At 41.8% G+C, this 137,398-nt stretch overlaps 20 protein-coding genes and 1 pseudogene across 37 annotated transcripts in view; 10 read left to right on the top strand and 11 right to left on the bottom strand.

Moving 5' to 3' along the window:
- The first annotated feature begins 11,602 nt into the window (after window positions 1-11,602).
- LOC127777546 (uncharacterized) lies at window positions 11,603-12,490 on the top strand. The gene has a single exon (XM_052304152.1). It carries the CDS (start codon window positions 11,707-11,709, stop codon window positions 12,286-12,288), a length of 582 nt encoding a protein of 193 aa, XP_052160112.1. The 5' UTR covers window positions 11,603-11,706; the 3' UTR covers window positions 12,289-12,490.
- Window positions 12,491-15,867: 3,377 nt separating this feature from the next.
- LOC127776246 (pentatricopeptide repeat-containing protein At4g14820-like) lies at window positions 15,868-17,534 on the bottom strand. Its single transcript, XM_052302614.1, has one exon. The coding sequence runs from the start codon at window positions 17,473-17,475 to the stop codon at window positions 16,045-16,047; it is 1,431 nt and encodes a 476-aa protein (XP_052158574.1). The 5' UTR covers window positions 17,476-17,534; the 3' UTR covers window positions 15,868-16,044.
- A 582-nt stretch (window positions 17,535-18,116) lies between these two features.
- Window positions 18,117-24,795, bottom strand: LOC127776244 (subtilisin-like protease SBT2.6). Of its 3 annotated transcripts, none has more exons than XM_052302609.1 (11): window positions 24,501-24,795; window positions 23,492-23,717; window positions 22,889-23,033; window positions 22,410-22,804; window positions 22,144-22,239; window positions 21,861-21,933; window positions 21,328-21,613; window positions 20,261-20,586; window positions 19,311-19,578; window positions 18,853-19,134; window positions 18,117-18,742 (listed from the first exon to the last, which is right to left on the bottom strand). In XM_052302609.1, the coding sequence occupies exons 2-11, from the start codon at window positions 23,665-23,667 to the stop codon at window positions 18,327-18,329; spliced, it is 2,463 nt and encodes an 820-aa protein (XP_052158569.1). In that variant the 5' UTR covers window positions 23,668-23,717; window positions 24,501-24,795; the 3' UTR covers window positions 18,117-18,326. The 3 variants fall into 3 exon arrangements, with proteins under 3 accessions (XP_052158569.1, XP_052158570.1, XP_052158571.1); XM_052302610.1 differs by having other exon boundaries at window positions 23,492-23,701; XM_052302611.1 differs by having other exon boundaries at window positions 24,515-24,795.
- A 2,819-nt stretch (window positions 24,796-27,614) lies between these two features.
- On the top strand, window positions 27,615-35,910 carry LOC127776241 (26S proteasome non-ATPase regulatory subunit 2 homolog A-like). Its single transcript, XM_052302604.1, has 25 exons — window positions 27,615-27,918; window positions 28,005-28,105; window positions 28,743-28,863; window positions 28,949-29,008; window positions 29,236-29,303; window positions 29,629-29,671; window positions 30,145-30,210; window positions 30,602-30,640; window positions 30,756-30,838; window positions 30,941-31,052; window positions 31,131-31,211; window positions 31,360-31,518; window positions 31,626-31,733; window positions 31,799-31,903; window positions 31,995-32,135; window positions 32,221-32,325; window positions 32,418-32,639; window positions 33,757-33,870; window positions 33,970-34,185; window positions 34,483-34,542; window positions 34,623-34,736; window positions 34,843-34,928; window positions 35,019-35,127; window positions 35,211-35,389; window positions 35,475-35,910. Exons 1-25 carry the CDS (start codon window positions 27,778-27,780, stop codon window positions 35,545-35,547), a joined length of 2,706 nt encoding a protein of 901 aa, XP_052158564.1. The 5' UTR covers window positions 27,615-27,777; the 3' UTR covers window positions 35,548-35,910.
- Window positions 35,911-36,069: 159 nt separating this feature from the next.
- On the bottom strand, window positions 36,070-39,425 carry LOC127776245 (putative clathrin assembly protein At5g57200). The gene is made up of 13 exons (XM_052302612.1): window positions 39,149-39,425; window positions 38,950-39,047; window positions 38,722-38,866; window positions 38,458-38,582; window positions 38,223-38,315; window positions 38,080-38,130; window positions 37,910-37,975; window positions 37,748-37,813; window positions 37,402-37,647; window positions 37,149-37,325; window positions 36,985-37,060; window positions 36,751-36,878; window positions 36,070-36,633 (listed from the first exon to the last, which is right to left on the bottom strand). The coding sequence occupies exons 1-13, from the start codon at window positions 39,423-39,425 to the stop codon at window positions 36,322-36,324; spliced, it is 1,860 nt and encodes a 619-aa protein (XP_052158572.1). The 3' UTR covers window positions 36,070-36,321.
- A 771-nt stretch (window positions 39,426-40,196) lies between these two features.
- On the bottom strand, window positions 40,197-45,879 carry LOC127776242 (probable aminodeoxychorismate synthase, chloroplastic). Of its 4 annotated transcripts, none has more exons than XM_052302605.1 (13): window positions 45,573-45,879; window positions 45,345-45,476; window positions 45,184-45,251; window positions 45,000-45,064; window positions 44,747-44,813; window positions 44,364-44,651; window positions 44,146-44,286; window positions 43,794-44,045; window positions 43,284-43,363; window positions 43,096-43,189; window positions 42,470-42,552; window positions 41,292-41,960; window positions 40,197-41,194 (listed from the first exon to the last, which is right to left on the bottom strand). In XM_052302605.1, exons 1-13 carry the CDS (start codon window positions 45,793-45,795, stop codon window positions 40,663-40,665), a joined length of 2,694 nt encoding a protein of 897 aa, XP_052158565.1. In that variant the 5' UTR covers window positions 45,796-45,879; the 3' UTR covers window positions 40,197-40,662. The 4 variants fall into 4 exon arrangements, with proteins under 4 accessions (XP_052158565.1, XP_052158567.1, XP_052158566.1 ...); XM_052302607.1 differs by having other exon boundaries at window positions 43,794-44,048; window positions 44,191-44,286; XM_052302606.1 differs by having other exon boundaries at window positions 44,179-44,286; window positions 45,573-45,878.
- Window positions 45,880-47,774: 1,895 nt separating this feature from the next.
- Window positions 47,775-51,523, bottom strand: LOC127776247 (protein CHLOROPLAST IMPORT APPARATUS 2-like). Its single transcript, XM_052302615.1, has 3 exons — window positions 49,392-51,523; window positions 48,222-48,392; window positions 47,775-48,079 (listed from the first exon to the last, which is right to left on the bottom strand). Exons 1-3 carry the CDS (start codon window positions 50,562-50,564, stop codon window positions 48,023-48,025), a joined length of 1,401 nt encoding a protein of 466 aa, XP_052158575.1. The 5' UTR covers window positions 50,565-51,523; the 3' UTR covers window positions 47,775-48,022.
- Window positions 51,524-55,461: 3,938 nt separating this feature from the next.
- On the top strand, window positions 55,462-56,457 carry LOC127776537 (uncharacterized). The gene is made up of 3 exons (XM_052302948.1): window positions 55,462-55,703; window positions 55,820-56,020; window positions 56,233-56,457. Exons 1-3 carry the CDS (start codon window positions 55,593-55,595, stop codon window positions 56,266-56,268), a joined length of 348 nt encoding a protein of 115 aa, XP_052158908.1. The 5' UTR covers window positions 55,462-55,592; the 3' UTR covers window positions 56,269-56,457.
- A 295-nt stretch (window positions 56,458-56,752) lies between these two features.
- Window positions 56,753-60,749, bottom strand: LOC127776536 (mitogen-activated protein kinase 4). Of its 3 annotated transcripts, none has more exons than XM_052302945.1 (3): window positions 60,386-60,749; window positions 58,976-59,404; window positions 56,753-57,746 (listed from the first exon to the last, which is right to left on the bottom strand). In XM_052302945.1, the coding sequence occupies exons 2-3, from the start codon at window positions 59,396-59,398 to the stop codon at window positions 57,060-57,062; spliced, it is 1,110 nt and encodes a 369-aa protein (XP_052158905.1). In that variant the 5' UTR covers window positions 59,399-59,404; window positions 60,386-60,749; the 3' UTR covers window positions 56,753-57,059. The 3 variants fall into 3 exon arrangements, with proteins under 3 accessions (XP_052158905.1, XP_052158906.1, XP_052158907.1); XM_052302946.1 differs by lacking the exon at window positions 60,386-60,749 and adding an exon at window positions 59,978-60,120; XM_052302947.1 differs by lacking the exon at window positions 60,386-60,749 and adding an exon at window positions 60,071-60,088.
- Window positions 60,750-63,924: 3,175 nt separating this feature from the next.
- Window positions 63,925-66,439, top strand: LOC127775506 (probable inactive purple acid phosphatase 28). The gene is made up of 4 exons (XM_052301754.1): window positions 63,925-64,205; window positions 64,326-64,476; window positions 65,124-65,506; window positions 65,809-66,439. The coding sequence occupies exons 1-4, from the start codon at window positions 64,026-64,028 to the stop codon at window positions 66,235-66,237; spliced, it is 1,143 nt and encodes a 380-aa protein (XP_052157714.1). The 5' UTR covers window positions 63,925-64,025; the 3' UTR covers window positions 66,238-66,439.
- Window positions 66,440-66,904: 465 nt separating this feature from the next.
- LOC127777617 (acyl transferase 15-like) lies at window positions 66,905-68,717 on the bottom strand (annotated as a pseudogene).
- Window positions 68,718-75,427: 6,710 nt separating this feature from the next.
- Window positions 75,428-80,000, top strand: LOC127778057 (GATA transcription factor 20). The gene is made up of 7 exons (XM_052304700.1): window positions 75,428-75,974; window positions 76,088-76,174; window positions 76,284-76,396; window positions 77,084-77,212; window positions 77,595-77,700; window positions 78,559-78,627; window positions 79,605-80,000. The coding sequence occupies exons 1-7, from the start codon at window positions 75,540-75,542 to the stop codon at window positions 79,683-79,685; spliced, it is 1,020 nt and encodes a 339-aa protein (XP_052160660.1). The 5' UTR covers window positions 75,428-75,539; the 3' UTR covers window positions 79,686-80,000.
- Window positions 80,001-81,123: 1,123 nt separating this feature from the next.
- Window positions 81,124-98,236, bottom strand: LOC127775396 (choline monooxygenase, chloroplastic). Of its 8 annotated transcripts, none has more exons than XM_052301624.1 (11): window positions 97,874-98,236; window positions 97,147-97,192; window positions 96,797-96,935; window positions 96,261-96,335; window positions 95,969-96,175; window positions 95,764-95,859; window positions 95,366-95,484; window positions 95,175-95,268; window positions 94,664-94,714; window positions 94,075-94,214; window positions 81,124-81,217 (listed from the first exon to the last, which is right to left on the bottom strand). In XM_052301624.1, exons 1-11 carry the CDS (start codon window positions 98,136-98,138, stop codon window positions 81,139-81,141), a joined length of 1,311 nt encoding a protein of 436 aa, XP_052157584.1. In that variant the 5' UTR covers window positions 98,139-98,236; the 3' UTR covers window positions 81,124-81,138. The 8 variants fall into 8 exon arrangements, with proteins under 8 accessions (XP_052157584.1, XP_052157585.1, XP_052157588.1 ...); XM_052301625.1 differs by having other exon boundaries at window positions 96,797-96,932; window positions 97,874-98,235; XM_052301628.1 differs by lacking the exon at window positions 81,124-81,217 and adding an exon at window positions 88,270-88,575 and having other exon boundaries at window positions 97,874-98,235.
- Window positions 81,304-88,400, top strand: LOC127775395 (serrate RNA effector molecule-like). The gene is given in 13 exon segments (XM_052301623.1): window positions 81,304-81,442; window positions 81,445-82,024; window positions 82,133-82,218; window positions 83,015-83,069; window positions 84,931-85,005; window positions 85,085-85,159; window positions 85,247-85,294; window positions 85,631-85,699; window positions 85,777-86,568; window positions 86,647-86,695; window positions 87,334-87,569; window positions 87,655-87,849; window positions 88,135-88,400. Coding segments are annotated over 13 exon segments (2,445 nt in total). The 5' UTR covers window positions 81,304-81,318; the 3' UTR covers window positions 88,196-88,400.
- On the top strand, window positions 89,105-93,605 carry LOC127775393 (disease resistance protein RPM1-like). Of its 3 annotated transcripts, XM_052301621.1 has the most exons (4): window positions 89,105-89,242; window positions 89,438-89,689; window positions 89,828-92,660; window positions 92,921-93,605. In XM_052301621.1, exons 3-4 carry the CDS (start codon window positions 89,906-89,908, stop codon window positions 92,989-92,991), a joined length of 2,826 nt encoding a protein of 941 aa, XP_052157581.1. In that variant the 5' UTR covers window positions 89,105-89,242; window positions 89,438-89,689; window positions 89,828-89,905; the 3' UTR covers window positions 92,992-93,605. The 3 variants fall into 3 exon arrangements, with proteins under 3 accessions (XP_052157581.1, XP_052157580.1, XP_052157582.1); XM_052301620.1 differs by having other exon boundaries at window positions 89,438-92,660; XM_052301622.1 differs by lacking the exons at window positions 89,105-89,242; window positions 89,438-89,689 and having other exon boundaries at window positions 90,261-92,660; window positions 93,069-93,605.
- A 4,120-nt stretch (window positions 98,237-102,356) lies between the features above and the next one.
- Window positions 102,357-103,833, bottom strand: LOC127777759 (protein OXIDATIVE STRESS 3 LIKE 6-like). Its single transcript, XM_052304379.1, has 2 exons — window positions 102,941-103,833; window positions 102,357-102,866 (listed from the first exon to the last, which is right to left on the bottom strand). The coding sequence occupies exons 1-2, from the start codon at window positions 103,381-103,383 to the stop codon at window positions 102,611-102,613; spliced, it is 699 nt and encodes a 232-aa protein (XP_052160339.1). The 5' UTR covers window positions 103,384-103,833; the 3' UTR covers window positions 102,357-102,610.
- A 5,425-nt stretch (window positions 103,834-109,258) lies between these two features.
- Window positions 109,259-112,892, top strand: LOC127776761 (eukaryotic translation initiation factor 5-like). The gene is made up of 2 exons (XM_052303296.1): window positions 109,259-109,401; window positions 110,963-112,892. The coding sequence occupies exon 2, from the start codon at window positions 111,278-111,280 to the stop codon at window positions 112,628-112,630; it is 1,353 nt and encodes a 450-aa protein (XP_052159256.1). The 5' UTR covers window positions 109,259-109,401; window positions 110,963-111,277; the 3' UTR covers window positions 112,631-112,892.
- A 1,079-nt stretch (window positions 112,893-113,971) lies between these two features.
- LOC127777472 (exocyst complex component EXO70A1-like) lies at window positions 113,972-116,745 on the bottom strand. The gene has a single exon (XM_052304071.1). The coding sequence runs from the start codon at window positions 116,410-116,412 to the stop codon at window positions 114,391-114,393; it is 2,022 nt and encodes a 673-aa protein (XP_052160031.1). The 5' UTR covers window positions 116,413-116,745; the 3' UTR covers window positions 113,972-114,390.
- An 11,700-nt stretch (window positions 116,746-128,445) lies between these two features.
- Window positions 128,446-132,817, top strand: LOC127776502 (protein ENHANCED DISEASE RESISTANCE 2-like). Its single transcript, XM_052302897.1, has 3 exons — window positions 128,446-129,133; window positions 129,224-129,815; window positions 132,600-132,817. The coding sequence occupies exons 1-3, from the start codon at window positions 128,744-128,746 to the stop codon at window positions 132,605-132,607; spliced, it is 990 nt and encodes a 329-aa protein (XP_052158857.1). The 5' UTR covers window positions 128,446-128,743; the 3' UTR covers window positions 132,608-132,817.
- A 2,310-nt stretch (window positions 132,818-135,127) lies between these two features.
- Window positions 135,128-136,465, bottom strand: LOC127776505 (cleavage stimulating factor 64-like). Its single transcript, XM_052302900.1, has one exon. The coding sequence runs from the start codon at window positions 136,399-136,401 to the stop codon at window positions 135,736-135,738; it is 666 nt and encodes a 221-aa protein (XP_052158860.1). The 5' UTR covers window positions 136,402-136,465; the 3' UTR covers window positions 135,128-135,735.
- A 560-nt stretch (window positions 136,466-137,025) lies between these two features.
- Window positions 137,026-137,398, top strand: part of LOC127776504 (probable protein phosphatase 2C 59) — a 3,085-nt gene continuing 2,712 nt past the window's right edge. Inside the window, exons 1-2 of one of the 2 annotated variants that reach the window (XM_052302899.1) lie at window positions 137,030-137,219; window positions 137,292-137,383. In XM_052302899.1, coding sequence (XP_052158859.1) covers window positions 137,211-137,219; window positions 137,292-137,383 — 101 coding nt within the window. In that variant the 5' untranslated portion in view covers window positions 137,030-137,210. Of the gene's footprint in view, window positions 137,384-137,398 lie in introns of both variants that reach the window. The other variant, XM_052302898.1, reaches the window with a different exon arrangement.

Raw genomic sequence — 137,398 nt, 5'->3', positions numbered from 1 at the left:
CTACGTTTAATACTTCAAATGTGTGTCCATATACTTAAAAAAATTGATATGGAACTAAACACGGCCTTAATTTGAGAGTCCGGCGACCTCGCCCACAAGCTCGATATGCTCCCTCCTGCTCATCGCCATGTGGCATGTTTAGTTCGCGAAAAGAAAATTTTTGGGTGTCACATCTAGGCTCCTTCTTGCTGGATCTGGATCTAGTAGTTCCCCAACTGTCGGACTGTCGGAGAATGATCCCCTCTAGCGGGAGGCTGTGAGCCCCCCCCCCCCCCCCCTTGTGAGTTCGGCCGGGGGCTGCGTGTGAATTCTTGAGGAGCTTAGGTGTGGATTTGGTGGATTAGAGGGGGTTAATCCCTCGATGAAAACGAGACAAAAAGGGTTTATACAGGTTCAAGCCGCTGAGAAGCGTAATGCCCTACTCCTGTGTTTATGATGATTCTTATGCTTACAAAGTCTCTTAATCTCTAATGTACAAGCTAAGGTTAGATAAGCTTTGGTTCAGGGATCCAGAGTTTGATCCTCCTTCCCACTAGGCATGGTCCTCTTTATATACTCTAAGGGGATACCACATGTGCTGCGAGTGCTACCTAGGGAGAAGGGAAAATATTCTCTATATTAATTACATGTCTTGTGCCTTAGCCCATAAGCTATCTGCACGTCGGCTGCTGCGTGGGGCCCATCAAATCATGCGGGCGCTCATGCCATTCGCCATTTAATGGATGAGGACTTCTGGGTTCCTGTTCGCACCAGGAAACGGGAACCCGAGTCAGTTCAGAGTGGTTGGACCAGCTCTGATTGGGATAAAAGGTTGTGAAGCCCCTCGTCATTATGATGGGACGGGACGGAGCACGCCGCACGCCGCCTGACACACTGACAGGGTGAGGGTACGCAGCCGCCGTCCCATCGGTCATTTGATCGGTCACGGACCGGTCACAGATTGGTCACAGACTTGTCAGATACGTAGCACGCCGCATTAAACGCGGCATGGTGCGGCTGCAAGGACCGCTTTAAATGTGGTTAGGTGGGCGTTAGGCGTGCCCACCTAACCCTGTACACGCGGGCTGATACATGGAGGGGGTTGGGGCAGCCCGACCCCAAGCTGGGAGGGGGCAGCCGCCACTGTGCCCCGGGCTCGACCCCCCTCAGGGGAGCCACGTGGAGTTGGGGCGGCCCAACCCCAAGCTATGAGAGGGCAGCCGCCGCTGCACCCCGGGCTCGACCCCCCTCGGGGGGGGAGCCATGTGGGGTTGGGGGTGGCCTGACCCCAAGCTATAAGGGGGCAGCCGCCGCTGCACCTCGGACTCGACCCCCCTCGGGGGGGAGCCACGTGGGTTTGAGGGCGGCTTCCTCCCTCTAAACGTGATACCCCTAGGCCCATATCACCGACACGGAGGGAAAAAGAAAACGGAGAGAGAGAGTTAGTGTGTGGTTACTGAGTCACTAGACTTGGAGATGGATGAAATAGGGTGGTCCAAATTGAAATGTAAAGTTAGTTGTTCTATAAATGAAAAGAATGGTTAAAGGATGACATAATATGAAAACTTTTAAGAATACATAGTACGAACTGTAATTTACTTTTTTTCTTTAGCACAATTAAAGATGAGTTGTCTATTACCCGATACTCATGTGATATACTAAGTCTTTAGCACAATTGAAGATAAGTTGTCCATTACCCGATAGTTTTGTGATATATTAAGTATTGTGTGGTCAGTGTACTTGGCTTTTACTAATAGTCCCATGATATGTTGATCATGAAGGTGCATACTTCTACTAACACGGACTGATTAATTATGGTTAGATAGATTCAGCTAAAAAAAGATAAAATTAATGCCATAATTTTGCTCAACAACAAAGCATTCGATTGTGGTCTCCTTTTCTCACTGCATGATATACGATTGTAGGTATTTCCGTAATTCTTTCATATTATTTTTTTCTACATATACGTTAATTTGGACTAATATTTTTTTCTCATAATTAAATAGATAATAAATCATTTTTCATATTTCTCCTATAAAATGTGAAGAGGGCCATTGTATAATTTGAAAATTATATTATAAGTGTATGTAATTTAATGTGTAAGATATGAGCTTGTAGTATAAGATTTAAATTTTTATAAAAATGTCGCACGATAGTAGATAGGTAATGAACTAAACAACCATAAAATATATAGAGAATCCATCGTGTGTTATTGATTTTGTCCTTATTCTATAATATGTCAGTAGGTTTGTCAAGTTCTAATATGCCATCGCACTTTGCTTAACTTCTATAATATACCATTGTCATCTAGTTAGCTTCCGTTAATATTGTATATTTTTTTCATAATGACCGAAATAGCCATAGGACGAAAAATTCCAAATATCAGATTGTAAAACTTCCAAAGTTTGAGATGGATATCTTCTCTGCTTTGTTTATAATATGATATTTCGGAATATTCGGCTAAATTTTAGAATTTCTGTCCCAGGGATATTTCGGTCATTAGAACAAAATTATACAGTACTAACGAAGTCTAAATGGACAGCGACGGTATATTATAGAGGTTAAGCAAAATACAAACAGGGACAAAGTCAGTGCCATATTATAGAACAGGGACAAAGTCAGCGGCACACAGTGAATTCTCTTAAAAAAATAATCTAGTCAAAAAAGTTTATTTATTTTATTCAAAACAAAACATTTTTTTACCAAATACGTTAGGAGAAATTCGAAAGAAGGTAAGAAAAAAAAGGAGGTTTAGTCATTAGCTCAAACACACGTGGGGAAAAGTTATTCACATCCATGGTATGGTATATACTCACATTAATCGATAATATACTAATATTATTAAAATTGTTCTTCGTCTTAATACGAAAACTAAAACTTTAACCTTATATTCTTCTGTTGTTCCATCTTCTTCTCGCTTTCTCATTCTTATTTATTTTTAATAATAATATTGCTACAATCAGCACTAGTACTTGCACATGAATACTACTCCAGCAGCTAACTCATATGTGTGTGCTCCATAATATGTAGTATCTATGTTTTTACATGAGTAAACAATAATTATTATATTTGTTAATGATATTGTAATTATATAAGATACCTAACTAGTTTTCTAAGAAGTGGAAAGATATTTTTGTTAAACATAATCTAGAATGCTATAAAAATTAATAATATTGAACGATATATAACCATATATTTTTTTATAGATGAATTAGATATCAACACTTGTTAAGTATCCAATGATCTTAATGCTCTATATATAATGTTCAAGTGAGTTATGATATTCTATTTAGAATGTGTTTGGCAGATGGATTATCAGATATGGGATTGGGAAAGGGAAATGGATGAATGGCTAGGATCAACAATAAAGCATTGCTGCTTGAAATATATCATCTTATGTATCACTATTTCCACCGCTTGAATGGATATCAATTTGGGGTGGTGACTAGGCATCTAGCTACTCCCTTCGTCCAAGAATATGAGAACATTTAAATATGGTTATGATTGGTTGAGATGGGAAAGAGGATGATTATGATTATGATTGTTTGAGACGAGAAAATAGGTAGATACTTTATATTCTTGGACAAATTTCGATATCCTAATGATCTATGGGTAGGGGAGTAAAGCGTAACTGTTATTAAACGTTACAATATTGAACTGTTGACACAAGATAGAATGGTTAAAAGGCATCAGAAGCCACATAAGAGGTCACTATTTCGTGGTTAAAAGACATTGGAAGCCACATGAGAGATCATTATATCAGCTATTTCTTTTAGGAAGGAGAGTAGGGCTTGAGAGGGTGCATGTGTGTGTTAGAGTTAGACCTAAAAAAGTAAGTTGTACTGGTGTTTTTTACAAGCTCCAAAGTTGTATTTGTTATAATTTTCTCTACAAACTTTTGACCAGCAAAGTATTTTATTTTATGTAGGATATTTACGGAGATGCTATGCGTCAAAAGCATGAGAATTGTCGAAACTGCTGCGTGTTGATTCAGATTGGAGATTTATCTGGTGTTTTTTACAAGATCCAAAGTTGTATTTGTTATCATTTTCTCTACAAATTTTTTACCAGCAAAGGTATTTTCTTTTATGTAGGATGTTTACGGAGATGCTATGCGTCAAAAACATGAGAATTGTCGAAACTGTTGTGTGTTGATTCAGATTGGAGATTTATCTCAGTGTGGAATCGTTCTTGCATGTGGTGACAAGTTTTGTTATATTTTAACAATTGTAAATAGTAAGCTATATAATGCTTCAATGAATGTTATTATCACTTTTGGAGATGAGAGAGAACTGAGCTATAGCACTAATAGTGTTGTTGTTCAGAGCGGCAACAAATTATCAATATTTCTCCTTCGTCATGAAAATATAACAATTCAGGGCAAACAATTAGTAAACTTTAGTATTCAAGATAAGATAGAAGATGTAGTGATTTACACGCTCAGGTACATTCTAAAGACAACCTACAAACTCAAGTATGAAGGAATCTACAAATAGTGCGTGCAACCTTCAAATTCTTACTTTAGAGGAGGCAACCCAGGGTATAAATTATTAAACTTACTTGTAGATTTATTACTATTTTGAATTGTTAGAAATTTTTATTTGTCTAATAGAAATATATTCTGCAGCGTTGTTGGTCTTCAGCATAATGGTGTAGATATATTTTATCATAATTATTGTGCTGAAAATGATATCACAAAAGGTTCTGTCATTTTAAATGGGCATTGTGAAGTTATTGGCATGAATTTGGCTTATTCAGCTGGTTGGACTATGGCTTTATGCCTCAGCGTCATAAAAGATGAAATTGCACTGATATTTCCGGATGCAGCCGACAAGGTATATATTCTCAATATTTAAAATGAATGTGTACTGTAAAGATGTTTAAGTGTAATTTTCATTTTTAAGTTAAACTACTAAAATATTCATGCTTTGCAAGGAAAAGAAAATACATAATAATATGTCAGCCAAAATATTTTTTATCAAATATACTAGTATTACTTTTTTTTGCTTATTACTTTGAAATCAGATTGCGTTTTTTTAGCAGACCAAAGGGGTTAATTCACTTTTTGTCATGCTACCTTCGTTTGCTCTTCTTTTTTGACACATTTGGCATGGGGCTAGAACCTTGTTCCAACAAACATTAGACTATTGCATAATATCAACAAATATCAGGACTAATGTGTAAAAGTGCAAAAGTAGCCACCACTAATGCTTTTTATAGTAGTATCGATATATGGTACCTACTTGATTCAAACAAATATTAGACTATTGCATAATACCAGAAAATATCGTGTGCTAAAAAATACAAAAAGTAGTGGTGCAAAGTAGCCACTACCACCACTAGTGCCTTTATACTCCAGTATACCAGTATATGGATATAGATAGATAGGAAGTACTAAATTTGCATAGCAGACCTTTGCAGGCATCCAAGAGTATTTGAAGGCTAAAGGTGAAGTTGATGCTAATAAAACAATTATTTAAAAGGTATTCTCGTGATGTCTGCTATCTCGAGTACTTGTTCTTGATGGCATTGCACTCCGTACTGCAATAACATGCATGCAATCATAGCCAATTATATAAATGCTCTGATCTTGGAATGTCTCTCTTTATCATTCATCTGTTGCTTCTTTCTAACTTTATCTAGGCATTATCAATAGTTTATCTTTCATTTTCCCTATGGTTGATTTTGATATTCTTTTCTGTAGTGCTGGTTAAATTACTTTCCTTACTTTTTCTGATATGACCTCATGTTCGCTTGTTTTTCTCTTGTATACGTACATACATAATCTCAGCAAATAGTTTGATATGCAGCTAGATGTTGCCACCGAGGTTTATCCTGTGCATGTTAGCAGCAAATTTAATGGTTTTAACACCTACTCTCAGTTTGGATGGCACACAGTTGATTGATCTTGCCATTCTGTGAAATTTGCATCATACAAGGTTGGCTTTTAAATGTAGCGTTGATACAATGAAGCATGCAGTTAAGACTGTTTTCGGTTTATATGATAATAACTTCAATGTACCTTACTACGGAATTGTATCTGTCCTAATGACCATGTATATAGAACTCTATGATAATTAACATAAACTGTCTACTTTTCAGGCTGGCGGAAAATCTTGCTAACAAATCACCATGGGAATCTTTTCAAAATATCAGAAGACCCTCCATCCAAAATTTTATTGCATGATTTTTCGCTTTTTCTTGAACCGAAAGCTTATCTTGTGCATGTTAGCAACAAATTTAATGCTTTACGCCGTGTTTAGTTCCAAAATAATCCTTCAAACTTTAAACTTTTCCATCACATCAAAACTTTCCTACACACACAAACTTTCAACTTTTCGATCACATCGTTCCAATTTCAACCAAACTTTCAATTTTGGTGTGAACTAAACGCAGCCTTAACACCTATTGGCAGTTTGGATGGCACCCCAGAAGTTCGGATGCTGGCTAATAGACACAGTTGATTAACTTGCCATTCTATGAAATTTGCATCATAGAAGTTGGCTTTTAAATGTACTGTTGATACAATGATTGAAGCGTTGATACTGTTTTCGGTTTATATAACTTCAATGTTTCTTACTACGGAGTTGCATCTGTCCTGGTGACCAAGCATATATAGAACTCCAGGATAATTGGCATAAACTCTAATTTTCAGGCTGGCAAAAAATCTGGTTGACAAATTAGCATGGGAACAGGGACAAATTAGCATGGGAACAGGGACAGATCCAACATGTGTGTAGGGGGGACTTACTTGAGTCCTCTCTACACCCACAAGACCCATGGATACCCCCTGGAGCACCCCCTCGAATTTTTCACCATGAATAATAAACTAAAGGTTCCTACGTAACTGAAGGTGGAAGAAACTACGTAATTGAGTCCCCCTCCCCCTCACCTAAATTTTTTTTGTCCCTGGATCCGCCCCTGCATGGGAAGCTTAGCGAAATCTCAGAAGACACCTCTACCCACAAAATGCTAGTGCATGGTTTTTCGCTTTTTCCTGAACCGAAAGTTGGTGAATAGCTAGCTATTTGCACCTTCTATGAGCGTGCGTGTATTCCCTTCACTGTAGCCATATATCCTGATGCTTGTGAGAAGAATGAAAAAAGCTTCAACGCGCGATTTAAATACATTTATTTCTGAGTGTCACGATTATTTCTGTCGTGTTTTAGAGAGAGTACCCTAAGGTTAATCTGGAAAAAAAAAAAAGAAGAGAGACTCAACTTTACGGAAACACCTTTTCAACGATCAAAAATTTCAACTTATGCAATCGACTTACTGGGTCAAAATTACACCCTCTGAGACCCAAAAATAGCCTAATGTTTGTCATCATTACACCCTTGACCTTGAGACAAAGACATGTATGTATATATATATATTCAGAAAAGCATGATGATGATGTATGTATATAGTACACGGTTGCTGTTTGTGTAGCATTTTCTGAGTTACATGTTAGTAGCATTTCTGCAATCTCCCTGTATGATGTCTTTGCCATTTCCTTTCCCGGCCAGCCTAATTTAATCAACAAATTCCCCAACATCATGCACATATGTATGTGCGTGGTCGGTACGAGTGGAACTGGCAATAATAGATACTCCCTCCATTCCAAAATATTTGACGTTGTTGACTTTTTAAAAAATGTTTGACCGTTCGTCTTATTTAAAAAAATTAAGTAATTATTAATTCTTTTCCTATCATTTGATTTATTGTTAAATATACTTTTATGTATACATATAGTTTTACACATTTTATAAAAAATTTTGAATAAAACGAACGGTTAAACATGTTTAAAAAAGTCAACGGCGTCAAACATTTAGAGAAGGAAGGAGTACTAGCTAGTATCCTAATATCTGATATCAACAAGTTTGAAGTCGATTAGAGAAATAATTATATCTCTTTGCATATTAAAGATTTAAAGTCAGCGAATGCTGCTACCTTGTTTCAGGCTTTCAGCTAGCCCAAGTGGCTCTCCGTGAACATATCAACAAGGAACTGACAGAAATGATAGATTCAAAGGTACATACACATAGTGGACTTGCAAGGACTATATATGAACAACACATTGTATATATACATTTGATTAATCTGTTCGTCGGCATCGTGAGTTTTCAGCTGAGGAGAGATATCTAGCCTACTAAACCCAACCTGATCCAAGCCCATTGTAAAGAAAGAAAACAAAATCAACTTTACACCTTTTCACACAAGAGTTCAACTTATGCAACTGAATTCTCTTAGAGTCAAATTAATTACACATATGATACAAAGCCTCATGTTTGTCAAAATTACACCCCTAGGACAAAGACATGTATGTGTGTATATTATATATAGTAAGCCCGAATTCATCTGCGCCGTCCGTGTGTGTCAAGATGTGTGCTGCTGAATCTTACCTTCCACCCACAAAATGAAAGACTACTATATGGGGAAGATTTGGAAAGGTACACAAGGCCAGTTAATTTTTTTCTCCCTTCCAACATTGCCCCCCATCCTCCCACACATTAGAGACGAGGAGTCACTGAGTCATGCTTGCCGGCAGGGGTGGTGCCGAGGGAATTAAATTTGAAAATATACCACTCATTCAATTTTATTTCAGGAATATTCAGGATATCGATCTCGCATAACCATTGAGCGAAAATAGCGTAGACGTGACGTCGAGGGCGGTATCGCGCGGCGAAAGCGCCATAGCGCGCGGTCTCGCGCAGCAACGGCGCGAGACCGCGTGCTCTCGCGGAAAGAACGAGCGAGACCGAACGGTATCGCTGAAACAGAGAGCGACACCGATTCCTATATTTTTCATGCGATATAATCAAAAGATCGTTCATGTGTTTTTATAATCATCCGTTTTATACTTGCATTCATGTTAGAATTTACCGTCATTACAGCGTAGGCACCGTAGTAACAGTGAAAATCACAGTAAAATACTGTTTATAGGTGCTGTGCTGGAACGATCTTGTCCATTCATTGTGAAATCAGATGCCTAAAATTTTCCCCATTGCTCTAAAATACTGTTTAGAGCAATTTTACTTGTGTGGATCATTTTGACATGTAATTTACTCTAACATAAATTACACTCACGGTACATGAACTTGTGTAGTGGGTGCAAATAGATATAACAACTTTCATATTACATCAATTTTACTTGTGTGGATTGGTTTGGCCCATCTTTGCATGAACTAGCCAAGTTATTGTACCGGAATAAGCAATTTACAAGTTATTGTACCTATTTGCACCCACCATAAGTTTATCTATCGTGAACGCAATTTACTCTTTTCCTTTGTATACTTGGACAGGCAACAGTAGTATACTAATTTCTGATATCAACAAGTCGCAAGTCAGAAAGATCGTTGTATTATATTTCTCTGAATATTAAAATTAAAGTCAATGAATACTACTACTCCTACTTTATTTCAGACTTTCAGCTAGCCCGAGTGGGTCACCACGAACATATGGATGCATACATAGTCAAGAAGGAACGAACTGCAATGACAGATTGAAAGGCACATATGATCTGCAAAAGGACTATGTACTGTACGATATGAAAAAAAAAAAAACAGCCGTATGTTTCAGAGAAAAACTCTGAAACTGGCCGCCGTTTTGCTTTGCCGCCGGTGGTTTCCATTGATAGAAGGTCATTATTGTTTCATCAGAGATGAGAATCAAATCAGTAGCGGTAAATAGGAGTACATATGTATGATTAAACAAAGACTGAGTTGCCATTGCTTAATCTGACTAACAGTATACACATGCATACCATGATGTTTTAAAGGATACAAAGAAACCATTTCTGTCTGAATCAATTAACCGGGTTCTCTGAAATCATCGACCAATGATGTCTTAAGCGAATACAAAGAATCATATCAATTTCTCCATGAGAAGTTAAGGACTCACATCACACCCATAACAAAAACATGTCGTTTTGGTGAAGAGGTGAAGAGATTCAGACAAACACCGTCCGTGAAAACTCTGACTGAATTATCGATCTTTGTCGAGCTACACTCAAAACTGAATTTCTTGTTTTTGGTCAGAGAAGGAAAAAAAAACTGAACGAATGAATGAGAATTAGGTCGGCAGGTGCCGACAACGTGAGTGCCATGCCGCCATGGTCGTCTCTGTGAAGTGAAGCTGACGAGCTCATGAGCTCGCATGTATTTCTAAGTCAAAATTAATGGAGCATTTTGGTCCAAGAAAAATTAATGGAGCAGGTATGTATATAATAATATCAGTAATGTTGTGCTGTATATATCTTGATCTGATCAGTGTGCAGTGGCTGGCTGGTTAAACAGAGAGAAGTTGTCAGCTAATTTTAGACTTAATTACCACTTTGTTGTATGAATATGTGATCAGCGAAGTGTAGAAACGCGTGTAATTTGAGTTAGTCACATTTGATTTGAGCGTTTCAACCAACAAGAGTCCAAGCCGAAGCTTGGCCATGTCGTTGGTCAACACGTCAAGACGTCAAGTAAGCCAATGGAGTAATTTCCATCGGCACAAACAAAGTATCTCTCTGTTGCAAACCGGATCCGGCTACATTGGGGACATCGACAATCTTGTTCCAGAAAATGATAAAAAATAACATGTCATCTTGAACAAGTTTAAAGTTAAATTATAAGAAAAACTTATGGCATTAGAATCATAACTTCATGAGATTTTTAAATTTCTTATAATAAAATTTAGTGACTAAATATACATTTTGAAAACTGTCACAACATATGTAAAGTCCATAATTAGGTAACACCAGGGTCTTTGGTGAGGGATTACCCTTTTCCCATGGTAAGCCCAATGATTACTAAGGAAAACAAACAAATTTTACTTTTAAATATATTTTTTTCACTTTGTTGACATACATATTTTCATAAAAATATCTTTTTCTCACTTGGTTGATACACCGGATAGTTCCCATTACCGCACCCATCAGTAAGCCTAATTATTGTCAAATTTTATTGTGCTAACTATGTACTCTCTTCATCCTAAAATATAAGAGATTTTAGACGGATGAGACATTTCCTAGTACAATGAATCTGGATATAGAGTATATCCAAATTCATAGGATTAGAAAATATCACATCCGTCCAAAATGAATACTCGGATAAACAGCCTACACATTGACAAAAAGCTCACGAGTACTACACCCTATCCTACAGTACAATGCCACTTACAGCAGGAACCACAGATAACTGACGTGCTTACGGCACATAATTTCCGCTGTAGTTTTGGATACTAGCTACCTCCGTTGTAAAATAATTACAATTCTAGATTATTTAGCATATATTAAGGTTTGAGATAAAAACTATAATACCCATTATTAAATAACGTATAAGTAAGAGTGGAAGGGTAGTTAAGAATAAAATAAAAATAAATTTAAATGAGAAGTGATTATGAGACAATTAATATTTTATTTAACAATTATTTTAAGATAGATTTGAATCCTAAAAGTAAAATTATTATGGAACGAAGGTAAATATACCAGTCGATGTCCATTTGACCATATTTACCTACAAATAAATGGCAAATAAATACCAACATCATAGATACATATACACTTTTATTCTTCACTTGTTTTAAATACTAAAATTTGTAGCTTATCCCAACGCTATCTATCTACTCCATATAAATATCTCCCCCCTCCTCCTACAGTTTCCACTCCTCGCGCCTTCAATTAATTCGCTCTCCTCCTCGTCGTCGTCGTCGTCGTCGCCGCCATCGTCGTCGCGATCTCCATAGCTAGCTCTAGCGATGGGTTGCGCGTTCTCGTCGGCGGGGGCGCTGAGGCCGTTTGAGGGGGTGAGGGTGATCCACATCAACGGCTACGTGGAGGACTTCGACGCGCCGGTGACGGTGGGGCAGGTCACCGGCAAGCCGGCGGCGGGGGAGGGGCAGGGGCAGGGGAGGTACGTGCTGTGCTCGTCGGCGCACCTGCTGCAGCCGGGGCGGGGGCCGTTCAGGGCGGACGACCCGCTGGAGGCCGGCACGGTGTACTTCCTCCTCCCGCAGTCCATCTTCCAGTCCGAGTCCTCCGCCGTCGACCTCGCCTGCCTCATGAACCGCCTCACCTCCCTCGCCCGCAAGGGCGCCGCCGCCGCCTCCAGCCCCGTCGAGGCCCTCTTCACCGCCGGAATTCACCACCCGCCGCAGCCCTCCTCCTCCTGCAGCAGCTCCAAGCCGGCGGCGGCGGCGGCGAGCTCGGGGTCGCCGGAACGGTGCTACCTCGCGGCGGCGGCGCGGCCGGCGGCGTGGAAGCCGCGGCTGGATCGCATCGACGAGTCCTTCGGCCGCGCATCCATGCGGAGCTCCTCCGCTCGCAGCACCGAGGCCTGAACATTTTTTTTCTTCCTCTTTTTTAATCTTTTTTCTCTTTATTATTTTATTTTCTTGTTACTTTTCTTAGTAGTAGTAGTAGTAGAAGATGATAATTTCTGGATTTTTTTTTCTTTACAAAGTTAGTTTTCTGTTGTTTGTATATCCAAAAGGTGTAAATATAATCTAATTTGTAATGTTGGTTTGGATTGGATTCGGATCATCTGGTCTATCTTATCTAGCAACTTATCCATACTGTTAAATTGGAGGAGTTTCTTGATAAAATAAAAAGGAGAGGAGTTTTTTTTTTTTTTGGGTAGAAACTTTCTACAAAGAACACATAAACCCATAGATATGAAATGTTCAACAATAGCCGGTAGGTTAGGTGACGTTCCAACAGCTTGCCGTCTTTAGTCTGAATCTTTTTTGACTTTGACGTGCAAGTGGGACACCCCAACTTGCTTGACCTGAGTGGCCAGATAATTTCTTTTAATTAATTATTATTCAAGATGATAACTCTTTGAATTAATTTATCAAGATGATTGTGGTCACCCATTAGTGTTAACTAATATTAAATAAAGGTCACTCTGCTTGAATTTATTATTGTTAATGTTAACATCCTAATTGAGTTGGAGTATTGGACTTTCTCAAACAAAATTCCTCCTTTCAAGCAAGCATGCGTGAGATTAAAATAGTTACCTGAACCTGACTACACAAGCTACACAAAATATGCAGCCATTATTATTGTTCAAGTACAACATCAACGCCACTGTATTCTTTCAATTGGGACAAAATTACAGACACCGTTTTTCTTCACGTCTTCGTCAAAATGGATAGAATACAGCGTTCTACGACGATAACCCGGCGACAATTTCAAAGAGGAAAACGTACATGTGCCAATCTTCAGGCAATTCTTCCAGCCCTTACCAAGATTAGTATCAAGTACTTACATCAAGTTGGATGAGTAGTCTCTTTCAGAGTTTCCGTATCCTTGCTGTTCAGATTTCAGATTCAGACAGCAATCTAAATCTCTCTTTCATTAGGGAAAAAACACCTGTTAATCTGTCATGTATCCAGTACTAAGTTCGTGCAGTTATCTAAAAAAAGTACTGAGTTCGTGCAAATTACCCAACCAATCTTGATCAGCTTCAAGGCAATCTGGAGAAATCTTGGAGGCTCGTTTTCTTGCATTGTCATCGATGTTAGTTGACTCACCCTCGAAATATTGCGCCCCTTGATGACTAATTTAGCTTTTTTATTTATTAGGCCAACTGTTGCAGCCACCTCTGAATCTCTGAACATGGTTACTGCTACTGCTTGCTTAGGTGACTGAAACTTTTGTTCAGAAATTCAGTGTCCATCTCAACAAAACTATTTCAGGACTTTGCCAGGTCTTGTACGGTTATAGTGTGTGGCACTCAGAATGATCAAGAATCCCAACACACAGCATATTCGCTAATTTGGTAAACTGACAGTGCAAAGTGAAGTCAGAACCTGAAAAAGAGAAACAAAATATCTCTGCCCGTTTTAGGTGCTTCTTCTTAGTTATAATATCTCGAGGAGGTCTTTTCCTTTGGTGCCGTTTTTTTTTTCTTACCTGAAAAGGAGAAACAGAATAACAGATGTGTGAAGTCTCTGAGGGTTATCATGCGGTAGCTTAGCTTTGAGCAAATTTTCTGAATTTTGGGGTTATTTTAATGGCAGTGGCAAGCAACACTGATCCACTGGTTGGGAAACGGATATGGAAGGCGAGGACTTTCTCAGCAACTGACGCAGATTTTTGACTGCTTTGTTAGGTAGAAGATCAACTTACGTAAGAGGAGTAAACAATACCGGTCGTACCCGAAATGATCTCATGTAAGCAACATTGACAATTTGTCATGCAGAATATAAAATATCACTATTCCTTCAGACATGAAGTTAGCATAATATATATTACTTCTTTAATAGATGATAGACAACATTGATATGCTTCTCTTCTTTTTTCCTTTTTTTTTCTAATTAGTGACAAGTGACTTAAAGGAAGACTTATTTTCCAGATTTTTTAAGTAAATATAAGAAATTTTTAGCCATGCGTCGCTTCTCTTCTTTTCTTCTTATTTTCAGAATTAAGTAGAGAGTAATATACCAGCAAAAAAAAAAAAGAGCATGAATAAACACTTCAAAGCTGTAGAGTTGGAAAAGTTACCGGCGCTGCATGCAACGAGACAAGCCTTTCTGAATCTTCTTCACAGTTGACTTGAGACTTTCAGAGTAGGACACAGAGCAGTGCCACATCTTTTGCAGTCTCCAATCCTCATCTGAAAGCATACAGCTTTGACGCTAGCTTAGCATACGATTCCTAGCAAAAATTATGTGAAAATGTGTCCCAATCAATCACCACCACTGATCACGTGATCAGTCACCTTCTTCCTTTCCTTAGGTAACCGGCATTTCCATCTGGTCAATACACGCCACAGTGTAAAACTTCACCACACTAGTGATATTTGGGTTTACAATGCATTCATCTTTCTTTCATTTGGATTTTTAAAGAAAAAAACTATCAATTTAATCTTTACAGTTAAATGGACTATGCACATGATTACAAAATTGATCCAATTATTCAATGAAATTTACGGCTCGCCGATTCGTTAAAAACAATTGATCCAATGTTTTTTGTTTTATATTTCTTTATGGGCTAGTCCTTATAGAAACCCCTTGGGGACAGCCTCTTGCAACGTTAGATTGAAGCCAGTAATAACTTCACTTGACTCCACAAATCATGCAAATGTCACTACTATACTATGACACCACAAGCTCATCAAATGCATGCATGCATGATGCCACATACCCCCAGTTGGCACCACTACAATAAATATTGCTATACATGCTAACATCTGTCACTCATGGATACTAATTAACTCCAGCCTAATTTGAGTATGCCAAATAAGGAACAGAACTAATGCTGGAGATAACAAAAAACGGAAGCATTGATTCTTGATGATATACTCTTGTAGTCGTGTCCCTATAAATCCCATGAAGAGGATATTGTCATTGTGGCAGTGACCAGCAACGATTCTCCTCTCATGGCGGCTATCAAGAACAACGGTGCCATGGTTCTGTGTTTTGCAACTCTGTTTGCTATGTCTGTTGTTTTCATGTCTTGCGATGCAACAGGAAGGCATAATGCTGGTAAGTTCCGGCCTATCCAGATCCATTTCTACTACTGTAGTACTTGTTCTCTCTGTTACTGTCTATGTTGCTGCAATGTTTATTCAGATATGCAGAAAAGTGAAGTGCATCTGACTTACTGATTGATACTGTTTGGTGGTCACCGTGCTTCATGATGTGCAGGTGTTCTGGACGATGCTGGCGTGTTGTGCTTCACTTGGCTGAACTGCACGAATGCTTCATGCCAAAAAGAATGTAAGGCTGGCAAATGGGATGCTAAGAAAAGCAGTTGCGGCGCAAGCGACGTTTGCTGTTGCCGAGCTGCAAAGTTGTTGGTGTTGGATGAGCAAGCTGTTAGATGAAATTTTGTGCCCAAATTCATCAAATCAGCAAGCTGTTAGACTTAGATGCGACGGGGAATAAATATATGTATGCAATTATGACCTGATTTGGTCAGCATGTCCAACAATGAAGTTGTTTGATGAAATTTTGTTCCCAAATTCATCAAACGAAATAAAGGAAGAAATTCAAATTTACCACCTTGAGACTCCTGAGGTACAAAATTGGATATATGGTCCCTAAAAATTGAAGTGTGACCGACCATAACTTGCTGAAAACAATCATTTTTCATCTATATGCATCATTTGTAGGAGGATGCAAGCTTTCAGCATTTTCTTCAACATTGACTTCAACATAGGACAGAGCAGTACTGTACCTTGAAGTCTCTTTCCACACACCCATCTCCATCCTTACATCCACAACACGTCGCCAATCCTCATTGGCAGCATACAAGTTTGACGCTAGCACATAATTCCCCCCGTATTCAGGCTCCATTTCGATCACATGATCGACCACCTTCCTCGCGAGAATGGCATTTCCTAGATCCCGACATGCTCCGGTCAATACACGCCATATTACAGGGTCAGGCCTCACTGGCATAGCCAGGACGAACTCAAAGGCCTCTTCCAGTATACCAGATTTGCACAGCAGGTCCACCATGCTCCCATAGTGCTCCATCCAAGGTGTGATGTGATACTCTTCAACCATAGACTTGAACAATTGGCGCGCTTCATTGACGAGCCCCGAGTGACCGCAGGCATTGATCACGCTCAAGAATACAAGTTCATCAGGCTGGAAACCTTGTCTGAGCATCTGCGAAAACCGGACAAGCGCAGCCACCCCATGCCCGTGCACGGCGAGGGCCTGAATTATGGCTGTCCATGAGACCACTGTCCTTACAGTGATCGAGTCAAATATCTCACATGATCTCCTTACCCTCCCCATCTTACCATGCATATGTATGAGTGCGTTGGCGACACGGGTATTCTCCAAGAACCCATTTTCATGGGCATACTCCTCCACCCACTCCCCCAGCTCTGACCTGCAGTCCAACATTGTGCACGCTGAGATGACTGCAAGAAGGGTTACCTCGTCAACCTTGACCCCAGCAAGCCTCATTTGCTCGAACACTTGCAGTGCCTCTGCTGGCTTTCCATTCTCGCAGCAAGCATTGATCATGCAAGTCCAAGAAACCACGCTCTTCATACTCCCTATGCTGTCGAACACCATTCTCGCATTCACCAGCCGGCCGCATCTCCCGTACATGCTGACCAAAGCGTTCAGCAAGGGCAAATCAAGAGCAGCGAGATTTCTCACCGCGTAGCCATGGATCTCTCTCCCATGCACCAAGCTCCTCAGCCGCGCGCACGCTGACAAGAGGATCGTGACGGAGACGTTGTTGGGCCGGGAAGAACCCGCCCGCGCCATGGTGGACGCCGTCACCAACGCGTGTTGGGGGCGCCCAGAACGCGCACAGGCAGACAACAGGGTGTTCCATAGCGGGACGTCCGGGCGGGGGATTTCGTCGAACAGCTTGCGCGCGGCGGCGAGGCTGCCGGAGGCCGCGTAGGACTTGACCAGAGCGGAGCAAAGGTGGAGAGACGAGGGGAGCACGCCGAGCTTCAGCGCTCGCGCGTGGATTTGGCAGGCGGACACGTCGGAGAGCGCGGCGAGGATGGCCGCGCCGGTGCGCAAGGCGGCGGCGGCGGTGGTGCTCATCGGTCATGGCGGCGGCGGCGGCGGCGGCGGCGGTGGCATTTGCAAGAAAAGCACAAGCATGTTTGGAAAATTGTATATTTTGCGGGTCTCATTTGCAAAGTTACCCATCTAACGCTCCCGCCTCAATCTTGACCGCTCAAAATGGATCGAACGGTGTTCCGGGATCCTAGAGTGGACCAGAATATTGGGCCAAAGATGCAGGAGATTACATGGCCTAATGGCTAATGCCTAATGGGCTTTTGAACTAGAGTCAAGTTAGGACTGCTTAAACTGTTTTACTGTGTTTGACTGAAGATCACATACTGTACTTATTTGTGAGGATGAGACATACAAAATATCCATAAACAAGAACATAATACTCCCTCTGTCATAATATTTGATGTTTAGTATAAAATTTAGTCGAATTTTATAACTCGAGCAATCAATTTTATATTTAAATAAGCTTATGAAATCTAATAAGCTCATGATTTTATGATAGTAACTTTTTAAGGCAAATATCTCACAATTCCCCTTTGTTTTACAAACCAGGCATTTGAGAGTTATTGATTGATAGAGCTTTAAAAGTAGGACTAAATCTTGTTCTAAACGTTAAATATTCATTATCGACTATCGAGTCGTGTGAGTAGCCCATGCATTCAGATTTGGACACATTAACTCCAGATCATTTCATAGAGGCTTCAAAGCCCACATATATTTTACAGCCAGGAGCACAAGTATAACAACATGGAAATACAGCATCGTACTGACTATTATTTTCTTTCTACTAAGCTACAAAAAATTACAGCATTCCTCAGCTTGAAGCTTTCAGAGGCAGACATAGCTCTAGCTCACCTGGAGCCACTTACATTAGTCTACTTAAATCCCATAGCTACCACTGGGATTCTCACAAGGTGACCTCGGTTCCCTTTCATGGTGATCTCTCCAAAACTGTAGGTGCCAGTCACTGACCTGGCCGTGAGGGTCGCCGTTATCTCTCTCGATGCGCCGGGGAGCACTGTCAGCGCCGGAGGTGAGACCTCCAGCGCGATCTCCGGCGACATTCTTGTCATGATGGTGTAGGTTTCCGCCTCGGCGGCCACGCTTGTAACTGTCCGCTTCACCGTCTGCGTGCCTCTAAGCTGGGAGATGGTGATTGAGGGGATGTTGAGATCATAGGGGCGCTGCTGCACCTTGGAGCTGGAGCTGCAAGTTGAACCAGTTATGTTTGATACTTCACTGTGTTCGACGTCAGGGATCGAACACAAAAATGTGATGTAATCTTGATGAGCTGCCAACAAAAAAAAAAATTCAAACTTAGAATGGTCTTCAGATTATTGTCTGAATAACATGGAGCAGTTTGAATTTATTAAAAAATTGCATACGAAAAATTTAACTTACTTGCATCCAGAACAAGGCCAGGATCCAGGGCGGCTTTTGGGTTAACCGCACCACTGCCATAATCAAACGGCGTGGCCCGTGTAAGTGTCATAATTTCTGATGTAGAGTACTGTTGTGCTCTTAAAGGATGGCTCCCCTTGTCCAATGTATTAGATGTAGTCATCAAGGCAGATTTTATTGCTGAGGGACTCCACTTGGGGTTCTTCTGTTTTATTAGTGCCGCGATACCAGCAATATGTGGTGCAGCCATACTAGTTCCAGAAACCATTGCAAATCCTTCCCCTGGAATATGCATTGCCACAAGAGAAATATATTTTAGGTAAGCCACATGATTGACAAACGTCCATATGAATTACCACATAGAACAATCAAACATGCAAGGAAAATTTCAATGCAACCATAACATGCTTAAAAAGCTTTGTATGCTTCAAGGGATATAAAAGTACAGCAAAGCTTACCAGCATAATTGGCTTCATCAGTTCCATTAGGCGCCCATGCTGCCCATATAAGATTGCCAGGAGCGAGTATATCAGGCTTTAGAACATCAGCATCTTGAAAGCTAAAATCTTTTACATCCGGTCCTCGAGAAGAGAACAAGGCAACCTGGGGGGCAGAGTTGTATAGAGTTGGTGCCAAACCATCTGCAATAGCTGCTGTTGCTTGGAAGGTCGTGGCCCTTCCTGCCCAATCTCTTATTGTAGAAGAGTTGTAGTAGTCTATAAGATCCTACAGAACCAAAACTAATGTCACCTGACTATATCAAAAAAAAAAAACGTATTATCTAACTAACATGCATAGGTTTTTCCCTACTATTCAATTATCATGTCATCCTACAATAGCAGGCATATACAATTCATGTCACTGCTCTTGAAGCATGTACATTCTAGGGGACTGACTTTCTGAGAGTAGCTCGACTAAAAAAGAAGACAACTATACGAGAATAGTTTGTGGGCACTGAACAGACACCAAAACTAGATGGATGGTTACACAAGAGCTATACAATCCACTACGCTACATAAATAGTTTTTTCTAGTTCATGTTTACATAAGACGTAGCCAGATAAAAGAAAAACATTCCAGATAAAAGAAAAAACATTAGAATCTGCAGCTTTTCAATACTCCACTCATGGTGTTCTGCCTACAGATGGCATCCATGATATCTACACACTGACACTTTTGGGGATGCAATACTTCCTCCGTCCCAAAATGTAAGCATTTTTTAGGTTGGCACGGGTATTAAGAAAGTAGGTGAGAATGATTGAAGAAGGTGTGTGATTGGTTGAAAAGAGAAAGTAGGTGAAAAAGAATGGTTGTGATTGGTTGAGAGGAGAAGGTAGGTAGAAAAATAGCTTCATTTTGGGACAAAGTACTGTGCTAGAAATAGCTACATTTTGGGACGGAGGTAGTACCTTTGTTCTGCTGACATCTGTGATGAGAATACCAGGCATGCTGACAGGTACAGGATCAAATTTTGTTCCTGGGTAACTATTCTCCACAGCAACAATAAAACCAGCTGCACCAAGACTCCTAGCAGTCTCTGACACTTTCTTGATAGAAGCTGTCCCAGAAATATAGTTGAAAGAATATCCACACAAAAGAATTTTGCCCTGAATTTTCCTCTTATTCAAGAGTTCTGGCCTTTGGCAATCTAATGCACTGTACTTGGTGGCAGATGAACCCAGCAGAGCATCAGCCGCAGAAATCAGGCTGAATGATTTATTCTCATGGGTTGCAGCTGTAGCCAAATGAGAAAACTGTAAATTAACCACAAGTAGAAATTTCTATGTAACTGTCAGATTGCCTGCATTTGTTGACATGATTGCAATCTAGTAACATATTTGCTATGGGATGCAGTAACATATGACAGTGGAATTACAAAGGAAGAAAAACAGAGGATTGTCTCTTTCACACAAAGTATTTTCACAATAAGATAAAAAAACACAATTTCGTATAAAGATCTACCTACAGTCCTACACCCTACATAACAAAAAAAATCAAGTGCAGCTGATGCTGCCCTATCATTCATACTTCTCTAAGGCTGTGTTCGGCAGCCCCTCTTCCCAACCCATCTCCCTCGTTTTCCGCGTGCACGCTTTTCAAACTGCTAAACGGTGCTTTTTTGCAAAATGTTTCTATACGAAAGTTGCTTAAAAAAAATCAAATTAATCCATTTTTGAAAAAAAAATAGTAAATACTTAATTAATCACCCGCTAATCGCTGCTCCGTTTTCCGTGCGGGCACTTAGTGTTGGGAACCAAGGGTTCCGAACACACCCTAAGCGCAGACAACAACATTGAGTGATTTTTATTTATTTATTTATTTTGGGGGGGGGGGGCGAAGTTAAAAGGTAGGCCACTTAGCTTAGGTCATTTTAATTCATTTTGTACAATTTTTGTTGCCCATGAATGCATATACCATACATGTAGTAATAGAAAACCAAAATTTGAGCTAAAATACATGAATAAACAGAACTTACGTGATACACCAAGTCCAGGAAGAAGTTTCCCATTTCCTAGCACCAAATGATTTTTGTATCTGCGGTCATCAACTCCAGCAGCAACAGTGGTTATCCATGGGCTGAATGATACCAGTGTTTTCGGAAATGGTCCTCCATTTCCTGCTGCTTGGGCAACAAACACCCCAGCTTTCACAGCGGAAAGAAGTGCAGCATCAAAAGGATTCAAAAATGTAGTCCGCGTAGCAGTTGGCGGGCTATTTGGGCCAACAGAAAGGTTGAGAATGTCAACACCATCCTGCACAGCCTGCAAAATGCAGATTGCCATCCATGCATTAGTTCCTACATATTGAAGGCTTGTGATAGTGACATGCATTACATAACTGGCAGATGTTGTTTCACTCATTTCTGCAATAGTCTATGAAGAAAACAACTACTATGGCAGATTCCAGAAATAATTGTTTTGAGTCACTATTGTCAGGTACTAAGTACTAACATGGCAGCACCTGCATTACAGTGGAAAGAAATTCAGATAAATAACTCATATGTTATACCTGATCAATGGCTGCAACAACATCAGATACATAACCACCAAAAAGCCTGTAAAGGACTTTGTACACGGCTATCCTGTCAATCACAAACTCAGGAAAATCACAATCCGGAAGGAGAGCAAAAGCAAAGGGGAATAATAGATATTGATTAACAATAACGGCAAGATAGAAGGAAGTGAATTCCACTAGCACAAGGCTCACATTCATTGAGGTGATTTTTGTGCATTATTCTTAGTTGTTCAATGAGATCTTGAAATTAGAAAATGCTGAAGAAATGGAAACTTACCTAGCACGTGGAGCCATACCACTTGCTTTGCCAAATTCGTGACCATGCATTCGTACTGGAATCCCATTATTTCCAGCAGCAATTGCTGCTGTATGACTGTTTAAGGGAAAGCATCTTTGTATCAGATAACTAGATAAGTCGTGCCATTCTTCTCAAGATGAAACACAACCAGAATAGCTAATTCTTTGGACAGAACAATTTTCATGTATGGCATTTTTCTTGGTATAAGAAACTAGAACAGAACATATATTAATTAGGAGCATGACCTTCCATGGCCATCGCCATCTAATGGAGATGCAAAATCGACATCAGGATTAAACGCTCCAGCAGCAATTGCAGCTTTTGCAAAATGCTGGGCACCAACTATCTTCCCATTACAAAAGCTTCTTCTTGTTACTGGATCCATCTCACATTTCCCCTTGTAATGAGGAACAGGCCCAAAAGGATCAGTTTTGTGGGCAGAGAAGCTTGGATGTTGGGGGTAAATTCCTGAATCCACAAAGCCAATCACAACATCTTCACCAGCTCTATCGAAGCCACCACCCGTTGGCCATACCCCTGTTGGCAATCCAAGAAATTGTGGAGTGTGTGTCGTCAATTTCTGTATCTTCATATCTCTCTCCACATGCTTTACTCCTGGGGCTTTCCTTAGGAATTCAGCCTAACACAGTGAAAGATTGCTGTGTTCAGCCAAGATAATAATCTTAAACCAGGAAAGAAGAAAAGATATAAAAATGCTAAATACCTGTAAGGGTGACATGTGTACTGCAAAACCATTAATAAGATGATGGTAGCTATAAAGCTTCTCATAAGTTCCTTCTACCAAAAGTGAGTCTAGAAGCTTGTCATGGTACCTTCGTAGGTGGAGTGAGTATGAAGTCACAGCCTCACTGAAATCAGTAAATTGGAACATATACAAAATTGTCATGTTTCCACCACAACTCCACAAGTACAAGCAAGCTGTGATTAAAAACTTAATGGGGGGATAATCAATTTCAATATCAGAGAGCTGAAAGACAGTAACAGTGGTGACCTTTTTTTTTCTAATGAAGGCTTTCGAGCAGATATTCTTAACATGTTGGAAGACTCTTAACAGCTCAAACCTCACACACTACATATATGATATATCATAATGGGAAGAAAATGGAATCCATTTCAAGAAACATTTAGGAGGTGCACTTCCTCAGTAAGAACTAACAAGACATGTGAAATGCAATTCAACAATAAGAACTAACAAGTCCAATATGCCATGCAACCCAACATAGACTCCACAAATTCACCAAGAGTCAGCCAACACAAAATAAATGTTCGAAGGCATGGTGAAAAAACATCATCAATAGTAAACTACCTGGTAATATCCATATCTTCATCCAAATCTATGGCGGTTGCAGGGAATCCTTCAACTCCACCTCTGTAGCTGACAACAGGTTCGCCTTCCATTGTAACAATGTACACATCATGTGTTCCAAGAACCACTTGTGGTACAATGATAAGAAGCAAACACGCGAGCTCAAGCGCCTTCATCTTCAGCAATATCCGAATTGCCACACCACAGAATCTTCCAAAGAATGGAACTGTCAGGGAAGTGCACTTACAAGTTACAAGTATGCATGACACTAGACATCAATTTGATGGTTTGGGAGAGTCAAGAGTACAACAACTACAGGAGTACAGGACTGCACTACTGACTGAGTAAAATCACTCACTACCCTAGTCATCCACTACTGGTCCCGGCAGTGCCCACAATTTCTTTGTGATACTGGAGTTGCCCACCTCACAAGCCTCTCATGGAGCACGCATTTACGGAACCTTATTAAATTAGGGCGGCCGATGACATTAAATGGCTCTTCAGAACGATTATACTCTACAGTCTACACTACAATATAGCGTACTGTAAACGGCTAGTCTGTGTGTACTCCGTATGCATTTTAATAGCTGCATTTTCTTTAGAACAGATTGATTTTGAAATGAAACTAAAAATTTATACCACTTTGCTAAAGGATCAAGCATGAGTTAAGATCTACTAGAACAGGCTGAACAAATATTTATCTCACTGTAACCAATACTGCAAGCTGCTAAAAAAGGGTGAAACAACAAAATCAAAGATCAATATGAATAAGATCATCATCTGGTAAAAAATACAGCCAAAACTAAAAGAAGGAAAAAAAAGGTTTTCCTTCAAACAAAATACCGATGAAAAAATTTAAAAATTGGCAAAAGGAATCTCTAAACAGTATGGTCCTTTATCCTACTGTAGCTTAGCTCTATTACCAGGTAAACCACCAAAAGAGGAACAGCAAAAAAAAAAACGCGCGTCACGGAGAGAAAGAAAAATGTAAAACGAGAGATGAACAAACCTGTTTATTATTACCAAAAACCACGAAGGAGATCGCCTGAGAGGTCGGGCATTCCCCGGCGCCGCCGCTCCTCCTCCCGCCTCGATCAGCCCCCGAAAGCGGCGGATCACCCCCCGTCAGTCGCTTCGCCGCGCCTCGCGCAGCCGCATGCGGCGGCGCTACTCAGGCGGGGGGAGGAGGAGGATGCGGCGCGGCGCGACGAGGCTAGGGTTTGCGCGCCTCGGGAAGCGAGAGTGGTGGGAGAGTGGAGTGGAGTGGAGTGGAGGTGTGTGTTAATGGCGTTGCTTTTGTTGTCTTTAATGGAGGAGGCAACCAAGCAAGGAACCTCAAATTCCCTCTTCTTTTTTTCCTTTTTTTTGGTTTTTTTTCGCGTGATACGTTGCGCATGCGGCTCACGTGGACCAGCCCTAGTGGGCCCCACATGCCAGTGTCTCCCGGTCCATGGACCGTGTCCTTCGTCACTGCTTACGTGGGCCCACATCCGCGGATGTGGGTCCCAGATGGCAGTAGCGGGTGGTGGGCCCCCTGGAGTCTAGAGGTGCGGTAGGTTTTGGACTCTTGCCATTGACGAGGAACAAGTGTCGGGGACCGTAGAACTGGATGCTCCATTGCTCCGGCGATGGGGGCCAACGCCACCGCGGACGTGGTCGTCGGCGACATCTCCGGCGGCGGCCGGCGGTGGCTGGGGCCTGGGGGCGCAGTGCCGTGGAGATGAACGTTGGTAATGTCAGGTACTTAGATACTGTTTAGATTGGACTAAAACTTTTAAGTTCCTATCACATCAGATGTTTGGACACTAATTATAAATATTAAACGTTGACTATTAATAAAACTCATTCATAATTTTAGAGTAATTCGTGAGACAAATCTATTGAGTCTAATTAATCCATGATTAGCCTATGTGATGCTACAGTAAACATTCTCTAATTATGTATTAATTATGCTTAAAAAATTTATCTCATAAATTAGCTTTCATTTATATAATTAGTTTTATAAGTAGTCTATATTTAATACTCTAAATTAATATATAAATATATAGACTAAAGTTGAGTTCCTTTGAATTCTGGTGAAGTGGCTCTGCTTTTATGGATGAGTTTTTTCAGACTTTCAGTGATGGGCAGAGGGCACTGATGAGCTGATCACCACCGACATGTCAGTGACCTCGCGGCAGGCGCAAGATTATTCAGCAACGGCATTGAAGAAGCAACAGCACGTGAACGACACTGCGCGCTGCGCCGGTGGTGGTGGTGAGGTTGTTTTCAGGTGGCTCCGACTGTCACCGATCAGATCAGGCTTTCTTTTTTAGGTTGAAACCAAACTAGGCTGACAGAATGTAGAATGTTTGAAAGCCCATGGGTTGCCATATTCACTACAAAATCGTTTTGGTTTATTAGGGAAAAAAATAATTTATAGGTAAAAATTTTATATACGTGTTTCTTGGTGACTTAAAAGCCAATACTGAGAAAGGAACTCTATTGAAAATATTTTGAAATCAATCTCGAAATTAAGGTTGAGGGCATTCGATGGGGACATGATTAGCTATTTTTGGTTTTATCTTTGGCTGATTAGGGCACCCGATGGGGCATGAGAAGGTTAGCAGCTTCGTCATTCGCTGGTTGGCTTATCTTTCACCGGCAAATTTTGAATTTAAAACTTCATTTTAAGTTGATTTTGAATTTTTCTTATCTAGCTTATTTTCAACTTTTTAAATCACTAACTCTATATGAATAGAGTATAAAAGTTTTACCATAAATAAATTTTGGTCGTAGACGATGATAGGCCACAATATATGTAGTGTCTACTATATTGAAATTCTACTGTTATAAATCCTTTCTATCAATTAAATGTTTGCATTTTATTGCATCCATGGAGACAGCCAGTGATATTTTTACCCTAATTTCACTAATTATTTGCTAGTTCACGAGATTAACATATCATAGATTTAAAAATCACTAAGAAACTCAAAGTAGTCTCTTGTCTTCACCTGAGAAATTATGTAAGGGTCACTAAGTGCCCAGGGCGTGCAAACTGTTATAGCTTGCTTGAACTACTTTTGGATTTAGTACAATTTGCTACCTATACCTCGAACCTTTCTCCTAGAGAATTTGTCCAATAATCTCATCAAACAATGAAAAACATTTACAATTTGAGTATAATTTATTTGGTTAGATTCCTTACGAATGAAACGACTTATATATGTGTCCGTATTTATGGGTAATTATTTCTTTATGCATGTGGCATAACGTTTTCTCTGAAATTGTCATGGCTGTATTGTTTTGCCACGCTAAAAAAGATTCAGGTCTTAAAATCAAAGTTTTAAAAATGTTTAATTTTAAAATTAAAAAGTTCAAAAGGTTAAAAAAAACATGGAATGGATGAGTACCAGTGTTGTTTCGCCATGCTAGCAATTTTTTTTTCTACGCGGTCTAATTGGTGTGACAACGTTTGTCTTACCACGTCATCTTGTCTGGCGTGGCATGACAAAATTATCGTGCCCGTTATGGGTGACGTGACAGTATTATTTTACCACACCAGGAGGGTTGACGTGCTAAAATGTTTAGATTTTGAAAATAAGTTTTAGAAGTATTTTAAAATAAAAAAAATCAAAAGTTTCAAAAAATAATAAAAAAATTCTCGTTTCATACTATAAGTCGCTTTGATATTTTTCTTAATATTTAAGTTTGACAAAGTTTATAAAAAAACATAACAACATTTGTGACATAAAATAAACATATTATAAAAATATATTAAATGTTAATTTTAATGAATATAATTTGATGTTTATTTTATTAATTGTTTTTATAAATTTAATCAAACTTAAGAAATGTTTACTAGTATAAAGTCAAAATAACTTGCAATATAAAACGGAGGAGTATATTTCAATGCTCATTTTCCTACTTACCTATGTTATGTTTTTATTTTATTTGTACCCATGTTATGTTTTCATTCCCAACATGTAATCAGCCAAACCGTCGACTAATCATCATCACAATAATAATAAGAAAACAATGTAAGAATGCAATTTCATCAAACTGAAAGTTTATTACCAAAACCTTTATTAAACCGAATCTCTCTTTCTCTCTCATTATCTTTTTCTTTCTTGGAGCGAAATTCATCGCTCCCCAAGAGTTGCGGCGTGTTCCAGTAGCAGCAGTCTCCAACTCCTCTTCTCTTCCCTTCCCCTCATCTCGCGCTCTCGCCTCCGCGCGGAGCTCGATTCCTAAACCCTACCTCGCCGCGCCGCCGCGCGCCGGGGAGATCGCCCTCGCCCTCCGCCATGCCGCCGCGCGAGGACCCCAACGGGGACGCCTCCTCCGCCTCCCCCTCGGACCCCGTCCCGCCTCCGCCGCAGCAGCCGCAGCCGCAGCCGGCCAAGGGCAAGGGGAAGAAGAAGGATGAGAAGAAGGACGACGACCTGGTGAGCTACCCACCCGCCCACCCCCGATTCGCCGTCTCCTTCCCTCCCCCCATCTCTCTCTTACGGATTGCTTTGCGTGGTTGCAGTCGGAGGAGGACCAGGCGCTCAAGGAGCAGCTCGAGCTCTACGTGGTGCGGGCGCAGGACCCCGATCCCGGCGTCCAGAAGCTCGCCCTCGAGAGCATGAGGTAACGAGGATTGTTCTGATGGTGTGGAACTGTATAATTCTGATTGTGCGTGATGCGTAGTTCAGGGATTTCTGTTTTGTGTCATCTGGTACCTCGTTTGGGTGGATGCATTTATCACACTACCTATTAGTTTATTACAAGTTCCATACATTATTCATAGTATGGTTTGGATGGATGATCATGTCATCTAGTAGACTATTATTAACTGCTAGGTATTTTGGTTGCACTGCTTACTTGTCCTGTGCAAGAGTTTGTTGTTCTGCAAACTTACAGTCCTGAGAATTGAAAATCCACATAAATTCTGCCCGAGTTATTGGTTTGGCTGCTTAATTGCTGGTGTTGCAAGAATGTAGATCTTCGGCACATTGTTGGAGGCTTGTTTATCCTTTTGCCCTTAAATCTTGGGTATAATACTACGTAATCACAATTACTATGAGGTCATGCTTTAACTGTTCAATTTCTCTAATCTCTACCGCGTCATAGTGAGATTGTTTGATCTGCTCAGCTGGAATGTCGCATCTGAGTGGCTACTGCTGCTATTGGTGGCATCACTTTGCATTGTTCAACCAGTTAGTGCATAGACAGTTTTCACATTTCTCTTATTGGTCTCTTGTTAATGGTGATTTATGCTTAACAGGCAGGAGATCCGTTCTGCGACAAGTTCAATGACCTCTGTCCCAAAGCCTCTCAAATTCCTTCGCCCGCACTATGGAACTCTCAAGGCTTACTTTGAGACAATGCCAGAATCTGATCTGAAGGTATCAATCAATCCTTGATCTCTCGGTTGAGTCACGGTTCAAATACTACTTGATGCTTATATGATATTCTTCAATTATTCTGCAGAAGTATATGGCTGATATTTTGTCAGTATTGGCCCTGACAATGTCCGCTGAAGGAGAAAGAGTATGTGAAAAATACCATTCTGATGTCTTTTCCTTGTGTCAATTTCCCAGTGCTTTTTTAATTTGCTTGCATGCTAACTTCTGAGAATGATTTACTTCTATAAATAGTCATACATTTTTTCGTGGGTTTTAAATGATAGACAGATAGAGTTCAACTTTTTCTCACCATTAACTGTACAGTATCAATCCTTCAAGAATTGGCTAATATGCCTTCTTTTATCGTTTCAGGAGAGCCTCAACTACCGAATGATAGGCTCTGAAGGTGACATTGGTTCATGGGGTCATGAATATGTGAGGTGACACCAATTTCCAGGCCTCCTAAATTGTTTAGCTTGCAATTTTATTAATGAGACAGTTGCTGCTTGTGAATCTTAATTGTAAAGATTTATTCCTGAGGTAGTTTATGATGAATTACCAAACAATTACCTTCATATCAGCTTATTTAGAATTTATGGTGTGGTCAAATATTTAACTGTTCTCAGTGTATTAAAAAAATATTGAATTGTACTCAAGAAATTATTGATAAAAAGTTATTCTTTTCAGGTCTTCTGTTGGAATACATATGTTTGTCTTTTGAATTTGAATTGGATTTTCTAACAATGTCAATGTCTCGCTTGCTAGAAACTTGGCTGGTGAAATTGCACAGGAATTCCAGAAGCGCCAGGTTGAACCCTAATCCATATCATCATATGAATTGCATAATGTATTTCTTCACCCCAATGAAAGAAGTATTTGAAATTTTGTTTTAATCCCTAACAAAACTCTAATTCCATTAACAATAGGTCATAAAGTCACAAGATAAGATTACCCTTATTTATATTATCCAAATCACTATATTCTTTAGTTTAGCATCCATTGTCTTGTCTAGCTGCTGTTGATTTCAATAACAAGTGTTTTAAGTGATCTTCCCTGAGACCCTTTTGACTTTTGTATCCCACATCTATACCGTACTGATTGTTATTTGGCAAGAATTGAGATAGCATGATTGCTATATAATTTTTTTTTGTTCTGTTAGAAGCCACACACATGATTTCTTCTGTCAATTATGTTATCACACGTGCATGGACTAAGACAACAAAAAGTTTAGGTGTGTGGACCTCATTTTTATAATCCTAACTTTTTTTTTCCACTTTGCAGGATGATGGCATGCCAACTGATTCCCTGAAGGAACTGGTGGAGCAAATCGTTTCATTCCACATGAAGGTCAATTCTGAGTCTAGTCCATGGGTGTCATTTGTTTTTCTTATTTCATCACAGATGTCTTGTTACACTCTGTGTAATGCATTAAATATTACTACCTCCGTCCCATATTACTTGTCGCTTTGAGTTTTTGTTTGTAAAATTTGATCATTCGTCTTATTCAAAAAATTTTAAAATTATCATTTATTTTATTTGTGACTTGCTTTATTATCAAAAATACTTTAAGTATTACTTATCCTTTTCCATATTTACACAAAATTTTCAAATAAAACGAATGGTCAAACATTGAAAGAAAAAAGTCAAAGCGACAACTATTGCGGGACGGAGGTAGTAGCCAATAAACAACTAGTATCAATGGATGGGCTGATGATATTGATTATTATTTATATTGCAGCATAATGCTGAACCTGAAGCTGTGGATCTTCTAATGGAGGTAAGCGAAACTTCTATTTTTAAACATATGAAAAATTGTTCGTTCTTTGTATCAAGAGTTTTCATTATTTGTTCATTGGTTCACAACTGATGTGTGATATCAAATTGCTTCATAGGTCGAAAAGCTTGATTTGCTAGTTAAGCACGTTGACTCCACGAACTACAAAAGGACCTGCTTGTACCTCACTAGTTCTTCTAAGTATGCCACTGAATTTGGTCTTACTTGATTAAAGCTTAGTATTATCTAGTTTTACTTAATTGAACTTCATTTACTCTTTTGTGTTGGGATGCAAACTTGCAGATATCTTCCTGCTCCTGATGACATGTCGGCACTTAAAATAGCTTTTGAGATTTACATGAAATTTGGAGATTTTGCAAATGCTTTGCGTATTGCACTTCTGCTTTATGACAAGGTGGGTGAATGAATATTGTCATGTCCTATTTGCTGTCCAGTACATTAGGGCACTGACAAATATTTCATTGATTTGTAGTCCCTGGAGTTGAAGCCGATTTTTACAGCAACTGATGATTTTCAACTGAAGAAGCAATTCGCGTTTATCATAGCACGCCATGTGAGCCTCATCCCATGCACACAAATATTCAACAGAAGCAAAATTTCTGTTTGTGTTCTTGTCTACAATTCAGTATTATTGGTAGCCTGCATTGTTCACATTTCCTCTTTGCTTATGTGGTCGATGGTTTTTTTTCTCTTTGCTGAAGGGTTTAAGCATCGAGATTGATGATGACATAGCTGCTGATGAAAATGAGAAGGAGGCTTTGCAGGACATAATTTCTAATATTAAATTGAGTGAGGGGTACCTTACACTTGCACGAGATATTGAGGTCATGGAGCCAAAATCTCCAGAAGACATATATAAGGTTAACTTTTTTTTACCCAAATGTTATCTGCTGATTGCATGTTTCTACTTATTTCTTTGTTTATGAACCTGCTATTAATGATTAAAAAATGCATGCTAATTCATTAGGTTCATTTGATTGATGGCCGAGGGGCTACAAGCTCCAGTCTTGATTCCGCAAGACAGAATCTGGCGGCAACATTTGTCAATGCGTTCGTGAATGCTGGATTTGGCCAGGTTAGTTATGCGAATTTCATCAAAGGTTTCCAGGGCAAGCAAGGTTCTCAACATTCTTGTTGCAGGATAAACTCATGACCACACCATCAGATTCTTCAAGCAGTGGTTCTTCTGGAAACTGGTTATTCAAGAACAAGGAACATGGGAAAGCTAGTGCAGCCGCTAGCCTGGTAGTGCAACTGCAACAGCTTGGTTTATTTCCATATACATGGCATTTAGGTTATTATGTGATCATGGTGCTGATAAAACAATCATTTTCAGGGAATGATTCTTCTGTGGGATTCTGATTCAGGACTTGCCCAACTTGACAAGTACCTGCACAGCAATGATATTCATGTTGTTGCTGGGGCTTTGCTAGGGATTGGAATTGTTTCTTGTGGTGTGAAGAGTGACTGTGATCCGGTATGTCCATCTTTTACCTCTCTCCACATCTTCTAAAACTTCTAATGCACAAGTCTCTGTACTGATGTTGTGACATCTTCTCCAGGCATTTGCTCTCATTTCTGAGTATTTCAGCAGGGATGAGTCAATTATACGAATTGGAGCAATCCTTGGTCTTGGTATTGCTTATGCTGGCTCCCAGAAAGAGGAGGTCAAATCCTTGGTCTTGGTCTTGCTATCCCACTGGTTAAAAAATATTAACCATGTGTTATTTTGTATTAACATGGTTTCCAAAAATTTCAGGTTAGAGAGAATCTCACAGCTTTTCTGACTGACTCCCAAGTACCTCTGGAGGTCTTGGTCTTCTCTGCCATCTCCTTAGGTTTGGTGTTCGTTGGTTCCTGTAATGAAGAGGTTGCACAGACAATCATATGCGTCTTAATGGAGCGTAGTGAACCAGAGCTTGCAGAGCCAATTATGCGCTTGCTTCCTGTTGCCCTTGGCCTTCTATATCTTGGAAAGCAGGTAATTTGATTGTATACTTATTCATACTCCCAAATTCTACATTTATGTTTTTATTGAGGTCAAGGACCGTATAGTACATATGAACATATTTACTGTGCATGACTGCCTTTCTACTGCTCTGTACATTGTTTCATGATTAATCTCACAACCAGTCTCTTGTTGATAATCTTTTGATGAGTTTGATAATCTTTTTCCATAATGAGTTTGATAATCTTTTGATGCTACTAAGCGATTATAGTTACCAGTTTTATGTATGCTTATCCTTGTTCATTTTGTCTATTATAATTGTTAATCTTAACTGCTCGCGGTCTACAAACTTGTAAGATGGATTCAATTTTCAGTACAAGAAGTTGTAAAATGCTCGAATCAGTGCATTGACTTGTGTAGTGCGTGTGAACCAAGGGTGAGAATAGTTCACATTTTGATTAATCAAATCATTTGAGTGCTGACTAGGATGCCATACCAGCAAGCATGTGAGTGCGCATAAGGCATGTGATCATTGTGAACAGTAACATGCCCTGCCGAAACTTGCCTCTTTCCTGATGGAGGCTACCTTCTCTTTGAATTATTTCATGCGACACGTGGGGCCCACTCATGCAGTGCGGCACCAATAGTGCAACCAGGCCACTGAGTTGTGAGATGAGGGATTTGCGCAGTGAGGAGGGAGATCAATCAGGATAAAGGAAACTGGAATTTGGTATGTATGGTGACTCATTCTGCTCATCATTATCAGGAACATCAAGCACTTCTATCAATCTTCTGCAAATTTCCCTAGCAAGATAATTTCCAAAAGGCATAGGAGAACTATCCCTATCTTTTCTGGATCACAAGATTTATGCATGCATTCAGCAGCATAACGCTCAGATTCGCTAACGTGGACTATTTTAGCCTTGGTTCGCGTGCACCATGCAAGTAGTTGAACTGGCTCAAATGTATTTTTAGTTCATTCATCCCAAGTACAATTTTATTCTTTTGGTAATTGCTTTTTTCTCTGGATTAAGCACTGTCAATTGTCTTGCATATGTAACATGCAACCTCTTCATGAACCTACACCGTCTGTTTTTAGCCAGTTTTATGTTAATATACTATTATACTCATTCTTGACTACTGTTCTCAGGAAAGTGTGGAGGCAACTGCAGAGGTTTCTAAAACCTTTGATGAGAAGATAAGGAATTATTGTGACGTGACATTGATGTCACTGGCATATGCTGGGACAGGGAACGTGCTTAAGGTGATTCCCAATTAACAGAAGAATTGTGCATAGGTTGTAGGATTACTTTTTTTTTTAGCGCCTATTTGTTTTTGACGAATCTTCCCGTTTGATTTGCAGGTTCAGAAACTCCTTGGAATTTGCTCCGAGCATCTTGAGAAAGGTGAAACCCACCAAGGGCCAGCAGTTCTTGGAATCTCCCTAATTGCCATGGCTGAAGAATTAGGGGCGGAAATGGCTGTACGTTCCCTTGAGCGTCTTTTACAGTATGGCGAGCAGAATATTAGAAGGGCGGTTCCTCTAGCTCTGGGTTTGCTTTGCATATCCAATCCAAAGGTAACAGTTCTTTTTGTATACTAGTAGCATTAAATGTGTGCTATCTCCATGCCGTTGCACACAATCATTCAATTGAATTGTTGAGAAAGAACTATTTAATAGCATGCCGTGACAGTTAGTTTTGTACTCTGCTGCATCATCTATTTCAATTCAATACTCTTGAGAATGTGCTTTGTCAGATGACTATTATTTGATCCTGGTTATTCGAGGAAAATTAGTAGATTGTATCATTTGGCTAGATAAATATCTTATCTAGTTTTCTGATGTCTACATTTCTACCACTTGCCTGTCAATTAGGTAAATGTTATGGACACAATGAGTAGACTGAGCCATGATGCAGATGCGGAAGTTTCTATGGTTAGTAACCTCACCAGCAAAACCTACCATATTAATTTCTATGAGCATTGATTTTAATTTGATCAAACTGGTACATGCAGGCTGCAATCATCTCCCTGGGCTTGATAGGGGCTGGTACAAACAATGCCCGTATAGCTGGGATGCTTCGGAACCTCTCAAGTTATTATTACAAAGAAGCAGGACATCTGTTTTGTGTAAGTTCAAATCTAAAATAAACATTTTTATCTTTGTTTTGCCAGTTATTGTGATCTCATGCTGTTGCATTCAAGTTTCATATCAGTTCATTTCATTTGACTTCAGGTGAGGATTGCTCAAGGTCTTGTTCACCTTGGGAAGGGTTTGCTGACCCTTTCGCCATATCACTCTGACCGGTTCCTTCTGTCCCCGTGAGTAACTTATAAAGTTGTTGAATCTCCTTCAATCTTATTGGAACCACATTTTCTAAGAGTACAAGTCCATTGTTCTTCACTTTTCAGCATAGCACTTGCTGGTCTTGTGACGGTTCTGCATGCCTGTCTTGACATGAAATCCATCATTCTGGGGAAGTACCATTACATGCTTTATATCCTTACCCTAGCTATGCAGGTATATATCTCGTTCAAAGATCTTGGTAGTGGGCATATAGCTAAACCAGTCACATGGATTCTCAGTTCTCTCTACTGTAACAGCCTAGGATGCTATTGACTGTGGATGAGGATCTCAAGCCCCTCTCTGTTCCGGTTCGTGTTGGCCAAGCAGTTGATGTCGTTGGTCAGGCGGGTAGACCCAAGACAATCACTGGATTCCAGACACATTCAACGCCTGTATTACTTGCTGCAGGGGAGCGAGCAGAGCTGGCAACTGAAAAGTAAACTATAACATCTGGAGTACAATATTCTAATTTGTCAGTTGATCTTTGCTTATGCTTATGCTTATGCTCTTTCTGTGTGCAGATATCTTCCACTGACACCAGTTCTTGAGGGTTTTGTGATCCTAAGGAAGAACCCAGAATACCATGAAGATTAAGGCCTGGAGTACTATGAAGAGGCTTGGATCAATATCTAATTGTCACACAAAGCGACGAACAAATAGCACGATGAAGACGATGCATACTAGATACGGTGAGGGCTGGGTTAACAGGAGTTCAGGTATAATGGGGCCAATATGACAGGAGAACTTTATAAGAACTAGGAATAGAATCGGTGGGTGTAATGGCATGGCCGAAAATGTTTTTGACTCGTTATACCAGAATGAAAATGACCCGAGAGTTTGTTGCCACGTCCATGTACATATGTACGACTACTCGCTTGTCTGATGTTCCCCTCCTTTTTTTTTTCTTTGGATTGATCGTTTTTTGTATGGATCATTTGTTACAGTGTCTAGCAGAAACGATGTACTTCATGTGATGTTTGCACTGAATACAGGATACAGCTGGGGATATCCTGATGGGTATACGCCAGCTACTACATGATGGCACTATGCTATCAAAGCTGCGCAATGCTTGTCCATATATGTTTGGTCATCCTCCACGGCGTGTAATACCCAAAATACAAATTTACCTTTGAACTGTACTCGTTTATCTAATGTCATCGTTAACTGGTAATATACAAGCATGTCCTGAGAAATGAACAAATGAATTTCTGTTTTCCAGTCTTGTAAATTGCCAGTGCACTGTGCACAAGTGAGATCTGTGAAGACTGAAGAAGATACAACGTTTTGCTAACAAGAGCAAGCTGAATTAATGGCAGTTCTCAGATTATCACATCAAAGCTACTCTACTTTTAATCAGAAAAAAAATGTTCAGATCAAGCTGCTGCTTCCATGGAGAGTACCACCTGAATACGTATCACCGAAAGGATTCGCCTGAGAAACACCAGCATACTGAGGCCACCCTGAGAATTGCTGTGGCATCCCTAACACCATTTGCTGCTGCTGCTCCTGCTGGAAATATTGCTGCTGCTGTGCCATCATCGACATCTGCACGTTGGTCGGTGGCGCGACACTTGTCGACATGGCGAACGGATCCCGAGGATGATCCATCTGGGCTCCTTGCTGCCTCCTTGATGCATCATCGTATAAGCTATCAAGCAGCAGCTTGTCGAACCCTCCAGCCTACAAGAGTCATTGAGTGCAAAAATTGGAAATGACTCTCAGTCACAGTATGATCAAAAGAATGGCATTGAGCAATAGAGAGTTCTTGAAATAAGCAATAGAGAGTTGTTGACTTACCAGCTTGCTCTCTGTCAGTAGTTGGTTGCTGCTGCTGTTGGTGGGTTCAGTGACCAACGCTAGCTCCCAACCTGACGATCCAAGCATGCCACCGAAGCCACTGCCTGCACCAGCAGATGTGTTGCTACCTGTTATAATCCAAAAGGATGTGATTATGCATGGATTTGGGAGAATTACTAGTGATTCTTGAATTATCTAATCGGGAGATAGTATAGGCAGATGCATGATAATCACCTGGTGGTACAATGGCCAGAGCCAGTGCATTGTTCTCTTCAAGCTGGGCGGCAGCAGGGTTCACTTCATTTAAACCCTGCAATCCACCATAAATTGGATCAACTGCTACCATTTATTGCAGTAAATAGCTGATATGAATACAGTGTCATATTGCCAGGAGTTACCAATAAATCAGCGGTTGTGGTAGGTTCAGGTTCATCATCAACCTCAGCTGCAGGATGATGGGGTTCTTCTGGAGGTTCAGGTAAAATCTCCTCCTTAACAGGTTCTTCTAACACCTCAGGTAACGGTTGAGGAGGTTCTTCTTCCTTGTTTGGAATGAATTCAAGTTGTCGATATTCCTGTACAGTTTCATCAAGCCACTCAATATTCTGTTCGATTTGTTTCGGGATTAAATACATTAGCTTAATGACTCACTACGGTCTTATTTGCAACAGGAGCAGTTCTAGAGGCTTCTCTGATGTACTCTTCCATTGTTCCAAGAAATGATGACGGCGGCTGAAGAAAGTACAGAGAAGTCCATTTGGCATTAGAATTCTCAGTGAAAACAAAACAATGATAGGCTAAGATAAAGGTAATTGCCTCTCTTAGGACTGGAAATTGGAAATTCCTGGCGAGTTCCAAACCCCTGCAGAGATCGTAGAAGTCGGACAGGCTTTTTGCCTGATATTCTAAAGCTCATTAGCTCTCCATATACATTTCTAGAGAATCAAAATGCATGCAACTCTACAGAATAATGAAAGCACACTGTGATTACGCGTACCAGATGTCCTGTTCTTCTGTAGATGTCGAAAGCTTTGATAGCATCAATTTTTGTCATGTCGAAGAACTACAACAGTTCAGAAATTTAATTTGATCAGGATCATATCCATTAGATCCATCGATGATTCAAATGCAGAGAAAGCTGGTAAATAATAAAAGGTACCATTTCGACAAGATTAATGATTCCATCATTGACTGCACAATAAATCTTGAAACTTTCCTTCAGCACCTGAGTAACATTTTCATTCATCATGAGCAAGAGCAATTCGGATAAATTGTTCTAACTAGTAGTATCTGAAGTTCAGATATCAGAATTAAGGTCAGCCACAATACCAGAGCTAATGCATACTGTATAAGATAGTTTCCAAATGCGGCTCCTTCAGGCTTCACACACAGTTACAGCATTGGTAAAAATGAGTCAGAAACTAATCTAGATCAAGCAGATAACATACCACAAAGTTAGGTGTGTACATTACCTGGCAGCCGACTAGCCGATAGAGCAGCTGCTGCAGTGCAGGAAGTTGCTCCAAGAGCTCATCCTTACCTAAGCTTCTAGTTCTACTCTGACCCTGAACATCATATTTCAATTGGTACATATTTCTCACCAAATGGAACAAACAAAACATCACAAGCAACAAGATCACTCATGCCGAACTATCACCACCGAATCATTCCCTGAAATTTAGAAGCCATAATCACAATTTCACAAACCTTTGGAGCTCCCTCTGCTGGCCTCAGACGCTCTGCTTCAATGTCGTATCTCAGAACTCTGAAGCACTCGAGCCTCTCCTCCAAGAACAGCGCGTACGTGCGCACCCACGCCGAGCAATCCCACGCTGAGCAAAGCAATTGGAGATTTCAAATTTGCAATCACAAAGAAATGAGAACGATCGGTGACAAAATTTTTCGAACCGATTGAGTTCATGTTAATCCAGTTCAGTTTATGCAGGAATTCAGATTGGATTGGGAGCTGACCCAGCGGGGTGGAGTCGTCCTTGAAGCTGGACATCTGCAGGCAATGGCCGCCGCGGCCGCGCCGGTAGCTGAGAAGCTCCTCCCGGAACGCGGCGTCGCCTTCCCGCAGCGCGCGGTGTATCACCACCAGCGTCTTGAGCGCCACCTGCATCACCATCCATCCACCCCCGTCGTCAGCAGATCACGCGGCGGCGAGCGATGAGGAAAACATTGGCGATGGCGGCGTACCACCCAGTTGTGCGTCTTGGAGAGACGGCGGGCGAGGGCGTGGACGCAGTAGGACACGTCGGCGAGCGGGCGGGCGCCGGACGCGGCGGCGATGATCTCTGCGGCGACGGCGACGGCAATCGAGTTAGCACGCGAGGTCGCGAGCGATGGATTGGGCGGCGGAGGCGAGGAGGAAGAAGAGGAGGAGAAGGAGGCGTACTGGAGAGGTGGCGCTCCTTGGGCGGGCGCTCGACGTGGTTGGTGGCCTTGACGACGGCGACGTCGAGGTCCTTGGAGTGCGCCCGGGCGAGGCCCACGGTGGTGGAGTCCTTGATCGCGCCGCACGCCTTGCGCCAGCTCTTCTGCACCGACGTCGTGCCCATCGTCTCCTCCTCCGCCGCCGCCGGCGATCCGCCAGTGCGAGTGCGTGCTGGTCGTCGTCGTCGTCGTCGTCGCCGCCGCGGCGAGGTCGAGTCGTGGCTCGCGAGTGGCTCCATTTTTTAAATTTTCGCCTCCATATATATATTTCTCATCCTCCCAAAATCACACTAAACTCCCTCACCTTTTCATTATTCCCAAACTTAGAACCATAAGCCATCCAAAATTGCAAGTGTTCTATCCGTCCAAAAATAATCGACGTTTAAGTAAAGATTGAAACTTTTGAAGATTTTGCCGTTGATGTTATACTAAAATAAATTTGTAAAATCTAGCAAATTTTACATTTTTCAAAGAAATTCCACACGTTTTTTTGTTTTTTTTTAAAACTAAACATATGAGTCATTATTATCAACATTTAAAAATTTGATCGAATCTTGTCCTAAAGTCAAATATTCATGAGCAGAGATAAAAAGGCTACGAAAAGTTGTGAAACTCACAGGGGTGTATTTGCGTATGAGAAACATTCTGGGATGATGGCACGACACAATCCGATAATGCGACGTGCGGAATTGATTCATAAACACTATTGGAATAATGGCGTGCCAGGCCGGCCGCCCATTGTAATTTGGAATTGGAATCAGTTGAAAAGATGCAATCTTAGACGATTTCTTCAGCTCACAAATCTGATCTGGTTGCAGTACAACCCTTGCTTACATCTGGTGTTCAGTGCTCATGCCAGCCATGCTCAACCAAGTGCTGCCATTAGCAAACAGCCATCTCGCCCTCAAATCTCAAATTTCAAGATGGGGCAATCACCAGTAGGATCAATACTAGCATGAATTGAGAAACAGTACATGGTAAATTTCAGATATTTGAACTCAGGTGAGACATGTGCAATCTTGCAAATACATGCCAATATATATATATATGAATCTGCTATGAAATGCATTTCAGTATGGGTTTCTTTCTTTTATCAGTTTATTATTATTACACAGTGCAATCACCACAATAGGGGAATCAATCAATCAATAAAATCATGTGCACTGTTGTTTTGTGGAGAAGGCATGTCAGCTGTAATCTAGTCTAACTCTACATTGTAGTACACCATGAATTTTGCTCCAATGTGCTTTTCACCACCTTGGCATAGGCACCTTTCTTTCAGCAAAATGTCCTTTTGTTGCTTTTAGAATTCCCAATTATAGAATAGGTGTGCTGCGACTTCCTTGTAGTTTAGCCATTAATATGTGCACCAACAGCGGAGATCGAATTTTTCAGATCCAAACTGATGGTCATTGTATACCAAACCTTGTAATGCTGGTTGTGTTTTCATAAGAAGACTAGTTTTCACCCTCCATTCTAACTTACGGTTGTCTGCATTGAATCCGAACGATCTGGGTTGTATATTTGTTGACTGCACTCTTCAACCACCTTTGTTGGAGCTTTTGCTTTAAGCAGCATCTCATTGTACTCTGCTTCTGGATCTGACAATGCTACAATAGCCCCGCCTGCCCCAATCGAAGCTTCTCCATTGTGCAGGACAACTGTTCTGATCACGATATTCAAGTCAAAAGTCTTGTTATATGAAAAGAATCCAACTGATCCTGAGTATATTCCTCTTGGACTAGTTTCAAGTGAATCAAGAATCTCCATGGATCTAACTTTCGGGGCCCCGGTCATTGAACCTCCTGGAAAGGCAGCCTTTACACAATCGACAGGGCTTAGGTCCGACATTTTGGTTCCACGAATGGTACTTACCATGGTATGTACAGTTTTATATGATTCCACATCCATGAGGCGAGGAACATGCACACTCCCAGGTTCACAAACCTTACCAAGATCGTTTCTTAGGAGGTCAACAATCATCAAGTTCTCAGCTTGATCTTTTTCACTGTTGAAACACATAAGAAAATATCAGTATTGTGAGGACTGGTAAAACCAAAATCATAATGTTTGAACAGTGAAAAAAGTATCTATCAGATACTTGCCTGTATTTCAATTGCAAACGTAGGCATTCATCTTCCTCTGGTGTTCTGCCACGTGCTATAGTACCTTTGATTGGCTTTGCTTCCAGAATTGCATTTCGGTCTAGTCGCAGAAACCTTTCAGGAGAAGAGCAACATATACTCAGGTTTTCTGAGGAGAAGTTAAGCCAAGCTGCATAAGGGGCTGGATTTTGTTTTCGCAATTTCAGGTAGAGTTTCAAAGCATCCATATAATCCATTCTTCTCTTCATCTGAGTAGTTAAGCACAATTCATAGCTTTCTCCATCTCTTATGTAATCCAGGCAACTCTGCACATCTCTGATATATTCATCTTTTGATTTCTCGATGACAAATCTTTGCTTATTCACACTGGATGATATGGTAAATGAGTTCCCATTGATCGACGAGTTTCCATTGATCGATAATCTTGGGGCCATGGCATCCATCCTGAGAAGCTTCTTCTCAGTATTTGCTAACCATAAACTATGTATTGAGTTTTGGTAATCTCCATCTCCATTACCAGAAGAATATTCATCATGTAATGATAAAATGTACACATCCCCATTGTTGTGATCAACCACAACTAGGTTATCAGCAAAGAAGAAGCATGCATCAGGGGTACTTGATTTTGCACTATTAGATGATGCATCGCATTCAACTTTAAGACCATATCTGGTACAAGTGGAAATGTAATGAACCATGTAAGAAAAAAGTGAAGCAACCATGTAAGTCAAACACGTGAAAGAGCACAGATTGAGAAAAAAAGTTGAATACTCCATTCATCCACAAAAAATAAAGCATATGTGTACTTACAAAAATCAAGCTAATTATGTTTTGAACAACAATAATCAGATTACACATAAACTTAGTGTACAAAACCTATAACAATAGATTCGTGTATTGCACCCTTTTGTAGCTATTAACAATAAATTTTGTGATAACTCAATGGTCAAATTTAATTCTGAAGACTATGCCAAATCAAAACAAGCCCTATAAAAGTGGACGGAAGGAGTAACAAACTACGCATATCCAGGAAAAAACAGTGAACATGTTAATTTTAAAAAATAAGCTAGCTGTGGATAAAACAAGACAGTACAACATATAATAACCAATTAACTATGCATACATATCCAATACAAGTTACAAAAGAGCATATGAATTGCAAAAACAAATCTGCATACCCTATGTATCCAACAAATCCACCATGGAAGTCAAATGGAAGTCCTTCATAATCCTTTTCAATGTATTGAATGGATTGCATCTCCTGTGGTGTAAATTAGTTGGAATTATAAAGCTTTAAACAACACAAACACATATAGCTAGATAGAGTCTGCTTAGCTGATAAGCTCAAGGATAGGATAATGTGCAGAATACAATTATACTGAGATGCCCAGAACAAAACAACATGTTTTCCCCCAACATTTCCGATAATAGTCAAACACATCATTGTGCTGGCATATGTGAATGGACCGAGATGACTCATACGTGCTGGTGAGAAATTTGCACTCGGACTTCCATAACCCACTTTCTTATAGAACAGCAGTTGGTCTCCTACTTCTAAGTAGCATAAAAGTTCTTATTTATGAACTAGCAAAATCAATCTGACTACATAATTGAATATAGCTCTTATAAAAAAAAAAGTGGTCTCCTATCTACAAATGACATAAAACAAACTTCATATTTATGCACTAGCAAAATGAAAGTATGAAACTGACTACATAATTGAATATAGTACCAGAATACAAGGTTAGATTAAAATGTGAAGTTCTATATCTAGGTCCTAGGATACATAGATTTCAACCTATACCTTGTCAAGGAAATCCAAGAAACCATCCTTGAGAAAGTTTCTGACAGTACAACCATAAGCATCTCGAATAGTAAGGTTTCCTCCACAATTGGCTCTAGAACGAAATAGGAGGAGTCAGAAATAACATGAAGGTTTATATAAATACATAGAGAATGTTTTTCTTCTGTTTCAGGAAAGTGCCTTCCTACCGTTGACTGGCAAGGTGAAATGTCATTTGCTTCCAAAGGGGCCCGCCCTTGCCGCCCATGAATGAAAATCGTGCCCTATTCTGCAAGTAGCACCACATCACAACTTTGAAGAAAAAACCTCTCAACTCATAAAAGTGGATGCATTGCCTTCATGAGGGGGAGAAAATGACAGGATAACAGTGATAAGTTTTGACACATCTACTACTCTCTGTCAAATAGGCACTGGTTTGAACCAACTCAATTCATGTACATAAAAAACTATCATTATCAATAACTTTATCTCATTTAATTTCTGCAGACTATATCTGCCAGACTGTCAGAATGAAGAAATTAAGTATATTGAATCAGGGGAATACTTTTTTTGTTTCTTCATGCAGTGAAGTTCCACATGTCCATGATCATCTAGTCATTTTTGTTAATAGACTCAAAACCCTTCAATCTTCGTTTAACATCAGATAAAATCTATACAGGACAGAACTAAACGATATTAAGAGCTAGCTGAATTAGCACCTGGTCAACTGATGAGCTATCCAGCCAAAATGTATCTTCAGCGCTATGATGGCCAAAAAGCACTGAAAAAATGTTTTCAGAGCCACCTATGCGATTGAGGAAGTTATCAATCTTTTTCCATTGCAACCGTAAGCATTTGTCCCCACTGCTTCGCTTTGGAAGAGCACAAGGCCCAACAGAATCCCAAAGTTTCAACCTTGCAGAATGTAACAAGTCATTTGCAACAAAGTTCTTGAGATCTGGAGAACTGATCTGCAGTACAATAAGAAAGTCAATAAGGTGGAGTCTAAAGGAGATGCGTGGAAAATACTTGTTCACATATAGTACTTGTAGTCTTCAAAAAATTTAGTACTTGAGATCTTTCCAGTTTACCAATACTGTGAACCTTTCTTTCCTGAAGCAATGGTGTCTGTAATCCAAAGTCAGTTGTTATCTTCTTGAAGTTTTGAAATATCTGTCTTCCATAATGAGTAGCAACACTCTCGGGGTGAAACTGAATTTGACGGTAATCAAATATAAGAATAGTGAAAAAAAGAAATAAAAAACATTGCAGAGATATAGACAGTATACCTGCACTCCATAGTGAGGCCTGGTAGAGTGCCTAACGCCCATGAGAACCCTGTAGCCATCTAACTCACTTGCATCGTTTATGCTGGGCATTTTTCCACCAGTGGTACTGCACTCTGACTGGTTTGTTACGAATAAGTTATCCAATGATCCCCACAAGGTACTGCTAGTTATATCAGGCTTATCGCTTTCAAGGAATGAGAGCATTTTTGGAGAAGCAGTCCATGCTATTGATATAAGATCCTCAGATAGAGAGTCTGGTTCTATTACAAGTGAGTGATAGCGCACTACCTGAAAAATAACAACTGTAAGTAGAGTGTTCTTTGCGGTGCATATAGAGGCTGAAACCCCAATAATATGGCTAGCAACATGAGTGGTACACTAACCTTGAATCCAGAGTTTATACCTGATGGGATGTGATTAAAGAGGTAGCATCCATTGTGTTCAAGTTCACTGACATAAAAAAAGGGGTATCAAAATCAAGACATGTGTTAACTACTTAACTGAAAGAACACCTAGAACTTAGAAGATTATGCATGACACACACTAATCCATAGCAATTGCACAAGATAAAAAATAAATGCTGTACAGGTCAGAAAGCTGAAAGTATTAAGCATGTAATAGAGTTCAAGGCCTTACCTAAGCCGGCCATGTATAGCTTCAGGAGCATGGACGATTTTAGCACCATGGACAAATCCCAGGGCCTGCAGTGGTAAAACAAAACGGCCATTTCAGTTCAACCTACCACCAAATTGTCCATGAATTTTCCATTTTACAGGACTGATCATGAGTTCACAAGGATTAACACAAAAAAGGAATCGACCTGGTGGCCAAGGCAGACACCCAGGATGGGTATATCTCCACACTCGCAAAGTATCCGCAGGCCTATACCTGCATAGATACAAACGTAGAAATGGTGAACAAGCACAAGCAGCAATTTCTAATTCTGATTCCACACGATCGAACTGAAGTGGAGATGCTCACCTATGTCGCTAGGGCAGGCCGGAGATCCCGGGCCAGGCGAGATGACGATGTTGTCGAAGGCCCTCTCCTTGTACACCCACCTGTACACGTCCCTCCACGTCCACTCGTCGTTGCGCACCACCACCGGCGGCACTGGGAAAAAAAACACCGGCCATGGAAACGTTGAGCAAAAGCAGTGACAATCACAAGCCATGGTTTCACGAGAGGGAAGGCGAGGCGGAGGCTCACCGCCGTTGACGACGGAGAGCTCCTGGAAGATGTTGTAGGTGTAGCTGTCGTAGTTGTCGATCAGGAGCGTCCTCACCGGCGGCGGCGGCGCCGCGCCGCCCCCGCCCGCGCCCCCGCCCCCGCCCGCGCCCCGCGGCGCCGCAACCCGCCGGCGGTGGGAAGAATGGAGCCAAGGCGCGGGGGCGCGGGGCGGCGGCGGGGTGGGGAGGCGGAGGGCGGCCATCGTTCTCCACACCGGCGTGGCGCGCGCGCGGCCGTGCGGTGGATCAGGGCGGGGAGGGGAGAAAAGGCGGCGGGTATTTTTTGGGGCGGTGGTTGGTTTGGTGGGGGGGAATGGTTATAAAAGGGTGAGAATCTGGGTTTGCGCTTTTTTGGCGACCGCACCTCCTATCGTCTTGGCGGCTGTGCCATCACTGCCGTCGCCGTCTCCCTCTCCAGAGAGAACGACAGCGTTGCCACTGACATAATGGGCTATGAAGGTGGGACTCACCTATAAGAGAAAGGGCAATAGTATAGCCAATTACTAGTTCTAATTCATCTATAGTCAATCTAATAGCTCATTCATATAATGGTTACATACTACACTATTAATACTCGGTCCCACTTATCATACACACAGTGCGTCTTGGAGTCCGTGCTACAGCTGGCTACAAATCTACAATAGCAGACTATAAGCCAGTTGCAAATATATTTTAAGAAGATAAATAAGAAGAGAGAAGAGCAGCGGGCTACAAAGCAGACTATAAGCCAGTTGCAAATATATTTTAAGAAGATAAATAAGAAGAGAGAAGAGCAGCGGGCTACAGATTTGTAGCTAGCTGTAGCACAAACTACAAGACGCAGTGTATATATGACAGGTGGGACCAGATATTAATAGTGTATTACTGTGTAATTGTATGGACGAGCTATTAGATTGACTATAAATGAATTGAAGCTAGTAGTTGGCTATACTATTAAACTTGCTCTAAGAAATCCATACTGACTTTACGTTAGAGGAGCTCGCTCCCCAAAGATGCTACTTCCTCCTCCCTCAAGTTCATTTAGAATTGTTTTATTTTCTACTCCATCCGTTTCAAAATATAAGTCTTTTTAGACCTGACACGGTCTACTAGATGCTACTTTGACCAATAATATGTCAATATCTATAAAAGTAAGATGTTTTAAATGAAAAAAAGTTATATATATTATAATAGTTTGTTTAATGATAAATATAGTAACATTAATTTTATATGATTGATCTTTTTATTTTTTTATTAATGGTCAAAGTTAAAAATATTTGACTTGCTACTGTACTAAAAATTGCTTATATTTTGGGACATAGGGAGTACCATTTATTTTAAAACAAGTTTATTTTTATTGTAATTACTGTATTGGAGTTTATAAAAATATAGAATAATTATATTGGGAGTATATAAAATATAAAAATAGTTGTATTGGGATATGATATAACTGAGGTATTCTAATTGATTTTGTGTTTATTGGCACGTGTGATATTGTGAGATGGCTGACAAATGAATTTATTTCAGGATGGGGTTAGTAACTTCTATATGTATGAAATACAGTTTGAAATGTGTGCTAATGAAAATCAAGGTAAAATCTATATCTTAATTAGAACAAAAGGGGATCTTAGGTCATCATTTTTTTTTCAGTATGAATTTTTAATTCATTTTCCATTCAATCAAACTATTTTTTGTACTCGATCTGGTTGTAAATATTTGAGTATTTGACATTCAGAACTATATTTTGTAGAACTCTAACTATCTAAGTTTATTACTATGATACTATAATTGTACTTCTCAAAACAAATCTAATAAGCATCAAATATTTATGAGACCATAGAAATGGCCAAAGCACAGGATTTCAATCTCCACCAACCCAAATACCCAATCTTCACCAACCCTACAGCATTTTGGTCCCTTCCAAGCTGAAAGAATGCAACTTGGACAAGCCATTTCGATTGGAGTAAGACATAAGGAAATCTTGATTAGGGGAATCTCTGAACGTAGACAGGAAACCTTCCAGATTCAGGCGCAGTGGATAAACTTTACTCCATTTGACAATTTTAGAGCATCAGAGGTGTTTTAGCAGCTTCTATTCTCTGACGGCTTTGCAGGCGTCATATGGACATGATGGCTAACAAATTTCATCTCATAATCATTTCTCCCTGTTTGGTTTTCTTCTCTTCTTTTGCCTTTCAGAGGATTAAGATGAAAGAACAGAACAGAAAATACTACTACTCCATTAACTGGGGGTGATAACCTCATCATTTTTATAGCTGGAGAACTGGACAAAGATTATCTGATCCCCATAGCAACATGCCACTCTACAGGCATCTCTACCCTTTACATGATTAAAGTGCAGAAATGAAAAAGAGAGAAGCACATTTGCTTCTCTTTAGGAGGGGGAGAGTGAGGCCCCAAAAATGTCCATGGGAGGACTTTTATCATTCTCTACCTCTCTTTCTCTGAGGCTTGTTGAAGAAGAGAAGCCTGGCTAACATACTTCCCCTGCAAAGAACCAAAAACATAGACAAATACATAAGAAACTTTAGAGAGATGGGGAATAAAACTTGTGGAAATTGATTTGGAACAGTTATCAATTTTGCCTTTGCATAAGTTGTTTGCATAGGAATGAGTTCTTAGAACTTGCCTTGACCCGAGGCCGACATTCAGCATTCACCTTCCGCGATTGATACCGGGTCTTATTGGAGAGGAGGGGAGTGCACTGCTTCTGCTTGTGCCGCAATTTCAGCATGCTTCCTTCCCGGATAACACCGCTTGTATTATTATCTAAAAATAGATCAATGTCTGCAAGTTTAGCCTGCGATGAAGAATGTTAAAGTTTGTCAGTAACAGCAGATTTTTTTTTTTTTGTAAAGGGTGAAACAGCAGTTTTCTTTAACGTGACAGTGCATGTTCATCAAAATTGGTACTTCCTCCGTTTCATATTATAAGACTTTCTAGCATTGCATACATTCATATATATGTTAATGAATCTAGACGTATATGCATGTCTAGATTCATTAACATCTATATGAATATGGGCAATACTAGAAAGTCTTATAACCTGAAACGGAGGTAGTAGTAATTAGCAGTCAGACCAAAAGTTGATTTCACATAATCACTCCCCCATGATAGAATAAAAAAAACTTGATTTTCTGTTCTGGCATCTCCTTGTTCTAAATATTTTCAGAGTGGTTAGTACTAATTGTAATAACCCATTAGTTGAAGAAGGATTTACTTCAGACATAGACAAACAAAGGAGCCATATAACACTTATCGTGCTGAAGTTTTCTGTTCTTCTTATAGGCTTTGAAAATTCCCTCTATAAATGAGACCATTATCAAGTTTCATGTTGTGCTTTTCATATACCATCTTGAGAATTTCCACATCATTACAATTATCAAGGATAAGTTTATATTTTCACATAAAAATAGGATGATTGGAATTGTGGATAATATGTTTTCCTTTTACATTTATATAGCAGAAATTTGAACGAACAAAATCTACGTATGGTCCCCTTCTCCTAAAGAAGTGTATTGACACAAAATTATGGTACACATGAGGATAACATAATAGAACTGCTGGCTTGATTCAAAAGAAAATAATAGTCCCAGAAGAAGAGAGTAATACTAACCAAATCATAAATGGTTTTTCAAGCACTTGTACAACATATGCCACACAAAAGCCTAAAGTTTTTATATGCCAAGCAGTATGAAACATAATTCTGAACTAAGGTATAATACAAGTATACAACACTTCAAAATTTCTTCTTATCATCTTAAAAGAGATTTAAGTCAAATGAGCTAGAAATACTTACATGCAAATCAGAGGAGGATCTTGGTGATTCAAGTGCATCGCAGCCAGCGAAAACAGAACCTCTGTTACACCAAGCCTTCAGCACCTCTTCAGTGTTCAGATTCAGGCCCAATCCTATCTTTGGGTCCTTCAGCGCCGAAATTCCAGCATCGCCATGATCAAAGCCCAGAGTTCCCTCATCACCAAACTTACATTCACCAACAGCAATGGCATTATCCCTTTCTATTTCCTTCAGTGACTTCTTCTTACTCTTCTTCTTCTTCTTATCTGAAGCCTGCAATGGCATCGGCACTGGCACCGGCATAGCCACCGATGGCGCAGGAGGCGCCGCGATTTCCTTCACTGGTATGGCAGGGCACATCCACCAATCACTCTCATCGTCATGCCGCTTCAGTGCTTGGCCGGCGTTGAGCCGGCCTTGCCGGAACCCGAGACCGAGCACCATGAGGCTTCTGATGTATGGATGTATGGCGGCGCTGGACAGGACGGCGTCGGCGCGGGACGCGGCTGCGGAGTTCTTCTCCATGCTGAGTTTGCCCATGATGCTATCGATGCCCTCGGCCACGCCGTCATCGACGGCGAGGAAAGAGTCGGCGTCGAATCCGTCCTCGTCTTCGAAATCAAGCTCCCCGAGGTAGTCGTCGTCGGTGACGTCGGCGTCGGCGTCGGGCGTTCCGGGCGACGGCGCCGCGTCGCGGAACTCCCTGAACACGCTGCTTACGGGCGCCGGCGACGAACAGCTCTTGATGGGGGCGGGGCACCGCGGCGTCGGCGGCGGCGGCGTGTCGCGGAGGAGGTGCGCGGCGCTGCCGTTCCCGAGGACGGGGAACGGCGGGAGGAGATCGGAGGAGGAGGGGTCGTCGGCGAGCGCGGTGGCGAGGCCGAGCAGCCGCGGCGGCGCCGTCCCGGCGCCCTTGATGACGGGGAACACGGAGGGGTACATGGACGCGAGCAGCGCCGCCGCCTCGTTGTACGTCTGGTTGGGCCGCTTCCGCGGCGTGCGCGCCCGCTTCAGCGACAGCGACGCCACCGACGACGACGACGAGTTCGACGCCTCCGACAGCGTCGACGAAGCCGACGAGTGCGCCGCCGCCGACGAGCCACCGGGCGGCGCCGCCGCCTTTACCATCTCCAGGTCCAGCCGGAGGCCGGTGGGGATGCACGACGACGCCATCGGCGCGCCACCAAGATCGCAACCTTTTCCCCTCTCCAAACAAACAACAAGAAAAGAAAAAAGAAAATCGCTACTTGGGCGGATCAAATCAGAAAACACACCACTCCAACATCACGAGAAAAGGCAAGAAAAAGCACAAGAAATCAAAGAGATTCTAAACCCCCAAAACCCCCCACAAATATCCCACAAAACCATCGGAAGAGATGAAAGGAAAGGTAAAAAAAAGAAAAACAAAATAAAAGAAAGGCCAAAGCGCGCGTGGAAACCGAGGAATTTCTTGTAGAGAAAGACACTGGCCGCTCTGTCTCCCCCTGCTTCTACCTAGAAGCCGGAGAAAAAAAGAAGAGTATATAAATATAAATTAAAAACGAAATCTTGGGAAAAAGCGATTAATTAAGGAGCCCTGCAAGCAACAGTGCGCTCATCAAAGAAGCATCAACAACAACACCAACACCAACCAGTTCACCACTACCAACCTCGACGAATGGGCAAACTCAAAATGTATAATTAACAACAAAGCCCACGCTTCGCCATTTGCTTTTGTTGGAGGATTCAGTTTCGTCAGGCTTTCTGCCCAAGAACAAACACGAGGAGCACAAAAAGGGAACTCCACTGGCAAAGCTGTAATCCTTTTTTTTTTTTGTATTCTTGGAAGAAATCAAGAGCAGCTCACGGACACCACCAGGCATACAGGTGAGGCTTGGTTGGACTGATCGATAATCGATCGATCGGCCGGCGGAGAAAGCAGGGCAAAAAAACTGGTTACAAAGTTACAACTGGGATCCTCAACCGAAAAAACTCTGGAGACAGCAGGGCCGATAAAAATCTCCTAACCATTGGATCCTAAATTTTCAAGATTCAGCAACCACACAATAAACCGTATGACAACAGAATTACACAAAAACTGGAGAGGTTTAAGGAGTGGAGTAGAATCGAGAGGGTTTAGAGTCCATCAGAGAAAGAAGAGGCAGCCAATGTCTCTGAAGACATTAACACCATTAGTGCCATAGGAAGGGACAAACTTCTCTTTCAGTTGTCACTATCACACACCTTACCTCCCTGTGGACCCCACCTCCTCTCACCACATTTCTCCTCTTCTTCTTCCCTCTACCATTCTAGATTGTGTTTAGTACAGCGCAAAGTTTAAAATTTAATTAAATTTAGAGTCGATGTGACTAAAAAGTTATGTGTGTATGAAAAATTTGATGTGATAGAAAGTTAAAAGTTTAGAAAAAAATTTAGAACTAAACACACCCACAGCCCTATTCTACCCTCACACCTCATGCATAGTGTAAGTTAGCATCACCCCTACATACATGTGTTCTTCTGGTCCAAAGCTATGAGATACACGTGTGAGACTTTGCACACTGCGTCTGCGAGTCTGGCTGGCTCTCACGGTCTACGTGTGACTGACCTAGTACACCATCCCACGGCCAATGCGGCTCTCACTTGCTTTGCCCGTACTGCTGCTAACAGGGGAGGATGGAAAGGCACGTACTCCCTCCTTCCGTCCCATAAAAAACTAACCTTATATCGAATATGACATATTATAATACTATAAAATCTAGACATATATATATCTAGATTTATCATACTATAGTACGTCACATCCGATTATAGATTCGTTTTTATGAGATGAATGAAGTAGTAGTTAGCTCAAGCAATCGGCTCTATCCAAACACATAGTTGTAAACGAAAAATAATATATAAATAAAATTTTTATATACATATTTTTATAACAATATAAAAGGTAAAAGCTGAAAAATAAATTATGATAAAAAAAACTTCAAAATTTAAAATTTGGCTTATAAGTATAAATATAAGCGGAAAGATAGAATGAATGTCTCATCGCAGAGTGGAAAGGTTTAAAAGATTTTAGTAAAGATTAAAATTAAGTAGAAAAGATTGTAGTACTTCTATAACTTCTTAAATAAGTAGGAAAATGTGGTCGATCGAGGATAATGGAGAGAGAAATCAAACGAGGGGTGGTCAATAGTACAGTACTCCAGTACTCCATAATTTTTTATATTTTAATATAAATTTTAAATGGTAGACAGTAGTTTGTATTCTGAAAAACAGAGTTGTAAACTGTGGTTTGCAGAGTTGCATTGTAGCATGACTAGGACGCTCCATTTAGATTAGATTAGTAGCACTACTCCTACTGACACTGATAGGTTTACTGATTAATCATGTTATGGTAGTTGTTTAGTTGCCTGGGGTCTTCTTCTCCTCCCCTGATGGGCTCATGGTGTCACCATTCAATTAACCACAAGTACTGGGCAAATGATCATGGAAACAATCATGAACACAACACAACAACAGAACAGAACAGAAGGTACTTGTTTCTTCCATTGAATATTCTTTCCACCAGCCAGCGGCTGAGATAGCACGCCGGCTGCTGCCGAGATTAACAAATTCAGGCAGGAGGAACCAACGAATCTGAATGATCCATCAGTCCACATACTTTGGAGGTGACGTTTTTTGTCACAATCGCGTAGCCACCATGGCGCTCAATATTTTTCAGATACCATCAATCCTGAGAATATTTTTTCTGCCATAATTAGGCCTTTGGTCTTCTGCAACCCATGTCCTAATGACTTCCTTTCCAAATCATCATAACAGTATACCACAGGGTTAGCAGCACATAGAAAGCAGTTAGTCCCAAATATCACCCCCACAGCAACCTCCTAAACCTTATAAACAAGTCAAGCGGTCAAGCCTTTTGTGAAAACATGATGTACAGATTCACAGTTAGTACAGTTTCTAGTGGAAGTCAAATTGCACAACTTTTTTTTCTGAATACCACCAAATTGTACAGCATTCATAATTGTTATTCCAATGGTACTCCATTGACCCAGGCATCTGTACATTTGACACCCATTAAACCTTTTCCAGAAGTATGAATATCATTGATTTCAGCTTAGGTCAGTTTGTATTAGCAGGTAGTATTTCCTTTTCATGATAGGTCAGCTTAGGTCAGTTTAAGATGCACTTGATATTGCAGTGACAAAGGGTATGCGGTTTTAATTCGAGGTTTCGTGTTTAATCTCTAACACGCTCATAATTTTTTTAAAAAAAATATTTGGAGGGACGTTTCTCACTCAAATCTCGTTTATTTTTCATGATTTGCTGGCAGATACCTTACCCCGATGACAGATGCCAAATCCATTGTTTACTATATAATCTCCAGGGAAGCAGATTTGAGGCCGATTGACTAAGTGGTATTATTTCTTAATTAACTTCAATCATGTTCTTACCACACGCTAAATCTAGCCTTAAAATAGCCAGGTCTCTTCAAGGCCCTCTAGGAATCCTAAACAAGAAAATTTATACTATAAAGGAACATTTATTAGGCTAGACTGTATCAGCACTAACCTGCCACCAATGGCTAACAGCTAGCTTATCATCCACTAATAAAGTTTATTGATTATTTTCTCTTCATAGGCTTATTACAAGGCAATTCGTAATGTCCAATGATGAAAAGGAATTCCATGATAACTAGAAAGCAATGACCCAATTCAGGGAAGTTTTCCCTTGATGATTGTAACGGTGGCAAAACTTTCTTTTTTTTAGAATTGGCACAGTGAACATCAGAGAATGAGAGTGGAGCTAGGTAAAGTGCTCTCACAAAAATAAATTAGAGATATGGAGTTGGTATGAGTTAGAGATGTGAACTGCCATGGTGTTCGACTAATTGCGCGACCGAAGCAGAGGGGATGTGCGGACCACTCACGCCGAAGCGAGTTGGGACATTGCAGATTTCCAAAAGTAAATTTCATAAAGCTACAGTTAATCTAACCAGACTATCGTAAAACTATAAATTTAAATTGGTATATCACAAGCTACATATTATACATAATTTATCACGAAACTATAGATTTAAGATAAAGTGGTATAAAACTATATATTTAGTAACAAAATTATCATAAAACTATAGCATTTATATATTAAAAATAACATTAATTCTAGGAGTTTAAAGTCTAATATAATGTAGTTTTGTGATAACATCAATATTAAATCTATCGTCTTATGGAAAAAAAAAGATGCTAAATTTGCAATTTTATGATAGTTTGGTCAAAGTACATATAGTTTTGTGAAAGGGATTATCTTAAAAAAATGTCGCAAGTTTTTTCTTTATAAAACTTTCAAAATATAACTATATTGTAACTACACTATAACTCATACTATAACTCATATGTAACTTATATGTGACTAGAATACAACTATCATAAAAAAAAATTTGGCGTGGTGGTAGCACACTTCCTCAATGAACTAAGGGCGTAAGGTAAAACCGTCGACAGTAATATAGCAAAATTCCGTTTGTGAAATTTAGTTTTCCCAATCCCTTCTTTCTATAAAGTGGCCAAAAGCTCAAACCTCATGCTTCCACATCATCATCAAATTGTGAATCATTTGATGAATGCATTAGATCACTTCTTAGACGTTGGATGGAATGCAGCATAGAGCCCAACCCATTAGTCACCGGGTGAGTCTCTTCGCCTCATCAGTGCCAAATGTAGCTCACATGAACACATTGGCCCATTTCTATACACATCTACATGTATCCAGCCCGTCAATCCGTATAAAAGAGCTTTATGGCTGAACGCCCCTTCAGTTGACATGTGCTACTTAAATATCTACAAATTTTGGATAGGGCTGCTAAAAAGAATTTCTCCAAAAAACTATTTGTTTCTTCATGAGATGGTACCTCTTATCTAATAAATTGATGTTAACTAAGTCCGCAGCAATGCGCGGAGCATCCTCTAGTATATAAGAATATACTAAGCGGGCCAGGAGTGTACAAGAATACTCCTGGGCCAATTCTTGGGCCGACATTCTCACCAAAGTGGACCGTCTGGATTATTTGGCCCGGCCGCTCTCCGACAATTCTTTCCCCAATTATTCCATTCTCTCTCCTCCATCTTCCGGTTGCCTCGCTATCCTCTCCACCTCTCCCACCACCACCCAAGCAGCCAAGGCGGAGGAGGGGAGCCGGCCGGCGACGCGCGCGCCACCATCCCAGCGACGATGCCGCAGCTGAGCCTGACCACCAACGTGCCCGTCGACGCCGTCGTCGCCTCCGACATCATCAAGGACTGCTCCAAGGCGCTCGCCAGGATCATCGGCAAGCCCGAATCCGTACGCGCCCCCCACCTGCTCGGCGGAATGCCGCGGCCGTTCTCTGCTCTGCTCCTCCTGCCTTCCTTCTGCTGATGCCGCGGTCTCCGTGGCTTTTTCCTTGTATGGCCCCGCAGTACGTCATGGTGTCGATCAACGGGTCGGTGCCCATGTCGTTCGCCGCCAGCGAGGAGCCGGCGGCCTACGGCGTGCTCATGTCCATTGGCGGCATCGGCCCCGGCGTCAACGGAAAGCTGAGCGCCGCTCTCGCCGAGATCCTCGAGACCAAGCTCTCCGTCAGCAGGTCTAGGTTCTACGTCAAATTTGACGATGTCAAGGTTGCAATCTTTCTTCAGCTCACTTCTTGTTTCCCCATTTTTCCTCTTCTAACTTCTCCTTCCACTCGAGCTTAAGTTCTAATACTGACACAGTGATGACTGATGACACTGCTTCTAGTCAATTTTTCCTTAATCCCGTTGCGACTGCTTGCTGCTGTGGTCTGAACAACATTTTGCTCCACTGCATTTTAACTTCATTTTTGTTCTTACAGGGATTCAATTTGGGGTTCAATGGGTCGACATTCTGAGGCCAAGTCCGTCAAAAGTTGGATTGCTGCGTCGAATCAATAAAATTCTAAGGCTAAATGTTACATGTCATGTGTATCATTCCGTTGCACTTTCGACATCATCCATGAATGTGTTTCGTTTATGTGAGAGACCGAACTTTGCCTGCTTTATTTCAATCAAAAATAGCATCGAAGTCTGTTTGCTGAAAACTCAGTCCTTAATTGCCGTACTAAACAAAATGCAGAGTTCCAGGTAGTTGAGATAGTCTTTAAAACAAGCAAAGGTAGCTGAGGTGTCTTAGCAGTTTCCAGAATACATCAGTTGCAAACTGCAGGGAGCTTTATACCAGAGTATCAGTATAGAGTATACTAGACAGTTTGGACAGGAATACCATGCAAACTGCAGATCTACTGCTCTTTGAAAGGAACACATGTTAAGCTGCAAACCGCCCTAAAACCAAGCATGTCTCAGCAAGTCAGCATAGCAAATATATGTGTAAACGTGGCCACTTGAAAGTTGACACTTCATAGTGTAATATAAGAGCATCTAACATTACAAGCCTTGATAATACCGAATTCTGCTTCACGTACTCATACAACACATTAGTCCATATACTACAAGTAGAGGTCCACAGGAAGAACAACTCCAGAATGCTGTCTTATTCGCACATATTTACATAAGAGGTCACCTGGGCGACATCGCCATAGCTTAAGCTTGATAGGCGCGACAATCGCGAATAAGATTTATACAAAAAACCAACATGTGAAGATCTTAGTGTAGCACGTTGCCTTCACATGTTCGTTCTTGCCTGTCACATATTCACTCCTGCCACAACCTCTGGGTGATAGTGGAGCATCTCCTGCCACATCATCTCCCGGATCATATCCACGCCAAGATTTTCATCGATGTCGAGATCGATGGGCACTTGAGCAGGAGGGTTTGCGCTTGGATCATACAGTGGAGACATGTAAGGGTGCTCCAGAGCTTCAGTGACACTAATCCTTTTGGAGGGATCAAAGACGAGCATCTTCTGCAACAGATCAATGGCAAGAGGATGTGCTTGCGGGTACATACTGGTGAGGGGGATGCCAGGAGTGTATGGAAGGGTCTTGATATACTTGCGGGCCTTTGGGTTGTCAATGAACTCAATGTCAGCTTCACTCATGGTGCCGAGAACGTTGACTATGAGCTTGAGCTGATTGAGGCACTCAGTTCCTGGAAATATTGGCTTGCGGCCAAGAAGCTCAGCAAAGATGCAGCCAACAGACCAGACATCTATGGAGGTTCCGTAATTGTCGCAGCAGAGCAGCAGCTCAGGAGCCCTATACCACCGGGTCACGACATATTCAGTCATAAACTGGCCTTTAGTGTTGTTTGTGCGAGCCAAACCAAAGTCGCAGATCTTCAGATCGCAGTTTGCATTAACCAGGAGGTTCCCTGGTTTCAGGTCTCGATGGAGTATCCCTGCTGAATGGAGGTACTTCAGACCTCGGAGTAGCTACAACAATCAACCCAAAAGAAAAACTTAATAGATGTAAAAGAATAGGAAGAAAATGTAAATGTAAAAGAATAGGCAGAAAATGTAAAACACTTAATAGGAAAAAGTATGTCAGAAATTGCAACGTGAATAGGCAGAAAATGTAAAAATTCTCATAATAGCAAGGTAAAAGAATTTAAAAGGCAGATTGACTAGGAAGCTTTTGGCCTACAAGAAAGTCTAACTTCACTTCAGACGCAAAAGCTTGCCTTAAAGAGTGCACATAAGAAGTTTAAATGCCAACCTCATGCAAATCTCCTTGCACACATATAGTAGAGCATTGAATTGATTTCAGAATATTATTTCAGTATTCCTAAGCAAAAGCACCATATAGAAGCAGTACCAGAAGCTTCTATCAGGCATATTGAAGCTGACTACTATTTTGCTCACACTTCACAATCATTATACTACATAATACATCTTGTCAGGTAGTTTCTAATCAATATCAAACAATTTAGTGTCATTATGACCTCTCATAATTTCTGATTTCAAAGCTATGGTCCAGGTTAGCATTGGTTTCCTGAGGATATCTAGTCCCTAGTTCCCAGATTCTGACTAGTGGAGTTCTATACTAAACCCGTAAGTGCATCGCATCAATTGCTGTTCCTTGTCTTCCTTTTTTTCTAATGGCACAGTAGAACAATAGCTTCAAATGCTGCATTATCCGATTCAGGCCTAAGTTCAGGGGTGAATTATTTCAGAAACAAATGTAGATAAATGCTGACTCGTCCCAAATGCTGTGAATTTCCCCAGATATGAAAACTAGTAGCTAGTTAATGAATCCATTGGAAACCATTAGATTATGGCCAAAACACTATAACAAGCACTAAATATTATCATGAATATTCGACCTAAAAGCCAGAGTGTACCAACAGCTGTACTAAAAAAAAGGGATATGGCTCACTTGTATCTTTATCTGATAATAGAAGAAATGAAACTAGGCAGCAACAGCAACATGCCAGCAGCTGCAATAGGTAATGACAACCTACTGGACTAATAGATGGATTTGAACCATCAAAACAGGCTCATTTTCACTTCTCAGGAGCAAGAAGTACATCACATTCATCAATATCATACGTCATGGTGGAACCGCTGCTTATAACATTTCTTTTGGAACAATTAATAAATGAAATATTATGTGAACAGGAAGTAAACAAGAATAAAAATGGAAACAATGGTATGAGCCTTACCTGAAAAAGGAAATATTGACAGTGGTCATTAGAAAGAGGTTGAGATGATTTAATTATCTGGTGTAGATCTGTGTCCATGAGTTCATAAACCAAGTATACATCTTTGAAACTCCTTCTGTGTACTGGCATCATTATATCTTTCAAGGCAATAACATTTTCATGGCGCAAGTGTCGCAGGAGTTTCAGCTCCCTTAGGGTCCTCAGTGCATCCACACGGTTGTCAAAGACATTGTTGATCTTCTTTATTGCAACTTTTTCGTTGGTTGCACGGTTTATAGAGGAGCAAACTATTCCATAAGCCCCTCTTCCGATGGGCTTGATTGGCACATACTTGGTGTCAATCTCAAATAGCGTTTGCCACATAGTGTAGTAATGCTTCCCTTGGTTTCCCATGCCATTAGGAGGGTCCACCATCATCGCCATCTTGTACTAAGGAAAATAAACATTTAGATAACTCAGTAGAAGATAATTTGTCAAAATCAGGAAGGGGAGAAAATGCAGATTATATATATTCTTATCGAAACCGCATAAAAGAGATGGTTCTATGCTTGCTGTTTACAGCCACATACTTCTATCCTTGCTTCCTAGAGCAAGACAAGATCTCATGGCATCTGAAACACCTAAGAGCAGAGTTTGTAAATAGGAACAATTCATCATTTACATTGGATATGATCCAAGGGGTGGCATATGATCAAATCTACTTTGGATATTGCAGACAATAACTGTAATATTCGATGCTTTCAGACAGTGACACCTATGATTCGTTTCCATATCAAATCCCATCCCAACTATACTTATGTTCTCCTGTTCTATTCCCAAGAACAGAGGAAGTAATAAAACAAAGTTAATCCTCTAGCCACATCAGCTGATTTAGAAGTATTAATTGTTAGCGGTATGCTCATAATCCTGCATAATCCTTCCCAATTAACACGACAATTATGAAGTGTGTACATAACCAAGCCTCACTAATTGGAGTATTTCAAGCAAGTTGCATGCTGCTACCTTGAATTCCAATCCAACCGAGGAAAGAAATTCCAGAGCAGCAGGTGAGGGGGGTGGTGTCAATTCGTGGCGAAATTGAGTTGAATTCGGCACCTGCTGCAGATCACGTCTGACGCACAGCTAGCCCGAAAATTCAGATCGAGTACGGTAGTACGGAAATGGAACCCCTCCCCAACGGCCTCCAATAACCACCCCCTCCCCCCATCCGCATTGATTGCGCGCGCAAATCCCACCCGGGGAAGCGTAGAAACGGGACAGAGCCTCCCCCTCCCCCTCCCCCTACGACGCCGACGCCGACGGATCGAATCGGCTCGCCGCGAAAAGCACACCCACCCACCTCGCCGACGCGGCGTCGTGACAGAAGTACTGGAGGAGGAGGTGAGGCGGCGAGGAATTTATCCCACTTACATGAACGGGGAGGAGGCGAGGCGCGCGTCGGGGAGAGCACGCCACGCGCTACGCCTCTCGCCAGTACATGCAGCGTCGAATCGAAGGCGGCAGCTATAGCTCCCGCTCGAGCGAGCGCGGCGGCGGCGGGCGGCGCGGATCTGGAGGCGGAAGCCGGCGGGGAGGGGAGGCGAGAGCACCGCCCACCTATTTTGGAGAGAGAGAGAGAGAGAGAGGAGGAGGACGAGAGAAGGGAAGGGGGTGGAATGGAAATGGAGGTGGAGGGGAAGAGGAAGAGGAGAACACGCGGCACTTAGATGTCACCGCGCGAGAGGAGGGAGCGACCACCGCACGGACTCCCCCACTTTCTACTCTCGCCGTCGCCGCGGCCTACGTACTCTCCTACTACTAGCAATAGTGGAGTAGGAGTAGGATTATATATATCCACATCCACATCATCGTCTCTGCAAGCTTGATTTAATTGTCCACTTTCCCGTGCGCCGAATTCGGAAAAGTCGTCTAGATCGTCTCCGCCTCCAGCTAGCGACTCCGTCTTCTTCTGCCGCAGCCGCCGCCCGCGCCTCTTGGCTTCTTCCTCCGGCGAGCTACCGGCCTCCTGTTCCGTTCCCGTTAATTTTTTCCTAAGCCGCGAGGATTAGAGCAAATTTAATAGTATAGCCCACTACTAACTCCAATTCATCTATAACCAATCTAACAGCCAATTCTTACAATAATTGTTTACTATACTATTAGTATATGGCCCCACATGTCATACACACATTGTGTCTTAAAATCTGTAGCCCACTGCTTTTCTCTCTCATCTTTTATCTTATTATAAAATATGTTTATACCTGGCTAATAGTCTGTTATTGTACCTGCTCTTATATATATGCGTGAAAAACACGGTTTCTCCAACAACTTTATTGAACAAATTAGTATAAACCTAATTTGTTGTTAGGTTTATAATGTATGTATACTAACTCCTGATTCGTACCGTAAATGTTAATCGTTTCGTTCACGGCTCACGTGATTCAATTTGCGTTGCGTCATTGTTATAGGGAGCTAGTCAGATATCGAAACGTACGACGAGCGAAGCGTATGTGGTGATGGCGGCGGCGTCGATCGACCGGCGATGATGACGGCGAGACGAGAGAGTATGCATGCCATGCATGTATGCAATGCATCCAAGGGACGTTTTGCTCGATTTGGCAGGTGGTTACGCCGCTTTTTCGATGATCTAGTTAATGTCCAACAAGTATTAAGGAAACACACCACTTAGTGCTGCATGGTGCATGCATTGCATCAACCGTACCGTACGTATGGGTGATGTGACGAAGCTAAGTACGGAGTACTGTTAATGGCAAATTGGCACTGGATCACATCGGAGTGAACGTGCAGAGTTGGGCAGCTTCGAACCGATGACAGCTTTGCCGTTGCTATTCCTTCTTAGCTACTAGCTTCAGTAGTACTACTGTTTTATTAGCTGTACTGCTAGGGAACCCTCCATTCCAAAATATAAGACATAACCACCTCTAATCTAAAGATCAAGAAAATAATTATTATCATCTTGTAGTTTGGATCATCCTAATAAATACAATGCATGCATCCAATAAAATTAGAGAATGAGAGTGGAGAATTTTAAAAAGTAATAATTTAATGGATAAGGGGCCATAGTTAATTGCCTACATGCATATATACTCTAAAATTAAGTTTAAAATCTAAATTTTGCTTTGGCTTTGATTTATTAGGGCATTCAATGGGGATCCTACATACTAGTGATATTATTGCCCATGAAGCTACAACGATCAAAATAAACAAACTTAGGTGTGAAATATGACACTGTCCATTTATTTTGAGACAAAGTGAGTAGATCGTATGAAAATGAAGATGGAAAGGCATTGATGCTGCTGTCTCGGTAGTTCTCTTTTGTTTTTCCTTTCGTTGGCTTGTGCAAAAACAAAATCCTCTGAATATATATATCTTTTAGATCCCAAAATGAGGCCCCAATCGTGTTAAAGATTGCGGTAATGCAAATGCGGTTGTTGTCTTTGTCAGCCGGCACTCACCACATCAGCCACAGCTAGCTTCCCAGCTCTTTCCATGTCAAAAAAAGAACATATTTTTTCAGCTCTTTCTGTCACGCCATACATGTGCCAGTATCATGCCAGTGAATGGGCACACAGCTGAGCTGACGTCTTGCTGATTCCATGTCCGAGCCGCTACACCCTCTGAATGGCATGTTTTTTCAGGGCCTAATTAATTAATTCGATCCGTAGTACTACCGAAAATTCAATCTAAACTTTGAAATCATCAGCAAATATTCATAGGGCTTATGATTCTCAAATCAAAGGAACAGAGAACGTAAAGGATTAAGATGTCACCTACATTCCATCCTTCAGAAATTTTTCCAAGAGCTCTCATCTTATCCTAAGAATCTATGAAATAAATTTGCAAGACTACAATCCTCAGGAAATTAGTAGTATCCATTTCTATAAAACGAACAATACATACAATGGAAAAAAAAATCCTAATGATTCAGTTCCTACAATAATTCTATAAAAGTACTTTAAATCGAATGAGCCCTTAATAATCTTACTTGGCTAGTAGCCTAGTACTACTACTTGCCACAACAAAAAAGTTTTCTTTTCAGCTCCCCTCGTCAGAAGAAAAAGGGCACGAGAAATGGAGTTCACTTTCAGCTACAGGCAGGCACCACTCCATTCCACTGCTACTTCCCCTTTTCTTTTTCAGAGGTTGGTGCACTGCGCTGCACTGCTGCATTTCCTATTCATCTAGAACACTAGGTAGACCTGGGACTTGGGCTGTACTTTATCGGGCCGGCCCAAGTCACGTCGGCCCACACGGTATAAAAATCCTGGCCCGTTTTGGCACGATGGGCCCAAGTCCCACATCAACTAGGCACAATTTCCATCTCTGCAGGGCCCAATGGACCAACTATAAGGCTGCAGCTAATTCAACCAAGTAAAAAAAGCTCTTTCTTTTAAGAGAAGACTATTTGGAAAGCAACGATTATTTTCGAAATCAGCTCTCATGAAATTTCTGGCAGTGTACGGAAAATCAGGTCGTAAACTAAATCTCTGCGGACCTAAAAGAAACAACGTGTTAGTATATGATTAATTAAATGTCAGTTATAGCAATTTTTAAAAATAGATTAATATGTATTTTAAAAATAAACTTTACTATAATTTTGTTTTAAAAATGTGCGCGAGAAAATCAGGGACACATAAGTTGGAACACAAATAACCATTTTGTTCAGCGTCAAATCGTATATCGCTAAACTTAGACACCTCAGTGCCGCGCCAGTGACTGGCGCTGAATGCATGTTGGTACGCCGACTAGTCCGCGGTGATACGGCATTCAGCGCCATTCTATCTGGCGCTGAGGTGTCTAAGTTCAGCGCTATACAATTGTACGCTGAATAAAAGGGTTTTTTTTTTAATAAGTTTTGGTCACGATTTATTTATAAAATTAGTTTCCAGAGAGGGTTAAATTGTCAAAATTTGTGGAAGTTGGAAAGACCGAGGAAAGGACACAGCCGAAAGTTTCTGAAAAAAAAAAAATCTATGAACAACAGTAGGGGAGTTGTTGAGTAGTGCGATGCGATGCGGTGGGAGGTGGCAGGCGGCGACCGGCGAGATCGATGGGTTCTTCGTCTTCCACCTCCCTCGTCTCCCTCCTCCTCCCCTGCCTCTTCTCCTTGCTCCTCCTCCGCCTCTCCACCCACCTCAACCCTGACCCGACCGCCGCCGCGCCCCGCTTCAAGAGGACCCCTCCCTTGCCCCTCCGCTTCCGCCATGACGGCGCCTTCAAGATCCTCCAGGTCCGTCGCTTCAAGCTCACCTCCACTCGCTAGCTAGCTCAGCGAGCTCAGGCGAGCTTTTCGAGATCTCCTATGGTGGGTAGGTGGGTGGCTGACCGGGCGCGGCTTGCTATGCTATAGGTGGCGGACATGCACTTCGGCAACGGCGCCGCCACGCGGTGCAGGGACGTGGCGCCGGAGGTGGGCGGCGCGCGCTGCTCCGACCTCAACACCACGCGGTTCCTGCGGCGGGTCATCAAGGCCGAGAGGCCCGACCTCATCGCCTTCACCGGTGCGTTTCCCCCTCCTATCCCCGCTCCGCTCTTGGTGGCGATCTGCTTCGCGCTTGCTCATCTGGTAGCTGCCCATTAGTGGCGGTCCTTGCTAATCATGTGCAAACATAGTGCTATTGATATGTAATTGGTTGATTTTTTTTCACTCTCAAGTCATAGAACTAGTACTAAATGTGAGTGTTAATTTACAAGCAACATAACAGTTACTCACAACAAAAACAAATTAGTTAATGCTCCATGTAGTAGTAGCTTAGTAGAGTTAGCTGGCAGAATGTCTGAATAATTGTGTTTACATTCAGAGGGGTTGGGTGGAATATCTCGCCAAATCACTTGTTGTTTGCCTATGTTCGCAATTGTGGAGAAGTATCTCCGGCAATCCACTCGTGTATTTTCACGACCCAAATGAAATTACTTAGCAACTAGCAAAGTTCTGTGAATCCATGCTTTGGGTTTTCTGCTGTTACTGAATTAGTGGCAGAGTAGAATCACATGCAGTTTCCAAAAAAGTTTGACTACATCTCTTGTTCTGGGGGTAAAGAGGTTACCTTTTTGAATCTCTATGTTACGTGTTTTTTTTTTAATTTCTTTCACCAACAAAAAGGGGTCAATCTGGTTTGCATTGAATGCTTGTGTTGTTTTTAATCAGGAGACAATATATTTGGGGGCAGTGCATCTGATGCAGCTGAGTCACTACTCAGAGCAATTAGCCCTGCAATTGAGTATAAAGTACCATGGGCTGCCATTTTAGGAAATCATGACCAGGAGTCCACTATGACCAGAGAGGAACTGATGGTGTTCATGTCCCTGATGGATTACTCGGTATCTCAAGTAAACCCTCCTGGTTCTTTGGTACATGGGTTTGGCAACTATCATGTCAGCATACGTGGGCCGTTTGGTTCTGAGTTTGTCAATACTAGTTTACTTAACCTTTACTTCCTGGATAGTGGTGATCGTGAAGTGGTCAATGGAGTAAAAACCTATGGATGGATCAAAGAATCTCAACTTGCTTGGCTTCGTGCTACCTCCCAGGTACCGCTGATGATAATTACTAGCGTAATCACAGCACCCAAGATTTTATTGGAATATATCTCTGTCATTGTGAAAGGGGTTACTTCTGTGTTTCTTCTTTTACAAACTTATGGTGTACATGTAAATCTGCATTCAACTACACCTGGTAAAATATTTTATCATTTGCCTGAGCAAAACACATACCCATTAGTTAATCTCAGATTATTGGTTTTCATATATATATCAGTGTTTTTTTTTCGAATTACAAATACAGTACTTTTGAATCTATGCTTCTGAGTTCTGACTCACGGTACTTTTGACAGCAAAACTTGCATGCTCCTGCATTTGCATTCTTTCACATCCCAATTCCAGAAGTCAGAGGGCTGTGGTATACAGGTTTCAAGGGCCAGTATCAGGAAGGGGTGGCTTGCTCAACCGTAAACTCCGGTGTTCTTGACACCCTAACCTCCATGGGAGATGTGAAAGCTGTCTTTCTTGGCCATGACCATCTTAATGATTTTTGTGGTGACCTTAATGGGATATGGTTCTGTTATGGTGGTGGCTTTGGTTATCATGCCTATGGAAGACCTCATTGGCCAAGAAGAGCTCGGGTAATTCATACGGAACTCAAGAAAGGGCAGAAATCATGGGTGGAAGTCGAGTCGATCCACACCTGGAAGCTGTTAGATGATGAAAAACTAACTAAAATTGATGAGCAGGTTCTTTGGAGACGCAGCAGCATACGATTGTAACCACTATGTATAATGTATGTGCGTCTGTGAATACAACATGTTGTAACATTCTGCATGTAGTACAACCCTTTCATTCTTGTAGGCGAGTAGAATGATTATTGGCAAGCTGATTTTGCCATGGACATGTTTCACATTTGGTGATATTGTACGATGTTCGATTTTTGTTGTATACCACAAAGTTAATGACGTGAGTTCTACCAAATGGCCACTTTTTTTCTCATTTTCATGAAGTTGTATATGAATAAACCTTGTGTTTTACTATATTCATCCCCGAAAATGTTCATATATTTTGTCTTTTATTCGGTGAGCTCATAGATACCTACACCCTCTTGTTATAAATGTTTGACTACCAATACTTTCTTAAATATTTAGTTAAGTAGAAGGAAAAAAATGTTTTGCATAGATTTGTCTAGAGAAGTGTTGTCGTGTATACTAGGTTTTGTAAACTCATTCTAATACAAAGTTGATGGTCATATTTGAGAGAAAACGAATTGATGGCCATAGTTATAAATTTTGATAAAATCTTATCACAAACATACAATATTACTAGTAGAGAGTATTTATTTTCAACATCGTGAATTTGAATAAATTCCATATTATAGCTTTGGGTCATTTTTGAGATAGTTGAAATAATTCTAGTATGAACGAATGAACTGACTACTACAAAGTTGAAAATTTGTTTTAAAAAAAGGTATTCTAACATACCTTTCTCACATTTTTTTCTATATATAAATCACACTGTTTAGAAACCTGTGAAATGTGCAAAAGAAAATTCTGAAATTAGAAAATAACAGGCCTTAGTTGGCGAATTGTTCCTAGCCTTTGTGTATCCAAGTTCACTGCAGCCTCGCCAGCTCAGCCCGGAACACGTCGACGTGTTCGTCCATCACGCACCACGCCACCATGCTCACGCCGTTCGACCTCGAGCACGGTAGGCACGGGAAGCAGGACGGCTCACCGTCACCTCCATGCCGGGGATCACCCTCGCTGGCTTCCCGTCGCCGAAGTCGATACCGTCGAGGCCGAGTCCCGCTCAGCTCGACACGTACAGGCGGTGCATCGGGCCGACGAAGAGCCCCTCGCCGCCGCCGCCGCCGCCGCCGCCGACGCCCTGCTGCCTTCTCATCTTGTTCCGGAGGAGTTCCTCCGGTATCCGCTCCTTGGCATCGTTGACGAGCTTCACCACGTCGACGATGTCGCCGTTCGCCACCGCGTCCGCCGTGGACGCCACCACCAGCCGCGTGATGCAGTTGCCGTAGTACCCGTCCTTGGCTCCGATGTGCGGCCGTGCGTTGACCGCGAACAAGAGCACCGCGGGAGCGTCACTGCGGCAGCGGCGGCCGTGGATCGCGCGGGTGCGGCACTCCCATATCGCGGCGGTGACCACGTCGAACACGGAGAAGCGCCGCCGGCCGCCGCCGCCACCGTTCCGGCTCACGAACTCGGCCTTGACACGGTTGACGAAGCTCCATGGGATCATAATGTCGCAGTAGGCGAAGTCGACGTGCTTCTAGTCGGCAAGCGGCGCCTTCAGTGCGACGGGAGCCAGCTGGTCGGGGATTTCAGGCATGGACTCATCGTACCTGACCAGGCCAGCGTTCACTTTATCGGTTAGGCCGATCGTGTCGGAGGTGACTGAAATCCTAAAATTTCGAAAATTTATTGAACAACATTTAGTTGAATTTAAATAAATATGACAAAAAATTTTAAAAAAAAATCGACTGAAGTAATATCGTATCGGAGGGGAATGTTCCAACCCTGTACCTGACCGGAATGACGGACGGCGACGGGAGCCCACAGGCGAGCTCGCCGACGGCTCGCAGAAACTGCGCCAACCCGTAGGTGTCAGCCACGCCATGGTTCCATGTCACCCCGACGACGAACCCGCCGCACTCAAACTCGGTCACCTGCATCATCAACAGCGGATCGGACATCCAGCATGACTCCCCACCATACCAGATAGCAATTAAGGTCGGCCAACGGCAAGTCGCCGTCGCCGCGACGAACGGCACGCCCCCGCCCTCGCCGGTGCACGACAACACGACGTTGTCGTCGTCGCCGGCGGCGACGACGTGGCCGGCTAAGGGGTAGTAGTGCACGAGAGCACGTGACAGTGCCGTCGTACGGTCTCGGCCGGGCGGTGGACACGACGCCGCCGCCGCCGCCGCTCGAAGACGAGGAACGCCGTGAATGACAGTCCGAGGCGGGACTTGTCGGCGGAGGTGAGGCGGATGGTCGCCGCCGCCGGTGTCGGCTCCGACGACGGGGTGACGAGCACCGGTGGCCCGGACTTGGATACCACAATGTCCTTCATCTTCTAGGCTGGGAACGTTGGGTTATTTCGCTAGATATAAGAGTGGAATAATGCCCACGGCCATGTTATGTTACCTCTCGCGTCGCCGCCGGCCGCGGCCACGGCCAGGGCATGTTGCCTCTTCCCTGAGTTTCTACTCCATCTCCATCGGTTTCCTCCACTATCAAACCAGACAAGACTGCGTGGGGAGTGGATTCTAATCTCTCGAGGATATCCTCTTGTATACCTTTTCTCTTCCAAATTCAATGCAAATAGTTGTGAAAAAAAATCTGAAAAAAAATGTCAATGGAGAGTATAATGATACCTACTAGTCCACCAAAATTCATGTTTAAATTCAATCTACACATCGAGAAATAAAAAAAAGACAAATTTAGATATAAACAGTACGCTACTATTCATACGTTGAATTTGTCTTTTTTATATCTCAACGTGTGAATTGAGTTTCGACTTAAAATTTTGTGGAGTTGTATATATGTGTTGTATGAATGTTGTCAAATTTTTTTTAGAATTTTTCATAATTGTTTAGATAATTTTTAAGCAAACGAGGAAACATCCCCTCGAGAGATTAGAATAGTTCCCCGACTGCGTGTGCTCACGATGTAAAAGAAAAGAAAAAAAAAAGACTTGATCTGTTCCACACCGGGTGGTCTGGGTGGCATCTATGATGCGGTCCAGAGAAAAATGTATGCTTGTCAATGATTCCAGAATCCGATTAAAAAGGAAGCAAAATATTTATAAGTCGTTTTTGCTCTTTTTTTTAATAAAAAATCATAGTACAATTTCAGATTTACGACACCTAAGGGCTAAGAGCCAAGTTTAATAGTATAGCCAACTACTAGCTCCAATTCATCTATAACTAATCTAATAGTTAATAGCTCATTCATACAATAGTTGCATACTACACTATTAATACATGGTCCCACCTATCATACACACACTGTGTCTTGGAGTCCGTGCTACAGCTGGCTACAAATCTGTAGCCTGCTGCTCTCCTCTCTCCTCATTTATCTCCTTAAAAAATATTTACAACTGACTTATAGCCTGCTATTGTACCTGCTCTAAGTAATATGGGCATCCAAGCACAAGCCACAATATGACACATAGGACTAAATAATAAGGTGGAGGAGAGAAGAAAGATGGGAGAGAAATAGTCATCTCTCATGCAAGAGGCAACCCCTACACAAACTTCAATATACATGTGAGAGTGTTAGAGATATTAGGGATTGTGTGCATTTAATTATTTATGTCATGCATAAAATTGGATGTGGTAGTCACCTCTATCTACGACACATGAAGCTTCATGTGCTGCAACTGACGAGCGGGGCCCTACAGCTGACTCCGCCCTGTCCTTCTCTAATCGCGAACTAGGTATATACACCCCTCGCTGTTGCGTGCAGTAGAAGTAGATGGTAATAAACTCGATCAGTGTTATATATGTTACGTGGCATGTAGCTCTTAGGCTGACAACCCTTGGTTGAGCAAAGAGGTGTTATTATGGGCTGGTTTGGTTTGTGGCCTGAATTGGCCTTGCCAATATTTAACAATTTCAATAGTGTATAGTGTCTATTTGGTTTGAAGCCAAATTTTGACATGTCTAAAGAAATAGGCCATTTTAATAGTGAAATTAGGTTGTTTTGGCTTCAATCCGAACACAACTTTACCTTGTCAAGATTAACCATGCCAAAACTTATCAAAATTTGATATTGACAAAAATTGGTAAGTTAATTTTAAGTCACAAAACAAACCAGCCCTATGTTATAAATAGCACTCAAATCAAATAACACAGCGTACATTCTACTAGTCTTCTCTCTCGCATACCCCTCGGTCTCGCCTGGCACAGATAGGCAACTGCCGGCCGTCCACGCGACTATGATCTCGCCGAACACCGCCCACACGGTCCTCGGCGTCCTAGGTGCGTCATCGCCTCATCGGCATCTTAATTTTAGCTTTCTTCAAATCCCACGTTTCATTAACTTTGTGTTGATCTTTTTCCTCGATCGATCTCATCTTGCAGGTAATGTAGTGGCCCTCGTTCGGTACTTGTCCCCAGTGTAAGAATCAAAATTCATGTGTGTATATAAATATTCGATTCATTTCACTTCAACCTATGTACACGATTGTGCAGGCTGGCGTGCAACTGCACAACATGCCCATCATCATCAGCACCACCGGCATGGTAACTCAGCTCGCCTACATCTCCCTCTTCCTCACCACGTCCGTTGCCGCCTCATCCTCCTCCTCGTCGACATTGTTGCCTTCGTCTCCTCCTCATCGACATTGTTGCCTTCGTCTCCTCCTCGTCGACATTGTTGCCTTCGTCGGTGTACTCGTTGCGCTCGTCCTCTCCCTCTCCCACACCCATAAAATCCGTGCCATGATAATCGGGATCATCATCATCCTTATTGGCACAGGCATGTACACATCCCCACTTACCGTCATGGTAAGTAAACTTCACTTATGGCCGGATATAACACGATGGTTTAAGTCACACGAATGCACCACGCCACTGTGTCCACGCCGTTCGACAGAACGGAATCACCGTCACCTCCATTGTAGGGATCACCCTCACCAGCCCCTCGTACGAGGCCGAGGCCGCCCCAGCTCAACACGTAAAGGCAGTGCATCGCGCCGATGAGGAGCTCTCGCCTCCACCAGGGAGGAATGCAGGAAGCAAAATGAGTGGGGCCAATAGTCTAATCCTAGTTAGAATAAGTAAATAAAAATATGATAGGGGGGCATTTGCCCCCCGTGCTATCTAGATTTGAGTAGGGGCCAAGGCCCCCCATTGAGTATACTCTAGGTCCGTCTTTGGCCTCCGCCCTACGCCCGTGGCCGCCGTCTCTGCTTGTTATAAATTTTATATGGTTTGGTACGGTTTGCCACGGTTACCGCATGGTAACCGTGCTTACCACTGGGGTGCGGTAACCCTGGCCCGACGGTTTGAGAAACCCTACCTACCTCCTCATGCCTGTCGCTGCCTCATCACATCTCTTCCCCTCCTCATGCCTGTCGCTGCAGCTATTTAAACGCTGCCTCATCACATCTCTTCCCATCCTCATGCCTGCCACTGCCTCACAAGCAAGCCAGTCTCTCTCACAAGCATCATCACATGTTTCATCTCTCTTTCACTCTTGGCATTGCAGATTTCATCTTCTTGCGTGTTTCTTGCTCGTTCCATCTCTCTTTCACTCTTTGCTCCCATGGCGACCGCCTTTGAACATGTAGTTACCGAGCTGTTCCAGATCCTTTTGGTGCAGCTCGGTCTTTTCCTTCTTCGCACAGGGGTCGTGCCGCTGCAGCAGACCTCCGTAGGAGGGCAGTAGAGCCAGTGCGTGGAAACTCTCGGTTTTTCAAAAAATACCGTTTCTTGAGCACTTTTTGGTGCTTACAATTTTTATTTGTGGTTTATTGATTTGCTTTGTCCGCTTTCATCTCAAAGCTGATGGAGAGCTGTCGGCTCTCCTCTGCTTATGAGGGTGAAGCTTAGGGTGCTAATGTTCGTAGCAGTCGCAACTTCATTAGCATCAACTGTTTTAGCTGCATTTACCTTTTATTACTTGATAGAAATTAAAGCATCTGTTTTTGCGTGTTTGGGTGTGGGAATTAGGATTTCTATTTATGTTTCATATGTTTTATGTGGAGCATTCTGTATTTTTATATATTATTATTTGTATAGGACTGTAGTCTACTCAAATTAGAGGGGTGGGTACTTTGGGAATGAAGAATGTAAAGAGATTAGAAGGGTGTGTACTTCGGGAGCGGTATGGAGTATGTGACGTGTGGGGTCTAATGTACTTGTGGTGTACTTCTACTAATGTACTTGCGGTGGTGTAATGTACGAATGATGTATGGATTATGTACTTCTACTAATGTAGTTGTGGTGGTGTAATGTACGAATGATTTATGAATGACTTACCATGAATGAAGAACGATTAACGTTCTCCTTTGCTTTATTGCCATGTTTTGAATGGAAGATTAGATTAAATCTATTATACTTCTACTGTAATAATCTTCTGGACACCCATCATCTCTCCGTTAACAACAAAGTACACCAATGGAACAATGGCTGAGATCGGGTCCACGCCTCAGCCACTACCCCACACCTGACACCTCGTCCATCTACCTCACGAGCTGGCATGCTATATAAACCCCAAGCTCAGGCTGAGCAACACTGCACAATTCATCTTCTCTCGCATTCCCTTCTCTCCTGGCTGAGCAACACAGTGCACAACTCGTTTTCTCTCGCATTCCCTTCTCTCCTGGCTGAGCAACACAGCGCACAACTCATTTCTCTCACATTCCCTTCTCTCGCATCCTTCTCTCGCATTCCCCTACTCATCTTCTCCGGCACTGGTACCGGCGCCGTCAGCCACTAGTACATCACATCGCCGCTTACTGCCACTGCTAGTCATGACGGACCAAACAATTTGAGGCGCACTTTGTGAAGTGCATTGCTATAGTATATGCCTATCCCTTTATTGGGCCTTGTTGTATCCTCATGATAGAATGGGCTTACCCATACTAACACACACAATGTGTCTGAGTGGAGTACTAGTTGCTCAGATGGAAGATTTGGAGAGTTAATTTTTCTACTGGAATGGCTTCATGTGTTCTAGCCTTCCAGGTCGAATGAATGGTCGATCCAATCCCTGTTGAATTTTTCCTTCCAGGGAACATCCATGATATGGGGTGAAAGTTGACATCAATGTGCGTCGTTCTTTAAAGTTTGAATGACGATAACTTTTTACGAGGAATACACCATATAGCAAGTACTAGTATATATTAGCAGTATAAACGATATAACAATATATATTGATTTGATGTTCCACTTGATTTTTGCGGTATAAATTCAAAAAAAGGTATATTTGTATTTTTTTTTAATGTTATTCCCAGGCGGCATTTTCATTCGCATTGGCACTAGTAGCGTTCCCCCACTCCCGGTCGATCGAAATCCCTGTTCAGCCGAACCCCATTCCTTCGTCAGCAACCGCTGTCACCAGTCATCCACGTGCGCCACACCACCCGCTGACACCCACCCAGAAGGCCACAATGATATGGGAGCTACAATGTGTCAACGATGATGCCCTCTATTGACCTTCTTCCCTAGTGCCATCGGCTGCCTCCACCAACCTGGTTGCACTTACGAGGCCGGGAAGGGGTATCGGCGCTGACGAAGAAGTAGTAAGGCATCGCCCCAAGCCGTTGCCACGGATGTGGTGGAGACCAGGAGGAGGTGCCCAATGACCACCACCAGATCCCCTTCCTGGAGCCGCCCTTGCAGATCTAGAGGCACTGTCCAGTGCCCACATCCAGTTTGCGCGGGGACGAGTTGGAGGCCGGGAGGAGATGTGCGGTGGAGGTCCCCTCCCCGGCCGGAGAGCATCTTATCTGGAGAGAGATCAACGCGGTGGATGCGGCGAGAGTAGTCCTCACTCCTCAGTCCTTCATCTTCATCTTCAAGTCCTGATCTACTAGTATGATTCTTGTGTTGCTTTTATCGTTGTGTACAGCAATTGAGATCTAAAATTTCAAATGACTGACTCAAAACTGGGAGAACAAAACCGAAAAAAAAACTCTAGTACGGTGTTTACATATATGTTGCCTTTTCTCGTCTGAATTTTAAAGTGCGGACAATTCAACTCTTCTGAATGGTCGTCTCGACAATTTGTTGGCGTTGAATGACTTAATTTTCGTAATTATGGCAGATGATTTATTTTTTTTCTTCTTTTAAGTTTTCTACTATATGATGCTTGTTCGGCTCTGGCCCTGGGGAGGCAGCAGGCATTTCGTGTTCAAATTAAGTCACTTGAGTCACTGATATGTGAGTTTTCTTTGCTATGGACCAACATATCAGTGGCTCTAAAGTCCTCTTTTTTGTATGGAAAGGAGATGGTTTGCACTTCGCAGCAACATAGTTGTTTGAACCGTGAAAAGTTGAACGGAAAATCTTTCATAGGTCTTTAGGGGCTGTTTGGTTCATGACCAAATATTGCCACACCTCAACTTAAGGAAGCTTTTTGAATAAGTTAGTCATGCATTTGGTTCATTGCCACACTTGTGGCTAGATTTTTTTTTCTAGCACTTTGGTCCCACGCGTCATTGTCTCATGAAAATGTAGCAAGGTTGTGGATTACTAGCCAAATTTGTTGGCCTAACCTTAGGCAAACTTGGCAAGAAAACTATGAAAACCCTATGCAATGTTAGTATATGAGTCAAACAACCCCTTAGTTTTTCGTGGGTCATGCCGTCATGGTGATCTTTAATTTTTCTTGTTACAGCAACATGAGAAGATGGTTTGCATCAACATGAGCTGAAAGTTGACTGAAAAATCTTTCATAGGGCTGAACATTTCAACGGAAAAAGTTGGTTCTTTCATTAGGTTTTTTTTTTCTTGCGAATCTGTTCAACTTGTTGTTATGGATGCTATGATTGTCTTATGGAAATTACTGACCCTGTTGTTTTTTTTCTTTTATTTTTGTCAGTTATATTTATCAATTTACTCTTAATCCTGTAGATTTTTGAGATTGCTGAAAACCGGGTGATATTAGCCGGTTTTCGTATGACGCTAACCGAAAGTCGTCGGTTTTTACCAAATTTTGGTTGGATTTCGGTAAACCGGTGAGAATCGATTTTTACTTCAAAACTGAAAAGTTAAACCCTACTTCAGACCACAAGCTTAAAATGTTACTACATTTATAACGATTTACAAGAAGCAATATCATAATTCGCTTTTGGTCTGAAAGTGTAAGGAGATTGAAAACAGAGGGGTAGATAGACAGGGGGTAGCAGATCGGACGGCCGTGATGCTGCCACATCACCCTCCTATAGTCCTATGCTCTCCCCTCACCCGTCACCCGTCTCCCTCCTCGTGTCCATTTCCACCCTCCAAACCGGAAAGCAGGAGATCGAAATCCTAGGGGCTAGGGTTCTCTCCCACCCCGCATCCCCATCGTCCGATCCGATCCCACCCAAACCCCCAACCTCCGCCATGTCCCACCACGACGGCAGCAAGCCCTACCAGCCACGCCGGGGCCCCGAGCGCCCCCCTCCTCCGGCCCCGGCGGACGATGCGGCGGCGCACGTCGCGCCCACGGTCGACCACCTCGCCGCGGTGGCCGCCGAGGCCGAGGCGATGGCCCGCTTCGAGGAGGAGCACCGCGCCCTGGGGGCGGAGGAGGAGGATGAGGAGGAGGATGAGTTGGAGGAGGAGGAGGAGGAGATGGAGGAGGATGAGGACGCGCAACATCATGAGGGGGTGGGCGGCGAGGTGGCTGTCCCGATGGACGCGGAGGCCGCCGCGCAGCTGGACCCGCACGGCGGGATGCTCGCCGCCTCCGGCGCTGTCCAGCCCATGGCGTCCAACCAGCTCACCCTCTCGTTCCAGGGCGAGGTCTACGTCTTCGACTCTGTCTCCCCTGACAAGGTCGTTTGCCTCTCATGCGCTTGGCCTTGTTTGTTTGTCATGTGTGTTTCGGTATAGACTGGGATTGATGTTGCAAAAAAAAAAAAGGCTGAGTGTTCGATTACTTCTCGCAGGTTCAAGCAGTGCTCTTGCTACTCGGTGGAAGGGAGCTGAACCCAGGTTTGGGCTCTGGAGCATCGTCATCTGCGCCATACAGTAAGGTTGGCACGGGTGATGGTGAACTGTCTTTCTTTGTAGTATCAGTTCATTATGTTTGACAGGATTGTGCACTCTGGAGTTCATTGTGTATTTTTTTTCCCTTGGTTTCAGAGGTTGAATTTTCCACACCGGGTGGCATCTTTGATGCGGTTCAGAGAAAAGCGGAAGGAGCGCAACTTTGATAAGAAGATCCGGTATTCTGTTCGGAAGGAAGTTGCACTTAGGTTGGTGCTAGCTTAGTATTGGCTGTGGATGTTTATACGTACTGAAATGCTATAGAATTTTGTTCCTATTTGAATGCTGATTGACCTGAATTAGGAAGAGTCAAGCGTGCTGTATTTGATCTGTGAGTAATACACTCTGCTAACAATGTACTTAATATAGTGGAAGTGAACTGAATAATATAATCTAAACTTGGCAACTTAAACATTGTATTTGTACCAAAAGCGTGTTTTAGTTTTGAGTTGTCTGGCTGCTTTTATTAAGCTATTCTCCCTCTGTTTCATATTGTAAGTCGTTCTGACTTTTTTCGTAGTCAAACTTCTTCAAGTTTAACCAAGTTTATAGACAAATTTAGCAACATGTACAACACCAAATTAGTTTTGTTAGAACTAACATTTACAATATTTTGATAATAAGTTTGTTTTGTGTTGAAAATATTGCTATATTTTTATATAAACTTAGTCAAACTTAAAGATCAAAGTATCAGTGTCAAAGCGACTTATAATATGAAACGGAGGTAGTACCTTTTTAAGTATCAGTGTCTTTCTTGTGGTTACTTTCAGTTTTGATATTACCGTGGCAGATAGTAGGATTTATATTTTGCTGTTATTCATGTTTTCTAAATTACCTCTGCTTAGATTATGTACAGGAAATCTTCATAGTTTAAAATATTTTCTATGTATGTGTAGGATGCAGCGCAATAGAGGTCAGTTTACATCTTCAAAACCAAAGGGTGATGAAGCAACATCGGAATTGACAGCTTCAGATGGCTCCCCAAACTGGGGATCAGTGGAAGGTCGGCCTCCCTCTGCTGCTGAGTAAGTAGAGAAAAATCCCATTTTTTTTGGTTCTTGGTTTATGACTTTTCCAGCAATATTTCTTGATGTGTGAAACATCCTTTACATATTTATTAGCAAGGTGTTGACAATCAATCCATGCTTGGAATCGTGTGCTCTAGTGTATTGCATTGTATAGATGCTATGAACTGTGGATCAATCCCATTTTTTACTTGGCTAACTTTAGTTGAACAATTTGCATGTAAGTTTGATATAGATATCTTTGTTATACTTATCATACATGCAAATATGCTTCTTTTTTGTATGGTGTATGCCAGGTTATTACTACCTTTTTATCATTGTGGTTTCTCTAAGCATATGAAACATCATTTATAAATTTTGGTGATTGCTATTTTTTTTTCAGATGCCATCACTGTGGTATAAATGCAAAGGCTACACCTATGATGCGTCGTGGACCTGATGGGCCAAGAACATTATGCAATGCCTGTGGCCTCATGTGGGCAAACAAGGTACCTATAAATGTTTAGTAGTACCATTGCATAGCTAGATTTAAGTCAGCATAGAAACTCAAGAGTTATAACTTATAAGTCAAACTTTGTGATAGATCATAGATGTAGCAAAATATTATAACTTCTAAGAACTGAAGACCGACTTAATATTAAGATTCTATCAGCAATTTTTTGCTAGGATCATTTTTGTTGAAATTGTTTAAGTTACATTATTAATTTGCACTTTATAAGCTATTATCGTGACATATTTAAAGCACCAGTTACTCACACTTGTCCTGACTTATTTCTATGTATATCTATATATGCAATTGAAGGTTAAAATGCCAAGTTCAAGGTGTCATGCCAACTTGGTATGCAGTTTGTTATTTGAGTATAGGTTGTTGGGATGAGTTTTGTTGAAGTTTCTAGTATACAATCCAATGCAATGAAGTTAGATGCATGGTGCTGATGTTTGAATATGTAATCTATTTAGTGAGTTCTGTCTGTTCTTGAACAAGTTTCACACTATCATTAATATTAGTCTTAACAATCTGATGTGCTTCCTGGTGCATGGAAAGTTTCATAGCTGAGCACTTTGTTAATTGGCAATAAGAGTTTTAAACTTTATTTGTTGACAAACACAGGAAATTGTTGGTAATCCATAATCCAAATCCATAAATGGTCTGTTATACACTTACACTGAAAGCATGGGTCTTTTAAACTATGCTTCACATTGCTTTCTCTTTCTGTTTGTTTTTAGTAATCCATACATCAAGTGATCAAAGTACTTAGATCTTATCTTTAAATTTTTGACACCTTACCTCATAAATGTGGAATCTCTGTTTTTCTACTAAAAACAAATCTCTTTTTTTTTTGTAGGGGATGTTGAGGGACCTATCAAAAGCACCTCCCACACCTATTCAAGTTGTGGCATCAGTTAATGATGGTGTAAGTCATTTTCCCCCATTAGCTGCACATCTATTTACATACTTTTTGAGGATTCTAATTTTCACAATAAGTTGAAAGTGAAATGACTCTTTGGCTCAGATGAGTTGAATCCTTGTTTCGTTATCTAGCTTACTGATGATTGTAGCCATTTTTAAGCAGTTGCTGAAAATTTTGGAGAAATTAATCAAAATATTGGTCCACAATGGCTTCTCAATATTTTCTTAACTTTTATGAAGGTAAATCAAGTTATGGTCCATTGCCAGGGGATTAAAAAACTGTGGCTCTAGCTATTCCATTCTAAATTTGAGGATATTAGATAGTGTGATATACTGATATTGTTTCCTGTTATACTGGTCACTGGTGTGACTGGTTGACTTTCAATCCATAGTTGTAAACTTAAAATCATGACACATAATTGGTTTAGCTATGGGAAGATTTAATGCTGACGGTTGGGCATCTTTGCATGTTATTTTCTTCTCTCCTTGGTATTCAAAATATGAAAGCTGTCCTATAACTGTGGCTTTTGTTTACTGCCGGTTAAATATGAACTTGTTTTCCTTTATTTGCACTGGCAGCCTGAGGCTAGCTTCAGCATCAATATACTGTAGTTTACATTTGTTTCTGACGGCAGTATGGCTTATAATGATGTGGCCATTTAAGAATTTTAGGGGTTGTTTTGTTTTGAGGAATTGGATGGCCAATGGACCATCAGATACTCCCAAGTCTCACTTTTTTGTTCGGTTCGAGGAATGGAATGTGTTGGTCCATAACCACCTCATCCCTCGATATGTGATTGATTCCTCGAAAGAAACAGCCTAAGTTATGGCCCATTTCAGGCATCAAGTATAATGTCCTAAAAGTTTCTGTATCCTGTTACAACCAACAAATTCTCTTTTCCGGTCTCTGTAGCTTCTTCAATATGCCTTGATATTTCAAACAAATCAATTTTTGAAGCTTCTGCTACTTTTCCTCCACAGAATGGAAGTGCTGCAGCACCTACCACCGAGCAAGAAATTCCTGCACCAGCCACTGCCAATGGCCACGAATCATCAACGTGAGTATAGCGATGTTTGTCTTGTGGAGGATCGCGAACATCATGCCGGCATTATATCCATGTAGTTTAACTGTCTGTACTATAACTTGATGAGAACCTGTTAGGTACCTAGGCCATTTCTTTACCATCATTTAGGGTTTGAATGTTGTTCTGCATATGTTGTAAGCCATGAAAAATCATGCTTCCGGTCATTATGGCCATAGCAATTTTATTTCTTGTTAGACTCTTGGGTGGAAGTGAGAACAGAGAAGGTGATGAAGTGAATATTTTACTTGTGTCTTGTAGTTATTTATATTTATCTCAAAATTGATTTATCCCATACAGCTGTTTCGTTCGTTACCGTTTTGCTGGCCAACCGTTGGAAGTTTCCAAAAATATAAAGGGCTCCTTTGGAACGAAATAATTTTACACGAACCAGTTCAATTCTCGTGAAAAATCGTTGATCAAATGATAGTAAAAGTTTACCGGAGAAAATACTCAAATCCACTTTGAAGAATACCCCTTGAAGAGGTCCCCCTTTGTCGTTCAAGATGCCGTTCGGTTATTTGGATATAAAGATACTTGAGAGAAACAAGAGCGATCCCGGGTGTGTTTGTTTACTTTGTTGAAGAAAAAAGAAATTAAAAAAAGTTACTTTCTCCATTCTATAATATAAGACGCATAAGTATTTTAATATTTAACTTTTAAAACATCTAACTAATAATTAGTATAATATAAATATACATTTTATTTGTTGAAAATGATATTATTTGATTGTCACTCAAATTTACTTTTATATTGCTATAGTTTTGTTATAGCATACGAGAAATTATAAGCCAAACATTAGTATTAAACTAATAAAGATTATGTTAAGTATGATTGTCTTATATTATTTATATTATGGGATAAAGAGATTGCTTTGTTGAAGAAAAAAATATCAAAAAAGCAGAAGTACTACTTTCTATATCCTAAAATATACTACTATTATGAGAGTAAGTCATAATCATTTTTTTCTTATATCTCATAATATAATGTACATACATACATACATTAACTATCAGTTCTTAATTCTTTGTATTTGGTTTATTTTAAATCTTCCACAAGTCCCTTAATAATCATATAGTCGAGTCTTATGGTATTGAGGGAGTAGTACGAGATGAATCTTAATTTAAAAAGTAAAACAATACGAGATGAATCTTAATTTAAAAAGTAAAATAATACGATGGGACGAATTAAGCCCTGATTAGTTCTCACGTAAAAACTTTTCACCTTATCATATCGAATATTTGAATACATGCATGGAGTATTAAATATAGAAAAAAAATAGCTACACAGGATTACGTGTAAATACAAGACGTATCTTTTAAGCCTAATCACGCCATGATTTGACAATGGGTGGTTCGGATGAAATTGCTATGGCTTCAGCTTCACAGTGCAGACAATGGGTGGGTTCGGATGAAATTGCTATGGCTTCAGCTTCACAGTGCAGCAACTACAGCACTAGCAGTAAATTTTGTGCTGCTAGTACTGTTGATATAGCCAACAGCAGTCCAACAGCTGCAATATGTAGCTCAAGCGAACACGGCCAATGTGGTCATACAGTAAACAATTGCTAATAACGAATTAATTAGGCTTAATAAAAACGTCTCACAGTTTACATGCATAATCTGATGTTTAATACTTTAAATGTGTGTCCGTATATCCGATATGATAGGGCTACACACAAACAGGGAACCCGATCAGCAGCCGTGCACGTGTCCCATACGCCGTTTCACACTTTTTTCTAGACGCTTCCTTCCCTTGCCGCTACCGCCTCGTGCGCCGCAGCCCGCAGCCTAGCCTACCCTCTCTCTCTCCCCCCTCCTCAAGCTGTGCGCGATTCGCCTCCTCACTCCCAAACCCTAACCCCACCGCGACGCTCCCCCCCATGGCTGACGTCATCGACCCCGCCTCCACCGAGGCCCCCCGCGCGCGCCGCCCGCCGCCGCCTCCGCCTCCGCCCGACAGCCCGGAGGGCCGCTCGTCGCCGCTCCCGCCCCCGCCCCCCGGTGGCCCGCCGCAGCCGGCGGCCACCCGCAAGCGGAGCCGCTCGCCACCGCCGCCTCCCCCGCCGCCCTCCCTCCCGCCGCCCCCGCCGCTCGGCTCGTCGCGCCCCGAGCGCTACCGCGACAACCACCACCGGGGAGGAGGCGGTGGCCGGGGTGGGGGTAGTTCCAGCCCCCCGCCGTATCGGAGTGGCCGCCGCCACTCCCCGTCGAGGAGATCCCCTTCGCCGCCGTTCAAGAGGTCGCGGCGGGACGACGGGTACGACCGCCGTGGCGGCCGTGGGAGCCCGCCGCTGCGGTACGGGTACGGCGACAGGAGGTGAGGGGTTTCTGCTTGGTCATTTGGTCGAAATCTGTACTGGATTGGTGGTTAGTTCTTCGAGGCTCTGCAGTTTCATCGCGTGTGCTTGGGTGATGTGTTGGGTAGGTATGGATATGACCACGAGCGTGGTGGAGGCAGAGGTGGGTATGATGATGACCGATACCATGGCAGGTATCAAAATCGCGCAGCAGGTGAGGATTCTTCTCCTCGGGCAAAGTTTCGTTTCGATCTCAGAAGTAAGCTGTTTGAGTAGCACAGCATGAGCGAACCCCAAATGGTATGAGGGAAATTGATTATTTGCCTGTAGTTAGTTTCCCACCAAATTAGATTGGTTTTGATGATCTACAACATAGTTTAGTGAAAACTATCAGATCCTTTGCTCCATAGTCAGTATGAGTTTACTGAATTCAAGTGAACAGCATGGGGCTGTTCTACTTGGTAAACATTAGCAACCTTGCTTTGTTAGCACTTGCTAATGTACTCCCTGCGGTCATAAATATTTGACGTTTAGAACAAAATTCGGTTGAATTTTCAAAATTCCTACCTGTAATTTCCCAAATGCTTAGTTTTAAAACAAAATAAAATGTTGTATATAGATTTTCCTTGAAAAGTACTATCATAATATAAAAAGTTATTAGATTTTATAAACTTATTTCTACTACAAAATTGATGGTTGTAATTTTAAATTTTTGACCAAATCTTGTCCTAAATGTTAAATATTTATGACAGGGAGGTTCAGGATTTCAGATCTGTAGATGTTGGATGTTAGGGCTATTAGCTCTTTGATTTGTTTGGTGTGTTATAGTTGTAGTAAGAATTTTATCACTATCTTCTAATTTGTTCCTGCTTCGAATCATTCTAGTCGGGATGAAGACAAATTATATGCATGGCTGTTTTTTTTACTTTAGCTAGCACTTACACTCCTCATTTAGAACATAGATTCTTGATACTTGTGAATATGTTCTGACAATTCGATTTCAATGTCAGATTGGGCCGATTCAGGGTTTGGGGCATCCAATGATGGTCCTGGAATTACCCAAAGGTACTTATTCCTTTACCATGTTTACTCTTTCTGATTGTTAGGCACTTTGATGTTGTCTCCTGGGTACTGTAACTATGTAGCGATCGACAATACTGGAGCTAATTGCCACTACTATTGGGAAATGCAAATTAAGCCTTCTATGCTAGATGCTGTAAGGCATCGTTAACAGATAGAGAATCTTCTCAGAAAATTCTCCAAATTTGATGTTTGAAAGCAGACTGATTCTTTGAGAACTGTGAGCCTGTAGTTAAGCTATCAGCTTGAAATCCTTTACTGCAGCACTACATACTCCGGAACCTTGTTACTGTTATTAGCCACCAGCAAGCCACCTCAATTTACAGTTAGTGCCACCACAAAAGGACTCTTCCCAGTTATATATAAGCTATACCACCCAGATATTCAGCTACACCTTGAAGGCATAAGAAGCATATGCTTTTGGATACAATCAAATGGAGAATCTGATGGGAATATTCTTTATCTGTTAACAACAAACAAAGGCTCAGAGGCTTTATTTGAATCTCTAGTAGTGGATTTCTTTTTCTTTCTTTTTTTTAATTCTATACCATGTTATCTTAAATATATATTGATAACTCCATGGAATACAACACTTCCAATGCTAATTTGCATAAGTAGATGTTATCATGTTAACACTATGCATTTTTGTCCTATTGATGGTAGACTGTTAGATTGTGTTAACATTGTTAACAGGAAAAAGGTGAGGGATTCTTGTTTTCTTCTCTTGTATATCTTCTTTTGCCACTATTTAGTTGCTGAAATATGTTCATCAATTTATGATACTTGTTCAGAGGAACAAAATGGATGAATTGCTTCCTATGTAACATGAAATCATTGAAGCATGATCACGCTTGTTAGGAGTAGTTGATGCTTGGGCTTTTCATTAGAAAATTATAATTTAGTGTTTTTAGTGTTAATTCTCTATAATACTGGGCTTGCTAATCAATTTTGTATTCTGTTGAATTATAGCCTTTTATTTTAGTGATGCTATTAATAAACCTGAGGGTCTTTTCTTGGATTTGGTTGCTGGCATTGAGAAATTAGATTCGTTCTCCTTATCTTTGCTTCCCGTAGTTGTCATCTGAAGGAATTCTAGAATTTTCTTGGACAAAAACAATAGCGGAAAGATAGTAATTGGAATCAGCTGATGGATGGGCAGAAGTTATTGGTATACCCCATCACCCATCACATGGTTGTAATGACTTCTTCAAGTTTTTAAGAAATAACAATTATTCTATGCTGATAATACTTTTGGTGGCAACGCATGTAATTAGCAAATGTTTATTCAGTTGTTTCCTCTAGTTATGTGTATGTCACATTTACATTTATCATTGAGTGTTATTGTGTGCTTAAGGTGTCTTAGTTAGGAAGAACATGAAATGTTAGAGAAGGTAGACCATGTTGCTAAGGAAGATAATATTTAGTTAGTTATTGGTCAGGATTTTTTTTAATTAGGAGAATCTTTTGCCCGACCAATGCAGTTGTTCCTGGTGACCGATTTGCATAAAACATTGTAATGAGTGGCAGTTCATATGAAGGCCACATGTTAGATGACATCTGTAGGGAGAGGTGGATTGCCTTCTTTTTTGTTATTTGTAAAAAAATATTCAACATGCATACCTTTTAAACTGATCTTTGAACTGTTGAAACAGATTTATGAAAACTTCTATTGCAGATTAAAGAAATCTGAACTGTTGTCACATTTAAACTTGTTTTCAAATATTGTTCCCTCCATTCATTTTGACGAGCTAACCGTTCTAACATATTGAGCAGAGGATTGGGATATAGTTTCATGAGTTTCTCTTAGTGTATTTCTGTTATCTTATATGATTATGCATCTTTTCAGGGAAGGACTGATGACTTACAAACAGTTCATCCAAGTTCTTGAGGATGATATTTCACCTGCTGAAGCTGAGAAACGGTAAATGCACAACAATTACTGATTATATCTTTGTGCTACCTTTTTAGTAAGTATTGATGGGCTATGTCTGTTTAAAAAGGTATCAAGAATACAGGACAGAGTACATCACTACTCAAAAACGTGCTTATTTTGACCTTAACAAGAATGATGATCGGTAAGTCAAAATGATTTAGCTGTACACAACTAGGAAAAAAAATGGTCCACTTGCTTTAACTGACATTTCATTTGCTTTCACTTGCAGGTTGAAAGACAAGTACCATCCGACCAACTTGTCATCTGTTATTGACAGGTGGAGTTGAATTCCTTTTTATTGAGCCTGTTCCCTTATGCATTCATAAACATTATTATGTTGTGGAAAAAAATTTCTTGCAGAACAATACCCTTTATACTGCTCATCTTAACTCCTTTTACATTTTTGTTAAGTAAATTTCAGAAAACTACAGGTGCTTTGACCAAATTATCACAAAAGTATAGATTTAAGGCGCTGTATCACAAAACTACATATTTGATTTCGAAGTTATCACAAAACTGCAGATATTACAATTTAAATCCCTAGTACTACTGTTATGTTAAGAGTTATAAATGTTGTAGTTTCGTCTAACTGCAACTTTTCCATATAATGCAGGAGGAATGATAGTTGTAAGGCAACAGCAAAGGATTTCTTTCATGATTTGCAAAATGGAACTCTGGACCTGTGAGTTATATCTGCACAGCTTGTGTTATGATGATCTTCTGGACTTCTTGTTTATACCTTGATTTTTTACTGAGCAGTGGCCCTGGAATAACTGCGGCTGCAGCAAGTGGCAGTGATGGAAATTCTGATGATGATGGAGACAGTGACAAGAGAAGAAAGCATGGCAGGGGTTCCTCAAAAGAAACAGACCCTCTTTCTGGTGCTCCCGTGGCTCATCCAGTTAGCTCTGAATCTCGACGGGTTCAAGTTGACATTGAACAAGCTCTAGCCCTTGTGCGTAAGCTTGACACTGAGAAGGGTATTGTGGGGAATATCCTATCAAGTGGCGATCATGACAAATCAGATGTAGACAAGTCTCATATTGGATCTATGGGGCCTATAATTATAATCCGAGGCTTAACCACTGTCAAAGGCCTTGAAGGTGTTGAGCTCCTAGATACTCTTCTTACCTATTTATGGCGTATTCATGGTGTTGATTACTATGGCATGTCTGAGACAAATGAAGCAAAAGGCAGTCGCCATGTCAGAGCAGACAATAAGACGTCTAATACAACCAATATTAATGCCGCTGACTGGGAAAAGAAGGTGGATACTTTCTGGCAAGAAAGGCTGAGAGGTCAGGACCCCATGGTAATATTAGCAGCCAAGGACAAAATCGATGCAGCAGCTGTGGAAGTTCTGGAACCTTATGTCAGGAAGATAAGGGATGAAAAATATGGTTGGAAATATGGCTGTGGAGCTAAGGGTTGTACGAAACTTTTCCATGCTCCTGAGTTCGTTCACAAGCATTTGAGGCTGAAGCATCCAGAGCTTGTGTTAGAGTTGACTTCCAAAGTCCGAGAGGATCTCTATTTCCAAAATTACATGAAGTATGTACATATGATTTTCTGCCTGTGCTACTTTTTTTTAAGGAGGTGTTACTGATCTGGTTGTTTCTTTATGAACAGTGATCCTAATGCACCTGGTGGAACTCCAGTTATGCAACAGTCTGCACCAGTAAGAACCTCATACTCTATTACTTGCTTAAATAAAACAGAACAATTCTACAAGTGAATTCCATGCATAATTACATACCAGTATATCACATATGTGCTATACACATGTTACATTATAACTTCGAATAAAAGTTCCCTGCAAAAAAGAACTTCAAATAAAATTTGCTTTTGCTTTTATCCCAGCTGCTTCCTGTAGGTTGTTTCTTTTTCATTTGTCAGTAAACCCCAGCTCCCTTTTAAGAATAATTTGTATGCCTGTGCCTTTTGGTTACTAGTTTGTGTACACATGGACCATATACCATTCCACCCCTTTGTTCCTTCTACAGATTTTTCCTTTTAGGTGCTAAGCCTACATTAGATGAACTATACGGTATCAGTCAGACAGTCACTTATGTGGCCTAACCAGTGACGTGAGAGTTAAAGGAGGGTTGGCTTATTTGAGGGAATGATCAGGCCTGGACAGAATCAGTGGAAGGAATCTGACTAAAGCTTTTAGTGATGGGTCAATACCCTACTGAAGAATTTAGCTGACACTTCTCTAAGTATCATTAATGGATAAATACATTGAGTGCAGGTGGAAACTGCAGTTACATGGATTCATTGAAATCCTTGACAAATATTTATACTTCTGATTTGCAGGACAAATCAAGACAGAGACCTGGTATGGATAATCGTCTGAGATATGACCGTGCCAATCGTAGAGAATATGATAGGGCAGAGAGAGATGGAAGCAGATATGGTAGAGGCGATCGTTCTCCAAGTCTTGATGGCGCTGATGATCAGATGTTTGATGCTTTCCGTGGGCGAGGTCCAAATGCTCCTTTTGTTCCTGAACTCCCCGCTCCGCCAATTTTGATGCCTGTTCCTGGTGCTGGGTAGGTGCTGTGAGAAGATATGATTTCAATTTTTGTTCTGATAGTATAAAAGACTGCTAATGAGCGTGGCTGGTTTTATTTTCAGTCCTTTGGGTCCATTTGTTCCTGCACCTCCAGAAATAGCCATGCATATGCTGAGAGAGCAAGGGCCGCCACCTCCATTTGAACCAAACGGACCTCCTCATGCCAACCCAGGAGTGCTTGGACCAATGATGGGTGGTCCTGCGCCAATTATAACCATGCCTCCATCTTTTCGTCAAGATCCTCGCCGTTTGCGAAGGTTAGTAATTGTTCATTCATACCATTGAATTCCATGATGTCTATTCTCCTATTTTGCTTGGATTGGCTTGATTGTGCCACATTCTGACCAACAATTTGGCCACCTAGGGCTTGCCACCAAGCCTTACACCTTGCTTTAGTTTGTATATGATTACTTCTACTCGAGGGCTTAACCATACTGTCTTTATTATCATAGAGGCAAAAATAGTATGTTGATTTACTGTGCCATTGTACTATATTTTACAACCGGCAACTTAACCCATCCATGATGACGATTCTTCTGCAGTTACAATGACCTTGATGCTCCGGACGAGGAAGTTACCGTTCTTGACTACAGAAGTTTGTAGAGCTTGCCCTGGTGTAATTGTAATTTGCCAATCACAACTCTAGCATCTCCGGTCTAGTCTAGGTTGGTGATGTATTCTTTTTCAGACATAGGGGATGTCATGAACAATAGAGCATTTTTTGAGGTGTAATGCGTCAGAAACTACTGTTGTAATCTCAAATGGCAACATCTGTTATTGAACTGTGCACCACGTGCACTTGCAGTCCCAAGAAGTGTTGAACGCAGTTTGATAAAATGTAATTTTTGAGACTTTATATGACAACGTTTTAGCTGACAACATTTTACTTCTCCATTGGAAGTAATTAATTTATTCCTTCAGTTGGAACTTGGGAGAGGAACTATGGTCATGTCTCGTGAGCTCGTGGACCGTGGTTGTTGGCCCTGCAGTGTAAATGGTGAAGATATATAATACCTCCGTTTTTTAACATAGCGTTATTGATTTTTTTTAATATACATCAGAGTCTTTTGTTCATGGCATTTGATCATTCGTCTACAATATTATGGGCTTTTGTACATGGCATTTGATCATTCGTCTAGAAAATTATGTAATAAATAAGATAAATTGATTAAACGTCATGCACCACATCAACCATGTCATACTTGAAAGTGGAGGGAGTTACTATTTGTGCTGTTAATGATGACGATATACTATTGCTCAGCTGAGCTACGCCGTGTTACAGCAGAAGTTAGCGAGGTCACCTGCTTCTTACACCCAAACTTGCACGAGTCAAAACTCCCATGCCAGCCAAGAAAACGCCCAAATATGATAACTTATAGAATAGGTGGGTGCATGGTTACTTGGTCAGCAACCTTCGTAGACTTGTGCTCCTGCATCCTACTAGTAGTACAAAATTTTCTTTTCTTCCCTCATCTAAGTTTCGTGGACTTGTATTAACAGAAAGCAAAGTTCCCCAGCACTACGACCAAAGCTCGGATGCTCATCTAACCTGGAGCCATGGCTGCTGGGTGGATTTCTCTCTCTCTTCTCGTTGCTCTTCATCCAACCCAAACTCCCTACTGCTAGCGACATCTCTCAGCTGACTGAAAGGTACAGCAAGCCAGAATCTTGTTTCTGCTCTAGCCGCAGCCTGCTGCTGCTGTGCTTTTCTCATCTTCTGTTCCTTTTTGTTTCAGAAACTTTTACCTTTTCTTCATAGATGACCACTCTTGAAAAACGAGTTGCTGACAATTCTCAAAAAAAAAAAAGAAAAAACGAGTTGCTGACAATATCATTTGACTGCAGTGGATCAGGGCAGGTTCAGAGCAGGGGGAAATATGAGAAAATTGAGTCGTCCATATACAAGAATCAAGATCACCACAGAGAAGGGGAAAAAAAGGAACCAAGATCTATAACAGGAAAAAAAACGCGAATATTAGGGAAGGATCTAATATCAAATAATTAGAAGTGGTGAGGCTTCGAACTCAAGTCATCTAGCCCACCACCTTGTGGAGCTAGCTGGAAGACCCCGGGGCATTTCTCTATAACAGGGAACATGTAAGAGATCATTGCCCATGTTTATGGCCTCTGTTTTCTTTTGTGCAAAGCCTTTTGATATCGTGACTTGTTTTTTGTATCTCAAAAATAATACTATTATTAGTGACTTTCATTTGAATTTGCTCCAAATGATTGCAGACATCAGGAAGTTTACTCAACAATATAGTTGCAGTATATGCTGCTAACAGTAAATAATTCTTAGGCAGTGGAGCAAGTATGGCAGATACCCTATTTCTTGTTCTCAGAAAGGTCGCTTTCTCCCTGGGAGAAGGTGCCTTGGTGAAATTGGGCACAGAGGTGGTGGAGGCAGCATCAGTTTTGACAGATTTTGAGCACAGCATGAAGCAAATCGAGAGTGAATTTACGATCATGAGAGCATTTATCAGTCAGGTTAGTGCAGAGAAAGTTGGTGACAAAACGTTTGATGCCTGGTTGGATCAGGTTAGAGATGTTGCCCATGATGTGGAAGACATCGTCGATGAGTATGCTTACCTCGCTGCACAGGCCATTGATACAGGTACCTTCTTCAAGAGGAAGTTCCAGCAGACCAAGAATGTTGCAGCCTGGCAGAACATCTCCAGACAGATAAGTCAAGTAGAAACTCGGATTCAGAGGCTATCAGCGATGAGGAATCGGTATGGCATTTCCATAGACGAAAAGAGCAGCAGCAACATGAGTCAGTATCCTAGGCAGCTTGCAGTATCAGATTCTGCTTATCTAACTGACGACACTGAAATTGTGGGAAATGCTAGTGTAACTAGAAGATTGACACAGTGGGTACTAGAGGAGAGACAAGATCGATCTGTCATGTCCATCTTCGGCATGGGTGGGGTAGGCAAAACAACTATAGCAAGCAGTATATTTAAAAACCAACAATTTATGATGGCCTTTGATTGCAATGCTTGGGTTACTCTATCCCAGAGTTATGAAATTGAAGACTTGCTAAGGCAAATCAGCAAGCAATTGATGGACCAACAGGTGTACTTGGCTAGTAATGTCGAGGCTATGAATCGAATAAAATTAATTGAGAAACTTCAGATCTACCTAAAGCGCAGGAAATATCTAATTGTCTTGGATGATGTATGGGATAAAGATGTTTGGTTATTCTTGAATTATGCATTTGTCAGAAACAATCTTGGAGGCAGGGTACTGATCACCACTCGCAAAAAGGATGTTGCTTTCTTAGCAGATCACAATTGTGTAGTTGAGCTTGAAGCTCTTCCCCATACTGAAGCATGGCATCTATTCTGTAAGAAGGCGTTCCGTAGATTGGAAGATAAAATGTGCCCAGAAAATCTTAGACCTTGGGCAGAGAAAATTGTGACCAAGTGTCAAGGATTGCCACTGGCTATCGTAGCCATCGGAAGCCTTCTATCATACCGTGAATTCGAGGAGCAGGAGTGGAAACTGTTCTACAACCAACTTGGCTGGCAATTAGCTAACAATCCAGAGCTCAATTGGATTGCCAATATTCTAAACCTGAGCTTAAATGATCTCCCAAGTTATCTGAGAAGTTGTTTTCTATATTGCAGCCTCTTTCCTGAAGACTGCAGGATTAAAAGAAAAATGCTTGTTGAGTTATGGATTGCGGAAGGTCTTGTAGAAGAAAGAGGAGATGGAACAACAATGGAGGAAGTTGCTCAGTGTTACCTTACAGAGCTCACTCACCGTTCTCTTCTTGCTGTCATAGAAAGGAATGCATGTGGAAGGGCTAGAACATTTCGTATGCATGACCTTGTAAGAGAGATGGCCTCAATCATTGCTAAGAAGGAGAGGCTTGCTTTTTCATATGACAATGTTGGTATAACCCAAGTTGCCCATGAATACCGCCGTTTATGGATCCAAAAGGACGCTCAGTCCCTCAGGTATTTAGGAGGTTCTAAACTCCGATCTTTCGTTCTGCTTGATATCGGAGTACCATCTTCTTGGATTTATGATGCTTTATCACGTTTCAGACTGCTAAGAGTTCTGTGCCTGAGATTTGCCAATATCGAACAAGTTCCAGGTGTGGTCACAGAACTATATAACTTACATTATCTAGATTTATCGCACACAAAAGTGAAACATATACCGGCATCATTCAAAAACCTTATCAACCTAGAGTTTTTAGATATCAGGTCCAGCTATGTGGAAGAGTTGCCGTTGGAAATAACTTTGTTAACTAATTTGCGGCACTTATATGCCTATGTAATCCATGATCTTCAAGAAAGATCATTGGATTGCATAAGTGCCACAAAAATTCCTGGCAATATTTGCCATCTAAAGAACTTGCAAGCTTTACAGACCGTTTCAGCAAATAAGGATTTGGTTTCACAGCTGGGGAACTTGACGCGGATGAGAAGTTTGTGTGTAATGAAAGTGCAACAAAGCTACATCGCAGAGTTATGCAACTCTTTGACAAAGATGCCTAACCTCAGCAGGTTGTTTATTTCCTCTTGTGATATGGATGAGACTCTTAACTTAAAAATGCTAAAGGCCCTATCAAATCTTAAGGTATTCTGGCTGGCAGGAAAATTAGAGGGGGGTGTGCTCCCACCAATGTTTGCCAAGTTAGAGAAAATAACAGAGTTAAAACTGGACTGGTCTGGTCTGAAGAAGGATCCTATTGAATCCTTCTCTTACATGCTAAATCTAGTTGTTCTGGTGCTCACCGGAGCATATGATGGGGAACGGTTAAATTTTCATGCAAAGTGGTTCCCTAAGCTCAACTTATTGCAATTGGCTGACATGGAACATCTCAACCGGATTGAGATTGAGGATGGATCAATGATGTGCCTACGTGAGTTAGATCTTGTTGGTTTAAGGAATCTAAATGAAGTACCGAAAGGCATAAGGTACATTAGGACACTCCATGAGATGATTATAACAGATATGCCAAAGGAGTTCATAGTGAAGATCCAAGGAAGCGACAGGTACATTGTTCAGCATGTACCAAACATCCATATTTTTGAATCCTCTGATTTTCAAGCAGGTAAAGTGTACCAAACTGCCAATTACTTCAATAAATAATTGTTGTGGTTCTCTTCACATTATATTCAAAACATGTGGTTTTCATCAGAAGTTTCCAGAAAACAATATATATTGGGGAAGATCAAACTAAAACAGAAAGTCAACAAAAAGAAGTATCTCAAAAAGACTTTCTAAAATGAACTAGATAAGAAAAAAAAAATCTACCTTCGGTCTCTTTTCATTTATACTCCATTGTAAATACTTGATCCGTTGATATTGCAGTCAACAACTTCATTCGTCTGCCACACCTCGCGAAGAGGTATGGCAGTGGTGTAACTAAACATGTTGGATGATTGGATGAAGAATGGGAGTCTTCAGCAAGCAAGAAATATATACTCCTATTGTAATTAATCCTTGAAATATTTTGCAGGCATCATGCAATGTAGTTGCTACTAAAATTCAAGATAAGTCATAAGCCTGTTATTTCTGTGTTTTAGGCAGTTCATTGTGGATTTCCCTCATCGTCCTAATGGAACAGTTCCCTATGTCAGTAGAGCAAAATGCACCATCCGTCTGAACTATACATGGAAGTTTTGAGTCCAAGATCAGCAAGAGTGGTGCCATGAAAGCATTGTGATTTAGGAATAGCCTCTATTACTATACCATTGCAAACAGCTTCAATTAAATATTCTTTTGCTTCATGGTTGATGCTGTGACTGTGAGTAAGTGAAAAGAAAAACAGAGGCAGCAAAACACACACAACCAGGCTCCTGAGATAAAGAAAAGGGACTGAAGCAGAGGGGCTAGTCCAGTTCAGAGGGTATCAGAAACCAGTCCAGCACTTGATGGGACTTGGGAGAGTCAATTGTTGTTTTGTTATATTGACGCTAAACATGCCCCTATAATCTTGATTTGCTGCTGTTCTTCTTGTATGGTTCATGTGATTGGATCGAAGGAACAGATAATTCGAGAGAGATCGTTTTTAGTCCAGGTAGAAACAGTTAGAGGTGTTGACAGTTGATGAGTTTGTCTGTTTGAGGGGTCAAATGGTGTACGATTTGGCTGAGACTGTGAAAGCATTTTGGAAACTACTTGGTCTACATGCCTTCATGTTTCACACAATTTGGATTGGAAACCTTCTATGGACTGAAATGAGGAAGTTGACCAGATCAGTACATTTACTGCCTGGTGCTTCCATCTGCATGCAGCATCCAACAAGCCCCACTACAAAGCAACAAATGCCTGAAACCAAAGAAATCTCAAGACCAAGTCGCCAACAAATAAGTTTCGACAAAATGTGAAGACTGAAGAACCAGTTTGATTACATTCCTATGTGTTTTCACTTTACAATGTACAAGTAATGAAAATGCTGCAGATATGCACATAAATTTTGTGATGCATAAATCCAATCAGATATGCACATAGAAATCACTCACCAGTCACCACTAAGATTGGCATGTAAGAGGCAGTGGAAGTGGTGCATGGCCATCTCCACTGATGGTGCATATCTTCCCACACTGTAGGCTGGTGATTCCAGGCCCCGCTGAACTCCTTTGCAAAGTGCAATGTCTTCCATCTGCAGATAGAGCGCACAATGTTCAGGGAATAAACTTAAAATATCAACAGCAACTGGTGAAATTATCACCGTGCAGTCTCTGCTTTGTTTGTCTGGCTTATGATATTGCATGTCTACAAAATATAGTATTGTAGCATGCATCTATGAGATGTCAACATGGCGGATGTGTATAAAAGATGTAGAAGTCAGCATATAAACATCAGACATAGAGAGCAATCATGTTTCTGCCTTCAGACATGGCTCTAATAAGACAAAAGCATGAAGTGCATCTGAAAGCAACTTAATCAGGGTAATGCTGTTAGAAGACCATGGAATTTACACTGATGTAGTGCTGTGAACCTGTAGTCACAAGTTTAAAGAATGTGTCTGCCTTAATATGAACTTGGTCATTACTGCCAACAATAGATTGAACTACCTTGCAACCAAACATCAGTTTTATGGTAATATACCTGTACTTGTTCGCTGTCTTTTAAGCTGCTCTCAATAAAATTCTGGTCGTCCTGCATATTCAATGTGGATTAAGTCATTGACCACAATTACAGCACACAGCAACATACAAAATCATTACTTGTTTCAGAGGGGAATTTGAGTAAATTATGAAGCTAACAGCAACATCTAACCAAAGACATCACTATGTTTGCAGATCATTAAACCATTTAGTACGCCTATGATGAACTATAATCTTAAGCAAAAACAGGTTAACTAAAAGTGGTACATGAGTACAAGTTACTAACTCTTGTTGTTTGACAAGTTAAAAGCAGACAGTTGGTTTAGAAAGATGTACCAAATAGTATGTTCGCAATGCAAGTCGAAACACAAGCAAGAAATACCATGGTATATAGCAATTAGGAACTCATGTTTGCAATTCAAACTACCAACCCCATATGATGGCAATAAGATTATATGTTCTCTGCATAATATGTATTGAAAGGAAAAAATGAGATATGGACTAGATTCTACCGTAAGAGACTTGTCAAGGAAATAATCAAATATCACTTTACATCTGGTTGCATCCAATGGGACCACTAGATTAGTGTCCATCCATGGACCATACCTGAAAATCAAGGATGTTTTCACATTTTGCATGCATGATAAATACAGTTAGGAAGCTAGAGTAACAGACTAACAGTTCGTGAGGATAATGGAGCCACCTGTTAATCATAAAGTTTGGATAAACAAAAGCATAGATAGCTTTTGTCCCTAAGCGATCGAAATCATTTTGTTCTGCTTGGACACTTTCACACCTTTGAACACTAACTCTTTCATATGTCTGCAAAAAGATAAATATGTGCTAATCAGCAATCCACCCAAAAGAGCAAAATAGTCATAAGAAAGTAGATCAGAACAGTGGTGGGAATTGGTGTCAGATGTGAAGATCCTAAAAAGTAATAAAAAAAATTGAAACTGATTATTTCTACACAAGAACAATCCAACAGAACATGATCTAGTAAAACCCATCTATTCGACACCAATTCACCAATACTTAAACAATTATTACTAAAGGAAAAAGTGAAAAACAGTAGAAAGAAAGTGGGTTTACAAACTATACATGTGTTTCGTAGGATTGAAGCTGTAGACCAGATGCTAGGGTTCCATGCGCATATGGAACATGATAGCCACCATCCAGATAGTTGTCACAAAAGACCTGCAAGAGAAGGATCCGATGGGTATAAGCATATACTGAAAAGAAGCTTATTGCATTTTTCAGTTTTTTTGTATCGAAATATCATCATGACAGTTTATCGATAATGCACCTTCCAATTACATTCAATTATATATTCTCGCCTGTAAATATGAGGCAACGAGGTGTCAATGCCATTTCTACTCAGCAGATCCGAAGCACTACCCAGCCATTCATCTCCAACTGTGTTATCAGCAGTTTCTTGAGAGAAACCACTATCAAATTTGGCCAATACAAAAGGCCCCCATGTAGCCACTTTAATAGGAATGAGACCAAAATCCTGTTTCCAGAAAGAAGCATAACTGCATGAGTTCTGGCAGTGGAATCAGGAAGTATAGAAGATCCCCAAAAAAGTTGGGACTTACATTTTTGTTGAAGTTCTTGATTCCTGATATTCGTGTGGCTTTTAGGAGGACTCCATCCAGTCCATATGTCCAGCCCTACAAAATCGTAGGACTACTGTCTCAAGAGAGGGCAGAACTATAAGCAACTATGCAAGTAATAATACTATTACCAAGTCCTGTGTCTGCTGAAATAACAAAGCAGAAGCTTTGTCACCCCCAATAATTCAAATAGACTAGTTAAGTATGCATGCAGTGATGCTTCTTTTTTATTATTCCTAGTTCATACTTTTAAGTATCCAGGTACTTAAAAGGTGTGAGACGAACTAACGGAGCACATGTTAGAGTTCAAGATGTTAATCCCCAAGTCATGTGGGCATATACATCATTATCGAGTTAGCATTTTTAAGTAGTATGTGGCTTCTGTCCTTCAAAATTCAACATTTCAAGATAAGTTACTGTTTACATTTGTTTCCTCAACACTCGATAGTGGAAGCATCCAATACTGCACAGGACAATGAGGACATACCACCTATTGAAATGTTTCATAAGGAACTCACATGATAAGGGCACTGGAAGCAAGTCTTCTGACCACTTCCACATGCAAGGAGTGAGGCGTGATGGCGACACACGTTGTGAAAAGCATGGAGTTCTCCATTTGCATCCCGACATATGACAAATTCTACATTTCCAAGTCTACTACATCAACTTGTTAGATTATCACAATCATGAATATCCAATGTAAATGATTTTATTTTACAGAAATTTGGGGGTAATGATGACTAAAGTGTTTTCTGTGCGGATGGCTATATAGAAATGTCATAAGACCGACACCTTTATGCGTATAAAAATAAACTTCATGGTTTGCATTAGCCACTACAAGATTCTGGCTACAGAAGGATGAAATCACCTTCCTGTGAAGTAGTCATTTGGGTTCTTGACTTGCCATATGTGGCCTGGAAAACAACCATGAAAGGAAGCACAAAACAAGCTTTCAGTAAGAAGATAAAGGTGACTATCAACACTCTTTCTGAACTGGCCACAAAAGTTAGTGAATTATACACTGATGATGATGCAATGACAGTGAAGAGAAGTTACTACAAAAGCATAAACGACAAACGGATCAGAAAGCTAATCAAGGTGTCTCCATGAAGAACTAAACCTAGGAAGTTGGAACTCAACATAAAATTGAAATGAGCAAAGCTACTAATGGACAACAATTGTACAAGGAGTCTCAAATGCAAGTCCACCATCCAGATAATCCCTCTTTTGAAACACCTACACAAGTCACACCACTGTCAACATTAAGGATGTTGGTAGCCCTTGATCCTGTTTAGCCATGGGCCCTGAACCCCTGAACTCACCCCATTTCAAGCAAGTGAGAAGCGAGCTCTCAAATTCCACACTCCCACTCGCAGTCTCACTCACATCACACATATTCCCCTCTAGACAAGTCATCCATTGATGGCATACAGCTCAAGTAAAATCCACCATTAGCGATGGTTTAGAAGCGATCTCCACTGCCAGCGCTTGTACAATCGTACTACCACACAACTAGCAACCAACCAATCGTGCGGAAACTAAGAACAAATGAAGGAGGAGGGGGGTTGGGAGTGTGCGAAATCGGGAGTATATACCAACAGCCTGCCACCCGCGGAGGAAGACGCGGTCGAGCTCGAGCCGGAGGAAGTCCGGGTCGGTGTACCACCCGCTCGGCGGCGTCACGGCGGAGGCCAGCGGGACCGCCGGGTCGAACGCCGCCACGAGGCGCCGCGCGGCGGGCTCCGGCGGCGCCACGGAGGAGGCGGAGGCGGCGATGCGGCGCGGCGCGGCGCGGGTCGGCCTTGGGCGGGAGGCTCTTGCGGCGGATGATACCGCGGCCGCGGATTGCGCGATCGCCATCGCCGGCGCCGGCGCACGAGTCGCGAGAGGCGTGGGAATCGGAGAGAGGAGGCGAGTCACCTGCTAGCGTGGCAATGTTGTCAAATTTGGTTTATGAATTTATGATGTTGTCAAATTTGATTTTTAAATTTGATTTTTAAATTCTAGTTTTTTTTTGAGAGAGATGGAAATTTGGTTTGGCTCTGTTCGATGTTCTTGTTTTCTCATGTCTCTCCAATCCAACCTAAGGCTACTAACCATTATTATGTGTCACTTTTCAAAGATAATTAAAATACGCAAAATCGTATGTTGTCTATTTTATTTCAAGCTTTTTCAAAAAAATATAGTGATAACTAAAATGGATACATGCATCTCATCGTCTACCTGTTAATATATCAGCCTTAGCTAAAATTTATTTTTTAACCTTAAATTTAGAGTATGTTTGGGGGTTTTCATTCATGCGAGTGTTCGTTTGGAGAGGATATGGAGAAGAAATCTCTCGTTTTTCGCATGCACGATCCCGAATGGCTTGATGGTGTAATTTTTTACAAATATTCTATAGAAAAGTTGCTTTAGAAAATTATTTTAATTTGTTTTTTAAATTTAAAATAATTAATAATTAATTAATTATGTGCTAATGACTCATCTTGTTTTATGTATGTTTTCAATCTTCTTATTTCCCTTTCTCTTAAATGCACAATATAGTATATTTCTATATTTTTACTCATAAGTTATTTTGTATTGCTTTGTTTTTTTTTTGAGAAATCAATGTCTCTTAAAATTATTAAAATGTCCAAGTCCTTTGGAACAATCTAAATTATCGCTTTAGATTTTGAGACTTAGTAACAATAGAATCTATAAATAAACTACTAAGTATGCAGAAACTAGGTTCTTCGAATTCTCACCAGCTAAATACTCAATGGCTAATCTTTACCACCGAAACCAAAATCTTTATACGGTTATTCCCTGTTTAACTGAGCTTAGAATTCTAATTCTAAGTGGTGAAAAGCTAACGGGCGAGAATATGAAATATAATTTTATAGTTTCTGGATTCTAATTTAGTTTTTAATTACATAAGTATAATTTCTCAAAATCTATATAAAAGTCTGGACAAAGGGTTGGAGATTTCTATAGAAAGTAGTTGATACCCCGCGCTCTGTTGTGGGATATGTGAATGAATATATGTGATATATTATATAAATGATAGATGTGTATGTTTAAATAATGTAAAAATGATGTGTATGTTTAAATAATGTAAAAATGATGTGGAGATGGTTATTTGATATTGCTTACATGTTGAGTTCTAAAAGAACAGTAAAATTGTAAATAATATGTCATGTTTGTATGAGATTTAAGATACTCTATATAATAATTAGTAGTGGGTGATGATGTGGCATACTTACGTATTAAGTTTTAGAAGTTAGTGGGTACCAATAGTATATAGAAAGTATAAGCTCTCTCTTAAATATAGCCTTAAACTGTTTACGGTCCAAGGTGAAGCCTACTCAATTTGGGAAGTCTCGGTTGCTCCTTGGGTACTCCTGGTCTAAGATGCGTACCGTCGGCCCATTGGCCCAGCCAGCCACCTATTTATTGGTCGGGCCAGTCTAAGACAAACAGACCAAATTTACTTAAAAAAGGGGTATGTACACATTTACAGAGTTCAAACTTCGACAATAAGATGATGAAGTGAATGGATGTTGCCATATGAGCAACTTCCTAAAATGAAAACAAGATACAACAAGGCGCTACTCTCCTAAATATTTGGAAACTCCATATTCTTTCCAGACCACGACCTCCTCTTTAATCAAGATAAAGAGGGTGCCCGCTGCTTGACTCTAACTTTGGAAAACACGTATATTTCTCTTCTTCCAAACCATCCAATAGACAAGCAGCACAAGAGTGTAGAAAGCATGCATCCCTGTAAGCTGGTCTGAAACCCTTGCCGCGCCGTGAGCCACCATTCTCCCAATTCCATTCGCGCTTCTGCCCACAGTTGGAAGCCGATTCATGTCCATCCCTTGATCATCCTCTAGACTGGTAGTGCAAGGGCAGGAAATAAAGAGATGGCCAGAGTCTTCGTTGCTGATCATGCATAGCGGGCAAGCCTGCTGGTGCGGCCATCCGCGTTTGCTCAGATTATCAGCCGTTAGACAACGTCCAATTTATGTTGTGTTGCTTGATAATTTCACTGTTCGTCGTCTACTCTTCTGGCACCAATCTGAACATTTAATTGGTGTTACTATCAAATTACGAATCTACCGATCTGAACAAAAATCATATCACAAGTTCCCTCCGAAGGCTGAATCAGAACCAGTGAATCTACCAACAGAAAACAGTGCTACGCGTTTAGAGCACGTACAATAGCAGGCTATAAACCGGCTACAAACATATTTTAAGAAGATAAATAAGGAGAGAGAAGAGCAGCGTTTGTAACCCGCTGTAGCACGGACTCCAAGACGCAGTATATGTATAACAGGTGGAACCATGTATTATTAGTGTAGTATATAACTATTATATGGATGAGCTATTAGATTGGTTATAGTTATTGAAGCTAGTAGTCAACTATACTATTAAACTTGGCCCTTACCATTTCTTCACAAGTTGCCATTTCTGCTGTGCCAAGCAGGTCGCGCTCCTGCCTGTGCCTGAAGGGCGAAAGAAAAGGAAGAGAAAAACGTCCTCACCACAACCCGTGCCGACTGAGACTTACCGATCGCTCTCGCGAACCAAGACAGAATACCGAGACAATTAGCAGCGTTCCAACCCGTACTAACACCTCCAATTAAATCAAATCAATCGCTCGCTTAATTATTACTAATAAATAATCTGATGACTCAGCGGCTGCAGCTTGAGCTAAACCGACAGTGAACGAAACGGATAAGATCATGTACTGCTGCTGCGCTGGTCCAACGACGTGACCCTGGTTCCGATCTCACTCATTATCTCTCCATCTATCTCCTCTCCAAAGCTTATCCTCTCTCGCCCCACTTTTCACAACCCTGTCTTCTTCCCATCCCTTTCGCAACCAACCCCACATTTTGACCCTCCTAATTACACCAATTTAATTAGGCTGTGTTTAGATCTAAAGTTTAGTCCAAACTTCACTTCTTTTCCATAAACATGTTATAAACATACAACTTTTCAGTCACATCATCTCCAATTTCAACCAAAATCCAAACTTCGCGCTGAACTAAACACAGCCTTAGATAATTAATTACCCCCTCACTCAGTCCTAAAATATAAGCATTTCATCCTAAAATATACTTCCTCGGTCCGAAAAACGAATTTAGAACTGAATATAACATATTCTAATACTATAAATCTGGACATCTAGTACTACTTTGATTTTTTATAAGATTTGATTTTTTATAAGACGAAGGGAGTAAGCATCTTTGGCTATAAAACCAGATAAATGTATATCCAGTAATAACTAAAAGTTGTTATATTTTAAGATGAATTAGTAATTCTTTTCCAAAATCATAAGAAATTCTGAGTGTTTTCGCGTCAAATCCATGCTAATTATTGAGCAAAACCTGGTCGATTAGTACTAAGCGCTATACTAGATAAGCTCTCCGCTGAACCTGGTCACCGATCAGTTGCGGCGTCCACGTCTTGTAAAGGCGTTTTGGATAAGCCTCCCTCTGAACGTCCTGTCCCCAGTATGGCCGATGTGTAGGTATAGTAGCTAGTGTGTTCCCCTGATGGCCAAGAAAAGATAAGATGATGAAATGGAGATTAAATTACTCCTAATAAGGTACAATCTGGGCACCAACCAGCAGGAAGAATCAGTTTGGCTTTGCTTCTGATCTTTAGCAAAACAGAAAAAAAAAAAAAAGAAGTCATCATGATGATGATAGTATTGTTCATTCATGGATGGATGCACACAAGGTGGTTACAAGTGTGGTTGTTGGTCCCTAACTAGGAGTACTTATATACATGAAACAATTGCATATGCATTATGCAGATGAAATAAGTGCAAAGAACAGATTGGGATGACTAATTGGGTCTTGATTAATTCATCTCTGCATGCCTCCTGCAGCTATATTGACAGAAGGTTATTGCTATTGAACAAAATTGAAGGTTAGCCCAATGAGATCAAAGGCACTAGCTAGTTAGGAATTAGTAGGATACATACATGGCATATATATGCACCAAGAATTAAACATTGTTCAATAGGAGTTCTCCATAAGTGTATTTGGTGCATGATATGATGCTCTCATCTCTTGGTCAATGCAATTATGCAACTAATTAACAGTGAGTTTGATCATAGGTAGGATTGGCATGCAGCTAATATAAGAGAAGAAGAAATCAAGAAACCTAAGCACTAATATAAGGTATTTTTGATGGTTGATTTGATGAGATGAGATCCCAAACTATTACAAAAGGGATCCATCCATATTATCCATCTCTGCTTAATTAATTTGTCCTCACTGAATTTGATTCTTTTCATCATTTCATCCTCCTCCTCCTCCTCCTCGTCGTCGTTGTCCTCAGCCATTGCCGCCGCCGCCGCCGCCGCCGTCGTCGGGCGGCGGTGGATGGTGGTGCGGCGGCAGGAAGGGCGGGAGCGCGGTGAGGGAGGTGGAGGAAACGCGGCGGATGGAGGAGCAGCGGAGGATGCGGCGGCGCTTGTTGAATGGGTTCTCCGGCTTGGCGAGGCTCGCCGTGGTTGCGCCGGCGGCGGCCACGTCCTGCAGGTTGGCGAACGACCTCGACTTGCCGGAGAAGAAGTTGGACAGCCCCCTCCTGCACCCATCCACCATTAGCGCGAGAGATACAGCTAGCTAATTGACCAATTCGATCGAAGAAACAATGCCTACTTGATTGGGAGCGCGTCGTCGAGGGCGTCGAGGCAGGCGAGCGCGCCACCGCCGCCGCCGCCGCACTTCGTCTTCGTCTTCCTCCGACACGTCTCGGCCGCCACCGCCGCCGACGACGCCTTGCTCTCCACCTCCTCCTCACCATCATCCTGTTCATACTCGGAGTCGGCGCCAATGGAGGACCGCTCCTCCTCCTCCTCCTCCGCCTTCTCCTCCACCGTCTCCAGCACGAACAGCCCGTGCACGACGCCGCCGCCGCCGCCGCCGCCGCCGCCGCCGCCATCATCCCCCACTACCCCACCAGCCAGATCCTCCAGCTGCTGCACCACGTCCTTCCTCTTCCTCGCCCCACCACCCCCACCACCACCGCCGCACATCCCGTACGGCGACGACGGCGGCGGCGCCACCGCCACCGCCGCCGCCGCAGCCGCCACAACGGACATCGCGTCGCCCGGACGACGCCGCCGCTCTCATCAATGGCCCGGCCGGCGGCTCACCTCTCAGACGAGACTCATGGCCACCACCACCACCACCACCGATCGATCGAGACGTCGTCGACGACGGACAGATCGACAGACAGAAGGAGGCAAGGTGATCGCCGCGGCGGTGTATATAGCCACCACGGCGAGGGGAGGAGGAAGACGACGGCGACGCGTGGAGAGGGGGAGACGTGTCGGGGGCAGCGAGGGCGACGGGGGCACCAGAGACACACAGGCGAGCTGCATGCACGGCAACACGTACGTTTCAGCTAACCTTAGCTATTACTATTAGCTTTAAGCTTAGCTTAGCTTTATCTCATCTTTTTGTCATGCTATGCTTGCTAGCTGCATGCATTATTGGCTTATTGCCCATACTCTCTCACCTTACAGTACTACCTTAGGTTAGCTATCGCGGCTGAGTTAACAGCACGCCATAGCTTACGGGCTATTTTTCGCTTATATTTATACTTATTAGTAAAAATTAAAATTTTCAAATTTAAATTAAAAGTTGGTCATAGGGTATTCTCATCCTGATTTATTTTTAAGTTTACTTTTAGATCGTTACGAGAAAGTACATAGAAGTTTTTTATTTATAAATTATTTATTTTGTAAATATGTTATTTTTGGCTTGTATTTCTCTAATAAGCTAGACGATAGGTTGTTAGCTCTTTCCATAATCAAGAAGTATCATCTTATCTGCAAGCTAAAATTTGCTCTGTTTAATCAATTATTAAATTGATTTGGCACACACATATGATGAACCAGTTTAGCATAACTGGGGTCTTATCCACATCCACAACAAACCATATTGATGGATACTCCAAATCAAGATGGTTCGTCTTATCTGCAAGCTAAAATTTGCTCTGTTTAATCAATTATTAAATTGATTTGGGACACAGGCGATGAACCAGTTTTGCATAACTGGGGTCTTATCCACATCCACAACAAACCATATTGATAGATACTCCAATAGCATATGCTCTGCCTCGTGTTAATTCCATGCTTGTAATTGTAATTACTACTCCCCTTAATGGAGTACAAGCCAGTACTACATTATATCTTCCCCTTGATGATTTCCTAAGCATGCAGATTTACTCTTGTTCACAGTTACTTTTAGTTAACACAGAGATGCAATTATCTTCTTCTTAATTTGCACACTGCCGTGTCATTCCTTGGTATTAATTAAGTTCTTCTTGATTTTGCCTTTTAATTTGCTATATATAAAGTGAGCCCCCATTTGCAATGTGTGGGAAGTTGGCGTGAAATGCTGGGAACATTGCCATGCATGCATGCAAAATGATATCCTATCTTCCTATAAAATTATCCCCCACTAACTCCTTAAGCTTAACATATAAAGATGTCACATCATCATCCACTACTACCTCCGTCCCATAAAAATTATATTTCTAGCTAATTTAGGACAAAATAGTAGGATTGGAAAATGACCACAATAACCTTATTTAATAAACGCACTGCATGCACACATTCCATATATACAAATGATTAAAAGGAAGTTTGAGAGAATTAACCCATATAATTAGCATACTTAATAAAATTACAAGCATTAGCAGCCCAAATTATGTGGGATGGAAGGAAACTTATATAGATGAATCAATTAGTTGGGCCCTACATGGCTAGAAATATAATTTTTTGTAGGACAAAACCTTGGAGCTAGAAATGCAATTTTTATGGGACGGAGGGAGTAACAAGATGCCACATCATCATCCACTAACAATCATCCATTTAAACATCATGCAAATATGCTATATCTTTATAGTTTTTATAATTTAAGAGCTTTTTAAATACAAACATGTTAAATTATCATCCAACATAATTCACATAATGTTTCAATGTATATCTTTATTATGTTTTATGATATCCTATATACTTATAGAGTTCATCCTCACTTAGTTAGTGCTTAAATGATTAATCTATAGTCCAAATTATATTTCTCCTTTTTTCCTCTAATTAAGTCATATCACATCAATTGTTTTTAGCCTTTAGATGATTAATCTACGGTCCAAACTATCTCCCTACTTTTCTTCTTCCATAAAGTCATACTACCTTACATTTTACGTTTGAATCACCATTCTACATACTATTTAAATTTAAATTATCAAAAACCATATTAATTTACTTAATCTGATGTTATCTAGCTATTTTACACGTTATTTTTTTATTATTATCATATTAAATTCCCGCAGCAATGCGCGTGGTTTCAACTAGTTGTTTGGAAAAGAATGCTAGCTGATCAGTAGCTCTCTCCACTATCGTTCTGTGCGTTACATGTCAACTTCTGTTAGATATGGCCGGTGATAAGTAATTAGCAAGCAAATTCACCTTGACTAATGGTTATAAATTCTGTCGCTTTCATGATCTTCAGAGATAAACGATAACACTTCGTATTTTTTTGATTAATTTCATTGCAAGGCATACGTGTCTCCAGGTAGGATTCGATTCCCGTCAATTAATTTTTACCCCTCTGAACATTTCAAGGCACATAGTTTCTTTTAACAAGTGACTGCATTTTCGACAGAGACTTCTTGTATGCTCAATTGTTTGAGTTGCATGCTTGATTAAGTGCAAAATTAGAGATCGAGTGTGAATTAAAAAGTTACAAACCGATGATGATTAATTCTGCCTACCTACCTGCTGCTGCCTATCTCTTCAAATGCATCAGGGTTTGTGCAGACGATCTCGAGCAGCAAAGATGCACGTATGCCTTGCAATTCTGAATATATTTATACTGTACTGATCTAGATGGATTCTGAAAAATACTACTATACTGGTGTACGTGGCGTACGTCGTGGACCGGATGTGTGTTAAGATGACAAGGCATTACTTAATCCTAGATAATTAGTAGTATACGTGTGTCGCTGAAGTTGTCCTGATCCAGGGTTGGAATTTGGAATAGTCCTGCCAGAAAAATATGGCTGTATTTAGATCCAAAGTCTCCGGTCCTTTTCCATCAATCAACGTGTACTTTTCAATCACATCATCTTTAATTTCAACCAAATCTAAACTTTGCGCTGAACTAAATACAGTCTATATTATCAATCTCGATCATGAGAACAAAAGGCACTAGTTTTCTTCCTCAGTTTGACAAGCTGCATATACTCCTTTCTTTAAGAGAAATCCTCAGTGTGATAGCGTTTTAACCGACATGAACAATCAGTAGAATCTCCTAGAATACTCTTACCATGGTCAGAATTAAGATCCTCAGAGATTAAATTTTCTTAGCCTATGGTGCTGTTTAGTTCACACCAAACTTCCCTCTAACTCCCAACTTTCCATTACATCACATCACATCCAAAACTTTCCTACACATATAAACTCCTAACTTTTTTTCTAAACTACCAACTTTACCTAAACTTCTCTCCAATTTTAGAAACTAAACACAGCGTATAATTAACACGCATGCATGCTTTAGTTATCAAATCATCATTCATCTCGATAGAACATCTACCTACTCCCTCTGTTTCACAATGTAAGTCATTTTAGTATTTTTTCATATTTATATTGGTGTTAATGAATCTAGACAATATCAATATAAATGTGGAAAATGCTAGAATGATTTGTATCGTGAAAAGCAGGAAGTAATTAGTACTAACAATTAAATCAAGGTACGCACGCTACGTTGCTGCTTAATACTCATCCAAATCTATCGGCGAAAATGACACCGATCGATCATGGAGAGGGGATAGCCACCAGCTGCTAGCTGTCCATCATCAGAAACAGCTATAGCATTGATCACTTGTACTCCTATCCTATCTAGTAGACTAGTACTATCGTGTACGATTCCATCGGAGACGTACGTCGCCGCCGAAGCTAGGTATCCACTTTAGAAAAAGGAATCAGATTCCGGCCGGGCACACGGGAACTATTAATTTCTCCGGCTGCTCGATCTCTCATCGATCGATGGAAGGTTCGTTCGCTAGCTTCGCCATCCAAGACACCGCACTAGGACCAGTCCATCCGTTTCGTATTACAACTCGTTTTGATTTTTTTCTCAGTTAAATTTATTCCCTCCGTTTCATAAAGACTGCATTTTAAATTTATTATATGTCCAACGTTAATTGTTCGTTTTATTTAAAAATTTTATGAAAAAGTTAGTCGCATATGAAATACTATTCATATCTTTTTTTATCTAATAACAATAAAAATACTAATCATAGAAAATTCTTAAATAAGACGAATAGTCAAACGTTACATCTAAAAACTGAAAAATAGAGTATTTGTAAGGTAGAGGTAGTATAAATTTGATTAAGTTCATAAAAAAATATAGTAGCATTTTCAACACAAAGATATTATAAAAATATATTCAATTCTTGATTTAATGAAATTATTTTGTTGTTTTAGATGCTGCTAAACTTTTCTATAATTTTAGTTAAATTTATAAAACTTTAACTTAAAAGTTAGTTAAAACGACTTAATTATAAGATGAAGCAGAACGGATGGATTAATTAATATCCCAGGTCGATGCACCGTGACATCCATGGCTCGATCAACGCGATGCATTCACTCATCTGCGTGCAGTGCATGCACCCAACGTGCTTGTATAGGCGTGTATAGCTGCCGCTACTACCACTCTACAGGAGTAGTGTTCTTCTTGCTTGCATCGTTGCATGCAAAGAGCATCTCTAGCTAGCTCCATCTTGCTGTTGTGTGTTTGTGTTGATAGGAGTACTCCCAGGTTGCTAGAGCGGCGTTAATTGTTGTGTGCGATGCATCACGAGAGGAGGAGATTCCCCTCGTTTCTCGCGCCGTTTTCTCGGGAGAAATTGGGCTCCATCTCGTGTCGACGTCGCCGACTCGCCGTCGTATTCGTCTTCGTCTCCGGCGACGTCGGGAGTTCGAGACGGCATAATTTTTCTGGCGGACTCCCGCGCTCTCGGCCCACATGTACAGGTGTGTAAAATAATTACGGCCCAATTAAAAAAGTTCACCCAATACCAGCCCAGATACAGCCCGCTTCGAGTCTTCTTCTAGAGAGATATTTAACCACCACCGCTCGCCACAGGATTCACCACGCTTCGCGAACCCTCGTGGCCGATCGCCGCCGCCGATATCCGAGATGGTGCATCAAAAGTTCACACGAGAGCTAGACGTACTGTGAAGGACCTTATTACAGCCCAAAATAATAGGGGTCGGTTTGGTTTGAGGGAGTTGGTGACAGAGGATATAACTCAGAGTGTACACTCACACACGCCACAACAACACACGCACACACACGCGTGCGCGTCCTTAACACACGCTAAGATTGAGATTAGAGGCATTAGACTTCGGTGCACGGGAAACATGCAGTCCCACTGAACACGCACGCGTGTGTATATGTGTACCCTTATTTCTAGTCAAGACTACCCGAAGGACAGTCCTAAAGAAAGACGGGAAAAAACCCGTCGAGGTGAGGTCCCGCGAGTCGAACTCGCGACTGGCCATTCGCACCACAGCGAACATGCCAACCGAGCTTAAAAAGTTTAGTTTGTTTAGAGGACTTGAGAATTCGAGAGGGTTTAGGATAGAGAATCAAGGCGTCCGACTCCTACCAATCTCTTATCTAAGGAAGACATGTTAATTCATGAGACTGTGAGGGAATTAGATGCGAAAACCAAACAAGAGATGTGTACTAAAAATGTTTACTCCCATGATCAATCACACCATCAACTCCCTTCTTTAAACTTCCATTCCTCTTCTCTTCTCTTGCAAAACAGGCCGTAGGAATCCACCAAACTAAGCCCTGGTCCGGCCTATTTTCAGGCCCAACAGATCCTCCCCCCTCTCACAGAATTCGAATCCAACCCCAACACGGAATGGAAGCCCTAGCCAACCTAGCTATATAACCCACCCCTACCTAACCATCCTCCTCCCCCCTCTTCCACAATCCAGTCGCCGCAAGCAAATTTCCCCACGCTTCGCGAACCCTCGTCGGGTCGATCCCGCCGCCGCCGCCGACGTCCCCAAATCCAATCCGCCCATCGCAAGGTGAGCAACTCCCCGATCCCTCCTCCTCCCCTGATCTCCTCACCCTCTGCAGGTTTCGGTTTCTCTCTGGTCGGCATCTGGAGTGGTGCGGATTTATGCCATTTTAGGAGTTCTCTCATGGTCAAATCTCGTCGGATCGAACGATTTCTAAGGCTTGGGAAGTCGTTGATAGTCCTGACTATGAGTAATTTGTTAGTGATGGAGTTTGGGGGAATACAGATACTCTGGGTGTGTATATTGCGTCTATTATCTAACGTGTCAGCTCGGTCATGTGATGTTGCGTGGATTTTCATATACTCGTGCTGTTGCAGTTCATCCAGCTTCGATTATTGTGCCTCGTGTAGTTTTTCAGTTAATATTGTTGTACTTCATGCTGCTAGGATGCGTTAAACATGTTGCAGTTGCATTAGTTACCATCTATTGGTTGGATTTTACTAGCATTAATTATTGTGTGATAGTTTATGAAACTTTGGATTGTTTGATCGAATGTAGTGCTATGCAAAAGATGTCTGTCGTATGTTTCTTAGTACACTGAATTAGCCATTCTGGTATTTAGGGGGTGATCGAATCCATTATGTAATCGAATCTCGTAGTAGTTGTACTGGTGCATTGTGTTTCGTCGTGCTAATAAGACCATTTCCCAGTTATTACTGCAATATTTTGCCATCTGAAATTGAATGTTCATGTGTTTTTGCCAATTGCTATCGTATTCCTTATTTACTATCCTTCCTTTTGTATTAATTTTTCCATGATGTCATCAATCTGCTAGGCTGAGTTTATTTATGGCATTGTTTACTATGCCAAGTGTGCACTTTTGATGTTGGCCAGCAAAATCACAGTTTTATTTGCTTATGCATGGTTACTTCTTTACTCGTAGCTATGTCGCACTTACGAGCTTCTGTTTTCTATTTCCTGAGTGACAGTCTCCTTGTCTATTTAGCTCTGGTTGCACTTTTGATGGATATGGTTATGCTATTTGTTTGGTCCATAGAGTTTCTGAGTGGTTATCCTATATAATATTGGTGAAAGGTTTATTATGCAGATGATCTAGATGACACATTAATCCAGTATATGCTGAATTCAACAAATGTGTAATAAGTGCTTCAATTGTATAATAGTACAAACTGTTTGGTCAGTGTGTCCGACATATTAGAACTTTCAGTAATGTGGCTTGTGGTTTTCAACTTTTGCTGGCATTATAATGTAACAAAGGAGCCTGTTGCGCATTGCAACATGGTTTTGTTGCATTCTTCATCTTGCATTCATACAAATGCCATTCTTATACAGTATTTTGGACATGCAAATGGTTTTGTTCACTATCCTAATATTTTATACAGGATAATGCAAGTAGAATACAAACAGATAGATTGTTCGCTTTGTTGATGGAGTGAATATTTAAGTGATAAGTGATTTATAGTATTCGTTTGAACTTTGGTATCATATATATGCATCAGATATGTAGTATATTGTATATTTTACTTGCATTTGAATTATTTCTTACATAAGTACATTTCTATGGTGTCTGTATGAGTGAAGAATCTGATGTTGACGTATGATGCAGGAGGCAGCATCAGTTTTGCTGCAATCTGACAAAGTGGAGGGTCTAAAAGTTGAAGCTTCTTTTATGTCTGAACAAGACTTGCTTTACTTGGGATCAGTTGGATTGCTTGGAGAATATTCTCGGACGAGAAAAAGGCACAAGCTCCCGCTTGGAAGGCCCTGCTGCATGCATCCGAAGCCTTGTCAATTTATGCAAGCTTCTGGCTGCTCTTGGAGTGCACTGGTTTCTGCTGATCCACTTCAAGGATCAAGACTATTGTCACTTCTGGCTCTTGGTGCTTCTGATATTATCTCGGTGGAAGAAAATTAATCGAAGATGGCTCTGCAAAACATTGGTGCTTCAAACCGCGATGATGCCTTCTACAGGTATAAGATGCCCAGGATGATCACCAAAATAGAAGGCCGTGGCAATGGCATCAAGACTAACATCGTGAACATGGTGGATATAGCAAAAGCCCTAGCTAGGCCTGCTTCCTACACAACAAAGTACTTTGGATGTGAGCTTGGTGCACAGTCTAAATTTGATGAGAAGACTGGTACTTCCTTGGTTAATGGGGCACATGATACTGCTAAACTGGCTGGTCTCCTCGAGAACTTCATCAAGAAGTATGTCCAATGCTATGGATGTGGCAACCCTGAGACTGAGGTCCTCATCTCCAAGGCCCAGATGATTACATTGAAGTGTGCTGCCTGTGGTTTCGTGTCAGACGTTGACATGAGGGACAAGCTCACAACTTTTATCCTGAAGAATCCACCTGAACAGAAGAAGGGTGGTGGGAAAGACAAGAAGGCAATGAGGAGAGCTGAGAAGGAGCGTCTAAAGGAAGGTGAAGCTGCTGATGAGGAGATGAAGAAGCTAAAGAAGGAAGCAAAGAAGAAAGGTGCATCCAAGGAAAGCACCTCCTCTAAAAGTGGTGCTGGGAAGAAGAAGGCTGCTTCTGGCTCTGATGAGGATCATTCAAATTCACCAACTCGCAGCCATGATGGTGACAATGTGGCTGCAGATGAGGATGACGACGATGATGTCCAGTGGCAGACTGACACTTCGCTGGAGGCTGCAAAACAGCGCATGCAAGAGCAACTGAGCGCTGCAACTGCTGAGATGGTGATGCTGTCCACTGAAGAACCTGAGAAGAAGAAGAAGCACGAGGCCTCACACAAGGAGGGTGCCTCCAACGGAAGTGCAAAACATGTGGTTGAAGAGGCTAAAAGCAGTCCTTATGATGATCTGGTCAAGGAGATGAAGGATAACTTGAGCAAGGGTGCTACTGCTGTTCAGCTCAAGGGTCTGATGACTTCCTCAGCCCTGCCACCCCAGGATGCTATGAATGCTCTTTTTGATGCACTCTTTGGCGGCCTCGGCAAAGGATTCGCCAAGGAGGTTGTGAAGAAGAAGAAATTCCTCGCGGCTGCTGTACCTGATGAAGCCTCCCAGATGGTCCTGCTGCAAGCCCTGGTGGCCTTCGGTGCCAAGTCTAGCCCTGAAGCTGTGAAGGAGGTGCCGATTGTTCTCAAGGCCCTGTATGATGGGGACATCCTGGATGAAGAAGTGATAACTCAGTGGTACAATGAATCTGTTGCTGCTGGCAAGGAGTCCCAGGTGGTGAAGAATGCCAAACCATTCGTGGAGTGGCTCCAGAGCGCGGATTCTGAATCCGAGGAAGAGTGACGCGTCCAACCTCGTCCCCAATCATCGCCTACTTTGCCTTATCGTCTTTTGAGTATTCGTTCGCCATGAATATTTCCAGTTCGTATCGTCGTGTGCTTTTCCTACGAGTTATGAGTGCTTCGAGTTTGTTCGTGTGTCCTGTGCGCTTGCTTATCTGTAATGTTGGTCAATAAACCCAGACGGTCCTTACAGACTATGTGGTGTCACTCTCCTGCTGGAGATCTTTTTATCTATGAAAACCTTAATGTGTTTTATGTGTCAATGCGTAATATCGGAGTCTATTGTTGGCTCTTGTGAGATTATTACTGGCTGCATCTGTTACGTGCTTGATATTATCTTGCCTGTGTACTTAGCGGCTGGATGCAGGATGTGCTGGTGTTTTGATCGCTTTGTTGCTCAAGTATGAAACGTCTTAAGCTCCTGTGACAATTACATGTTGTTGTCATTTGTCAAGCTTAGTTATCTCTCTGCTGATACCGAGCGTCACGCTGTGTTCGACGTGTACTAATCTCAATACTGATACTGAAAGTCCCACACTGATCAACATGTTTTATGATCTCAATACTGATACTGAGCGTCACTCTCTGATCAAAATGTACCACTTTTTGTAAGGATAGGTACTACCGAGTACCGTTGTACTTGTGCCAATATTTCCAAGTACTCCTAGCAAGGATATATGTGGTACATACAGGTAGGCTATACCAGGTTCAGCGAGCTTTCTGTTGAGGCGTCAGAATAAACCAGTGGTAATCTGATGGCATATCTGCTGGGATAAGCCGGCAGTACCTGAACATTCTTTGTGGAACTGCCGCATGCAGAACAACAGAACCTGGAATGCCAGGTTTTGGGTGTTCACCCTCATGTTCTTCCTGCTGCCTTGCATGGAGCTGCAGGAAACTCCTGAAAAATATCTCAGTTTACCAGTGCTTCCGACATCTCAACAAGGTGCTCACGCCAATATTTCCGTTCCAGACTTTCAAGTTCCGAACATATCTGACATGGACTTCCCACCAGGTAAATTGTTACTAGTAAACATTCTTGCCTTTCTGTTCATCGAGGTACTGTAGCCAGTAATCCAGGACCTGTATCAAGGGGAATAACTGGAACATACAGATCTCCAGAACTACAGAAGTGAACTTACACACACTGCGATATACAGAGACTGCCTCACAGGACTACACAAGCTTTCTGTATACAGCTGAACATGGGGAATCCTAAAGGTAAACTGCATTACTGCAGTACAAAATTATGGATATAAGATGCAAGAACATATGTCTACAAATAGAAATTTGAGAGGTTTATTACTGCCTCATATAATCAGTAATCAATTAGCCACAATCATTTTGATCAACAGAGGTAATATTGTACTTTCCTTATATTTCATTGCATGGTGATAAAATTAAAACTTATAGAATGTGGAACAACTAAATACCCCCCTGAAATACAACCAATCTTTTACACATACCAGGTAAGTGGTTACACATCTTCTGTTTCCCACACAAAGTTCCTAAAATGAATCGAGTATACCGCTAGAGATAATAACAGAGGCAACAGAAACAACTTGGGTGGAGGAGACTGCACAGATATGCAAAGCGAGTCACTCATGTTCTCCTCGCCACATGTCAGTACTGGAGAAGCTTAGTTCTTGTTATGATCCGGTTGTTCTTGTCACTGGGCCATAATTATGTCTCCCGGCCAACCGGGATCTTTAATGGTATTGCACAAATTGTACATCCAATATCCCTGAACTTCAACTGAAGCTACTTCAGTGTGGAAGAGCTTCGATACAACCCTGTCATTGCGCTCGTAATCTTGCCATTTGAGTGTCTGATCTGGAAGCTTCCAGCTCTCCTTGGCTTGGGCAAGAAGAGTGTGCTGAGCATCTTATCTAGACCTTCAGCAGTGAACTTCACATACTTGTTTGCACTGGCATCCTGCTGATCAACAAGCGGCCCATAGTTTTGCATGAAGCTCCGGTATACAGGCACTATAGCCTGCACCACAAGGTGGCAGGTCTTCTGTTGCAAATCCCTATCTGATATGATCCACGCAGATTGCTTCTGATACATCTCATCAAAGTTTGCATTGAACGATTTAAGTCGCTGCTTCACTAAATCTCTTGCTGTAGCCCGGCCTTTGGAGAACAAGATTATACCCTCCCTGCTCAACAGCGGTGCAAGTGTTCCCCAGCTCTCCCTCAAAAACACTGCTGAGTAGTAATCCTTGTACTGTTCATGCTCCCGGAGCCATTCATCACCTAAGATCTCACCCATCTTGGTACCTTTCAGGTGCTTGAAGAAGTGCCAGTGCGTGTTCATCATGAAGAGATACGACAGTGTCACATCCTCATACGCTTTTGACCATGCTTCAAAGTTGGCCTCAAGGGCCTTGACAATATTAAGCACTGCATCAACAAGCATCTTGTCGTTGAAGGTTTCCTTGCGCCAGCTGCGATGGATGACGAGCACCTGCGTGAGCACAGAGCGATACGGGTCCCCAAGGAGCTGATTGCAGTACTTGGCAACAAAGCTAACTATGCGTGGCACTCCGCCATCAGCTGGAGGCAGCATATTGCGCTGCAGCTCTACCTGCACGAGCAATTCCTCAAATATCTCCACGGAACCATCCACCACCCTCTTGACAAGCTCCCTGGTTCGGGTTTGGATCTCGACACATGCCTTTCCACCAAACAACCGGTTGAAGTCCATTCTCAGCTTGCTCAAAGAATCAAACACATCGAGCAACCGCAAGAGCTTGATGGGATCCTTCCTGGCATCACATATAGCACGGCCAAACTTGAGAAAATCAAGGATGCCAGCACGCGACGCAATCTCGGCGAAGCATGAGGACGCGGCTTCAGGCCGCCGTTCAAACACCGCGACGCAGAGCTTCCGCTCCGCCTCTAGGAGGTGGCGCACGGCGAACTCCAGATGCCGCCCCCAACGCTCGACGTTTGGGGTGAGAACCTGAGCATCCTCAGCTGGGTCGTGCAAGTAATCAAGGCCGAGCGCTCGAAGGCTGGCGCTCACCGTGTCTCCACGAGCATCGGCGTAGGCAGCCGTGCAGGTGCCGAGCCGCCCATTAGCGGCGAGCCGGTCAAGGATCAAGCTCAGCTTGTGCACGGCGGAGGCGGGGATCCGCGGCGGCGTGATGGAGCCAGGGTCGGAGCTGTTGTTGGGTTCTTTCATGGCGAGCGGAGCTGAGTGTTCGGTGAGGAGGCGACGGAACTCGGCCTCAAGAATGTCCAGTGCAGCGGCGAGGAGGCCGCCGTCGAGGTTCGCGGAGGGGGTCTTGAGGTGGGAGAGCGCCTCGGCGAGGTCGGAGACGAAGCGGGGGTCGGCGAGGCTGCGGTCCCCGAGGTACTCGACGATGTCAGCGAGCCACTGGGAGGCGATGCCGCAGTTGTCGGAGAGGAAGTGGAGAGCCTCCTCGAGGCGGGACAGCACGGCGAGGTATCCGGGGAGGTCGTCGGCGGCGGCTGAGGCGGCGAGGAGCGGCGGCTCGAGGCCGTGCACGGCGTCGAACACCTTGAGCACGGCGGCGGCAGGCCCCACGGCGCGGTCGACGCACTCCCCGGCGCCCTCGAGCGCGTCCCGCGGGGCGCGGATCGGGCGCACGGCCGCCTCCATCGGCGGGAGCCTCGCCCGGATCTCCCCGAGCCTGGGCCCCGCCCGCGCCAGCGCGTGGCTGAGCGCCCGCGACCTCTCCACCCCGGCCCGCAGCGCCCGCCTCGCCGCCAGCAGGCTCGCCATCCCGCGTCCCTCCTCCTCCCCCACCCCCATCCCCGAAGAATGTGAGACACCACCTTCCTCCTCGCCGGCGAGGCTGGTTGGGACGCTAGTTATCCGGCGACATGGAGAGGTAGTAGGTGAGGGGAGATGGGAAGAGAGGCGGCGGGGAGGAGGAGGAGGAGAGGTTTAGGTTGGAAAAGGGTGGGAGAAGAAAGGAGGGAAGGCGAGGGCGGAAAGGGGGCGGAGTTTTTTCCGACGGAAAAAGTGGAGGAGGGAGGAGGGGTTTGTGTGTGTTGTGGTTGGAAGTGTGGGGTCTCGAGACCGCGTCCGCGATGGAGGAGGCGGCGGCGAGGGGGGAGAGGAGGCTGCGGCGAGTGTGAGGTGGACGACGAGTTGGGCTGCACGGCACGGTTGGAGCCAGCTCGGCTGAGGCAGGCGCACGCGTTGGATTGCGGGAGATGGACCAAAATCGGCCGCGCGATTTGGAGGCCGCGCCTGCGCCACCCGCGAAACTGACACGGTGTCTCCTGCAGGAAGATGAGTATTTCACGTAAAACAAATATGGTAATAACATGTGATTTATTGAGTTTTAATTATTATAAATATAAACTTAAAAAATTATTAATCTGATATTTTAAAACAACTTTTATATAGAAAGTTTTCGCACAAAATACACCGTTTAGCAATTTAAAAAGCGTGCCATTTTAATCTAAAAATTTATCCTTAAATTCAAGAGGAAACGAGGCCCCGTTTTCAGCTTATTCCTTTAGTACACTTCTTAAACTAATAAACGATACATTTTTATCACAATATTTCTATATAGAAGTTGTTTAAAAATAAATCAAATAAATTTATTTTTCAAGTTTACAATAATTAATATTTAATTCATTATGTGCTAATGAGTTATCTTGTTTTGTGTGAACTAAGAAATATTCTTCCCTGGGCATGAAAAGAACAAAGCATTTGTTACTGACGTGAGTTTAGCATTCATCACACTCATCTACTATTAGTGACAAAGTTAGACAGAGTATCGTGATCTCGGTCGCACATGATTGGAGTCTTATTGTTTTGTTTATGTATATTTTTTTACCGTTTATTAGTAAAAAAATTAATTTATGAGCAAAATTTTATCATGTTTTAACGATATAAAATTAAATATTATAACTAAATTATGATGAAAAAACTATAAAATTAAGTTTTAAAATTTAAACGCATAGGCGAAACAATAAGGGCACATGTGTTTGATGCTGCTGTGGCCTGTGGCTGTGTTTTGTCCGGGGATCCCAAGGTTGAGTTCCTGTTTAGCCGCGTGAGTTTCACCACAATTATTGTTATCATCCCTGATAGTAAAACGCTGTTTCACTCTCACAGATTTTATGGCCAACTGCTGGTACTTACCTGTACTGTTGTACCCTCGCCTGAAACCAGTTCTAGGATGCTGTTTCGTTATATCAAAACTGAAGATTTTGAAAGTGATAAACTACTACTACTGTACTACTAGTACAAACTATGCACGCATGTATCCATGGGTAAAAAGTGTGTGAACTGGAGACAGGGATGAAGAACTGGCGTGCAAGCAACGTAGATGTGCTGCACCTAACCGGACAGGGAAGAACTGAATCCACACTCTGCTACTAGTCGTATTTATACAGTAGAGTAGAGTGTATACTACTACTAGTAGTACAATTTATTTTTTGAGAACTGTATTTGCATTTAAGGTGTCAGTGCTGCTGTTGCCATGGTGGTGTGGTCAAGTGCATCACTGGAAGTTGGTTGGATCTAACTATGGTTATTTATGGCCTGGTTGGTGATCACCAGCAACACACAAACACTTCTTCTTCTTCTTCTTCTTCTTCTTCTTCTTCAGTTTGTACTTAGTTTTTTGGGCTCAATTCGCAGGTCAGGGCGTGAGATTTGGTTAACTCCACAGAGACGATGATGCGTGCAATGAAGTCACACGCTGCGACCATTGGTCATTGGAGTAGCTTGCATGTAAAGTTCTTTCTTGGGCTACCTGAATTTGACTTCTAGTACAGTGTACGTTGCATATGCAGTTTACTCCCTCCGCCTAAAAAAAAAAAAAGACAAACCCTGGTTTCCGTGTCCAACGTTTGCCCGTTCGTCTTACTTTAAAAAATTATGAAAAAAATTAAATAGATAAGTCATGCATAAAGTATTAATCATGTTTTATCATCTAACAACAATGAAAATACTAATTATAAAAAAAAATTTATATAGGACGAACAATCAAATGTTGGCACAGAAACTCAGGGTTTGCTTTTTTTTTTTTTTTTGACTGGGGGAGTAATTTCCTAGGTCGTTCTAAATAGTTGACTAAACATATTTAGTACTATACTACTAGATTGCTTACAAGATTGCAATAGTACATGACTCAGAAATGGTGCAGTTGCTATCAGTACATGGTTTGATAATGTGTATGCAGAACTTATACCAGAAATTCAAGGGTGTATATGTACCGTAAAAAAATATTTCTTTTTTTTTGTAAATTTTCTACCACTGAATTTTCATGCAGGTTTAGGGCCCCTTTGAATCAAAGGATTTATCTAGAGATTTCATAGGATTCAAATCCTATAGAAAATTTTCCTACTTGACCCTTTGATTCAAAGGATTGAAGTTTTTCAAATCCTATGAAATTCCTATGGAATGGCACATTGTATGTGGATTTTAGAGGAAATATAGCGAGAGCTCTAACCTCTTGGAAAATTCCTTTGAGTCTATCTCTCTCATCCGATTTCTGCGTTTTTCCTGTGCTCCAATCAAACGACCATTACTGTGTTTTTCCTGTGTTTTGCAATCTTCTACTCCACTTTTTGAAGTGTCTGGAAGACAGATGCACGCCTATCTTTTTTCTTGGTCTTCTCTACCGATATGATCCCGGATAGCTACACCTCAGCAAAAATGACACTGCCTAGTGCTTCTGGCTTGATCTGCACTTGGCATTCAGTGGAATGAAATGACAAGGCAATTGCGTAGTACTCTTTCTTGGTCTATTGATAATTCTCAAAAGTTGCCTGCATTATGCAGCATCCAGAGACTCTTATATTAGTAATTCAGAATTGACAACGGAAACAGTTGGTTTGCCTTTTCACTTGTGGATGCACCTGCTAGGCCTATCTTTATCTTCAAAAGAAGCAGCACCAAAGGGGAACTATGAGAATGATCAGCTCTAAAAGGCTATTTTATGGTGTGCTTTTTTAAATTGGAATCATAGTATGCTTTCAAATCAAAAAAGAAGAATCACTAAGGCTCTTTTTTTATGAAAAGAAATCATTAATTTGTTGAGCAGACATGACACATGAGGAAAGAATAAGGAATCATATACATACTACTACTTCACAACGAATTCTTTGTTAGGGAAGGACAGTTTTGACAAAATTGATCAAATTACAATTGTACTTCTTCTTTTACTGCCTGGCCAGTACCAATTCCAATTGTGCCTGTAATGTCTAAAAAAAAATGCAAACCTTGCTATCATGATTAAGAAGGAGAACAGAAGGCATTTCAGGGTAAAGGAGCTAGTACTACCTTTGTTAACTAAGAAGATAGATGCATGAATGAATGATTAATTAAGCTGCAGACTACACATGGGCTACCTCAATACTGGGGGCACAAAGATCCCCATCACCCATATCCACATGCTTTGCACTGCCCCTGCACAGTAATTTAACAGTTACAAGCTAGATGCAACAGCTGTCTTACTTAGTAGCACTAAGCACGAAGCAAACACTTCCATTACCAGGTACCACTAGCTCTTTCTCAGTAGTAATCTACTGCATAATTGAGTGCTGACACTCTCAATTCTCACAAAAAAGAATCTCTGGGACCCCAAAAATGTGGGTCCCTGACTCCCTGTTACAAGTTTGCAAGCAAAAACAGAATTATTTATGTCGGAATAGGGAGATTGTTATCATAGCACAGTGGACTGAAGCAGCACTTTGGCATGAGAAATGCAGCTTTTAGATTCTTTGCTGTGTTATTAAACGAGCTGACCTGATAAACCCTCTGATTGCAATTGGACCGTTGAGCACATTTCAGCTTAAACAGAGCCAAGCCGGTTGGGCCCACAAGAGTATCACCAGGTGGGCCCCATTTGTTCTTGGAATTTTCAGGGGATGGCAATGAATGGGCCCCAGGACCCACAGAATGAAACAGATGTTAGCAACACCAGGGCTCCACTAGTACTAATAATTTCCAGTCTCCCAGTTCAGAAACAATGGGATGAAGATGCAGCATAGATTTTCAGTCACATGTGCTGAAGAAGATAACATAATTAACTAACAAGGCATATTAATAATGCATGTTAAGACTTAAGTAGTATCATCTACTAACTAACATGAAACATGATAGCCGAATCAGATGACATTACTAGTCCAACATGAACAGAATTTGATTACCACAACACAATGCAGAACTCTGTCTTTTTCTAGACTGAATCGTATTTGTCAGTTTTCTTTTGTCACAGGTTGCAGGTAAGCTATCTATCTTTCCTGCAGAGAGTAGATTGCAGAGTTTGTCAAGATGAAGAGCAGGGGATGGAGGCTGCAGGGACAAGGACATACATGTTGGTGATGGACACGCCCACCGACTAACTAGAATCATGTCGCATCAGTTGATGATGCGATCTGGACGTAGCCCTGGTCCTGGCCGTGTTTCGCCATCCAAACCACCGGTACTGACAAACACCTCCGATCAACTCAAGAGAAAGTGAAAGCCTCACCATGCTCACATTTGAGAGCCATTTCTCCCTCAAAATATCATCTTTTGGAGGTTTCAAATTCTGAATTCAAGCGTTCTTACTCTCGAATGCAATGATAAATATGTTATCCCCAAGAGAAACTACTAGCAATTTAAAATAAGACACCGGCAGTGACAAACACTGAAACACCTCTGATCAACTCAAAAGGGAGAGTCCTCAAACATCCATATTTCAACCCATTTCTCCCTCAAAATTTCATCTTTTTGACATTTCAAATTCTGAATCCAGACATTCTTACTCTGAAATATGATTACACCCAAGAGAAATAACTAGAGGTGTAAATTAAGATAGTTCTTTTTCACATGATGGGATATCTGTATAATGCAGAATGATCATACAGACTGGGGATAGTATATCGGTGTACAGATAGTCCAAGAAATGTCACAAGCATGTACTTCGGTAGCAGGTCACTGGTATGACAGAAAAGAACATGGAAACTCCCCCCACTACTTCATCAGGCTTTTCAATTGAATCGGACAGCATTTGGGATCATCAAAGCTATAGTCCTAGTACTTTATTTCGTCGGCTAATGAGACAAATCGGCCCTGAAAATCTCGACCATTCGTGAGTTTCAGAGATCTTAACAACAGTAGATGCAGAAAAAACAAAACTCAAATTCAGAGTAGCTGAACACAAAACTTCTTCTGTTTGACTTGTGAAAATCATAACACTAGCCAGCATTGTGATCTTTCTGTTGATCAATGCATACGCATGCCTCAACAGCTTTGCTAAACTTCAGGCAATGCAGAGACGCAAAAGTGCAGTGTTTTCCCAACCACTTTTGCGGCTCATACTTTCATTTGGTAATCAATTGGTACTGATCTCTGAAAGAATTGAAGAGCCCTGAAGTAGTTACAAGATTATGCATGAAATTGTGGCGATTGATAAGGAAGTGGATTTTGATGCATGTAGCTTGTGATGAGATATCAGTTTAGCTCGTCTTGATCAGTTGCTCCTAACAGAGGAAAAATTGCCCATCTCCTTGACTCTTCAGTGAATCAGCATTGTTTGGTTGGTTAGCTGCTGCTACTGCCTGAATGGATCAACATGATCCTTCAAGTTAAATTTATACCTGCACTTGTGTAATCTTCTTTACGAGGCTGTCCGTGCATGCTTGACTATTACGATTAAGATAAGAAAAAAAAAAACTTTCCGTGCATGTTTGACTATGACCAAGATTAGGAAAGATGAAAAGTTAGGCAGCTAATTAATGAGGTTGGCTTGACAATAGAACCAGAAGTTTACCTATAGTCTCAACACTTGGTTGTCCTGATTTCAGTGGCTTGTGTTGCTCTAAGATTTTTTTTTTTTTTTTAAAAAAAAAGTACTGCCTTGTAATGATCGATCCTGAGTTGTGCCAGTGTGTAACAAACTTACAATGTTTACAAGAGGTCAGCATGTTATATCAGATCACGAGACAACACAGAAAGAACTTACTCCACTACACTGATTACTGCTAATCTTCCACTCTTCCAGCAAAGTTGATAAATGACTTTATTCGAGCGACAGTTACAGAAAAAAAAAAAGAAGGATGAATAAAGGCATCCTACTAATCTAGTCTAAACCTGTGTTGGACAATTGTACAAGCCCATGTATTCCACCAGAAGGCCCAGAATAATCCAATTTAAAGAAATGGGCTTAGCAATCGGGCCTAAATGAAACATAGTCTGGTTGTACATTCGTACAAGCCCATGTGCTTCGTCACTGCCTCGGTTTTCGGCCACTCTTGTTAAACTCCTGTTTCAGCAGATGAGGCCATAAACATTTTCAGATTTTTCTTGAACGGAAAGATGGGGCCATATACTTGAAAAAGAAAGTAAAGATGAGCACATAATGGCATAAGAACATAAGATGCACATACTTTGTTCCTTGGGAATAAACTGAAGATGACATCCATAGAATGGGTATCTGTTAAGCCATTGCTTACTGTTTCTTTACGATTTACCTTTTCGAAGTTATGCCTTACAATTACAGCTAATTAGGTCTTTCAGATTTGTTTTCCTGCGCTTATGCTTCAAGCTAGATGTTGCTTCACTTCTGACAAGTGGACAAATCATCCAGAAGAGAGCAGCAGCAAAGATTTCCTGTACACTTCCCATCTCCAAAATGTTTAAGACCAGCCTGAAATCTGAACTATTCAGATCAAAACAATCATCTGAACTCCCTGCTGGCAACAACTGCGACCAGCGCAGAGGAGAGAGGAGAGAGGAGAGAGGAGAGAATACAGCCAGGTGATCACGCATGCGTGTGCTGCTGCTGTTTTTCTGTCCACTTGGCTGCTGTCTCTCTGTCTAACGATTGGCTTAAGCAAACGCATTAGCGAATAAAACAAGCTCATACAGTATATGACAGTATATGCATCAGCAGCAGCAGGAGAAAAGAAAAACAGGTAGCTAATCTCTTCCGTCCAAAGAGATTTTAAAATTAGATACGAGTATTAAGAAAATAAGTTAAATTAAATGGTAAATTGTTGACAACTGAGCATAGCTCTAGCGTAATGCGAGGGTGTTCGTCCAGCCCACCTGGATTCGAATGCTGACTCTAGCATGATTTTCAAGGTTCGATCTTTATTTTAGCCATTTGTATCAGGGGTAACAATATGGCTGAAATTTTGATTATTTTGGTCCACAGTTATTTGATTTTTTTTAACAAAATTCGAACAAATATTTCCAAATTCAAAAAATAAAAATAAAAATCAGCCGAAATAATATTGTATCAGCAGGAGGGGGGGGGGTCGATAGAACGATTTCGTTCTGTAATTTTGAACCCTCGATTCTCATGGGGTATTATTTCCCTTTTAGTTTTCTAAAAATATGGTAAATTGTTATGATAATGTTTTTAAAAAATGATAAAATTTTATGATAATGTTATGATTGGTTGAGAAGAGAAAACAGGTGGAGAGTTTGAATAGTAGAATATTACTAGTAGGAGGAGAAGTTATATTTTAGAACATGCATGATTCTCATGGGGTATTGTACGTTCACTTTTAGATTTTTTAACAAATTAATACAATTAATACAATGTTATGATTGATTAAGAAGAAAAAGCAGGTGGAGAATTTTTGAATAGTAAAAGATTACGAGGAGGAGAAGTTATAGTATTTTAGAATGTTATAAATTACTCCATATTATATTTTGAGATAAAAAGAGTAGCTGTATGATAGAAAGAGGCAACCGCTGCCGATGGCTAGCATTCCAATGCAAAGACTGACTGAACATTTGTTTCTCCATGGATTATTCAAAGATGTTTTTGCCATGTTTGAATTGAGTTTGAATCCAACCGCACCGGGCGGTGTGCATGCATAAATGCGCTGTCCAATGTTTTGCTAGCTGCACTGCAAGTGGGTGTGCATGTGCTCATCGATCGGTCGCATAATTCTGGCCGCTGCTTGCAATTGCATTGGCTCGATTGGCCAATCATTTGGCAGCCTAACCAACTGCAACTTGTTAGCTAGGCATTTTAAGTTATGCTTAATACCACTCCATGTTTTATGATCAAATTTATGCTTAATACTTCATGTCTTATGACCATAAAATATAGGATTTTCTGAAATTTACTTTAATAATAATATGCAGAGGCATGCATTTCGTTCATAGTAGTATTCAAGGGTATTTAGTATTCAAGGGTATTGTAAAATTTCAGACTGAATTGTGTTCAGTATTCAGAAGTTGGTTAAAGAGGATGGATCAAGGCAAGAACAAAGACAGGAGTAGATTGCTTCTAGCTTCTTCATAAATCGGTCAGCTCTCATTTCAATATTTTGTCAAAGAATAGGAAAGTTTAAGAGGAGATTGTCAGTGCCAGGAGGTATAATTAATACTGTTGTTGCACATGGACAGGACACGCCGGCCACTGGTGTTTGATCATGGATAGATTCAACAGACACGAGTCTCGATATACTACTAATTTCGTTGCAAGATTATTATAAACTGATATCCACATGTTTGTGTACTGTAGCCTTACTCCGTCGACCATGGAGCTTTAGCTAGCTGTGGATGCTTTAAACTGCCATCTCGATCTGGCCATCTCTCACATCTTGACGCTAACTAAAGAACTAGCAGAGACGACTCACAACTGTCAACTGCTACCTTATTATTAGTAGCTATATGTAATATCATGGTACATAAAACCGATTAGGTGTCAGTTTGTAAAAACCGGTCGATATTAATCGGTTTTTTATATAATGTTGATCAAAAGTTATCGGGTTTTACCGTTTTCGATCCGTTTCCAATGAACCAGTTAGAGCGGATTTTTACTTCGAATACGAAAAGGTAAACCTTGCTAGGCACTCTTAATTTAAGTAGTACTTCCAGCTTCGATTATACTTCAATCGGCGCAAGTACTGTAGAATGATGTGCATAGTTGCATTGAAAATTTGCATGCCCAACTGAGTGCCACTTTTCAATTTTCATCTCGTGCAAGTTGAAAAGTTGATGTATCATGTGATTCTGTATTTGCCAAGCAAACGGCCATGCATGTACAATTGGTGAGTGCTTGCGGCCCCTTCAGCCATAACACTGTTGCTGACACACCGTAGGCGTAATCAGGTACAGTATGTGTACGCATTGTTCGACGTGTCCTACTTTCGGGCCGTCGGATGGCGACTGGACGGTGTGGATGCGATAGGAGGCACTACGACCCCCCCGAATCTTGTCGGTGGCGCATCGCACGATCGCATCTCGTGATCAGATCAGATGATTCAGATCCAACCCCTCAACTGTTCCGTCGCATGTACACGTGTCGCGCGTCCACGCGCCGGCGTACGGCGCGCCGTGTCCCCACATGTCAGCGTACGTGGATCCTCGCCGCCGCCGCCGTCGCCGTCGCCGTCGCCGGACAGGACAAGCACGTACGCAGGCGAAGGCGTGGCGACCGTTCGTTCCCACGAAGGCAGCAACGCAAATTCGAGATCCAACTATCTATCGCTTACTCGTCTGTTGTTTCTCCCTACGACTCCTCGCCGGTTTTCTTATACGCTCTCGGATTATGGTTTACCCTTCTGATTGAGTGCCGGATTCCGACCTAGCGACATGACAGTTTTTTTTTTTTGTTAAATTTCACTAAGTTTTAATCAAATTTTGGCTGATTTTACTGTCTTAAATTTGAATTATTGAAAACCATTCCGAATTTCATAAAGAGTAAATTGCACCCATGGTACAACAAGTTGACAGGTGGGTGTGATTTAGTACAAGAACTTGAGAATGTGACAACTAAGTGCAATAACTTGGCAAGTGGGTGCGCTTTAATACAATAATTTGATAATTTAGTATTTTGGTGCAATAACTTGGCTAGATATGTGCTATTTTGGTTAATGAGTGCTATGAAAGTTCACGATGTTAATATGTCATCACATAGCAATCCCGTAGATATAATCTTTGCAATGTTTGATGCAATCTGTAAGAATATATTGCTCACCTAATTTGCACCATCGATTTAGATTTTTTTTTCACCATATCAAATACCAACTAGAAAATTTCTACACGGTAAAATTTGTTTGACTTTTAGTTACTAGATTGACAAAAAATATGCTTGTACAAATCTATATAAGTATATTAACAACTGAGTACGTAAAAGCTGAGTACATATAGCCAAAAATACTCAAAATAATTAAGTTTTTACACTACTTCTCAAGTTATTGTACCAAAATCGCACCCACCTTTCAAGTAGTTGTACCTATAAGCTCATTTATTAAGTTTTTTACTAGGTTGCACCCATTTGGTAAGTTGTTATCCTAGCATCTTCCTTTCTCAAGTTCCAACACTAAATTACACCAACTTATCAAGTTGATGTACCGTGAATGCAATTTACTCTTCATAGAATCTGCTTTTGTACTGCATCGAAGCCTCTAAATTTCATGGGTTTTTTTGGTCTTTGTTAGTCGAAAACGTTAACCGTGTTTGTGATCATCATAAATTGTTACATACGGATTATCTAAAAACTATGATAAATTTCATGGACAGTGCAACGTGTATCACGCATTATAATTGGTAATTACTAGTTGAAGAAAAACAATGCTAACACACCAAGGTACTTCGTCAATAGTCCAATATTTTTTTTGAGAATTATACAGTATAACGCAGACACTCACAACGCACGCGCACTCACCCCTAAGAACACACGCACGTAAACCCTACCCCTATGAGCATCTTCGAAGACTGTCGACGGGTACGTCGCCTACCACTGAAAGCACAACGCCGTTAAATCCTGGAAAATTCGCTTCCATGGGGAGTCGAATTCGCTCGTCGCCTACCACTGAAAACACAACGCCGTTAAATCCTGGAAAATTCGTTTCTATGGGGAGTCGAACCTAGGACCTTAGGTGCTACTGAGACTCTTGTAACCACTAGGCTGCATGTCCTTTCGCAGTTTATGAAGATATATAAGTATACGCGTATATATACAAGCATCCGTGTCTATCCCATGTTTTGAAAAAGATCATCATGGTAATCAACACGGAAGCGCAAATTAGAGAGGAGGAGAGATGCTTAAACGCAAAGGTGAGAGCTTTTTCTTTTACGCGTGTTACGTTTTATAGATATGTGTACACATATATATACTGGGGGTGGGTTACACACTGGTATACTAGCGTCCATGTTTGTCATGTGTTTAGGGAAAAAAATATCACAGTGATCGGTCCTTAGATGGGCGTACACGTGTATATACTAGCACCCATGTTTGTCCCATGTCTCGAAAAAAACATCATAAGTGCAATTTAGGAAGGAGGAGAGATGCTTAAACACAAATGTGAGGGTTTTTTCCTTTGCGTGTGTAAGTTTATAGAGATGTGTACACGTATATATATATATGAGCATCCACGTCCGCATGTTCTGAGAAGAAAAAGAAACACCATGTGTATATATATATTAAAATCCGTTTTTATCTCGTGTTTCGAAAACAAAAATCATGATATTCAAGAAAAAATGCAAATTAGGGAGGACGAGAGATGTTTAAATGCAAAGACAAGAGTTTTTTTTTCTTTTTGCTCATATTACATTTATGGAGATGAGTATACACATAACTACACAAGTATTCGAGTAACCGCATTCAAAAATAAAACATTGCCGTGATAAACCTACATACAAGTGTACACGTATGTATACTAGCATCCACGCTTGTCTCATGTTTCGGAAGGAAGAAAAAACCCCACGATGATCGATCAATCTATAGATGAGTGTACACGTATATATATTAGCATTCACGATCCACGCTTGTCTTATGTTTCGGAAGGATCGACAATCCATAGATGAGTGTACATGTATATATCTTAGCATCTGCGTTTGTCCCGTGTTTCAAGAGAAAAAAAATAAAAACATCATGGTGATCAACAAGAGAAGTGCAAATTAGGGAGGGGGAGAGGTGCTTCAAAGCAAAGGCGAGACCTTTATTTTGGTTCCTCTACGAATCACGCATTAAAAATTCCTTTTCTTTTCTTTCCCACTGTTTTATAGGTAGAAGAGCTGGAAGAAGAAGCAGCGACCCCAACTCCTCCCTCCATTCGCGCAAAAACACCGAACCCACCTCTCCTCCCCCAACCAAAAATCCCTTCCTTTTTTTTTCTTTTTTTCTTTTTTCTTTTTTTTATTGTCTCTCCCCTCGCCGGCGGCGATGAGCCCCAGGAGGGAGAAGGCGGAGGAGCAGCAGCAGGGGTGGCGGGAGGAGGCGGTGTCGGGCGCCTCGCTGAGGCAGGTGGACCTGGAGAGGGGCGCCAACGGGTGGGCCTCGCCGCCGGGGGATTTGTTCCACCTGCGCGCGAGGGGGTACTTTTCCGGCGGCGGCGGCGGCGGCGGTGGCGGTGGTGGTGGTGGTGGGAGGCGCGGGAAGGCGCCCTCCGCCGCCGAGTGGCTCCTCCGCCCCGCCGGCGTCGACTGGTTAAGGAGCCACTCCCGCCTCGACCACGTCCTCGCCCGCGACGACATCCCCGTCGCCGCCGCCTTCCGCCGCGCCCGCCTCCGCAAGGACCCCTCCGCCCACTTCCTCCTCGCCGTCAATCTCCAGGTCCGTTTCCCCCCCGATCGATCGCATCTGCGCGTCGACGCCGATCGAATTGTTTGTGACAATCAATCTCTTGGTTCGGTTCGTGTGCAGGTGCCGGGGCGGCCGGACGCGTACAGCGCGGTGTTCTACTTCGCGGCGGAGGCGGCGATCCCGGCGGAGTCGCTGCTGGGGCGGTTCGTCCACGGCGACGACGCGTACCGGAACGCGCGGTTCAAGATCGTGAACCGGATCGTGAAGGGCCCGTGGCTGGTGCGCGCCACCGTCGGCAACTACGCCGCCTGCCTCCTCGGCCGCGCGCTCACCTGCCGCTACCACGGTGGGGACGGCTACCTCGAGATCGACGTCGACATCGGCAGCTCCGCCATCGCCAGCGCCATCCTCCACCTCGCGCTCGGCGCGGTCACCTCCGTCACCATCGACATGGGGTTCCTCGTCGAGTCCCAGTCCGAGGAGGAGCTCCCCGAGAGGCTCTTCGGCGCCGTGCGCATCGCCCAGATGGAGATGGGCGCCGCCAAGTATGTCGAGACGGCGCCCGACGATGTGGTCCCCGAGGCCGGCAGGGCTGGCGCCGGATTCAGGGTTCACTCGGCGAAGGTGGCCAACGATAGCCGCCACCAAGAACGCGCCGCCGGCAAGGTCGGGAGGTCGATGAGCTGCCAGGAACGCGAGAGCGGAGGAGGAGGTTAGGGCTCAATTCTTCTCCCTCAGCTAGCCATTCTTTTTCATACCAGTGCTAATACTGTTTCGCAATTCGGATTCGCAATGCCACTGTTTAATCACTGTTATTGATTAAAAATCATGAACCTGTTGGTATAAACTTACAATAGCGTAATAGAAGATGCAGGCTTGGCTTTCGGTGGTAGTACATGCTACCTTTGAGCAACAAGTTCTTGATTATCCGGGTTATAAAATTCTAGCAAGTGATTTATTCGGGTGGAGTCGATTGTTTTTTAGTGACATTGAGTCTTACAAGGGAAAATGACACTGATGTTCTGTACTGTTTCAAGTCTCAACGCATTTTCGTCTCGTCTCCTTGAGAGTAATGTGTTGATGTGCTGTTTGCGGTGGGGATATTTTTCTTGTCAAAGTGTTAGAGATTTCCTAATCTTGTTTAATTATTTGATACTCCCTCCATCTATTTTTTATAGTCATATTTCATCTTGGCACATAGACCAAGGATAAGTAATTTTACTTATCATCCATTTAAATATGCTAGTTATTCATCGTAAACAAGCGATTCATTAATATTTACATTTCTCGATGCCTATGTAGTCAATCTTGTGTGGAAGAATTGAGAGTCACGTATTAAATCCAAAAAAGTCATTAAGAGGATAGGTTGTGATTAAAATATGCTTATCAAAAATAAATTTTTCAGATTTGGAAATATGACTGATCTGATGTGTGTAAGTCCGAAAAGCAATTAATCTGATGTTGGGATGACAGGGACCATTGCTGTTTTGTCATTGCTTCTGTGTAAGTCTGCTCTAGGGATCTGATGCTGTTGGTTAATTAGTACTCCCTCTATTTTTTTTTGATAGTCATATTTCATCTTGACACACAAACCAAGGATAAGTAATTTTACTTATCATCCATTTAAACATGCTACTAGTCATTCCTCGTAAATAAGCGATTCATTAATATTTACATTTCTCAAAGCCCATGTAGCCAATCATATGTGGAAGAATGGAGAGTCATGCATTAAATTCGAGAAAATCATTAAGATAATATGTCGTTGGATTGAAATATGCCTATTAAAAATAAAATTTTCAGATTTGAGAATATGACTATCAAAAGTAGAAGGAGGGAGTACGCAAAAACAAGAGGCGTTTTTATTGACCCTTTTTTCTATCGAGGTCCAAGATTGCGATATCTGATGACAGTACTAATCAATGTCCACATTAATCTCATGCATCTTGGTATATGTGTGTGCTTTGGTTGTTAATTTGGCACGCGTACGGCCCCATCTTTCTTCTAGGAGTTCAGGATCTGCAGTGGTTGGCCCTTAATTGCCACTTCCGTGCAACTGCTAATGCCTTGTACTCCCTTCTTCCTAAAATATAAGAGATTTTGGATGGACGTGACATATCCTAGTACTACAAATTTGGACGTGCTCTCTGTCCATATTCGTAATACTAGGATGTGTCAAATCCACCTAAAATCCCTTATATATTTTTTTTGCCAGGTAAATCCCTTATGTATTGGGACGGGGGAGTACAGAACAGCACCTAGTTGCAATTCACCCTGTGTCTCATGTCATTTAGAACAGGAAGTGTAGAACATAGCAGAACATGCTCTACTGTTAATTTCATAACTGAATGTGGGGGTGGAATGTCTTTGCTAGGCCGGGAGAATGGAAAGGACAAAGGTGTGAACAGTAAAAGTTAGATAATCTCCACACAATGGCCAGTTTTGGTACTGAAAAGGGTGTAGTAATTCAGGAGGTGTGCACTTGCAATATGCTTACAACTGCCTAGCACTGTAACTTCTGCTAACTTTACCTGTTTATCGCGTACTAGTTGTCGCAGGTGTACCCAATTGTGGTCCACATTGGCCATGATCTGTAGCTTAGGGAAAGCATATTGTTTTCATTGTCATGGACTGAGCGGTTGGTGGTGTGTTTAAATCCTTTGTTCGGCAAGATTGCCTTCATTGTTCCTTTACTTGCATGGTTAGTTGTTTAGTTGCTTTGGGGGGAACACTGACATGTGTGCTTTACATAAGTGTTTACTACACATATGATCAGTATGCCATTTAGGTGCTTTGCTGATCATACTTTCTTTCTAGCTTGATGCACTCATACTTGTAGAAGTTGTTCAAATGACATTGAGGCCATCATTATGGTGACCTATCAAACAATGTACCTTCATCCTGTGGTTTAATTGCAACCCTTGCTGTGATCCATTTCTTTTATTTCTTAGTGAGCTATCGTAATCGCTTTTCCATTGTTGGCTGAAGATATATTCATTTAGACAACGGAACATGTATGCCTTGTAGTACATTCTTTTTTCTAGGAGATTCTTATAGTACATTCAGTTGTGTGGTCATCTTCTGAGTTCTTTTTTGCAAGCACGACCCAAATACTTCTCTCTGGTTGTATAAGAATGGTCAGAGCCTCTATATACACAATCAGTCCTGTCTTGAGAAATTGTTAGGTCTTTGTATCGTCGTATAGAGTACTGCTGCCCATTAGTCTTCGTCCGTTGAATGGATAAATTCACTCTGAACAATGTAACTGAGATTATGGATCATAACTCATTATTTAGTAACTTTATTCATTGTTTCAATTACATGCTTGGATGCTTGTCATTTACCTTTGCGCCATGTGGAACTGTTATAATGCATCAGAAGTTCAGAACTTGAACCTTGTTTTTTTTTTTTTTTTGAGAACTTGATCCTTGTTCTGTAATATTGGATGTTTGAATGGTGCAGGAAACAAATAGTAACATCTTGAATTCATTCTTTTCAGGAAAATAGATGCGAAGGAAGAGAGATCTTTGGATGGAGAAAGAGGGGATTGAGATCGAAATAGCCGGAGGAGAAAGGCCGGGGCACATAAAATGGGGAAGCGGCGAATACTCCCTTGATCATAATGTGCAAGTCACTGATTAAGCTGTGATCAGAACTGAAACCTGATCGATGAGAATAGTATATTATTCGTAATTATGATGCCATTCTTCTCTTCAATTGCAGCAGAATGCAGCTTCTCTCTTGAGTGCTCCATCATCTTTTCTGCCATCATGTCCAATCAAGCGAAACCCGTTCAACAGAAACAGAATGCTGCCTGTTTCTGACTTTCTGTGTTTTTTAGTACTACTAAAAAGTTCTGCAAAACCAAATCGTACTACTACAATTTCTAGTCCCACCTACCGTCAGAATCAACTGATTAACTGCACATATATCTGTGTTCTTGGTACTGAACAAACGAGGCAGAAAATTGCGACCTGTTCTTCCGTCCACAATGCAGGAAAAAAAGGCACACGGCCATTCTTTGCATGCTGTTCTTTTCTCTGTTTCTTGCTTCTTTTTCAAACTTCAAAGTGGGCAGCTTTGGAAGTTTGAGCACGGAAACCTGATGAGGCAAGGAAGGCATATCCTGACTCTGCAAAGAGCTCAGGACGTGACACCTTTGCAGGCACGTCGTCTTGTCATCAAAAGTTACTCCTCCTAGATTGCAGAGGACAGTGGCAGAGGTCCGGCATGGGAGTGTGTTCCTCTCGTCTGCACGTCACGTTCGTTAGAGCCTGTTTAGACTGTGTTTAGATCCAAAGTTTGGATCCAAACTTCAGTCCTTTTCATCACATCAACCTGTCATACACACACAACTTTTCAGTCACATCATCTCCAATTTCAACCAAAATCTAAACTTTGGATCCAACTAAACACAGCCTTAGTTTCGAAACAAAAAGTTTTTCACTCTGTCACATTAAATATTTAGACATATATATGGGATATTAAATATAGATAAAAAAAATACCAATTACACAAATTGCGTGTAAATTGCGAGACGAATCTTTTAAGCCTAATTACGCCATGATTTGACAATGTGGTACTACAGTAAATATTTACTAATGACAGATTAATTAGGCTTAATAAATTCGTCTCTAAGACAGAATCTGCAATTTATTTTGTTATTAGTCTATGTTTAATACTTTAAATGTGTGTTCGTATATCCAATATGACACGCTAAAAGTTTTCGTTCGTCAACTAAATAGTCCCTTATTCTTTAGTTACACGATCTAAGGTGGTGTTTGTGTGGAAGGGACTAAACTTTAGTTCTCTCAGATACTAAAATTTTGGTGAGAGACCTAAATTTAATTGAAGATGAATATCGGAGTGTCAGAGAGAGGACACCAAGATCCAGACAATCAGGCCCCCCTTCCCTGTCACACCCGTGTCACTGGTCACTAAGACATGCAATGTGTATACTGTACAGTACTGAAAAGATGACACACAAATGCACTTCTTTGCGAGTAGTGCATTTCGGTGTCATTTCATATGCGATTCATAGACTTTTGAACTTTTAGGGCCCATTTCATTGGTAGGAAAGTGTAGGAAATTTAAAGGATTTTAATCCTATGAAAAATTTCTATGAAAGCCTTTAAAACAAATGATCGAATCCTATACTATTCTTAAAAATTCCTATGGAATGACTAATCCTATAGAGATTTTGGAGGAAAGTTAACAAGAAGTCCAACCTCTTGGAAAAATTCCTTTGAGTCTATCTCTCTCATCCGATTCCTGCGTTTTTCCTATGGTCCAATCAAACGGTTATTCCTGTGTTTTTCCTGTATTTTCCAATCCTCTGTTTTACACTTGCATTCCTGTCAGAATCCTACATTTTTCCTATTCCTCCGTTTTTCCATTCATGCGATTCAAAGGGGCCCTTAGTCCCTCCATCCCATGTTAAAATAGAATGGGACATTTAGACCCCTTTGATTCAAAGGAAAATTATAGAAATTTTAGAGAATTTTATTCCTATAAGACTTTTTCTTATATAGCCCTCTGAATCAAAACATTAAATTCTAAGAAATTCTATAAAATGTCTCATTTCATGTAAGTTTTGGAGGAAATTTAAGAGGTAGAATCTTATGGGAAGTTTCCTTTAAGTCTTTATCTCTTCTCAAATTTATGTAATTTTTTTGCGGTCCAATCAAATAGTTATTCATATGTTTTTTTATTTTATAATTATAGTTTTACACTTGCATCTCTGTCAGAACCATATGTTTTTTCTATTGCTTTATTTTTTTTCGTTCCTGCAATTCAAATGAGCCCAAAACTTTTTTTTTTCCAAAATAAAGAAACCTAAAATATGATAAGATATAGCCATATACAGATTCTTTATACTAGATTGTTTCCCATCTTATTTTACGTTTGCTTATTTTGGGAGTAGGTTTGAAGTCTTGAGCAATTTTACCTTTGTCTATTCCTATCACAATGTTATGCGGACTCCTATACTACTTCCATTTCATATACTAGAAGATATTTCAACTTTTTTTAACTTAATACATGATTAAATAGCTCAAATTTCATCTACTACTTTTATCTGAAATTATCTTATCAGTCATGAATGTGGCTATATGCAGTTACAGTTGGTAGATAGAATCGTTAACACTCTGTGGCTTAAGGCCGAAATTAAACGCAGGTTGTACGTTTGTGAAGGCTGTATGTTGCAGTCTTGCAGAGGCGCGTGTTTCATAAAGACCTGACATCGTTGTGACCATATGCAAATGCATTATACCTGTGGATCTAGATCTGCTACCGTGGAAAGCACTGATCTTGTCCAAGGAAAATAAACGCCCACATGTCGGCAAAATCCACCCATTGCCTCCAGTTGATCTTTTTGCTGTGCACATATGGTTTTGTGTGCAGTGGCTAATGCAAATGTGTGTCGTGGAGAGACCTCGTACGATCTGCGGGCCGACGTGGGGGCGAAATGGCGAATCGTGTTTAACCAAGCACACGGCTATTCCAATAGTTTTACTCTATTGGTAGTCATCTTGGCCGTGCCATCTCGTTGTGCAGGATGCCGGTGAAATTCTCTGTGCTTGGGCCGGCCCAGCTGAAACCGGCCCATGGGCTGCGATTGGGTTGTGAACGACTAGCTACAGTACAAACGCCATGGATGTGCTGGGCTTGCCATCGTTCAGCTTCCTCAGCTTTGACGCAAGCTGGGCCTCACGGCCGTGGTGGTGATCCCTCGCGCCGCGCTTCTTGCGCTTCGCCGCCGCGGCGGCGGCGTCGGCGTCGGCGATGTCGAGCAGTATCCTTGCCTGCTCGAGCAGCGTGGCGAGCCCCGCGTACGCCCGCTTCATCTCCTCCACGGCGGCGTCCCCCTGCGCCTCCACCGCGTCCACCGTCTCGCGCAGCTGCCGCCGGTTCAGCCCGGCGAGGTACGCCGTGACGGCGGCGCTGGGTGGCGCGCCGTTGACGAGCGACGCCGCGTGCGTGGCGTCCTCGACGCCCACTGGCTGGTCCGTCTCGCCCCCGCCGCCGCCGCAGCCCAGGTCGGCGAGGTCGACGCGGAGCGCGCGGCCGCGGAGGGCGCGGCGGTCGAGGTTGCGGCACGCGCTGCGGGCGGTCTCGTCGTCGAGGTACTCGACGAACGCGAAGCCCCTCCGCCGGTTGCCGGCGTCCTCGTCGACGGGGAGGCGGAGCGACTCGACGGGGCCGATCTCCTCGCACGCGTCGCGGAGCTCCGCCTCGGTGGCCCGGTACGAGACGTTGCCGACGAACACCACGCTGCTGCACCGGCACGACACGGCGGCCATGGCGGGCGAACTTCGAACCGGGGCGAAGTCGATCGAACAGGTTTGGTTTGATGATTGAATCTGAAAAGCCTTTCGATTTTTCTATACAAGGAGTAGTTTAATTTCCGACTTCTGAGTCGGTGGCGAGTACGAACGCGTTGGGTTCGATTCGTGAACTTTCAACACGTTTCCAGATGTTTCAACACGTTGGAAGTATTTGATCCGACCCTATTTTGTACTTTTAAATTAGGTCTCGATTATCTGATATCCTAATTCACTTTTATGCATTTAGATGATCTTACGTAGTATCATCTTCATTAGTATCCGTTCAAGTAAATTAACAAAAACAATTGCTAAATTATTAAATTTCTAAAAAATAAAGAGCATATGAAGCACTTAATTTGCAACATCTGGACGGTGGAAAGCATCAAACAGTTGAATAGTACGGAGTTTGTTCGATGCATCTCGCCACCATGACGTGTACCGCGAAAGAAGACGCCAAACCGTCGTCCACGGCGACGACGTGTCGCCCCGCGCGAGCTCCGGTCGGGTCGCCCTCGCGCCACGTGGAGGTCACCTCCCATTTCCTCGTCTCCCACGACGAGGTGTTCGTCCGTGCTCAGCAGGAGGAGGAGGAGGAGGAGGAGAACCACAAGACCAAAACCAACCATGGGCGCGGGCGTGGCGCGCACGGCGTGGCGCCACGTGACGCCCGGCGCGCGCGCGCGTCCAGTCCTCCATTATAGGGGGGGAGGGGGGACACGAGCGAGCTCCGCGTTCCCCGGATCGATCGCCATCCTCTTCTTCTTCCTCCTCCGTCGTTCGCGTGCATGCGCGAGGTGCTCCTCCTCGGCTCGTTGGTGGTTCTCGCCTTGTTGTCGCTGTTCCCGTGCTGCTCCTGTCTCTCGCAGGGAGCGGAGGAGGAGGAGGACGACGGCGAGGTGCGCTTGATGGGGCTCGCCGGAGAGGCCGCCGGCTCGCCTGGCAGTGGCGGCGGGTTCAGGTATTCCGTTTCGCT

The sequence above is a fragment of the Oryza glaberrima genome, chromosome 6, assembly GCF_000147395.1.
Source record: "Oryza glaberrima chromosome 6, OglaRS2, whole genome shotgun sequence".
NCBI lineage: Eukaryota > Viridiplantae > Streptophyta > Magnoliopsida > Poales > Poaceae > Oryza > Oryza glaberrima.
Note: the sequence above shows the minus strand (reverse complement) of the source record. Positions and strands in the feature narration are given on the sequence as shown.

Excerpts from the sequence above, each read along its gene's own strand:
- LOC127776502 (XM_052302897.1), top strand. The coding sequence starts at position 128,744 with ATGAGCCCCAGGAGGGAGAAGGCGGAGGAGCAGCAGCAGGGGTGGCGG. Across the intron at positions 129,134-129,223 it reads TCCTCGCCGTCAATCTCCAG|GTGCCGGGGCGGCCGGACGC; the intron begins GTCCGTTTCCCC and ends GTTCGTGTGCAG.
- LOC127776247 (XM_052302615.1), bottom strand. The coding sequence starts at position 50,564 with ATGGCGTCGTCGTGCATCCCCACCGGCCTCCGGCTGGACCTGGAGATG. Across the intron at positions 48,393-49,391 it reads GATCCTCCTCTGATTTGCAT|GCTAAACTTGCAGACATTGA; the intron begins GTAAGTATTTCT and ends TCTTCATCGCAG. Across the intron at positions 48,080-48,221 it reads AATGTCGGCCTCGGGTCAAG|GGGAAGTATGTTAGCCAGGC; the intron begins GCAAGTTCTAAG and ends GGTTCTTTGCAG.
- LOC127776761 (XM_052303296.1), top strand. The coding sequence starts at position 111,278 with ATGGCTCTGCAAAACATTGGTGCTTCAAACCGCGATGATGCCTTCTAC.
- LOC127775396 (XM_052301624.1), bottom strand. The coding sequence starts at position 98,138 with ATGGCGATCGCGCAATCCGCGGCCGCGGTATCATCCGCCGCAAGAGCC. Across the intron at positions 96,176-96,260 it reads TCAAGAACTTCAACAAAAAT|GATTTTGGTCTCATTCCTAT; the intron begins GTAAGTCCCAAC and ends TTCTGGAAACAG. Across the intron at positions 81,218-94,074 it reads GCCAATCTTAGTGGTGACTG|CTGTTGGACTGCTGTTGGCT; the intron begins GTGAGTGATTTC and ends TACATATTGCAG.
- LOC127777759 (XM_052304379.1), bottom strand. The coding sequence starts at position 103,383 with ATGTCCGTTGTGGCGGCTGCGGCGGCGGCGGTGGCGGTGGCGCCGCCG. Across the intron at positions 102,867-102,940 it reads GACGACGCGCTCCCAATCAA|GAGGGGGCTGTCCAACTTCT; the intron begins GTAGGCATTGTT and ends GGATGGGTGCAG.
- LOC127776241 (XM_052302604.1), top strand. The coding sequence starts at position 27,778 with ATGCCGCCGCGCGAGGACCCCAACGGGGACGCCTCCTCCGCCTCCCCC. Across the intron at positions 31,053-31,130 it reads CACTTCTGCTTTATGACAAG|TCCCTGGAGTTGAAGCCGAT; the intron begins GTGGGTGAATGA and ends ATTGATTTGTAG. Across the intron at positions 31,734-31,798 it reads TGAATGCTGGATTTGGCCAG|GATAAACTCATGACCACACC; the intron begins GTTAGTTATGCG and ends TTCTTGTTGCAG.
- LOC127776244 (XM_052302609.1), bottom strand. The coding sequence starts at position 23,667 with ATGAAGGCGCTTGAGCTCGCGTGTTTGCTTCTTATCATTGTACCACAA. Across the intron at positions 21,934-22,143 it reads GGTATGGCTCCACGTGCTAG|GATAGCCGTGTACAAAGTCC; the intron begins GTAAGTTTCCAT and ends TGTGATTGACAG. Across the intron at positions 21,614-21,860 it reads TTGTTGCAGCCATTGATCAG|GCTGTGCAGGATGGTGTTGA; the intron begins GTATAACATATG and ends TGCATTTTGCAG.
- LOC127778057 (XM_052304700.1), top strand. The coding sequence starts at position 75,540 with ATGTCCCACCACGACGGCAGCAAGCCCTACCAGCCACGCCGGGGCCCC. Across the intron at positions 76,175-76,283 it reads CATCTGCGCCATACAGTAAG|AGGTTGAATTTTCCACACCG; the intron begins GTTGGCACGGGT and ends CCTTGGTTTCAG. Across the intron at positions 77,213-77,594 it reads CGGCCTCCCTCTGCTGCTGA|ATGCCATCACTGTGGTATAA; the intron begins GTAAGTAGAGAA and ends TTTTTTTTTCAG.
- LOC127776245 (XM_052302612.1), bottom strand. The coding sequence starts at position 39,425 with ATGGAGCCACTCGCGAGCCACGACTCGACCTCGCCGCGGCGGCGACGA. Across the intron at positions 37,976-38,079 it reads TACAGTATGCATTAGCTCTG|GTGCTGAAGGAAAGTTTCAA; the intron begins GTATTGTGGCTG and ends AATGTTACTCAG. Across the intron at positions 36,879-36,984 it reads TCTGGCCATTGTACCACCAG|GTAGCAACACATCTGCTGGT; the intron begins GTGATTATCATG and ends GGATTATAACAG.
- LOC127776505 (XM_052302900.1), bottom strand. The coding sequence starts at position 136,401 with ATGGCCGCCGTGTCGTGCCGGTGCAGCAGCGTGGTGTTCGTCGGCAAC.
- LOC127775506 (XM_052301754.1), top strand. The coding sequence starts at position 64,026 with ATGGGTTCTTCGTCTTCCACCTCCCTCGTCTCCCTCCTCCTCCCCTGC. Across the intron at positions 64,477-65,123 it reads CGACCTCATCGCCTTCACCG|GAGACAATATATTTGGGGGC; the intron begins GTGCGTTTCCCC and ends GTTTTTAATCAG. Across the intron at positions 65,507-65,808 it reads GGCTTCGTGCTACCTCCCAG|CAAAACTTGCATGCTCCTGC; the intron begins GTACCGCTGATG and ends TACTTTTGACAG.
- LOC127777546 (XM_052304152.1), top strand. The coding sequence starts at position 11,707 with ATGGGTTGCGCGTTCTCGTCGGCGGGGGCGCTGAGGCCGTTTGAGGGG.
- LOC127776536 (XM_052302945.1), bottom strand. The coding sequence starts at position 59,398 with ATGGCGATGATGGTGGACCCTCCTAATGGCATGGGAAACCAAGGGAAG. Across the intron at positions 57,747-58,975 it reads GTCAATATTTCCTTTTTCAG|CTACTCCGAGGTCTGAAGTA; the intron begins GTAAGGCTCATA and ends TGATTGTTGTAG.
- LOC127775393 (XM_052301621.1), top strand. The coding sequence starts at position 89,906 with ATGGCAGATACCCTATTTCTTGTTCTCAGAAAGGTCGCTTTCTCCCTG. Across the intron at positions 92,661-92,920 it reads ATCCTCTGATTTTCAAGCAG|TCAACAACTTCATTCGTCTG; the intron begins GTAAAGTGTACC and ends TTGATATTGCAG.
- LOC127776537 (XM_052302948.1), top strand. The coding sequence starts at position 55,593 with ATGCCGCAGCTGAGCCTGACCACCAACGTGCCCGTCGACGCCGTCGTC. Across the intron at positions 55,704-55,819 it reads TCATCGGCAAGCCCGAATCC|TACGTCATGGTGTCGATCAA; the intron begins GTACGCGCCCCC and ends ATGGCCCCGCAG. Across the intron at positions 56,021-56,232 it reads TCAAATTTGACGATGTCAAG|GGATTCAATTTGGGGTTCAA; the intron begins GTTGCAATCTTT and ends TTGTTCTTACAG.
- LOC127776242 (XM_052302605.1), bottom strand. The coding sequence starts at position 45,795 with ATGGCCGCCCTCCGCCTCCCCACCCCGCCGCCGCCCCGCGCCCCCGCG. Across the intron at positions 45,252-45,344 it reads GGCCTGCCCTAGCGACATAG|GTATAGGCCTGCGGATACTT; the intron begins GTGAGCATCTCC and ends GTATCTATGCAG. Across the intron at positions 42,553-43,095 it reads TCTTGGATTTCCTTGACAAG|GAGATGCAATCCATTCAATA; the intron begins GTATAGGTTGAA and ends TTTACACCACAG.
- LOC127776246 (XM_052302614.1), bottom strand. The coding sequence starts at position 17,475 with ATGAGCACCACCGCCGCCGCCGCCTTGCGCACCGGCGCGGCCATCCTC.
- LOC127777472 (XM_052304071.1), bottom strand. The coding sequence starts at position 116,412 with ATGGGGGTGGGGGAGGAGGAGGGACGCGGGATGGCGAGCCTGCTGGCG.